The sequence below is a fragment of the Eleutherodactylus coqui genome, chromosome 13 (assembly GCF_035609145.1).
Source record: "Eleutherodactylus coqui strain aEleCoq1 chromosome 13, aEleCoq1.hap1, whole genome shotgun sequence".
NCBI classification, from domain to species: Eukaryota; Metazoa; Chordata; class Amphibia; order Anura; family Eleutherodactylidae; genus Eleutherodactylus; species Eleutherodactylus coqui.
The window spans coordinates 14,235,164-14,351,014 of record NC_089849.1 but is presented as its reverse complement, the minus strand read 5'-3'; the positions used below and the strand labels follow the sequence as shown (position 1 = coordinate 14,351,014).

At 43.1% G+C, this 115,851-nt stretch overlaps 2 protein-coding genes and 1 long non-coding RNA gene across 3 annotated transcripts; 1 reads left to right on the top strand and 2 right to left on the bottom strand.

Moving 5' to 3' along the window:
• Positions 1-29,486: 29,486 nt before the first annotated feature.
• EEF1A2 (eukaryotic translation elongation factor 1 alpha 2) lies at positions 29,487-60,895 on the bottom strand. Its single transcript, XM_066586567.1, has 8 exons — positions 60,745-60,895; positions 57,718-57,898; positions 48,086-48,265; positions 43,927-44,223; positions 41,891-42,041; positions 39,458-39,714; positions 35,613-35,847; positions 29,487-29,846 (listed from the first exon to the last, which is right to left on the bottom strand). Exons 2-8 carry the CDS (start codon positions 57,859-57,861, stop codon positions 29,719-29,721), a joined length of 1,392 nt encoding a protein of 463 aa, XP_066442664.1. The 5' UTR covers positions 57,862-57,898; positions 60,745-60,895; the 3' UTR covers positions 29,487-29,718.
• A 7,086-nt stretch (positions 60,896-67,981) lies between these two features.
• Positions 67,982-72,050, bottom strand: LOC136587540 (uncharacterized). Its single transcript, XR_010787471.1, has 3 exons — positions 71,408-72,050; positions 69,435-69,622; positions 67,982-68,840 (listed from the first exon to the last, which is right to left on the bottom strand). It is a non-coding gene; the product is annotated as an uncharacterized lncRNA (long non-coding RNA).
• Positions 72,051-104,641: 32,591 nt separating this feature from the next.
• Positions 104,642-114,128, top strand: PPDPF (pancreatic progenitor cell differentiation and proliferation factor). The gene is made up of 5 exons (XM_066587841.1): positions 104,642-104,797; positions 110,608-110,698; positions 111,802-111,879; positions 112,229-112,325; positions 113,744-114,128. The coding sequence occupies exons 2-5, from the start codon at positions 110,644-110,646 to the stop codon at positions 113,847-113,849; spliced, it is 336 nt and encodes a 111-aa protein (XP_066443938.1). The 5' UTR covers positions 104,642-104,797; positions 110,608-110,643; the 3' UTR covers positions 113,850-114,128.
• The last annotated feature ends 1,723 nt before the right edge of the window (positions 114,129-115,851 follow it).

The window sequence follows — 115,851 nt, the reverse complement described above, 5'->3', positions numbered from 1 at the left end:
GTGTCAGCGTGTCATTATCCCGTCCCCCAAGTATCAGCATGTCATTATGCTGTCCCCCAAGTGTCAGTGTGTCATTATCCCGTCCCCCAAGTGTCAGCGTGTCATTATTCTGTCCCCTAAGTGTGAGCGTGTCATTATCCCATCCCCCAAGTGTCAGCATGTCATTATCCCGTCCCCCAAGTGTCAGCGTGTCATTATCCCGTCCCCCAAGTGTCAGCGTGTCATTATCCCGTCCCCCAGGTGTCAGTGTGTCATTATCCCGTCCCCCAAGTATCAGTTTGTCATTATCCCGTCCCCCAAGTATCAGCGTGTCATTATCCCGTCCCCCAAGTGTCAGCGTGTCATTATCCCGTCCCCCAAGTGTCAGTGTGTCATTATCCTGTCCCCCAAGTGTCAGCGTGTCATTATCCCGTCCCCCAAGTATCAGTGTGTCATTATCCTGTCCCCCAAGTATCACCGTGTCATTATCCTGTCCCCCAAGTGTCAGCGTGTCATTATCCTGCACCCCAAGTATCAGTGTGTCATTATCCCGTCCCCCAAGTATCAGCGTGTCATTATCCCGTCCCCCAAGTGTCAGCGTGTCATTATCCCGTCCCCCAAGTGTCAGCGTGTCATTATTCTGTCCCCTAAGTGTGAGTGTGTCATTATCCCATCCCCCAAGTGTCAGCATGTCATTATCCCGTCCCCCAAGTGTCAGCATGTCATTGTCCCGTCCCCCAAGTGTCAGCGTGTCATTATCCCGTCCCCCAGGTGTCAGTGTGTCATTATCCAGTCCCCCAAGTATCAGCGTGTCATTATCCTGTCCCCCAGGTGTCAGTGTGTCATTATCCTGTCCCCCAAGAGTCAGGGTGTCATTATCCTGACCCCCAAGTATCAGTGTGTCATTATGCTGTCCCCCAAGTGTCAGTGTGTCATTATCCCGTCCTCCAAGTGTCAGTGTGTCATTATCCTGTCCCCCAAGTGTCAGCGTGTCATTATCCTGCACCCCAAGTATCAGTGTGTCATTATCCCGTCCCCCAAGTATCAGCGTGTCATTATCCCGTCCCCCAAGTGTCAGCGTGTCATTATCCCGTCCCCCAAGTGTCAGCGTGTCATTATCCCGTCCCCCAAGTATCAGCATGTCATTATGCTGTCCCCCAAGTGTCAGTGTGTCATTAGCCCGTCCCCCAAGTGTCAGCGTGTCATTATTCTGTCCCCTAAGTGTGAGTGTGTCATTATCCCATCCCCCAAGTGTCAGCATGTCATTATCCCGTCCCCCAAGTGTCAGCGTGTCATTATCCCGTCCCCCAAGTGTCAGCGTGTCATTATCCCGTCCCCCAGGTGTCAGTGTGTCATTATCCCGTCCCCCAAGTGTCAGTTTGTCATTATCCCGTCCCCCAAGTATCAGCGTGTCATTATCCCGTCCCCCAAGTGTCAGCGTGTCATTATCCCATCCGCCAAGTGTCAGTGTGTCATTATCCTGTCCCCCAAGTGTCAGCGTGTCATTATCCCGTCCCCCAAGTATCAGTGTGTCATTATCCTGTCCCCCAAGTATCAGCTTGTCATTATCCTGTCCCCCAAGTGTCAGCGTGTCATTATCCTGCACCCCAAGTATCAGTGTGTCATTATCCTGTCCCCCAAGTATCAGCTTGTCATTATCCTGTCCCCCAAGTGTCAGCGTGTCATTATCCCGTCCCCCAAGTATCAGCGTATCATTATCCCGTCCCCCAAGTATCAGCGTGTCATTATCCCGTCCCCCAAGTGTCAGCGTGTCATTATCCCGTCCCCCAAGTGTCAGCGTGTCATTATTCTGTCCCCTAAGTGTGAGTGTGTCATTATCCCATCCCCTAAGTGTCAGCATGTCATTATCCCGTCCCCCAAGTGTCAGCGTGTCATTATCCCGTCCCCCAAGTATCAGCGTGTCATTATCCTGTCCCCCAAGTATCAGCGTGTCATTATCCTGTCCCCCAAGTATCAGCGTGTCATTATCCTGTCCCCCAAGTGTCAGCGTGTCATTATCCTGTCCCCCAAGTACCAGCGTGTTATTATCCTGTCCCCCAAGTATCAGCGTGTCACTATCCCATCCCCCAAGTATCACCGTGTCATTATCCCGTCCCCCAAGTGTCAGTGTGTCATTATCCCGTCCCCCAAGTGTCAGCGGGTCATTATTCCGTCCCCCAAGTATCAGTGTGTCATTATCCCGTCCCCCAAGTGTCAGCGTGTCATTATCCTGTCCCCCAAGTATCAGCGTGTCATTATCCCGTCCCCCAAGTGTCAGCGTGTCATTATCCTGTCCCCCAAGTATCAGCGTGTCATTATCCCATCCCCCAAGTGTCAGCTTGTCATTATCCCGTCCCCCAATTATCAGTGTGTCATTATCCCGTCCCCCAAGTATCAGCGCGTTAATATCCTGTCGCCCAATTATCAGTGTGTCATTATTCTGCACCCCAAGTATCAGCGTGACATTATCCCATCCCCCAAGTGTCAATGTGTCATTATCCCGTCCTCCAGGTGTCAGCCTGTCATTATCCTGTCCCCCAACTGTCAGCGTGTCATTATCCTGTACCCCAAGTATCAGCGTGCCATTATCCTGTCCCCCAAGGATCAGTGTGTCATTATCCCGTCCCCCAAGTGTCAGCGTGCCATTATCCCGTCCCCCAAGTGTCAGCGTGTCATTATCCCGTCCCCCAAATGTCAATGTGTCATTATCCCGTCCTCCAGCTGTCAGCCTGTCATTATCCTGTCCCCCAAGTGTCAGCGTGTCATTATCCCGTCCCCCAAATATCAGCGTATCATTATCCCATCCCTCCAGTGTCAGCGTGTCATTATCCCATCCCCCAAGCATCAGTGTGTCATTATCCCGTCCCCCTAGTGTCAGCGTGTCATTATCCCGTCCCCCAAGTGTCAGCATGTCATTATCCCATCCCCCAAGTGTCAGCGTGTCATTATCCCATCCCCCAAGCATCAGTGTGTCATTATCCCGTCCCCCTAGTGTCAGCGTGTCATTATCCCGTCCCCCAAGTGTCAGCGTGTCATTATCCCTTCCCCCAAGTGTCAGCGTGTCATTATCCCATCCCCCAAGTGTCAGCGTGTCATTATCCCGTCCCCCAAGTGTCAGCGTGTCATTATCCTGTCCCCCAAGTGTCAGCGTGTCATTATCCCGTCCCCCAAGTATCAGTGTGTCATTATCCTGACCCCCAAGTATCAGCGGGTCATTATTCTGTCCCCCAAGTGTCAGCGTGTCATTATCCCGACCCCCAAGTGTCAGCGAGTCATTATTCTGTCCCCCAAGTGTCAGCGTGTCATTATCCTGCACCCCAAGTATCAGCGTGTCATTATCCCATCCCCCAAGTGTCAGTGTGTCATTATCCCATCCCCCAAATGTCAGCGTGTCATTATCCTGTCCCCCAAGTGTCACTGTGTCATTATCCTGTCCCCCAGGTGTCAGTGTGTCATTATCCTGTCCCCCAAGTGTCAGTGTGTCATTATCCCGTCCCCTAAGTATCAGCGTGTCATTATCCTGTCCCCCAAGTGTCAGTGTGTCATTATCCTGTCCCCCAAGTATCAGCGTGTCATTATCCTGTCCCCCAAGTGTCAGCGTGTCATTATCCTGCACCCCAAGTATCAGTGTGTCATTATCCCGTCCCCCAAGTATCAGCGTGTCATTATCCCGTCCCCCAAGTGTCAGCGTGTCATTATCCCGTCCCCCAAGTGTCAGCGTGTCATTATCCCGTCCCCCAAGTATCAGCATGTCATTATGCTGTCCCCCAAGTGTCAGTGTGTCATTAGCCCGTCCCCCAAGTGTCAGCGTGTCATTATTCTGTCCCCTAAGTGTGAGTGTGTCATTATCCCATCCCCCAAGTGTCAGCATGTCATTATCCCGTCCCCCAAGTGTCAGCGTGTCATTATCCCGTCCCCCAAGTGTCAGCGTGTCATTATCCCTTCCCCCAGGTGTCATTGTGTCATTATCCAGTCCCCCAAGTATCAGCGTGTCATTATCCTGTCCCCCAGGTGTCAGTGTGTCATTATCCTGTCCCCCAAGAGTCAGGGTGTCATTATCCTGACCCCCAAGTATCAGTGTGTCATTATCCTGTCCCCCAAGTGTCAGCGTGTCATTATCCCGTCCCCCAAGTGTCAGCGTGTCATTATCCTGTCCCCCAACTATCAGCATGTCATTATGCTGTCCCCCAAGTGTCAGTGTGTCATTATCCTGTCCCCCAAGAGTCAGGGTGTCATTATCCTGACCCCCAAGTATCAGTGTGTCATTATCCTGTCCCCCAAGTGTCAGCGTGTCATTATCCCGTCCCCCAAGTGTCAGCGTGTCATTATCCTGTCCCCCAACTATCAGCATGTCATTATCCTGTCCCCCAAGTGTCAGCGTGTCATTATCCTGCACCCCAAGTATCAGTGTGTCATTATCCCGTCCCCCAAGTGTCAGCGTGTCATTATCCTGTCCCCCAAGTGTCAACGTGTCATTATCCCGTCCCCCAAGTGTCAGTTTGTCATTATCCCGTCCCCCAAGTATCAGCGTGTCATTATCCCGTCCCCCAAGTGTCAGCGTGTCATTATCCCGTCCCCCAAGTATCAGTGTGTCATTATCCTGTCCCCCAAGTGTCAGCGTGTCATTATCCTGCACCCCAAGTATCAGTGTGTCATTATCCCGTCCCCCAAGTATCAGCGTGTCATTATCCCGTCCCCCAAGTGTCAGCATGTCATTATCCCGTCCCCCAAGTGTCAGCGTGTCATTATCCCGTCCCCCAAGTATCAGCATGTCATTATGCTGTCCCCCAAGTGTCAGTGTGTCATTATCCCGTCCCCCAAGTGTCAGCGTGTCATTATTCTGTCCCCTAAGTGTGAGCGTGTCATTATCCCATCCCCCAAGTGTCAGCATGTCATTATCCCGTCCCCCAAGTGTCAGCGTGTCATTATCCCGTCCCCCAAGTGTCAGCGTGTCATTATCCCGTCCCCCAGGTGTCAGTGTGTCATTATCCCGTCCCCCAAGTATCAGTTTGTCATTATCCCGTCCCCCAAGTATCAGCGTGTCATTATCCCGTCCCCCAAGTGTCAGCGTGTCATTATCCCGTCCCCCAAGTGTCAGTGTGTCATTATCCTGTCCCCCAAGTGTCAGCGTGTCATTATCCCGTCCCCCAAGTATCAGTGTGTCATTATCCTGTCCCCCAAGTATCACCGTGTCATTATCCTGTCCCCCAAGTGTCAGCGTGTCATTATCCTGCACCCCAAGTATCAGTGTGTCATTATCCCGTCCCCCAAGTATCAGCGTGTCATTATCCCGTCCCCCAAGTGTCAGCGTGTCATTATCCCGTCCCCCAAGTGTCAGCGTGTCATTATTCTGTCCCCTAAGTGTGAGTGTGTCATTATCCCATCCCCCAAGTGTCAGCATGTCATTATCCCGTCCCCCAAGTGTCAGCATGTCATTGTCCCGTCCCCCAAGTGTCAGCGTGTCATTATCCCGTCCCCCAGGTGTCAGTGTGTCATTATCCAGTCCCCCAAGTATCAGCGTGTCATTATCCTGTCCCCCAGGTGTCAGTGTGTCATTATCCTGTCCCCCAAGAGTCAGGGTGTCATTATCCTGACCCCCAAGTATCAGTGTGTCATTATGCTGTCCCCCAAGTGTCAGTGTGTCATTATCCCGTCCTCCAAGTGTCAGTGTGTCATTATCCTGTCCCCCAAGTGTCAGCGTGTCATTATCCTGCACCCCAAGTATCAGTGTGTCATTATCCCGTCCCCCAAGTATCAGCGTGTCATTATCCCGTCCCCCAAGTGTCAGCGTGTCATTATCCCGTCCCCCAAGTGTCAGCGTGTCATTATCCCGTCCCCCAAGTATCAGCATGTCATTATGCTGTCCCCCAAGTGTCAGTGTGTCATTAGCCCGTCCCCCAAGTGTCAGCGTGTCATTATTCTGTCCCCTAAGTGTGAGTGTGTCATTATCCCATCCCCCAAGTGTCAGCATGTCATTATCCCGTCCCCCAAGTGTCAGCGTGTCATTATCCCGTCCCCCAAGTGTCAGCGTGTCATTATCCCGTCCCCCAGGTGTCAGTGTGTCATTATCCCGTCCCCCAAGTGTCAGTTTGTCATTATCCCGTCCCCCAAGTATCAGCGTGTCATTATCCCGTCCCCCAAGTGTCAGCGTGTCATTATCCCATCCGCCAAGTGTCAGTGTGTCATTATCCTGTCCCCCAAGTGTCAGCGTGTCATTATCCCGTCCCCCAAGTATCAGTGTGTCATTATCCTGTCCCCCAAGTATCAGCTTGTCATTATCCTGTCCCCCAAGTGTCAGCGTGTCATTATCCTGCACCCCAAGTATCAGTGTGTCATTATCCTGTCCCCCAAGTATCAGCTTGTCATTATCCTGTCCCCCAAGTGTCAGCGTGTCATTATCCCGTCCCCCAAGTATCAGCGTATCATTATCCCGTCCCCCAAGTATCAGCGTGTCATTATCCCGTCCCCCAAGTGTCAGCGTGTCATTATCCCGTCCCCCAAGTGTCAGCGTGTCATTATTCTGTCCCCTAAGTGTGAGTGTGTCATTATCCCATCCCCTAAGTGTCAGCATGTCATTATCCCGTCCCCCAAGTGTCAGCGTGTCATTGTCCCGTCCCCCAAGTGTCAGCGTGTCATTATCCCGTCCCCCAGGTGTCAGTGTGTCATTATCCAGTCCCCCAAGTATCAGCGTGTCAATATCCTGTCCCCCAGGTGTCAGTGTGTCATTATCCTGACCCCCAAGTATCAGTGTGTCATTATCCTGTCCCCCAAGTGTCAGCGTGTCATTATCCCGTCCCCCAAGTGTCAGCTTGTCATTATCCTGTCCCCCAACTATCAGTGTGTCATTATGCTGTCCCCCAAGTGTCAGTGTGTCATTATCCCGTCCTCCAAGTGTCAGTGTGTCATTATCCTGTCCCCCAAGTGTCAGCGTGTCATTATCCTGCACCCCAAGTATCAGCGTGTCATTATCCCGTCCTCCAAGTGTCAGTGTGTCATTATCCTGTCCCCCAAGTGTCAGCGTGTCATTATCCTGCACCCCAAGTATCAGTGTGTCATTATCCTGTCCCCCAAGTGTCAGCGTGTCATTATCCTGTCCCCCAAGTGTCAACGTGTCATTATCCCGTCCCCCAAGTGTCAGTTTGTCATTATCCCGTCCCCCAAGTATCAGCGTGTCATTATCCCGTCCCCCAAGTGTCAGCGTGTCATTATCCCGTCCCCCAAGTATCAGCGTGTCATTATCCTGTCCCCAAGTATCAGCGTGTCATGATCCTGTCCCCCAAGTGTCAGTGTGTCATTTTCCCGTCCCCCAAGTATCAGCGTGTCATTATCTTGTCCCCCAAGTATCAGCGTGTCATTATCCTGTCCCCCAAGTGTTAGCGTGTCATTATCCTGTCCCCCAAGTGTCAGTGTGTCATTATCCCGTCCCCCAAGTATCAGTGTGTCATTATCCTGTCCCCCAAGTATCAGCGTGTCATTATCCTGTCCCCCAAGTGTCAACGTGTCATTATCCCGTCCCCCAAGTATCAGCGTGTCACATCCCATCCCCCAAGTATCAGTGTGTCATTATCCTGTCCCCCAAGTATCAGGGTGTCATTATCCTGTCCCCCAAGTATCAACGTGTCATTATCCTGTCCTCCAAGTATCAGCGTGTCATTATCCCGTCCCCCAAGTATCAGCGTGTCATTTTCCTGTCCCCCAAGTATCATTGTGTCATTATCCAGTCCCCCAAGTATCAGCGTGTCATTATCCCGTCCCCCAAGTATCAGTGTGTCATATCCCATCCCCCAAGTATCAGCGTGTCATTATCCTGTCCGCCAAGTATCAACGTGTCATATCCCATCCCCCAAGTATCAGCGTGTCATATCCCATCCCCCAAGTATCAGCGTGTCATTATCCTGTCCCCCAAGTATCAGCGTGTCACTATCCCGTCCCCCAAGTATCAGCGTGTTATTATCCCGTCCCCCAAGTGTCAGTGTGTCATTATCCTGTCCCCCAAGTATCAGCGTGTCATTATCCTGTCCCCCAAGTGTCAGCGTGTCATTATCCTGTCCCCCAAGTATCAGCGTGTCATTATCCAGTCCCCCAAGTATCAGCGTGTCATATCCCATCCCCCAAGTATCAGCGTGTCATTATCCTGTCCCCCATGTATCAGCGTGTCATTATCCTGTCCCCCAAGTATCAGCGTGTCATTATTCTGTCCCCCAAGTGTCAGTGTGTCATTATCCCGTCCCCCACGTATCAGCGTGTCATTAACCCGTCCCCCAAGTATCAGTGTGTCATTATCCCGTCCCCCAAGTATCAGCGTGTCATTATCCCATCCCCCAAGTGTCACTGTGTCATTATTCCGTCCCCCAACTATCACCGTGTTATTATCCCGTCCCCCAATTATCAGCGTGTCATTATCCTGTCCCCCAAGTATCAGCGTGTCATTATCCTGTCCCCCAAGTGTCAGCGTGTCATTATCCCATCCCCCAAGTGTCACCGTGTCATTATCCCGTCCCCCAACTATCACCGTGTTATTATCCCGTCCCCCAAGTATCAGCGTGTCATTAACCCGTCCCCCGAGTGTCAGCGTGTCATTATCCCGTCCCCCAAGTGTCAGCGTGTCATTATCCCATCCCCCAAGTGTCACCGTGTCATTATCCCGTCCCCCAACTATCACCGTGTTATTATCCCGTCCCCCAATTATCAGCGTGTCATTATCCTGTCCCCCAAGTATCAGCGTGTCATTATCCTGTCCCCCAAGTATCAGTGTGTCATTATCCCGTCCCCCAACTATCACCGTGTTATTATCCTGCACCCCAAGTGTCAGTGTGTAGTAGTCACAGATATTATCCTCCATCACAAATGAAAATGAAGGGGATCTCCTCCAACCCCAATAGAAGACCCGCCAAAACTAGATATCCCCCAGTATTTACAATACTTATACAGGGGTGATAAATCATATTCGACTAGTTCCATAAAAACTCAAGTTCCACAATCCCAGAGCCTCCCACCAAAAACTGTGTAAGCGTATCAGTCGCTGTCCATTCAGCACTATTTTCTAAGATGTCCCATGTCTGGTCCATCACCGATAATGCTTGTACATGGAACTATATTCCTGTCTATTAGATCCACCACCCTCGTCACTCACAGCACTTCAGGGTTCAATCTCTTACAAGCTCAGGGTACTTACTACAATGTGATGTGATGACTGCAGGACAAGAGCTGACATCATTGGGATACTCTTATATTTATTTATTTTTATATTATCTTATTATCTAAGTATTTCTAAATAGAATTTATCACCACTAAATCATTTGAGAAAATGTAGAAAACCTCTGCATAGCAGTTGGTGCAGCAGTGCCCCTAGTGGTCATGTTAAATTATTACCTACTTTTCTTTATGTTTTCTGCTGCTTAGATTGTTTTTCAGTAAAATGAGTATTTTTTGTCTTTTTTCACCTTCTTCTTCCGGACCTTCATCTTGGCGATAGCTTACAATAGTGTTTATCTGCAGGAGATTTCATACTGCTAGATACTGAGAGATATCTTGGGCTGCATACAGTTAACATGTTCATCACTGAGAAAACCCCATGTGGTTGAAAGTGAAATCCTGCCCCCGGCTAGTCCAGCACCGATGACCCGGCCTCGTTGGAATCACTCCGATCGCTGGATTTTCCCATCTAGTCTGGATTCCCACTGAAACTGATCCACGGAAAACGTGTCACGTGATTTTATGCTCCGGGGTCACGGGGAGAATTACCATACAGGCAGGGGTGGATTATCATTGAATCAGTGGCTCCGGGTCCCACGATATCCGATACTCAGGGGGATGCTGTCTGCCCGCTTTTCAGCAGGCTGTAGGGGCAACCACCACTGGTTCTCACCGGGTCGGCAGATCTAATGATAAGCATTGAGGCCCCCTTTTCAGCCTGGTGGTTAAAAACAAAAAAACATCCCCCCCAAACTGCCCCAGCGGTATCTACTTATTTCCTGGTAGTGCAGGTACATGCTGTTACAGGTGACTGGCGCTGCCTAATCCCTGGTCGGACTCTGAGATCAATTGTTGTCCAGCGTCGGTCATGTGCCTGGCACGTACCTGCACTACCCGCAAATAAGAAGATACAGTCCGGAGTGGCTTGGGGCGCACGAAACAGGGGAGTATGATTGTTTGTTGTTGTTTACCAGAATAAATAGGGTCATACAAGGGGCATTACTACTTATGGGGGCTACAGCCAAAGGGGCATTACTACTTATGGGGGCTACAGCCAAAGGGGCATTACTACTTATGGGGGCTACAGCCAAAGGGGCATTACTACTTATGGGGCTACAGCCAAAGGGGCATTACTAATTATGGGGGCTACAGCCAAAGGGACATTACTACTTATGGGGGCTACAGCCAAAGGGGCATTACTATTTATGGGGGCTACAGCCAAAGGGGCATTACTACTTATGGGGGCTACAGCCAAAGGGGCATTACTACTTATGGGGGCTACAGCCAAAGGGGCATTACTACTTATGGGGGCTACAACCAAAGGGGCATTACTACTTATGGGGGCTACAGCCAAAGGGGCATTACTACTTATAGGGGCTACAGCCAAAGGGGCATTACTACTTATGGGGGTTACAGCCAAAGGGGCATTACTACTTATGGGGGTTACAGCCAAAAGGGCATTACTACTTATGGGGGCTACAGCCAAAGGGGCATTACTATTTATGGGGGCTACAGCCAAAGGGGCATTACTACTTATAGGGGCTACAGCCAAAGGGGCATTACTACTTATGGGGGCTACAGCCAAAGGGGCATTACTACTTATGGGGGCTACAGCCAAAGGGGCATTACTACTTATGGGGGCTACAGCCAAAGGGGCATTACTACTTATGGGGGCTACAGCCAAAGGGTCATTACTACTTATGGGGGCTACAGCCAAAGGGGCATTACTACTTATGGGGGCTACAGCCAAAGGGGCATTACTATTTATGGGGGCTACAGCTAAAGGGGCATTACTACTTATGGGGGCTACAGCCAAAGGGGCATTACTACTTATGGGGGCTACAGCCAAAGGGGCATTACTATTTATGGGGGCTACAGCCAAAGGGGCATTACTATTTATGGGGGCTACAGCCAAAGGGGCATTACTACTTATGGGGGCTTCAGCCAAAGGGGCATTACTACTTATGGGGGCTACAGCCAAAGGGGCATTACTACTTATGGGGGCTACAGCCAAAGGGGCATTACTACTTATGGGGGCTACAGCCAAAGGGGCATTACTACTAATGGGGGCTACAGCCAAAGGGGCATTACTACTTATGGGGGTTACAGCCAAAGGGGCATTACTACTTTTACGGAGGCTGGGGCAGAGAAGTTGGCAAAATTAATTATGGCGCCAATAAAGGGACATTATTACTTTTATGGTGGTAGAAAAGTGGGCATTATTAATGATAGGGGCAATAAAAGGGGCATTATTACTGTGTGGAGTGCACTGTCAGCAGCACTTACTGTGTGGGGTTTAACTGCTATTTGGGGCATCATGGATGATGGAAAGGCAGGAAGCAAAGATTTCTGTGGGTCAAATTCTTAGAGACAAATTGTAGCTGGGAGAAGTCATAGGGATGGTCTGGGCAGAAAAGAAAAGTGAGGGAGAATGATACCAATCAGAAGCAACACTACTTTTGATCACTGGAGGTAACTGCACTGTAATCACTATCACTGTAGAGCAGGTATCTATTATTTCCAGCTATACAATTAAAGTCAAGGGAGCACCGAGAGATACTATTACTATGAGGGGGCCTCCAACAAGTGCTATTACTGTGTGGGGTTACAAGTGTAGCTTAGGGTAAATGGGTGTGGCCTAAAAAAGTTGACACGTTGTAAGTAGAGATGAGCGAGCATACTCGCTAAGGACAAATACTCGAGCGAGTATTGTCCTTTTCGAGTACCTGCCCGTTCGTGAGAAAAGATTCGGGTGCCGGTGGGGGTGGCGGGGGAGAGCGGTGGGGAACGGGGGGGGGAGAGATCTCTCTCTCACACCCCCACCCCCACGCCCCGGCTCCCTCCTGCTCACTCCCACAACACACTGCTCACCCCCGCCGGCACCCGAATCTTTTCTCACGAGTGGGCAGGTACTCGAAAAGGACAATGCTCGGTGTTCTGTAAGTGTTTGGGGTTGTTGACTGCTGATTGGGGAACAGAAAACTAAATGATGCTCAAGGTGATGGATTCCAGGGGTTCTCTCCGGTCAAAAAAGGGCATCTATAAAATAGAACTGGTGTCTCAAAGAAAGAGGGGTAAATGCAAATATAAAGACTCACGTAATGCAGCGGGCGTGGACCCTGTGCGCCACTGACTGATTTGGCTTTGGGCTACTTCTGAATGCTGCTCTAAGGGGTGGTTGGTTTTCACCCTTTAACCCCTTTTTGAGAGATATAGCCTTTACTGCAGGGAATTTCCATGTTATTTTCCTAGGAGTAGTCTTGGTACAGTGACAACTGACCCAGGTAGACCAAAAGGCACCAAAGGGGCAAGAAAAGGCATAGTCAGTATATCAGGCTAAGGTTGGGACAGGCAGAGTTTATTCAATATGGTAAATCAGGCTGGAGGTCAGGGAAGGTTGTGTTCAGGCAAGAGATAGTCGGTAAACAGAAAGAGGTCAGGACAGACAGAGTTTTGGAAAGCTGGGTATAAAGACAAGAGTCACAACCAACAAGCACACAGAATTCAGGTACACATTCACTTGGAACACAGGGAATCTTCTGCTCAGGGAACTTCTAGTGGGGGGGAAGGTGGCTTAAAAAACTCAGGAAGAGCCAGGATCAGATGAAATGGGAAAGCTGGGTATGTACATGCTCTTTATGGGCAGTGACAGCAGCTGGGGGAATTCTGTAGTGTCTGCAACACAGATGACACTGGCTGAGAACATCAGGAGGGTAAGGTGAGAAGAGGCACCATTGGCCTAGGCGTGGGGCCATAACTGTTATATAGGGTGCCCATATATAAAAAAAAAACAAAAAAAACTCGTTTTCATGAATAGTCACCGTGTCTTATCTGGAAACATTAAAAACTGCAGACCACTGATGGGATAAACCCTAAAAGCAAAAAGCTGTCCCATGACCTATCCAACCATTATCAATCATGTCAATATAGAATAAAAATTAGCAAAAGGTTTCAAAAATGTAGATATCTCACTGCATTCAGTGGGTGAACTACGTGTCACATATGACCCATATACCACCATCATGCCTATTCATGGGTATAGGAAAAGATGGAGAAAAAGTGATTGTAAATTTGGCGCAAACAACCCAATTTTTCATTGACGGTCTCCGTCACTTCCAGAGGGCGGCTGTATCATTGGCCTCTTCCTGCGCTCGCTGAGTTCACCCCATGTGTGTAGGTGCATTATTAATGAATTTCCTCCACTTATGTTACCTGCAAGAAAGTGGCCGGCTCCCTGCGCTCAGCTCCTAATGCACTGTCCTACTTTCTTACACAAACCTATCAAATTTCCTCAGCCACTGCAGTAATCAAAACCCAGCACCGTCACTCCCAGAGCGAGACCGGCGCTGCACTTGGCTCAGGCTGCTGTCTTCCAAGTATCGGATTGTGCTGTCGCTGAGATAGGAATCTACTTCTGTTAATGAGAAATGTGACAGCATAGAAAGGAAAGCGCCAAATCACACGGCCAGAGCCATAAGCGAGGCCACTGTAAAGATAAAGCTGTGAGATATATATAGAGAGACCATACATCAAGAGACGCCGGCCTGTAAATCTGGGTCTGTCCTATTGTCTCAAGAATACTAAAGTACATCAGAAAAACCAGAATGTGTGTCCGTTACAGAACTATAGAACCTATTCTTATTAAAAAGAGCAGTATTATAGTAGTTATATTCTTGTACACAGGGGGCAGTATTATAGTAGTTATATTCTTGTACATAGGGAGCAGTATTGTAGTACTTATATACTTGTACATAGGGGGCAGTATTATAGTAGTTATATTCTTGTACATAGGAGGCAGTATTATAGTAGTTATATTCTTGTACATAGGGAGCAGTATTATAGTAGTTATATTCTTGTACATAGGGAGCAGTATTGTAGTACTTATATACTTGTACATAGGGGGCAGTATTATAGTAGTTATATTCTTGTACATAGTGGGCAGTATTATAGTAGTTATATTGTTGTACATAGGAGGCAGTATTATAGTAGTTATATTCTTGTACATAAGGAGCAGTATTGTAGTACTTATATACTTGTACATAGGGGGCAGTATTATAGTAGTTATATTCTTGTACATAGGAGCAGTATTATAGTAGTTATATTCTTGTACATAGGGGCAGTATTATAGTAGTTATATTCTTGTACATAGGGAGCAGTATTATAGTAGTTATATTCTTGTACATAGGGGGTAGTATTATAGTAGTTATATTCTTGTACATAAGGGGCAGTATTATAGTAGTTATATTCTTGTACATAGGGGGCAGTATTATAGTGGTTATATTCTTGTACATAGGCGGCAGTATTATAGTAGTTATATTCTTGTACATAGGGGGCAGTATTATAGTAGTTATATTCTTGTACATAGGAGCCAGTATTATAGTAGTTATATTCTTGTACATAGGGGGCAGTATTATAGTAGCTATATTCTTGTACATAGGGGGCAGTATTATAGTAGTTATATTCTTGTACATAGGGGGCAATATTATAGTAGCTATATTCTTGTACATAGGGGGCAGTATTATAGTAGTTATATTCTTGTACATAGGGAGCAGTATTATAGTAGTTATATTCTTGTACATAGGAGGCAGTATTATAGTAGTTATATTCTTGTACATAGGAGGCAGTATTATAGTAGTTATATTCTTGTACATAGGGGGCAGTATTATAGTAGTTATATTCTTGTACATAGGGAGCAGTATTGTAGTACTTATATACTTGTACATAGGGGGCAGTATTATAGTAGTTATATTCTTGTACATAGGAGCAGTATTATAGTAGTTATATTCTTGTACATAGGGGGCAGTATTATAGTAGTTATATTCTTGTACATAGGGAGCAGTATTATAGTAGTTATATTCTTGTACATAGGGGGTAGTATTATAGTAGTTATATTCTTGTACATAAGGGGCAGTATTATAGTAGTTATATTCTTGTACATAGGGGGCAGTATTATAGTGGTTATATTCTTGTACATAGGCGGCAGTATTATAGTAGTTATATTCTTGTACATAGGGGGCAGTATTATAGTAGTTATATTCTTGTACATAGGAGCCAGTATTATAGTAGTTATATTCTTGTACATAGGGGGCAGTATTATAGTAGCTATATTCTTGTACATAGGGGGCAGTATTATAGTAGTTATATTCTTGTACATAGGGGGCAATATTATAGTAGCTATATTCTTGTACATAGGGGGCAGTATTATAGTAGTTATATTCTTGTACATAGGGAGCAGTATTATAGTAGTTATATTCTTGTACATAGGAGGCAGTATTATAGTAGTTATATTCTTGTACATAGGAGGCAGTATTATAGTAGTTATATTCTTGTACATAGGGGGCAGTATTATAGTAGTTATATTCTTGTACATAGGGAGCAGTATTGTAGTACTTATATACTTGTACATAGGGGGCAGTATTATAGTAGTTATATTCTTGTACATAGGAGGCAGTATTATAGTAGTTATATTCTTGTACATAGGGAGCAGTATTATAGTAGTTATATTCTTGTACATAGGGGGTAGTATTATAGTAGTTATATTCTTGTACATAAGGGGCAGTATTATAGTAGTTATATTCTTGTACATAGGGGGCAGTATTATAGTGGTTATATTCTTGTACATAGGCGGCAGTATTATAGTAGTTATATTCTTGTACATAGGGGGCAGTATTATAGTAGTTATATTCTTGTACATAGGAGGCAGTATTATAGTAGTTATATTCTTGTACATAGGGGGCAGTATTATAGTAGCTATATTCTTGTACATAGGGGGCAGTATTATAGTAGTTATATTCTTGTACATAGGGGGCAGTATTATAGTAGTTATATTCTTGTACATAGGGAGCAGTATTATAGTAGTTATATTCTTGTACATAGGAGGCAGTATTATAGTAGTTATATTCTTGTACATAGGAGGCAGTATTATAGTAGTTATATTCTTGTACATAGGGGGCAGTATTATAGTAGTTATATTCTTGTACATAGGGAGCAGTATTGTAGTACTTATATACTTGTACATAGGGGGCAGTATTATAGTAGTTATATTCTTGTACATAGGAGGCAGTATTATAGTAGTTATATTCTTGTACATAGGGAGCAGTATTATAGTAGTTATATTCTTGTACATAGGGGGTAGTATTATAGTAGTTATATTCTTGTACATAAGGGGCAGTATTATAGTAGTTATATTCTTGTACATAGGGGGCAGTATTATAGTGGTTATATTCTTGTACATAGGCGGCAGTATTATAGTAGTTATATTCTTGTACATAGGGGGCAGTATTATAGTAGTTATATTCTTGTACATAGGAGGCAGTATTATAGTAGTTATATTCTTGTACATAGGGGGCAGTATTATAGTAGCTATATTCTTGTACATAGGGGGCAGTATTATAGTAGTTATATTCTTGTACATAGGGGGCAGTATTATAGTAGCTATATTCTTGTACATAGGGGGCAGTATTATAGTAGTTATATTCTTGTACATAGGAGCAGTATTATAGTAGTTATATTCTTGTACATAGGAGGCAGTATTATAGTAGTTATATTCTTGTACATAGGAGGCAGTATTATAGTAGTTATATTCTTGTACATAGGGGGCAGTATTATAGTAGTTATATTCTTGTACATAGGGGGCAGTATTATAGTAGCTATATTCTTGTACATAGGGGGCAGTATTATAGTAGTTATATTCTTGTACATAGGAGGCAGTATTATAGTAGTTATATTCTTGTACATAGGGGGCAGTATTATAGTAGCTATATTCTTGTACATAGGGGGCAGTATTATAGTAGTTATATTCTTGTACATAGGGGGCAGTATTATAGTAGCTATATTCTTGTACATAGGGGGCAGTATTATAGTAGCTATATTCTTGTACATAGGGGGCAGTATTATAGTAGTTATATTCTTGTACATAGGAGCAGTATTATAGTAGTTATATTCTTGTACATAGGGGGCAGTATTATAGTAGCTATATTCTTGTACATAGGGGGCAGTATTATAGTAGTTATATTCTTGTACATAGGAGGCAGTATTATAGTAGTTATATTCTTGTACATAGGGGGCAGTATTATAGTAGCTATATTCTTGTACATAGGGGGCAGTATTATAGTAGTTATATTCTTGTACATAGGGGGCAGTATTATAGTAGCTATATTCTTGTATATAGGGGGCAGTATTATAGTAGCTATATTCTTGTACATAGGGGGCAGTATTATAGTAGTTATATTCTTGTACATAGGGGGCAGTATTATAGTAGATATATTCTTGTACATAGGGGGCAGTATTATAGTAGTTATATTCTTGTACATAGGCGGCAGTATTATAGTAGTTATATTCTTGTACATAGGAGCAGTATTATAGTAGTTATATTCTTGTACATGGGGGCAGTATTATAGTAGTTATATTCTTGTACATAGGGGGCAGTATTATAGTAGTTATATTCTTGTACATAGGAGGCAGTATTATAGTAGTTATATTCTTGTGCATAGGAGGCAGTATTATAGTAGTTATATTCTTGTACATAGGGGGCAGTATTATAGTAGTTATATTCTTGTACATAGAGGGCAGTATTATAGTAGTTATATTCTTGTACATAGGGGGCAGTATTATAGTAGTTATATTCTTGTACATAGGAGCAGTATTATAGTAGTTATATTCTTGTACATAGGGGGCAGTATTATGGTAGTTATATTCTTGTACATAGGGGGCAGTATTATAGTAGTTATATTGTTGTACATAGGGGGCAGTATTATAGTAGGTATATTCTTGTACATAGGAGGCAGTATTATAGTAGTTATAATCTTATACATAGGGGGCAGTATTATAGAAGATATATTCCTGTACATAGGGGCAGTATTGCTATATATATATAGTTATAGGAGCAATACTGTATTACAAAAAAAAAACAGGAATGTGCAGAGGACACATGTCAAGTGTTTTTTTCATTCTCTTTGTAATGTTTTTCATGCTATTTGATAATGCCCAACTCACTTTAGATCTAGCTGTCTGTTACATTGTTTTATGATGAATTTATTCCCTTGTTACCCTCAGAATCTGATCTATTCTGTATACATGGATTGCTTACTCTATGGTTATAAGCCGTGTGGTCTCCTTTTTATGAGTACCGCAGCTCCTTGTAAGGATAACCTGTAGATGATGAAGATTGCCACATAGCATGCCCTCTCCAGTCAGTCCTCTTCAATGTTCGCATGTCATACACCAGTACAACCATGTAACATATCATTGCTGATGGCTGGCTGACATGAGGGTGTCTGTCACCTTGGCTTAGAAATCACCAGGGCAGAAAACTACTACCCCCAGCTATTCTGCAGAGGAGACTGCCAAGTGACATGCTGCCCGAGATCTTTTAATGAAAGCTACAAGACTAAGAACCAGAGGGACTTGCTTATCCAAACTTACCTTACCAAGTAAAGTACCCGCTGGCACAGACTCAGCGCCGCAAACAATTCACTCAATGTATTATTAGATGTAATGTATCTCCTCTAATATTTCCTACATGTGTAACCAGAGTGCGAAGGAGCATTTCAGCAAATATTTAAAAGGCCAAAATGCAACTCTTATATAACAGATTGTATTAAAAGCTGTCACAAATATGACATTGATATACCGTATCTCTTCATAATCCTAATTTGTTAATAGAGAGCAGTTATAGTAGTTATATTCTTGTACATAGGGGGCAGTATTACAGTAGTTATATTCTTCTACATAGGGAGCAGTATTGTAGTACTTATATACTTGTACATAGGAGCAGTATTATAGTAGTTATATTCTTGTACATAGGTGGCAGTATTATAGTAGTTATATTCTTGTACATAGGAGGCAGTATTATAGTAGTTATATTCTTGTACATAGGAGGCAGTATTATAGTAGTTATATTCTTGTACATAGGGGGCAGTATTATAGTAGTTATATTCTTGTACATAGGAGACAGTATTATAGTGGTTATATTCTTGTACATAGGAGGCAGTATTATAGTAGTTATATTCTTGTACATAGGGGGCAGTATTATAGTAGTTATATTCTTGTACATAGGGGGCAGTATTATAGTAGTCGTATTCTTGTACATAGGGAGCAGTATTATAGTAGTTATATTCTTGTACATAGGGGGCAGTATTATAGTAGTTATATTCTTGTACATATGGGGCAGTATTATAGTAGTTATATTCTTGTACATAGAGGGCAGTATTATAGTAGTTATATTCTTGTACATAGGAGCAGTATTATAGTAGTTATATTCTTGTACATAGGGAGCAGTATTATAGTAGTTATATTCTTGTACATAGGGGGCAGTATTATAGTAGTTATATTTTTGTACATAGGGGGCAGTATTATAGTAGTTATATTCTTGTACATAGGGGACAGTATTATAGTAGTTATATTCTTGTACATAAGGGGCAGTATTATAGTAGTTATGTTCTTGCACATAAGGGGCAGTTTTATAGTAGTTATATTCTTGTACATAGGGGGCAGTATTATAGTAGTTATATTCTTGGACATAGGGGGCAGTATTATAGCAGTTATATCCTTGGACATAGGGGGCAGTGTTATAGTAGTTATATTCTTGGACATAGGGGGCAGTATTATAGTAGTTATATTCTTGTACATAGGGGGCAGTATTATAGTAGTTATATTCTTGGACATAGGGGGCAGTATTATAGCAGTTATATCCTTGGACATAGGGGGCAGTGTTATAGTAGTTATATTCTTGGACATAGGGGGCAGTATTATAGTAGTTATATTCTTGGACATAGGGGGCAGTATTATAGCAGTTATATCCTTGGACATAGGGGGCAGTATTATAGTAGTTATATTCTTGTACATAGGAGGCAGTATTATAGTAGTTATATTCTTGTACACAGGAGCAGTATTACAGTAGTTATATTGTTGTTTTTGTTTTTTTTTATTTAATTTTTATTATTTTATTTTTTTAATTTTATTTATTTATTTTTTTATATTTTCCTTGTCGTTCTAAAAAGGACAGGGCCTCTTTAACCCTCTGCAATCCAATTTTGGATTCGGATTGCCTAGGGGCTTTTCTTTTTCTGCCTTATACTATGGCGCCTTCTGCTGGCTAAAGTTAGGGCTCCTTCCCACGGAGGGATTTACGCTGCGTAAATCTGCTGCGTTGCCCGCAGCTATTAGGTTCTAGTAGTTATATTCTTTTACATAGGGGGCAGTATTATAGTAGTTATATTCTTGTACATAGGAGGCGGTATTATAGTAGTTATATTCTTTTACATAGGGGGCAGTATTATAGTAGTTATATCCTTGTACATAGGAGGCAGTATTATAGTAGTTATATTCTTGTACATAGTGGGCAGTATTATAGTAGTTATATTCTTGTACATAGGAGGCAGTATTATAGTAGTTATATTCTTGTACATAGGGAGCAGTATTATAGTAGTTATATTCTTGTACATAGCAGCAGTATTATAGTAGTTATATTATTGTACATAGGGGTCAGTATTATAGTAGTTATATTCGTGTACATAGGAGCAGTATTATAGTAGTTATATTCGTGTACATAGGAGCAGTATTATAGTAGTTATATCCGTGTACATAGGGGCAGTATTATAGTAGTTATATCCGTGTACATAGGGGGCAGTATTATAGCAGCTATATTCTTGTACATAAAAGGCAGTATTATAGTAGTTATATTCTTGTACATAGGGGGCAGTATTATAATAGTTATATCCGTGTACATAGGGGGCAGTTTTATAGCAGCTATATTCTTGTACATAAAAGGCAGTATTATAGTAGTTATATTCTTGTACATAGGGGCAGTATTATAGTAGTTATATTCTTGTACATAGGGGGCAGTATTATAGTAGTTATATTCTTGTACATAGGGGCAGTATTAAATCAATGCAGCGGGAGGGAGTTTAGCAACACCATGTCAGCTGGCTCTTTTAAACTAATAGAAGCCATGCTGTGCATTTTTGCTGGCTGCCACAGCTGACAGTGTCAGTGGATAAAATAACGTGAAAAGCCGTAGCATACCCTTGTACATGCGTTCTTTGGCCAAGATGCGGCTGTCCAAAAGACTAAGTGTCCATTTACATGGGACAAATGTCGGGCAAGCGATGCCTGACACTTGTCGCTGCACGTCCTCGCTCCGGTGATGTAACCCGGGAGCTAGTTTTGCTGGCTCGCTCACAGAGCGTCCAGCAGGGCGGCAGGGCGGCTGCAGGAGATTCCTCCCTTCTCACTCCCCCGCCCCTCTCCATTCACCTAATATAGCGGCTACTATTTAGACTGAACGCTGAGTGATAAGCGGCTGTTTAGTAGTGAACAGCCGCCGTATTAAGTGAATGGAGAGGGGAGGGGGAGCGAGGGGAGAGAAATCTTCTGCACTGCCCGCCCCTTGCTGGCCACTCTCTGAGTGAGCCAGCTCTGCTAGCCCCTCTGCATCAGCACAGGAGCGAGGAAACACGAGGACGAGTGTCGGGCATCATTTGCCGGACATTCTATCTGTGTAAATGGGCCTTTAGCGCTTGTGTGGATGGGGCCTCAATGTGAGGTTGGTGTTCGGATCTGCATCAAGGTGTTGTAGACCCATGTTCACATTTCTGACAAGTGATTTTGCATTGCTGTGAATTATCAATACACTCAGCCTGAAGTCAGCACTCCATTATAAACCTATATGTGAGCACATTTGCATATGACAAGTGACTTTGGTATTACTGTTATTACATAAGTGTGGTAACTAGAGATGAGCGAACGTACTCGGTAAGGCCAATTTCGCAATCGAGCACCGCGATTTTCGAGTACTTCACTACTCGGGTGAAAAGTACTCGGGGGGCGCTGTGGGTGAGCGGGGGGTTGCAGAGGGGAGTGGGGGGGAGAGGGAGAGAGCTCCCACCTGTCCCGCGCTGCTACCCCCCGCTTACCACGCCTCCCCCCGCCCCACAGCGCCCCCGAGTACTTTTCACCCGAGTAGTGAAGTACTCGAAAATCGCGGTGCTCGATTGCGAAATCGGCCTTACCGAGTACGTTTGCTCATCTCTAGTGGTAACCTTATGTCTCAATAATCTGAGTAATAAAAGCAATTAGCATCTGTGCACAAATAAGGGCTTATTTATCATTTGGGTTGCCTCATTCGTAAATTAGGCGTAAAGGCCCATTTACACGGAGCAATGATCGCTCAAATGACAGTTTGAGGCTTCCTTCCCACGAGCGTATATCAGCCGGCCGTTTTCATAGTTATGCCATATAAAACAGCCTTTATTCTATGAAATGGCTTCAGCACTCGTTGAAAGGCCCTGCTGAGTAACGTACCTCCTACTAGATGCCAAACACAATGGGGGTAAGAAGTGTTCATTAGTCTAAAGCTACCTTTATGAGGGGTAAATATCGTTCAGATAGTCACTCATAGAGCAGAAACGAAAAAGAATTCCTTCATTATATAATGATTAAAAAAAAAACGAGCAAAACATCTGTCTTCAGACCCGTAGAGCGATTACTATGGCTGCCGGTCACGAGCTTATAGAAAAATCCTCTATCTAAGACCACAGCCTCAGGGCTCTTTCACACAAGCGTATATCAAACCGCCGTTTTCACGGTCAGCCGAGATACGCTATGATCTGATGCACTGGATTCTAATGCATCAGATCACATGGCCGTATCCCTGAGACATAAAAGCGCCCGTCCAGCCCAATATAGCGTCGGGCGTTTTTACGACGGGCCCAAAAGATAGTCCTGAAACTTTTGGGCCGGAATACGTCGGCCGCTGCATGGGCTCGTATGGTGGGAGGGAGTTTAGCAGCTAGACTCTATCCCTCTGCTCTCCTCCCACCGTGCAGGCTCACCTGTCTTCTCCTCCCCGCTGGCTCTTTGCGTTGGCAGAGGGCGGGATGGGGCAGAGGTAAGTGCCAGCCCGGCCCGCCTCCCCCCATTTCTGGCTGCGGACAAGGGCCGGGACATTGGCACAGCTAAGCTTTCGTCCTCTCCCTGCCCCTTGTCTATAGCCATCAATGGGAGGAAGCAGGACGGGACAGCGCTTAGCTCTGCCCCATCCCACCCCCTTCCATTGCAAAGTATGATCGGGCAGGAGAAGAATTTTGAACCTGCGATGGGGAGGGAGGGAAAAGGAGCGACGGCATGGTAGTCTTGGTGCATATGCCCCAGGACCCGTGCCGTCTGAACGAGCGCACAAACGTTTGATTTGTGTGCCCATTTACCAATTCTAACTCTCCCATTCAGATGGCATGGACCCCGGCGCATATACGCCAAGGCCACCATGCCATTGCCCCTTCCTTTCTCCTTGCCAGCTCACCTCTTCTTTGGCTGTTTGTAATGGGAGGGGGCGGAGCTAAGGTCCCGCTTCTTGTCCGCAGCTAGCAATGGGAGGAGGCGGAATGGGGCGGCGCTTAGCTCCACACCCGTCCCGCCGCCTCCCATTGCAATCAGCTGGAGGGGAGGAGAGAAGAGTGAGGGAGTTTAGCAGTCACGGTGCTAAACTACCTCCCACCTCCCTTCTCCTGCCACTGTCATTGTCTCCCATAGGAACCCATGCAGTTGCTGACGTATTCTGGCCCAAAAGATAGTTCCAGGACTATATTTTGGACCTGACATAATTGGCCTATAGGCTGGGCACTTTTACAACGCGGGAATAAGGCCATGTGATCTGATGCATTGGAATCCAATGCATCAGATCATAGCGTATATCGGCCGACCGTGAAAACGGCGGTCTGATTTATGCTTGTTTGAAAGAGCCCTGAGGTTGTGGTCTTAGATAGTGGATTTTTCTATAAGCTCGTGACCGGCAGCCATAGTAATCGCTCTACGGGTCTGAAGACAGATGTTTTGCTCTTTTTTTTTTTAATCATTATATAATGAAGGAATTCGTTTTAGTTTCTGCTCTATGAGTGACTATCTGAATGATATTTACCCCTCATAAAGGTAGCTTTAGACTAATGAACACTTCTTACCCCCATTGTGTTTGGCATCTAGTAGGAGGTACGTTACTCAGCAGGGCCTTTCACCGAGTGCTGAAGCCATTTCATAGGATAAAGGCTGTGTTATATGGCACTATTATCGTGCCCACCGCTCGTTAGCTCAAGCTGTTTGTATGATTACGGGTATATGGTATATAACTGGTAGGTGTAAATGTATGCAGGGAAAGAACAATCAGCAGCAAACTGTTACATTACTGCTGATTGGATCTTTCAGCAACGAAATCATCGTTGGTCCGCCACTGCATTACTTGGTCTAAACAGGCAGTTGTTCATCTACTAACGACGGCCTGTTTGCTGTGAATGGAGGCAAGCAGAACAATTCCCGGCGTGCTTGGCCTCCATTCACTGAGTGATCATCGCTCCTTTGTAACAGCACAGGATCGACTATCTCTGGGACGGCTATCGAACGCTTTAACGCCTAACAGTTATCCCATGTTAAAAAAAAGCCTTATGATCATGTCTTTGATGCTCTGGTGGGTTTTCCTCTTGGTATTCCGGTTCTCAGTACACTCGGCCGTATGTTTGCAAGTTTTTACTAAAGAAATATACCTGTAGCCATAATACTATAGCCACTAGGGCCGCTATAGTAATGAAGGTTTTGGTAAGTCTATACATTATTTATCATTTATGGTAGCCCCCACATATTTTCAATGATATCCCTTTAAGGGGTTTTCCCACAACTTCAAATTGCTTCACAAGCACTTTGTACTTTCTGGTTGCTACTGACCAGGACATGTGACTGCTGCAGCCAATCACTGGCCAGAGCAGTGACTTTCTATAGCCTGTGATTGGCTACAACAATTAGTTATGTCTTGATCGGCAGCCAGGGGTAGGCTGGCAGATTTTAGCCAGGAGGGCAAGCGCACAGCACTGGTAGAGGCCCATGCTAAAGCTGGAAACTCATAGTGCGGATGGCAGCACAAAGCTAAACCATGCCTACCCGCCACTGCCAATGGCTGCACAAATTATTGCCAATATTGTGCAGCCATTGGCCGTCATTGGTGGGTGCAATTTTGCAATATACACTCAGCACACCATGTATTCCTAGCCTTAACTAATTTATCTGTTTATCCTAGATACAGCAGCAGAACTAACCCTTTTCATATACATACAGCACCATAACCAAGATCATACCATAAATACAGCACCAGAACCAACCTAATATCATAAATACAGCACTGGAAGCAAGCGCATAACATAGATACAGCACCAGAACCAACCTCATAATATAAATACAGCACTAGAACTAACCTCATAACATAAATACAGCACGAGAACCAAGCGCATAACATAAATACAGCACCAGAACCAACCTAATAACATAAATACAGCACTAGAACCAACCTCATAACATAAATACAGCACCAGAACCAAGCGCATAACATAAATACAGCACCGGAACCAAGCGCATAACATAAATTCAGCATCATGGCTTAAACACATGGGCGTGATTTTGGCTGCATTTTCACGTTCATGATAAAGATGGGTGTCCCGGCCCAACCTTGGGTCCACTGACTTGAACTCACAACATCATAGAGGCACATCCTAATCGCAGACTGATATTACCACCATATGTACAGATGGTAATAGTGAACCACACAATAAAAGCACCATTTCCTGTAACCCAAACATTAATAGGGCTTCTTTTCTTGCTCACATAAGAATAGTTCCCCCTCTGTGCTCTCACACAGTAATAATACCCCTTTTGTGCCTCCGTAGTGTAATAATGCCCACTGTTGTGATCCTTACAAAGTAACAGTGCCCCCAAGTTCCCTTTTAATAGTAATAGTGCCACCAAGTGCCCACTTAGTGGAAATAGTGCCCCCCTTAGTGGTAACAGTGCCCTCAAGTGTCCCCTTAATAGTAACAGTCCCCTTTAGTGACAATAGTGCCCCAAGTGCTCCCTTTGTGGTAATAGTGCCTTCAAGTGTTCTCTTAATGGTAACAGTGCCCCCAAGTGCCTCTTAGAGGTAATAGTGTTCCAAAGTGTCACCTAAGTGGTACAAGTGCCCCCCAAGTGCTCCTTTAATGGTAATATTGCACCTTTAGTGGTAGTAGTGCCCCCAAGCTTCCCCTTAACCCTTTACAATCCAATTTTGGATTCAAGGTTTCGTAGGGGGCTTTCTCGTTCTGCCATTTTACAATGGCGCGATCTGCTGGCTAGAGCCAGTACTGCAGTATGTGACATGCTGGAGAGGCCCCTGACAACAGAGCAGCCAGTAGTATAAAGTAAGAATACCCTTCTGGACATCTTCCAACATCAGAGCTTTACAGGCTTCAATCAGATTGTTGGAAGACGTCACAGTGGATTGGAAAGGGTTAATAGTATTTATATTGCATCTTAACATTAATTGTGCCACCAAATGCCTTCTTTATAGTAACAGTGCCCCCTTAGTGGTAAAAGTGTCCCAAACTGTCCCCTTAGTGCTATAGTGCCTCCTTAGTGGTAACAGTGCCCTCAAGTGTCCCCTTAATAGTAACAGTCCCCTTTAGTGACAATAGTGCCCCAAGTGCTCCCTTTGTGGTAATAGTGCCTTCAAGTGTTCTCTTAATGGTAACAGTGCCCCCAAGTGCCTCTTAGAGGTAATAGTGTTCCAAAGTGTCACCTAAGTGGTACAAGTGCCCCCCAAGTGCTCCTTTAATGGTAATATTGCACCTTTAGTGGTAGTAGTGCCCCCAAGCTTCCCCTTAACCCTTTACAATCCAATTTTGGATTCAAGGTTTCGTAGGGGGCTTTCTCGTTCTGCCATTTTACAATGGCGCGATCTGCTGGCTAGAGCCAGTACTGCAGTATGTGACATGCTGGAGAGGCCCCTGACAACAGAGCAGCCAGTAGTATAAAGTAAGAATACCCTTCTGGACATCTTCCAACATCAGAGCTTTACAGGCTTCAATCAGATTGTTGGAAGACGTCACAGTGGATTGGAAAGGGTTAATAGTATTTATATTGCATCTTAACATTAATTGTGCCACCAAATGCCTTCTTTATAGTAACAGTGCCCCCTTAGTGGTAAAAGTGTCCCAAACTGTCCCCTTAGTGCTATAGTGCCTCCTTAGTGGTAAAAGTGCCCTCCTGCCTCAGGTGGTTAAGATGCCCCAAGTAATTTTATAGTAATTGTTCCACCTTGGTGATAATATTGCCCAAATGCCCCATAAAAAAGTAGAAGATACATACCTAAACTAGACGAGTGCAGAGCCTTCTTCAGGCAGAGGCAGCGTGATGTCATTGTGCTGCCTGCACTGGGACGCTGACAGTCCTGGTCCCTGTCGTCTCCGCATTCTGCTGCAGGGCTGCCTGCATGACATCCTGGTTTGTACTGCAGCCATGGAGAAGAAAGAGGTGGCAGTGCAAGTCAGGATGGCAGCAGAGGCAGCCACTGAGCAAGTCAGGATGTCAGCAGCAGCCCTGCAGCAGAATGCGGAGACGACAGGGACCAGGACTGTCAGCGTCCCAGTATTATAGTAGAAAAGCCAGGCGGTCCCAAACATCTGCCAGGGGAGCAGCCCAGCTTGCCCTGTCAGCAGCAACCAGGAGTGTCACTGTAGTATTCCTATAGGAGCCTGAAGCCTGACAAATGCCTCAATGTCTGCCATGTAACTCAGCCTATTAGTCCCCGCCTTATGCACAGTCAAATAGGCAGCTGTCATAGTATGCACTACTTAAGGTATTGCAGTATATTATCCTATCGATCAAATGATCACATCTTCAAGACCCCTTCAGGGATTAAAAAATAGCATCAAAAAAAGTTCAATAAAGTTGAATTCAAATTTTAAAAAATCCAGTTTAAAAAACACACATTTTCCCTCAAAATAAGAGCAGGCTCACACAATCATACGGTCACAGCGTGCTACACTTGTGGCTTCTGCAAGAGTAATACGCTGTGCCTATCTGCCATAGGCTGCCATGCTGCCGCTCATACGAACTGAGCGAAGTACTCAGCATGTTCTATTTCGGTGCGTATTACGCAGACATACACGCCAAGATAGTGCATAGCGATTGGCGTTTCGCAGCACGTACGCAATGACATTGCTTACTTGCTGCATGCCATGCACGCATCTCTCGCCGGGCAGCATGCATCGAATTACGCTTGTGTGAGCGCGCCCGTACCATCTTTAAATGAATAAAATGGTTTTGTTCGCCTCCCAAAATACGCAATAAAAAGCAATCCAGAAGTCACATGAACCCTAACATGGGACCTATAAAAGCTGAAACTCGTCACGCAAGAAAGTAGCCTTCAAATAGTTCAATGACCGAAAAAATAAAAATGCGATGGGTCTTAGGGCTTATTCCCACGAGCGTATATCGGACGCCATTTTCACAGCCGGCCAATATAAACTTTCACCTGAGCAGTCGCCTCTTTCGCTCCCCCACACCGGATCTCTGCCTCTCTCCTCCCTTTCCGAGCGGCTTGCAATGGGAGTGGGCGGGACGGGGGCGGAGCTAAGCTTCCCCCCCTTGTTCACAGCCAACAATGGGGGTGAGCACAACAGAGTGGAGTTTAGCTCCGTCCTCATCCCGCCCCCTTGCCTTGCAAACGCCAGACTGGAGGAGAGAAGCAGAGAGCCGGTGACGGGTAGGGAAAGGAGGGACTGCTCAGGTGGAAGCGTATATCGGGCGGCTGTGAAAACCTGAACGATATACGCTCGTGTAAATAATCCCTTAGAATGTGTCGATGCAGATTAAATTGGTTTTCTTTAAAAACAAATTTTTTTTGTGATAAAGAAGTAAAAAAGCTTTTAAAAAAATCTATAAACTCCGTATAGCCGTAATCATGCTGATACAGATTTAAAAAAAGGTATCGTGTTATGTTTACTGAATGGTGAATATTGTAAAAACAAAGCCCCCAAACAATGGGGGTAAAAAAAAAAATAAGAAAAAAGTTTTCCGACACACTACATGTACCCCGAAGAGGGACTACCCTGTTTCCCTGAAAATAAGACATAGCATGATTTTCCAGAATTTTTGAGGATGCAAAATGATTTTTCAGGCTTTTTGAGGATGCTTGAAATAAAAGCCCTACTCCAAAATTAAGCCCTGCTAGTAGTTAATTAAAAAAGTCAATTTAAATAGTGTCCAGGCAGCTATACATGTAAAAAAGTTAAACCTTTTTGAATAAAAATTAATATAAGACACTGTCTTATTTTCGGGGAAACACGGTATTAAATACAACTTATCCCACAAGTCCTCATATGACTAGAGTTAGGGCTTTGGCAATGTGACAATGAGAATCACTTGGTCCTTAAGGCACAAGATAGGCTCATCACTAAGGGGTTAATATTTCTGATCCGGCCTCTTCTCCCTCATCTAAAAGAGAAATGAAGACCACAGAGTCGGGTTTAATGATGTTGAACCAGTTTAATTGGTAAAATGAGCACTAAGGGTCACAACGGTGGCGGCATGCTTTTTCCTCTTAAAGAACTTCCACTGGACTTTAATGGTGAGCATCCAGTCGTTAACGTGTAGGCTTTTACAAGCGGATGGGCTGGCGTGCACCTCAGAGGGAAGGGGGTGGAGCCTCTCAGAGGGGCAGGGCTTGTATGCTGGGCGCAGGGAGCCTACGATTCATTTGTTAGCTTTCTGGGCTTTCTGTGCGGACTTGGTTACTTTACCGGCACCTCCACTCTTCTTCTCCACATTCTTAATTACCCCCACAGCCACAGTCTGCCTCATGTCCCGTACAGCAAAACGCCCTGAAAAAAGGGAGAGTGGAGGAACAGATGAGAAATCTCCTTCATCCACAGGGGGCAGTACTATAGCAGTTATATTCTTGTACATAGGAGGCTGTATTATAGTAGTTATATTCTTGTATATAGGGGGCAGTATTATAGTAGTTATATTCTTGTACATAAGGGGCAGTATTAAAGTAGTTATATTCTTGTACATAGGAGGTAGTATTATAGTAGTTATATTCTTGTACATAGAAGGCAGTATTATTTTAGTTATATTCTTGTACATAGGGGGCAGTATTATAGTAGTTTATTTTGGAACATAGGAGGCAGTATTATAGTAGTTATATTCTTGTAGATAGGGAGGCAGTATTATAGTAGTTATATTCTTCTACATAGGAGGCAGTATTATAGTAGTTATATTCTTGCACATAAGAGGCAGTATTATAGTAGTTATATTCCTGTACATAGGGGGGCAGTATTATAGTAGATATATTCTTGTACAAAGGAGGCAGTATTATAGTAGTTATATTCTGGTACATAGGGGCAGTATTATAGTAGTTATATTCTTGTACATAGGGGGCAGTATTATAGTAGTTATATTCTTGTACATAGGGGCAGTATTATAGTAGTTATATTCTTGTACATAGGGGGCAGTTTTCTAGTAGTTATATTCTTGTACATAGGGAGAAGTATTATAGTAGTTATATTCTTGTACATAGGGGGCAATATTATAGTAGTTATAATCTTGTACATAGGGGGCAGTATTATAGTAGTGATATTCTTGTACATAGGAGCAGTATTATAGTAGTTATATTCTTGTATATAGTGGGCAGTATTATAGTAGTTATATTCTTGTACATAGGGGGCAGTATTATAGTAGTTATATTCTTGTACATAGGGGGCAGTATTATAGTATATTCTTGTACATGTGGGGCAGTATTATAGTAGTTATATTCCTGTACATAGGGGGCAGTATTATAGTAGTTATATTCCTGTACATAGGGGGCAGTATTATATTGGTTATATTCTTGTACATAGGAGGCAGTATTATAGTAGTTATATTCCCGTACACGGGGGACAGTATAATGGTAGATATGTTCTTATATATAGGGGCAGTATTCTAGTAGTTATATTCTTGTAGTTTGATAAATATATTATTTTTCATAGTTGACAGTACTATTTACATGTACATGTAGTTATGTACATGTACACAGGGGGCAGTATTATGTTCTTGCGCATAGCGGACAGCATTTTAATAGTTTTACTCTTGAACATGTGAACAGTATTATATTAGTTATATTATTAGAGACAGTATTATGCTTGTTACATTACTATACACAGGAAGAAGTATTACAGTAGTTATATTCTTGTACATAGCAGGCAGTATTATAGTAGTTATATTCTTGTACAAACAGAGCAGTATTTTAATAGTTACATTCTTGTACATAGGGGGCAGTATGATAGTAGTTACATTCTTATACATAGGAGACAGTATTATAGTAGTTTTATTCTTGTACATAGCAGCAGTATTATAGTAGTTATATTCTAGTACACAGGGGGCAGTATTATAGTAGTTATATATTCTTGTACATAGGAGCAGTATTATAGTAGTTATATACTTGTACATAGGGGGCAGTATTATAGTAGTTATATACTTGTACATAGGGGGCAGTATTATAGTAGTTATATTCTTGTACATAGGAGCAGTATTATAGTAGTTATTTTCTTGTACATTGGGAGCAGTATTATAGTAGTTATATTCTTGTACATAAGAGGCAGTATTATAGTAGTTATATTCTTGTACATAGGGGGCAGTATTATAGTAGTTATATTCTTGTACATAAGAGTAGTATTATAGTGGTTATATTCTTGTACATAGGAGCAGTATTATAGTAGTTATATTCTTGTACATAGGGGGCAGTATTATAGTAGTTATATTCTTGTACATAGAGGGCAGTATTATAGTAGTTATATTCTTGTACATAGGGGGAAGTATTAAAGTGGTTATATTCTTGTACATAGGGGGCAGTATTATAGTAGTTATCTTCTTGTACATAGGGGGCAGTATTATAGTAGTTATATTCTTGTACATAGGGGGCAGTATTATAGTAGTTATATTCTTGTACATAGGGGGCAGTATTATATTAGTTATATTCTTGTACATTGGGGGCAATATTATAGTAGTTATATTCTTGTACATAGGAGGCAGTATTATAGTAGTTATATTCTTGTACATTGGGGACAGTATTATAGTAGTTATATTCTTGTACATAGGGAGCAGTATTATATTAGTTATATTCTTGTACATAGGAGGCAGTATTATGGTAGTTATATTCTTGTACATTGGGGACAGTATTATAGTAGTTATATTCTTGTACATAGGGGGCAGTATTATAGTAGTTATATTCTTGTACATAGGGGGCAGTATTATATTAGTTATATTCTTGTACATTGGGGGCAGTATTATAGTAATTATATTCTTGTACATAGGAGGCAGTATTATAGTAGTTATATTCTTGTACATTGGGGACAGTATTATAGTAGTTATATTCTTGTACATAGGGAGCAGTATTATAGTAGTTATATTCTTGTACATAGGAGGCAGTATTATAGTAGTTATATTCTTGTACATAAGGACCAGTATTATGGTAGTTATATTCTTCTACTTAGGGGCAGTATTATAGTAGTTATATTCTTGTACATAAGGTCCAGTATCATGGTAGTTATATTCTTGTACATAGGGGCAGTATTATAGTAGTTATACTCATGTACATAGGGGCAGTATTATAGTAGTTATATTCTTGTACATAGGGGCAGTATTATAGTAGTTATATTATTGTACATAGGGGGCAGTATTATAGGTATTATATTATTGAACGTAGGGGACAGTATTATAGTAGTTATATTCTTGTACATAGGGAGCAGTATTATAGTAGTTATATTCTTGTACACAGGGGGCAGTATTATAGTAGTTATATTCTTGAACATAGGGGACAGTATTATAGTAGTTATATTCTTGTACATAGGGGGCAGTATTATAGTATTTATATTCTTGAACATAGCAGGCAGTATTATAGTAGATATAATATTGCTCAAATATAGAGGAATATAGTAGCTATATTATTCTTCATAGGGGGCAGTATTCTAGTAGTTATCTTCTTGGACATAGCAGTTATGATCTTGTTCACAGCAGCAGTAATATAGTAGTTAAAAGCTCGTACAGAGGGGGCAGTATTACACTACTTATATATTTGTGCAAAGGGTCTGCTTAATATTCTTGCACGTACCAGGCCGTATTATAGCAGTTCTACTCGTGTGCATAGGAGCAGTATTTTATTAGTTATATTCTTGAAGGCTGTATTATACTTTTATTCTTGTACAAAGGAGGACAGTATTATAGTAATAATATTTTCCTATATACAGGAAGCAGTATTATAGTTGCTATATTATTGTACATAGGGGGCAGTATTATAGTAGTTATATTGTTTTACATAGAAGCATTATATTATAATGGATATATTTTTCTTCATAAGGGTAGTATCACAGAAGCTATATTCTGGTACATACAAGCAGTATTATAGTAGTTGTATTCCTGTACCTAGGAGCAGTATTATAGTAGTTATATTCTTGTACATAGGAACAGTATTATAGTAGTTAAATTCTTGTACATAGGAGGCAGTATTATAGTAGTTATATTCTTGTACACAGGAGGCAGTATTATAGTAGTTATATTCTTGTACATAGGGAGCAGTATTATAGTAGTTATATTCTTGTACATAGGGAGCAGTATTATAGTAGTTATATTCTTGTACATAGGAGCAGTATTATAGTAGTTATATTCTTGTACATAGGGAGCAGTATTATAGTAGTTATATTCTTGTACATATGAGGTAGTATTATAGTAGTTATATTCTTGTACATAGGGGGCAGTATTATAGTAGTTATATTCTTGTACATAGGTGACAGTATTATAGTAGTTATATTCCTGTACATAGGGGGCAGTATTATAGTAGTTATATTCTTGTACATAGGGTACAGTATTATAGTAGTTATATTCTTGTACATAGGGGGCAGTATTATAGTAGTTATATACTTGTACATATGAGGTAGTATTATAGTAGTTATATTCTTGTACATAGGAGCAGTATTATAGTAGTTATATTCTTGTACATAGAGGGCAGTATTATAGTAGTTATATTCTTGTACATAGGGGCAGTATTATAGCAGTTATATTCTTGTACATAGGGAGCAGTATTATAGTAGTTATATTCTTGTACATATGAGGTAGTATTATAGTAGTTATATTCTTGTACATAGGGGGCAGTTTTATAGCAGTTATATTCTTGTACATAGGGAGCAGTATTATAGTAGTTATATTCTTGTACATAGAGGACAGTATTATAGTAGTTATATTCTTGTACATAGGGGGCAGTATTATAGTAGTTATATTCTTGTACATAGGGAGCAGTATTATAGTAGTTATATTCTTGTACATATGAGGTAGTATTATAGTAGTTATATTCTTGTACATAGGGGGCAGTTTTATAGCAGTTATATTCTTGTACATAGGGGCAGTATTATAGTAGTTATATTCTTGTACATATGAGGTAGTATTATAGTAGTTATATTCTTGTACATATGAGGTAGTATTATAGTAGTTATATTCTTGTACATAGGGAGCAGTATTATAGTAGTTATATTCTTGTACATAGGAGCAGTATTATAGTAGTTATATTCTTGTACATAGGGAGCAGTATTATAGTAGTTATATTCTTGTACATATGAGGTAGTATTATAGTAGTTATATTCTTGTACATAGGGGGCAGTATTATAGTAGTTATATTCTTGTACATAGGTGACAGTATTATAGTAGTTATATTCCTGTACATAGGGGGCAGTATTATAGTAGTTATATTCTTGTACATAGGGTACAGTATTATAGTAGTTATATTCTTGTACATAGGGGGCAGTATTATAGTAGTTATATACTTGTACATATGAGGTAGTATTATAGTAGTTATATTCTTGTACATAGGAGCAGTATTATAGTAGTTATATTCTTGTACATAGAGGGCAGTATTATAGCAGTTATATTCTTGTACATAGGGAGCAGTATTATAGTAGTTATATTCTTGTACATATGAGGTAGTATTATAGTAGTTATATTCTTGTACATAGGGGGCAGTTTTATAGCAGTTATATTCTTGTACATAGGTGGCAGTATTATAGTAGTTATATTCTTGTACAGAGGGGGCAGTGTTATAGTAGTTATATTCTTGTACATAGGGGGCAGTATTATAGTAGTTATATTCTTGTACTTAGGGAGCAGTATTATAGTAGTTATATTCTTGTACATAGAGGACAGTATTATAGTAGTTATATTCTTGTACATAGGGGGCAGTATTATAGTAGTTATATTCTTGTACATAGGGAGCAGTATTATAGTAGTTACATTCTTGTACATATGAGGTAGTATTATAGTAGTTATATTCTTGTACATAGGGGGCAGTTTTATAGCAGTTATATTCTTGTACATAGGGGCAGTATTATAGTAGTTATATTCTTGTACATATGAGGTAGTATTATAGTAGTTATATTCTTGTACATGGGAGGTAGTATTATAGTAGTTATATTCTTGTACATATGAGGTAGTATTATAGTAGTTATATAATTGTACATAGGGGGCAGTATTATAGTAGTTATATTCTTGTACATAGGAGGCAGTATTATAGTAGTTATATTCTTGTTACATAAACAGCAGTATTATCGTGGTACTAATTTTCTTACCAAGAGGTGGGTACTGGGAGAAGCTCTCCACACACATGGGTTTTCCAGGAATCATCTCTACAATGGCGGCATCTCCAGATTTCAGGGATTTGGGGTTGTCCTCAAGTTTCTTGCCAGAGCGACGGTCGATCTTCTCCTTTAGTTCTGCAAACTTGCAGGCAATATGTGCAGTGTGACAATCAATGACTGGAGAATAGCCAGCACTGATTTGGCCTGGGTGGTTTAATATAATCACCTAGAGAGAAAATGAAAAATTCTACTTAGTAAATTTGAATAACCATAGTTAAGTATATAAATCCTCCTTAAGGCAAATTAAATGGGCTGTCCAGGATTTAAACATTTCTTACTAATAGCAGGGGATATCATAAAATAAGAAATAACCGGGACTCACTGGGTAATTCCCTCACCCTTCTGGTGATCTGTGCTAGGCGTTCTTTGCTCCAGCAATGGCGTGCGGTACCTGCCATGATCTACCTCAGTGGTGATGCCGGCATATACGGCACAAGACTACTGAGGCCATTGATTGGCTGCATCGGCTATGTGAATTTACATGATGTCATCATTGCAGCAAGCTAAACAACGGATATCGCAGTGGTGCGGGATTTAAGATCTGGGTAATGGTTATATTTCATTTTTTTATTCCCCGCTGTTAGACCTTTTTTATTCTTTATTAAGGATGTAAAATCTTTTTATTGTTTGAGTGTTGAGTGTCCCCATGACAACACCTCCTGTCATTTCCTCTTACGTGCCCACGAACGTGATTTTAGCGCATTATAGGCGCATGAAAAGATCACGTCTAACAGAACTAATGGTTTCCTATAGAAGTTTTCACATGAAGAATATTTAGACGTGAAAAATACTCGTACCTAACAGAGACAGAACGTGCAGCTGCAAAGCTCGCATCAAGTGTCCGTGACAAGCTTTGTGCGTAATGCGTGGAAGTTTCCATAGACTCCTGTGGGGGCTGGGTAACACGCACCATGCACCTCCCAATCATGTGAACGGGCAATTTCACAGCTAATTAAGCTCGAGACTTCGAGCTTAATTGCCCGTCCACGCTATTTTTCGTGCAGTATAGCTGCAATCTTTTCACGCACTTTTAATGTGCTAACACCACGCTCCTCTGCACGAGCCCAGGGTTCTAATTTAGGTCAACACAATGGGGCACCTTTACTTAGACCGGCATGTTATCCATCAGTCTAATAAGTCAAGTTCGCATCTGAATAAGTGCGACCAATGCGTTAAGAGATTAATACATTTGTTGCATCTGGCAGCACCTATGTGCCCCATAATAAAAACTATGCCAGCTGTGAACCTATGTAGGTCTTGGTTCTAGTTTAGGTATGAAGAGCTAGATAGATAGAACAAATTGGTCAGTAGTATGTGAGTGCTTCTCATGCTCCACCCACTGGTGACATCTTCACTCCGCCAACCCACACCCCCCTCATCCCGCGGTGACGTCATCAAAGGTCCTACAACATATATAAAACACAGAGCCTGACCGACAAAGTTAGGGCTCTTAAGAAGGGGAGGACGAAAATAACAAAATGAGAATACAACTAAGCTGTTATTATGTCAGACACAACTCAGCAGTCCTGACAAAAGACACTGACCTACCGCCACCACAGAGATCCGATAGGCAAAAGGACCTGCGGTTACATCACTGCTGTGGGATGAGTCAAGCTGTGTTTGTCTTGTGTGGGGATCAAGATGGATGTAGTAGAGCTGTGTGTGTAATGTATGGGGATCATAATGGATGTACCATGTAGCAGAGCTGTATGTGTGAATCAGGATGTAACAGAGCTGTGTATGTGATTTGCTGTGTGTGATGTGTGGGGGTCAGGATGGATGTAGTAGAGCCGTGTGTGTGATGTGTGGGGTCAGGATGGATGTACCATGTAGTAGAGCTGTGTGTTTGTGTGAATCAGGATGTAGCAGAGCTGTCTGTGTCATGTACTATGTGTGGGATGTGTGGGGATCATAATGGATGTACTATGTAGCAGAGCTGTGTGTGTAATGTGATGTGTGTGTAATGTTTGGGAATCAGAATGGATGTAGTAGAACTGTGTGATGTGTGGGGTCAGGATGGATGAAGCAGAGCTGTGTGTGTGATGTGCTGTGTGTGTAATGTGTGGGTCCAAGACTGATGTAGTAGAGCTGTGTGTGTGATGTGTGGGGATCATAATGGATGTACCATGTAACACGAATACAACGCAATTAATCCGCAGCACACTTCAGGGTTTGTCAGCCAAACACTTAGCCTTTCAGGTCTCCTAATGCACGTCACAAGTGGGGGTCTGAGCCACAGACTCCTATGTAAAGTCTAGTATATACAGAGAAAGTGACAGCATTCCAGGCGTCACTCTCTCTGTATATACTAGACTGTATCATGTAGCACAGCTGTGTAGCAAATAAACACTGGTACTATAATTTCCTAATAATTGCTAGTAGAAAGATAGATATAAGATAAATAAATATTAGATAAATCAATAAATATTAGATAAATTGATAGATATTGGATAAATCAATAGATAATTAGATAAATTGATATATATTAGATGGATAATAGATAAACCGATAGATATGGGAAACATAGATGGCGTAAATTATGGTAAATCTTTCAGCCGAGACGTGTCCCCTTTTGCACAGCCCTACCCACTTTTAGAAAAGTGTTGGAGGGTGGCATCAAAAGGCCAAAAGTTGCAATTTATGCACCATAATTTGCTACTTTTGTACGCCAGAAATCTGGTGTACAGTCTGTATTATGTCCCACAATGTTTAATCCTGGAAGCCCTTTTATTAAAGGGTAACTAAACTTTTAAAAAACTCCTGACATGTGATAGTGACAGGCGAGAAGTTTTATCTGTGGAGGTCTGTGTGCTGAAGCCTCATCTGGTCACAAAAGCGAATGGGCATCTGAGCGCTGCGACCGTTCGGCTCTCAATGCGAGCAGTGTACGGAATTCATAGACTTACTATGGAACCCACACACTGCTCCAAGCAGCGGACAGTCACAGCGCTCACATGGGTGCTGGGTAAAAGGGGAGGTGGCCTCGCAGGCCCATCAGATTAAGGGCTCATTCATACAGGTATATGCAGGTTTCAGTCTGTGGATATGCAGCATATTCATGGAACATAACTTGTTCTATTCCCTGCGTATTTCGGCCCTTCCTACATTCCTTTGGACGCGGGGAGGGAGGCTTTTAGTCGTTCACGCAATTTTATGGGACGGTCAAAAAAATATAAAAACACATACGGCCGTGTGAAAGAACCCTGGGGTTGTAAAAATCTCTTTTCACTGCTTTTTCCAGTGTGGAATGTCCCTATGACAACACTTCCTGTCCATTTCTCTGACACTTTATTCTCATAGGGTATTATGTAGATCCTGCATCTATCCACAGCATTGTCCACACCCCAGTATTTCTATTCAAGACAGTATTGGACATAGATGTCAATTGTGATTTGCGTCTACACAATGTCCTTATGCCGAGTGTGAATTTCCACCACATGTGACAGGAAGTGTTGTCATGTTGTCATGCCTATAACCCTGCAAAGATATAATAAAGTGATGCAACCTAAACAACTTTTTCCCATCTTTAAAATGCTGTAGGAGAACTTTTAGGTAATGTATTTGGTACTTCTCCTTTAAATAGTGATTGCAACATTATAGCGGTACAAAGTGGCCACTGGGTGGCGCTCTTCTATGAAATGGTTGTAGAGATAATTAATTGGTGTTCTGGAGTCTGGGAAAGTTGGGCGATTACTTCTGTGGGAACTAATGGTAGCCGTACTGGGTGTGACGCAGCGGTCCCAGACAGATGAGAGGAGACCGTTCTGCTCACTGACCTGGGAGGTAAATTGTGCAGCTTCCTGGGGTGGGTCGGCTTTGCTGTCACCGCACACGTTACCGCGGCGAATGTCTTTGACGGACACGTTCTTGACGTTGAAGCCGACATTATCTCCGGGAAGAGCCTCGCTCAGGGCTTCATGGTGCATCTCCACCGACTTCACCTCAGTGGTAATATTTACAGGCGCGAAGGTCACTACCATGCCGGGCTTCAGGATCCCAGTTTCCACACGGCCTACTGGGACTGTGCCGATTCCTGCGGAGGAGGAAGAAAATGGCAATTTAGAGTGGACTCGCACGGGCAAAAGCGCAAAAACGTATGCGAAAGTGCAACTTTTTTGTGCAGTGAAGGTCACGCTATCGCACACGTCTCCGCATTTTAATGTACTTTGTGTTGCTGAAGTCTGTTCACATCCTGATTTAAAAGGCTGCGCAGACTAATTAGTCCCTGGTGTTTTTGATTCCCCCTTAAATGCGCCCCCCCCCCCCCCCCCCATAGACTTCTATGAAGCCTTTGGTGCAATTTTTGATACCCTAAAGAATGGAATGAACCTTGGGGCAGGGGTCTTGCATTAGTGGAGAATCTGAAAGGTCTGAAGGGGGTCAAGAGGGGTGTCCATAAGGAGAACGCCCAGGGGAGGTGGGGTGTGGAGACACCTGGGGGTTGAGTGGGTTGGGGATGGCATTGTCTCTCCCCAAGGAGAGCACCCAGGAGGTGTGCTATTCCCTATCATTGTTTTACAGACTTGGTAAAAACTAACACATTGATTTGACGGAATGCTGCCATCCAATAGATGGCGCTGCAGAGGTATTGTTCCATCTTCCTTGTTTGCAGGTCTGAAGGAGAGATTTCACATTCCATTTCACTGGACTGATTATTTACTGTTATGCTCATCCCTCCCTGGTATTTATCTAAATGCTATTAATCCCAACATGTCTGCGGCCTTTTACCCTCTGTCTATAGTATTTATCAAGTGCAAATTAAGTTCACCATCTTTGTGCCCTCCCATGTGTTTTATTATGCCTTAGGAAGGATTCTGAGAGGTCCAAAAGCTCCCTATAACATCATGTACTTTTGTTAGCCATTAAAGGGTATCATATCTACAAGAGTACTTGATTTTGTTTACTGAGAACAATCACATTTTATGTTAGGTCTTTTTTTTTTTAGATATTTTTGAAAACAGTGAATTTTATTTTCTGCGCACTCAAACGCAGCGGTGTGAGTCCACCCTTATGGATACCTGGAGGCAACTGATTTATAGAAGAAAGCTTAATGCTGCCTATAGACATTGCTGTTAACGGATCCTACAATCTAATGTGCATAAAGCTGCCATACAATTGCAGAAAAATAAAGTTAAAGCCCTAAGAAAAAGCGTCGAGTCGTTGCTGATGGGTTCTCACTGGAGAATAGCCAGAAAAAAACAAATGTTAAGATATATATATATACACATATACACACACACATTTTTGTTCATAATCAAAAATGTACACTGAATGATCCCTTTATCAGAGCTCCCGGCCATTTATCAGGGCTCCCGGCCCTTTATCGCAGCTCCTGGCCCTTTATTAGAGCTCCTGGCTTTATTACAGCACCCGCTCCTCTCATGATTGGCGCTTCCCTGTATGGTAATTCTCCCCGTGACCCCGAAGTGCAGCATAAAATAACGTGGTTCAGTTTCAGTGTGGATCCACATTATATGGGAAAATCCAGCGATCAGAGCGACTTCCAATGAGGCCGGTCATCAATATAGACTAGCCGGGGGCTCACTGCTAACTGCGGGGGGTTTTCTCATTGTAACGGTGTGGAGAATTTACTGCCATATTCAGGTGTAGTATGGTAGGGTTTCATCAAACAGTTACCGTCACACTACGTTATGACCATGCAGCCCAAAATAAGGCATGATCGAGGAAAAACATCCAGCGAAAGGGGATCCTGTGGACAGATATAAGCTGTCACTGAAAGGGGTCAGAGGAGGATGTCAGGAATCGTTCTGACCAACAGGCGCTGCACCAACAGTTCAACCAAATACAACGCTGGTGCCCCAGCTAACATGTCTGAATGCACAACTCAAGAAACAAAAAAGTGAAACTCCAGCGGGCAAAAGAGCGCAAAAACTGAGTAGCGGAAAAAAAATCAGATGGTCAGATGGATCCAGAATTCTGTGACACCGTGCTGATGGGAGGTCAGAATTTGGCGCAAACTGCATGAATTGATGACCCCTTCCTGTAAGCTGGTCAGAACATGTCAGCACCTCCATATAATCTGGAGCAACTACAAGAAGCTTCCTGTCCGCAGGGGCCGATATTCCTGCAGAACAATTCCATCACCCAGTGGGATCTACACCACAACGAACTACTGCAGTTCTGAAGCTAAATGAAGGTCAACGCGCTACTAGATGGGGGTCTAATAAATGGGCCATCCATGATCTTACCTCCTATCTTGTACACATCCTGGAGTGGGAGGCGCAGAGGTTTATCTGTTGGACGAGTTGGGGGAAGAATTGTGTCCAAAGCTTCTAGGAGTGAAACTCCACTTGCATTTCCTTCTTTCCTCTCCACTTTCCATCCCTTAAACCAAGGCATCTACAGGAGGGAACACCAGACAATGGGGAATCGGGGTAACATAGGGATAGGAGAGGAACACAGAGAACATTGGTTGGATGCTTTAAACAGTGAGTGTGGTCATTCATTTATTTCCTAATTCACGTGGAGCCTGTGATGTCACTGCCAGAGGACTTGGCAAATAGGATCATGACCCTATCATATCATCGGCACGGCCAAATTGCCACCAATTGGGGTTTCAATGGTACAAAGTGAAGCTGCAAGTTCCATGTGACTCTATAATACATGGCCGAACTACCTGTCCCTCCTGGTCTACTCCTAACAATGGCTTCCAAGGGATTCAGAAACCAGACTTGGGCCAGGAATCCGTCTGGAAAGGACATTTAGGTGGAGCATCGTGAGCTGCAGTCAGTCGGTTGGCTCCTCTCAGCCAATCAAGCATTGTTGGGCGTGTTCTGAATAATGCTTATTGGCTAATAGCCTCTGACAGGCAGGGCCTTTCTCATAATCCGCTCCTTTTCAGCTACATGCCAGGCACAATTTGCAGCCCCTAAAACGCTGGTTGTGGAAATTGTATAATGGCAGCTCTTAGTACTTATCTAGCTGGTGTCTTATTGTAGCTCTGTGAATGGGATCTGGGCATCACTGGCTCTTTAACACCTGGATAGCAGCTATCTGACTAGTTGATACAGGTATGGAGTGAAATGAAAAGGAGTCTTGATGGAGCACCCCAACGGGGGAACCTACGACAGAGGTGTTATACAGAAGTGTTGTGTACTAGAGGATGTGGCAAGATGTAGTGGAGGTGCTGCCGGCCTAGTACACTGGTCAACCAATGGTCAAGTTAGCTCTGGATGACGTTGTAAAGAGTGGAGTGAAAAAATAGAACTCTGGCGTGACCTGTTGCCAAGGAACGATTTGGAAGCAAAGTGGAGTCATATATCTGGATAAAAGGATGTATGTTTTACTTTAAGCCACCAGGTAACATGTTTCAGTGTTCGCAGACCTCTTCTTCGACCGCCCAGACACCTATGCTGGCCATATCATGGTTTGTATGGCGTCTGCAGCATTGGACTAAGAATCTCCTGCATAGAATCGTATCTTTACCCAGCTGTCTGATGAAGAGGTCTACCAACCTCGAAACCTGCTACTTGGATTAAAATAAAGGATACATCCTTGTATACCTGTGACTCCACTCTTCACTTGCCAATGGGTTGCTCCATGGTCTTTTTTTTTAAATCCATTCTTTACATAGTTGATACAATTGATGATATTTTTTTAATACCAGTGTTGCCCTGGACATTTTTGCCGTATAGGGCTGTAGTATTGTATGGTTCCATCAAACAGTTAGAGTCACACTATGTTATGACCATGCAGCCCAAGGCATGTAATTTCCCTTTAACTGCATCACAGTTGCATCTAACTCCACAGCTGTCCATCTCAAGAAGTGACCAGACTCCATCCAACCAGTTATAGTAACTTAGTAAGAATAACTTATTAACGCTTCTTGTCTATTGGTGGCTGAGCTAAAGGCCTTCTTTGGGTTACACAAGTTCTACCTTCCCAAGTCATCTCTGCTGGCATTGAGCCCTTGTCTTTTTATAACTGGGTTTATAGGATCTGATGACTGAGGAATGTTCTGGACCTGCCAGATCCAACGTGATGATGAGTCAATTATTTCTAAATGGAGATAACGATGGGGGATAGTGATTGCAGAGAGGCCACTGGTACTTCTTTCCATTAGATAACATGCAAAGCCCAAAGGATTCTAAAATTTCAGCTGGCCCGAAATAAAGACTTAACTTAGCTGAATTTGGTTAAGTCAACCATTTTACTCCACATTGACCCAGTTTTAGCACCAACCCAACCAAGACCAGAATTCTTCTGATGCCCTGATCTCACTTACATTAGGAGATGGCTCCAGCATATTGTCCCCGTGCCAGCCAGAGATGGGCACGAAAGGTACAGTGGATGGATTGTACCCAATCTTCTTGATGTAAGCGCTGACCTCCTTTACAATCTCATCGTAACGTTTCTCACTGTATGGTGGCTCAGTGGAGTCCATTTTGTTGATGCCCACGATAAGTTGTTTAACTCCAAGTGTGTAAGCTAGCAGGGCGTGCTCTCTAGTTTGGCCATTCTTTGAGATTCCAGCTTCAAACTCACCAACGCCGGCTGCCACTATCAAGACGGCGCAGTCTGCCTGAAACGAGAACATTTACTGCAATTATATAAGGTGAACAGGGTAATGTTGCATTGTAAGTTGAGTTTCTACACACGTGCATAACATGGCCCACTAGAACCCAATGCAATGACAAGAGTAAATTCATGAGCCATGAACAAGTCACTGGTGTGTGGGAAAGACAAAAACAATTACTGTGTCTAAATGGGTGATGGGCTTGTAACAGAAGTAGTAATCGTGGTGCCCCAGAAATTAACCATGCAAGAAGTCAATGGTCCATAAGAAGTCTTCTGGACCATTGAGTTGTCTGTAGGTGCAGGACATCTTCAAGTAGGATAAGATGTTCTCCAGTGGTAGAGGACATTATCAAGCAGGTGTTATCTGAAGGTGGAGGACATCCTCAAGTAGGGTAAGATGTTCTCTAAAGTAAAATAAGATTTTATCTAAAGGTGGAGGACATCCTCAAGTAGGGTAACATGTTCCTTTAAGTTCTACAAGTTTTGAAGCTGAAGGAAATCTTCAACTCCGATAAGATGTTCCCTTATGGTAGACAACGTCATCAAACAAGAAAAAATGTTCTCTAAATTAGAATAACATTTTCTCTGAAGATGCAGAACATCTTCAAGTAGAATAAGATGTTCTCATAAAGGAACAGAAGACATAGAAAATGCACCAAAAATAAAGAAAATATCCCAGCTCTTCCTCTCTTAAAGGGGTATTCCCACCACAGCAACATATCATCTATCCACAAGAAGATAGGTAATAACTTGCTGATCGTGTGGGTCTGACCCATTGACCGTGAGAATGTACCCTTAGGGTGCCTACCCACTTGCGATTTTTTTTCCTGTGATGTTTTACGTTTTTTCTCAAGAGCAATTAGTATAGAATGTGTTCTTGTCCATCTGGGGTTTTTTTTCCGTTTCGTGGGGTTTTTTCACATAGGAACTGTCAGTTGCATATGTCTCCTTATTTTTCTCTTAATGCACCCATGATTGTCAATGGAGGGCTGCAAAAAACGCCGCGAAAAACGCGTGAAAACGCCGCGTTTTTCACGCGCAAAAATCGGCAACGCAAGTGGGTAGGCGCCCTTAGTGTGTGAGTGGTGGAGGACATGGTTGGCCATCTTTGGTCCATTCCCTTCAATGGAACTGCCAAAGATAGCCAAGTTCAAACACTCAACTATCTCCTACTTTTCTTTGATCCTATTTTATCTCAAGTTACAATTAAAGCTGAGAAATATATAATTAAATTTTCTCTAGGTGTCACACATTCCCCCCTCCTCCTCACTGTATAACAAATGGCTGCAGCAGGATCCTCCCCCTCTGCGCTGCATGCAGTCGGGCAAAAAAACTGTTAAGCCCTGCCTCCTTGGCTATTTTCCATCCTGTAATAGAACAGAGCAGCATAAGATTTCTACAAGACTATGTGTTTCAGGAGCATTCAGAAAATCCTGCAGACTGACAAACAATGGGGGCAATATGATCTGTTTTTTACTTTTAGCTGTCTTTTTAGCCCTAGTGCCCCTTTAAGGCTGGAGGACATCTTTAAATAAGGTTGGATGCCCAGTAAAGATGGAGGACATCTTCAGATAGGGTATGATGTTCTCTGAAGGTGAAGAGCATCTTCAGAGAAAATGAATATTATGGATTAGAAGTTCTAAAGAAGTTCTCTGACCGGGGGTGTAACAACTGTGGATGTACCCCCTGTGACCAGGCTCAGAGGAGAAGGCAGAATCCCCATGCAGTCTTTGCTTTCGACTAGTCTGTATCCTCAGGAACCAGTTGAAACTAAGAGAGAGCTCTTTGACCAACCCCTTACAATGGTCAGGAATGGGAGCTAGAAGTGTCCCAGGCTGCTCAGGCAGCACAACGACATCACTGTATCGCACTGCCTGCACGGGGCAGCAGGCGAAGAACTTGCCTGCAGGGGGAAAGTAGTTAGGTGGGTTTTATTTACTTTTTTAATTAGCACACACGGAACTTTAATAGTGTATGGGAGCAAAATGGGGGTGCTAGTACTGTATGAGAATTCACAGAGACAGAGGGAACTGATTTACGTAAAAGCCCAATTCACAGAAGATCCCTTAAAAACTAATATTTTATTTGAACATTCTAAAAAACATACACACGTTGGGCTTAACCATCAACCGAATGTTCAAATAAAATATTAGTTGTTAAGGGATCTTCTGTGAATTAGTACTGTATGAGGGTTCAAAGGGGCACTAATACTGTATAAGGGCACCAGCAGTGTATAGGGACAATAATACTGCATGGAGGCACAATACTAGTACTGTACAGGGCCACAAAGGGGCACTAATACTGCATGGGCTGACAATGGGATGCCAATATTATATAGGAGCACAAATGGAGCGCTAATACTGCATAGTGAGTAGTAATACTGTGTAGATGCATCAATAATGTTTAGAGGCTCTATTACTTTCACAAAGGGTGGTAGTATTGTATTGGGTACTATGGATGGAATGTTTGTACAAAGGTGGGAAAAGGTGGGAAGTACTGGAAAAGCGAAGAGACGAAAATAACTGTGTTAAATTCTATAGAGATGAGTCATGACTAAAGATGAGCGAGCAGGCTCGTTTAAGGAAGATACTCGAGTGAGCATCGCTCTTCTCGAGTAACTACGGGGGGGCAGCGGGGGTGAGTGGGGGGAGAGAGAGATCTCTCACTCTCCCTCTCCGCTCCCCCCCGCCGCCTCCCCCCCCAGCATTTGCTCAGACGCTTGAGTATATGCATTAAACGAGCGTGCTCGCTCATCTCCAGTCATGACTGAAAGAAGTCATCATGCCGGTTTGGGCCACATAGAGAAGAAAAGGGAAAATGAACGACTCCAACAAGAGACAATGTCACCTGTAATCATTGGAATTAACTGCATTGTATTCACTTATATGGTCTGCAGCCTATATATACAATATATATACTAGCTTTTGCCCACGACTTTGTCCGCTTGAAATTTGTATTACACGTTCTAGATGATACAAATCATAACTATCTTCATAATTATTATGTTGCTAACCCATCGCTAATTAACTGATGTTATCAACCTTTATCTTTCCTTATCATATATCTTTGGTGTTTCTTTCTTCTATAAACCATTCTCATACTATTTGTATCATGAGAGGTCCTCCACTGGTCCTAATTAGTGAAGGACCTCCTTGTAAACTACATTGGTAGTATTACCTTCAGGTGCAAGGACTAACAGACTGCTAGCGGAGCTCACTCTGGAACAGCCACCTAGAACTGACCATGTGAAGAACCGTCCTCCCTCAAGTCTATGCCGGCTATGGAATGTCCGGACTGACTCATTCATCAACGCAGAGACGAAACTACTGAAGTTACAAACATGAAGTTTGGACATTACCTTGTTTGTAGAACATAAAGATCCACTAAGAAAGGATTTTTTGAAATTCATCGCCTAATGGGATCCAACATTTGCCCTCGGGTCTATAGTCCTCTAGTTGCACCCCTTTCTTTGACCATGAATTTCAAGGCAATCTAATGGACAAGTTCATGAATATCTATGGTTCTTCATGTATGATCTACTTTAAAATGATAAGAAGGCAGCAGTCTGTTGGAACGTGCATTGACATGGCAGAACAACCTTTTGGGAGGTCTTATCTACAGTAAAAGTGTCTGAGATTCCAATATGGCAGAAAGTTCCAAAACCGTAGGGTCATAAGACTATATTTTATATTCGTCTGGGGTGGATACATTGTATGTGAAGATTTTAATCTTCAATGGGACCCTAAGGAAAGAATGAGCCGGCTTGACCAATGCACAGGACTGCAAGGGCCATGGGACCCAGACAGTAGAACAGGAATCCGGTGTCGATTGCACCTGATCTCAAAGCAGTCAAGGTCTCCACTCACCTGAGATGTTCCAGTGATCATGTTCTTGATGAAGTCACGATGTCCGGGGGCATCAATGATGGTGATGTAATATTTGGTGGTCTCAAACTTCCACAAGGAGATGTCAATGGTGATACCTCGCTCCCTTTCCGCCTTCAGTTTGTCTAGAACCCAAGCATACTTGAAGGAGCCTTTACCCATCTAAAAAAAAAAAAGCCATAAATGTGAAGGTTCATTATGATGACATTACTGACTAAATAGTGGGTGGTTTGCAGATAAACTCCTTCCCCCTCCCTTTTTTCAAGCTCCCATAGGAATCTATGGAAGCCTCCAGCGTATCTTGGCCAAAGATAGGGCAAGATTTATCGTCGGACGCAGCGTATAAAATTGGTGACCAAAACCAGTCACCAATGTTCTATTTTTGATTTTTCATGCTACTGCGAGAAATCCGGAAGGATATCATACTTGCAAAGATGTGATTTTGATGCAAGTACAATGCATTTGGCGAGAAAAACGCATCGCACTCGCATCACAGCACTCGCGATTTTCTCAAATGTGAAAATTGCCCATTATACCCTATAGGAGCAAGAAAAAATAAAAATTAAAAAAACGCACTGCCCTCATGAAACTTGCATGTACGTACGAGCACAATGCTTTCTTTTAAAGCTCCCATAGGGATGAATGGGCAATATCACCTAAAAAGAGGACGTGCTGCAATTTTTCTCTCCTGTCGCTTCTTCTCTCAGCGCTGCGAGCGAAAAATTACACACGACAATGGCGCTTATTAAAAACAACGGGCTCCTTTCTGTACAATTTCTGTGCATCTCGCAGCGAACAGAAATACCTGTGTAAATACACCCTTATTGGTATGTATGTAAGAACTGAGTCTAATTCATAAAGAGGGCCTGATGGCTACAGTGAGGGGGTGATGGCTACAGTGAGGGGGTGATGGCTACAGTGAGGGGGTGATGGCTACAGTGAGGGGATGATGGCTACAGTGAGGGGATGATGGCTACAGTGAGGGGGTGATGGCTACAGTGAGGGGGTGATGGCTACAGTGAGGGGGTGATGGCTACAGTGAGGGGGTGATGGCTACAGTGAGGGGATGATGGCTACAGTGAGGGGATGATGGCTACAGTGAGGGGGTGATGGCTACAGTGAGGGGATGATGGCTACAGTGAGGGGGTGATGGCTACAGTGAGGGGATGATGGCTACAGTGAGGGGGTGATGGCTACAGTGAGGGGATGATGGCTACAGTGAGGGGGTGATGGCTACAGTGAGGGGATGATGGCTACAGTGAGGGGGTGATGGCTACAGTGAGGGGATGATGGCTACAGTGAGGGGGTGATGGCTACAGTGAGGGGATGATGGTTACAGTGAGGGGATGATGGCTACAGTGAGGGGATGATGGCTACAGTAAGGGGATGATGGCTACAGTGAGGGGATGATGGCTACAGTGAGGGGGTGATAGCTACAGTGAGGGGATGATGGCTACAGTGAGGGCCTGATGGCTACAGTGAGGGGATGATGGCTACAGTGAGGGGATGATGGCTACAGTGAGGGGGTGATGGCTACAGTGAGGGGATGATGGCTACAGTGAGGGGGTGATGGCTACAGTGAGGGGATGATGGCTACAGTGAGGGGATGATGGCTACAGTAAGGGGATGATGGCTACAGTGAGGGGATGATGGCTACAGTGAGGGGTGATGGCTACAGTGAGGGGATGATGGCTACAGTGAGGGGATGATGGCTACAGCGAAGTATGATGGTTACAGTGAGGAGATGATGGCTACAGTGAGGGGATGATGGCTACAATGAGGGGATGATGGCTACAATGAGGGTATGATGGCTACAGTGAGGGTATGATGGCTACAGCGAGGGTATGATGGTTACAGTGAGGAGATGATGGCTACAGTGAGGGGATGATAGATACAGTGAGGGGGTGATGGCTACAATCAGGGTATAATGGATACAATGAGGGTATGATGGCAACAGTGAGGGTATAATGGATACAGTCAGAGTATGATGGCTACAGTGAGGGTATAATGGATACAATGAGGGTAAATTGGATACAGTCAGGGTATGATAGATATAATTAGGGTATAATGGCTTCAGGGAGGCTATAATGGCTACAGTGAGGGTATGATGGCTACAGTGAGGGTATGATGGCTACAGTGAGGGTATATTGGATACAGTCAGAGTATGATAGATACAATGAGGGTTATAATGGCTACAGTGAGGGTATAATAGATACAGTGAGGGTATATTGGATACAGTCAGAGTATGATAGATACAATTAGGGTATAATGACTACAGTGAGGGTATAATGGATACAGTGAGGGTACGATGCATATAATGAGGGTATGATGCTACAGTGAGGGTATTATGGATACAGTCAGGGTATGATGGATACAAGTAGGGTATGATGGCTAGAGTGAGAGTATAATGGATACATTCAGGGTATGATGGATCCAATTAGGTTATAATGACTACAGTGAGGGTATAATGGATACAGGGAGGGTACGATGCATATAATGAGGGTATGATGGATAAAGTGTGGGTATAATAAATACAATTCGGCTATGATGGATACAGTAAGGGTATAATGGATATAGAGAGGACATGATGGCTACAGTGAGGGTATAATGGCTACAAGGAGGGTATAATGGTTACAGTGAGGGTATAATGGCTACAAGGAGGGTATAATGGTTACAGTGAGGGGATGATGGCTACATTGAGGGGATGATGGCTAGAGTAAGGGGATGATGGATACAGTCAGGGTATAATGGCTACAGTGAGGGGATGATGGATACAATGAGGGTATGATGAATACAGTGAGTGTATAATGGATACAGAGAGGACATGATGGATACAGTGAAGGTATAATGACTACAGTGAGGGGATGATGGCTACAGTGAGAGGATGATGGATACAGTGGAGGTATAATGACTACAGTGAGGGTAAAATGGCTACAGTGAGGGGATGATGGATACAGTGAGGGTATAATGGATACAGAGAGGACATGATGGATACAGTCTGGGCATGATGATTATAGTGAGGGTGTAACAGGAGTTACGAGGCCATGGTGGTACGTGGCTGCATGTTCTTTTGAAAGTTGCAGAATTAATGGCAGAGTCTGAAGGCAACCTCTTCTTGGGAACTGGATTGGCGGCTACATTATTTACAGTCTCTTGGGATTACGGAATAGTTTTTCAAATGAAGGAACAGACACTTGACAGTTGTATCACACAAATGCTGCTGAAAGTCACTCATGGCAACTCAGTTGTAGCAGTACTCCATAGTTGTCCCCACTGTTTGTGCTGACACCTACTTTGCATTCCATTGGTTCATTTCTCAAGGGCCCAGATTCCGCCTCTGACAATTCACTAGCCATCCTTTTCCCCCTTGTACAAGGCTTTTCCTCGCACAGGGCTTACTTCAGGGTCACAGTTAACGGAAGTCACACTGGACCAACTTGCATCACAGTGATAGCCAGCACCGACGGGCGACATCCTCTAGACAACTGGCAACTTCTTCTGGCAACTGCTTCTGGCTGCATTCACCACCGTCATCATCAATACTGAACTGATGAGAACTAGTTCTACACAACTCTCTTCAAGCTCCTCCCACTCACAATGATGTGGCATCCACATCCAACGCCTCTAAACTTTACACTAGCTTCAGTACTTTTACTAAGTGGACATTTCACATCAGAAATAAGGACGGTTACTCCCCTCCACCATATTACTGCAGACTGCAAAAAACTAGACGTCAATCACCAACCACAAGAAAAACTATACACATATGTACCGCCCCCTGTGGTATCGCATCTAAAACACATTGAGAAGTATAGAGTAATCATAAGTAGTAACATATATAACATACTCATTGCGGATGCCTGGCATCCCTACAGTAATACAGAGGTAACGCTAGCACTCTTGGGAAACCTCCAATGGTTTGTAGACATCTCAATGTACATGAGGCTCATCTTCACCTGGTGCCCATCGTACTGGAACCGAGTACTATAGGGTATAGTATTAACATGCAGGGTGGTCCAAAGTTATGGAGACACCTGAATAAATGGAAACTGGTGGTTTGGGATCACCATCCTGTGTGTGGCATGTTGCTAAGGGGAAGAGGGCATACCTGTGAGGGGCAGTGTCCAACATGATGGCCATTTTTAAGCCACTATCTTGGAACTAAGTCGATATTTTCAAATGGGAAGGGAAGGGGTGCATGTGACATAAATGTACTTAAATGCAACCCACCTTTATTCCTGCCAACATTATTACAATTGCCTTTGCTACAGACACAGATATGGCTGTGAGATTAACATGCGATGAAAGGACAGAGATCGTACTGATCTTTGGGAAGCACAGCGGATTTCAATGGTCGGCACCCTAACAGACCACCCATCTGCCATGGCACAGTTGGCAAATTGCTTGCCAAATTTCACCAAACAGGTTCTACCAAAAAGTCACTGTAAAGAAACTGCCACAGATGAAGAAACAGCAATGGCCGTCCTGATGTTTTTCTGCAAGAGCCCATATCATAGCCCCCAGGGTCTGTCACAGGAGAGCGGCGCGAGTCAAACCACCATTAGGCAGATATTGGCTATGCACAATTGGCACGAGAACCAGTTGCTGCATCATCTCAATGAGGACAATCCCGATCGTCATCTTGAATTTGCGGAATGGGTGTTACAGCGATTCCATCGGGACCCACATTTCATAGAGATGGTACTTTCAGTGATGAAGCCAACTTCTATGTGGATGGAGGGGTGAGCAAAAAACGGTCACTACTGGTCTGACACAAATCCTCACTGGACAGATCCCTTACAGAAAGTCATGGTGTGGTGAGGTGTGTGGGGTACGAAGACAGCGCGCCCATTCTTCATTGACGATATCCTTACTGCTGCCAAGTATATGCAATTGTTATGTGATGAGGTGTTCCCATCACTGTGCAATGAAGACAACATATTCCCAGTGCTCTTCCAGCAGGATAGTGCCATCCCCCACCCCACACACACACATTATGGACATGATGACCGCGCGTTTTTGGATCAGCAGTCATGGTCCAGTGGAGTGGCCCCTGCGCTCGCCAGATCTCACCCACTTGAACGTCTAACTGTGGGGTAATGTCAACTCCAGGGTTTACACAGTGAAAATCCAGAGTGTAGTGCGCATACAACAGCCGATCCTTGTTGCCTGTGCAAATATTTCTGCCGAGGTGTTGCTTTAGAGTATCATGAATTGGAGAAGAGGATAACCTTGATGAATCGAGTATATCCTGTAATGGATCATCGTTATGTTCCAAGTCACAAAAAAGTGTTAATAACTTTGGCAGGAATTAAGGTACATCATGGATAAGCACAGATTTGGATTCCTCATCGAATTCTCTAGCAGATACATATGTCACATGCACCCCCTCCCATTTGAAAACATTGGCTTGGTTCCAAGATGAAGGCTTTCAAAATGGCCACCATGTTGAATACCACCCCTCCCAGATTGACCCCCTTTCCCTTAGTAACATGGCATATACAGGATGGTGTTCCCAACCACTGTTTTGCATTTATTCAGATGTCTCCACACCTTTGGACCACCCTGTAGTTAATGTAAATATAGGAAACTACAAAGATATGTAAGGGGCAACATCTACTGGACACTTTGGTGGTAACGGAAGGGTTATCCCACCTCTCCACAAGGGTATGATGAGTACAGTCAGTACATGAAGGTTACAGTGAGGGTCAGGATGGCTACAGTTAGGGCATGATGGTTACAGGGTATGACGGCTGTAGTCAGGGTATGCTGGATACAGTTAGAGCATGATGGGTATAGTCAGGGCATGATGATGATGGTGGGGCATGAAGGCTATATTCATGGTATGATAGTTACAGTAAATGTATTCTGGTTACAGTGAGGTCCTGATGGTTAAAGTGAGGGTATGGTATGATTGATAGAGTCAGTGCATGATGGATGGACACACTCAGGGTATGATGGTGACAGTGAAGGCTTGCTAGCTACATTCATAGTCTGATAGTTATAGAAAGGACATGATGGATACAATGAGGGCATGATAGATACAGTCAGGTATGATAGTTATAATGACACAATGATGGGTACAGTTAGGGCATGAAAGATATAATGAGGGCATGGTGATTATAGTCAAGGCATGATGGTTACAGTCATGGTCTGATGATTACGGTGGGTGCACGATGGCTACACTCAGGTATGATGGTTACAATAATTATTATGGTTACAGTGATAACCTGATAGTTACAGTTCAGGTGTGAAGATTACAGTGTAGGTATATTGGTTACAGTGGGTAGGATGGATACAATCAGAACCTAATGGTTACAGTGGGGGTATGATGATCTCAGTCACAGTATAATGGTCTCAGTTAGAGTATAATGGTCTCAGTAAGGGTATGATGGTCACAGTCGGGGTATAATGTTCTCAGTCAGGGTATAATGGTTACAGTCAGTGTATGATGGTTACAGTCAGTGTATGATGGTTACAGTCAGTGTATGATTGTCTCAGTAAGGGTATGATTGTCTCAGTGAGGGAAGGATGGTTATAGTCGGGGTATGACGGTCTCAGTGAGGACACCATGGATACAGTAAATATATTACGGTTACAGTCAGGGTATGATGGCTACAGCTAGGGCATGATGGTCACAGTCGGGGTATGATGGCTACAGTCAGGGTATAATGGTCACAGTCAGGGTATGATGGTCTCAGTCAGAGTATGATGGTCTCAGTAAGGGTATGATGGTCACAGTCTGGGTATAATGTTCTTAGTCAGGGTATGATGGTCTCAGTGAGGGTACGATGGTTACAGTCAGAGTATAATGGTCTCAGTTAGGGTATGATAGCTACAGTCAGGGTATGATAATCACAATCGGTATAATGTTCTCAGTCAGGGTATGATGGTCCTAGTGAGGGTATGATGGTTACAGTCAGGGTATGATGGTCTCAGTCAGGGTATGATGGTCACAGTCGGGGTATAATGTTCTCAGTCAGGGTATGATGGTCCTAGTGAGGGTATGATGGTTACAGTCAGGGTATGATGGTCTCAGTAAGGGTATGATGGTCACAGTCAGGGTATGACGGTCTCAGTGAGGACATCATGGATACAGTAAATATATTACAGTTACAGTCAGGGTATGATGCTTACAGTGAAGCTATGATGGTTGCAATCAGTATATGATGGCTACAGTAAACGTATACCAGTTACAGTTAGGGCATGATGGCTACAAGTAAGGGTATAATAGTAACATTCAGGATATGATAGTCTTGCCATTAGGTTTAACGCTTCTGTAGCCTCTACTGCCAAATATACCGGCATGATGAACATAATTTAAGATGCGCTGGGCCTGATGAGAATCTCTCCATTAATTGTGCATTGTCTTTGGGTGGTAATGGGTTAAGGGTGGTGGTTATACCCCCATGCCTGCTCTGATAGAGCGTCTCCATTTCCCAGCTGTGTGTTCCTGATAGGACGGCGTGCCCTCTGCTTGCACATAGAAAATGGAGCCTGCCAGCTCAGATCAGCTATAATTAAACTCTGGCAGAGGTGGCGTTCTCTGCGGCCTCCATCCTCAGCTGCTCCTGATCATCATCTCAGGGCTCCATCTCTACAGAGATCCCTATGAGCTGTCACCATCTGGGTCTCGATGGAGCCTCTCGATTCAGCTCCGTGCAAAACGGAGCAGCAGATCATTCTGGACCCCCGCTGCCGCTCTGCACAGGATTATAATACCCCCTAGTCTAATCTTGCATCTTTCTCAACTCCCAGAGCGTGAGATGGGGGGAATCTAAATCCCTGAGTCATTCTCTCCTGTCCGTAGCTCAATAGATGCGGAGTTTCCAGGGGTCATCAAGCTTTTAAAGACTTCTGAATGGCAGTGAAATGTTTGAGTGACAGGTCATTGCATCACTAGTTATATTTGCCATCACATTTGGGGGGCATAAGTAGCCCCCAGTTACATTCTGTGGCACTTCAGACTGTCTAGATGACTACTACAGATACTTTTGTATATAAGGGGTTTGGGGGTTCAAAACCCAATTAATCAAACATTTACAGCCTTATTAGTAGGGGTCCAATCCCTTGGGGACAAAGTAATCCAGTCCAATGCTTATCCAGGTACAACTGCTCATGTGGCATACTGCACCCCATAGATTGACTAAAGCATTCTTAAAGACTCCTCTTAAAGGGGCTTTTTAGAAAAAATGGTATTCTATGTCAGCAAGTTGAAGTTGGCTCCCATCATCATCGTTTGAGGGGTTCCTCTTGTTATATCCTCACCCACCATCCCATATCCATAAATCAGTCCTTACAAGAATTATTTTAACATTCTTCATCTTGAGTAATGGGAGTCTACATAGATGGCGAGGATCCTTTGAAGGCTGGATTAAGGCTTGGGCACCAGGGGTAATGGTGCCATGGTCTCCAAAACTTCTGGCCTTCACCATTAAGATTCAACCTCATCACTGTGCACTGGACAACAAAGGACCCTCAATTCCTTTGACACTGGGAAAGATACTACTTATCCTCCAGTGAAAACTAACCTACTATCCCCGTAGACCCTTTCCTAGTAAGGCAGGGGTTCATAATTTGCCCCTGCTGTGGCAATTATCATACTGCCATAGTAGAACTTGGGATTTGCCTACAGACTTCCACAAATCATGACAGGAACCTGTTCAATGTCTTCAAGTAGGGGTTTAAAGCCCAGCCATGAGGGGCAATATAGTTGGGGTTTCCAGAACTTGTGGCCTCCACCATGTGGGTCCAACCTCATCACCATGCACTGGACAACATTGTATCCTCAACTCCTTGTAGACCAGGAAATATGTCATCTATCCTCCAGTGGTCTCCTACCTACCTGTACTCCCCTCAAACCCTTTTCTAATGAGGCAGGTGCTCATAATTTGCTTGTGATGTTGCAATCATCATACTGCCATCACACTGCAACGTATCATTTGGTCAGAAAAATGGGGTTCGGCCAGTGACCTCCACAGATCATGATAGGACACTGTTCACTGTCTTCAAACATTGGATTATAGCTCAGCCACCAGGGCAATGGTTCAGTAGTCTCCCAAACTTGTGGCCTCCAGCATGAGGGTCCAACCTCATCACTGTGCACTGGACACCATAGGACTCCCAAATCCTTGGACACCAGGAAATATACCATCTATCCTGCAGAGGACACTTACCTACCTGTACCTCCTACTTAGATCCTTTTCTAATGAGGCATTGGCTCATAATTTGCCCCTCTTGTGCCATAAAGGAACTTGGGCAATGTATCATTTGGGGCAGAAAAATGGCACTTGCCCAGGGACCTCCACAGACCACCACGGACCCTGTACAATGTCCTCAGGTAGCCAATTGTTGCCGCTATACAAAATCTGCTTCTATGTAACAAATTTATGTTGCCCATGGAAACCAATCAATATCAGCAAACATGTTCTCTTGCTATGGACAACATCACTGATGCTCTGCATGATCCCAAGTTCCATTCATAAAATGAAGGCAAAGCAACTTTTCTAAACCCATCTCATAATCCAGAATATTTCGGACCCTGGTAATGCCGGATTAAAGGACTTCTTTCCATAGATACTAAGATATGAACATAATTTATTATTGGCACTCACCTCAGCCGCCTCCTTCTCAAACTTCTCAATAGTCCTCTTGTCGATGCCTCCACATTTGTAGATCAGGTGGCCGGTGGTGGTGGATTTGCCAGAATCTACGTGGCCGATGACCACGATATTGATGTGAGTCTTCTCCTTCCCCATCCTCTTGGGGGTTATGCTCACTGGTGGGTGAGGGTATCTGAAGGAAAGATAGAAGTTATCAGACCATGTGTGAAGTCACTGAGGTATGAGGCACAACCTGCCTCATACCCGAGTGATGTGCCTAGAAATCCTTATCTGTCCATGTACTAAAAATGCTAAAAATACAAAACTTGTACTTTATTAATTAGTAGTTTTTTGTGTAAAGCTGGGTGAAAATCAACATGGCTGCCAGTACTTGGCCTGCAATACCAAGTCTGTCCACTACAGTAAGAACAGAGCTGTCTGCTTCCTGCAGAAATCAGCTCAGTCCACGAATACACCAGCTCGGTGGACAGATATATTGGCAGGGTTCCCAAACAATGGACCACCGCCAATCTACTACCCTTAGGATAGGCCATCAACAGTTTACAAAGTCACTGAGGTATGAGGCACAACCTGCCTCATACCCGAGTGATGTGCCTAGAAATCCTTATCTGTCCATGTACTAAAAATGCTAAAAATACAAAACTTGTACTTTATTAATTAGTAGTTTTTTGTGTAAAGCTGGGTGAAAATCAACATGGCTGCCAGTACTTGGCCTGCAATACCAAGTCTGTCCACTACAGTAAGAACAGAGCTGTCTGCTTCCTGCAGAAATCAGCTCAGTCCACGAATACACCAGCTCGGTGGACAGATATATTGGCAGGGTTCCCAAACAATGGACCACCGCCAATCTACTACCCTTAGGATAGGCCATCAACAGTTTACAACGTCTTTAAAAGGGTTTACCTGGACTCCAATATTGATGATCTATAATCAGGAAAGGCCATCAATATCAGATTGTGGGGGATCTGCCATTTAAAACCCCCACCGATAAGCTGTTTGAAGAGACTGTGGCGCTCGGGCGGGCACTGCGGCCTCTTCTCATGCCAGTGATGCCATGTTCATTCATCACAAGTGAATAGGATTGAGCCTCTATACAATGTATGGGGGGGGGGGGGGGGTATGCAGTGAATAAATGGCAGAGCTCACCCCAGCACCCTCTTTAAAAAGCTGATCTGCAGTGGTCCTGGGTGGCAGACCCCCACCGATTTGATAGAGATGACCTGTGCTGAGGTCATCACCAATGAAGTCCAGGAAACCCCCTATAATGGTTGTCTGTCACTCCGCTTTTCTGGATTCCTGAATGGCAAATGTGTATAGTGACATGGTGTCACCTACGCCCTCCAGTAGCGGATTTGCTTTTTAGTAGTCCAGAAAGCTGAGTCACAAATTCTGGTCTTAATTGATGTCTCAGACATTCCCTAGTACCACCACTGCCCCTCTGCTATTCCCTGGCATCTAATAGGGCATTAGACGATTTCTATGTTGCAGATCAATGAGTGCATGATAACACGAGTGCCCTCGCCCAGATCAGATACACAATACCAAGGACAGCCTGAAAGCGGATGGGTGCCAGGTAGCAGGGGGTGGAGGAGGCGGGCGGTTTATGTTACAGCAGAATGGATCAGCAGGGGACAGGAGTGAAGGACTTCTATATCCAAAGGGAGCCAAGACCTGGATGAAAAACCCTCCTGCATCTGTCCATACTGACACAAATTTGGGTCAACTGCAGATGTAGCAGAGCTGAATTGTGCTGTTCTATTGAAAACAGCAGAAAATACATTGCAATATAACTAGGAGTTATATTGACAAACTCAATGCTACTATAGAACTTAATTGTGCAGTCCTGTGTAAAACATCATACTGCAATATAACTAGGGGTTATGCTGACAAACTCAGCTCTTCTACAGAGCTGAATTGTGCAGTCCTATGTAAGACAGAAGGAAACATTTTACAATATAGCTCGAAGTTGTGCTGACAAACTCAGCTCTAATACATCTGTATCTGGCGTATTCTAATTTGTGTCACAGCTGCCATGTACATGCCACTTTGGAGTGTTTTCTGCCCAGATACAGTCAATCGATGATCAACTGGCGGAACACTCTTGGTCTGGGATGGCAACTCAAGGACTAATCTATCACTTTAGTCATGGGTGCTCCACTGAGTGCTCTTTACGTATGGTTATCTATCTATGACAGATGTAGCAGAGCCGAATTAGTCATTTCACCGCTGCTTTTATGCATAGTGATAGTAGGAGGATTATTTGCAGTCCTATGTAAAACCACAGATAACACACCATGTTGAATACTAACCATATATTGTGCTAAATGACAAACTCAGCTCTGCTGCATCTAACATGCATTATGATAATATCAATATTTGAATGTTTACCCTGAACACTATGTATCCATATATACTAGACGAAAACAATAACAAATTAGCTCTGCTACATCTGTGTGTATATATCCTGTAGCTTTATGTGTCCTCTATTCCCCGGTTGCTCCCTCCCTCTTCTCTCTTCTTGCCTTTGATGGATTTTACATTACGCCACAGATAAAATGTCCCTTTTGCAGATGTCCCACATCCTCCATACAGGGACAAAACATCTAGCCCCCCCCATAAAAATCTGCCCCCACCTCCCCCACGCACCCACAAATACAAGGGGGGCTCCAACGCAGAAAGAGGGGAGGGGAGGACTGACAAGGGGACTCAGCGAGACAGGTGTGATAAGGGGTGGCAATAGAAAGGGCTGAAAGAAGTATAGAAAGGGGGTGAAGAGCTAAAAGTTATTGAGGGGCTGCAGAGGTTAATGCACTATAGGAAAGGGGGGCTTCCAGGTAAGAGGAAGGGGATAAAGGTCTTGCAAGACAGGTAACAAGGGGGGAACAATAAAGGGGAGCTCACAACTTATAGGCACTACAGAAAAGGGGGTGAAAGAAGAGGATGGGGAAGCATCATAGGATGGAAGCAGCAGAGGGGGTAGTTATGGGGGGCTGCAGGCTGCAAGTGGGGAGCTCTTACCTGTGGCTGAGCTCTCAGACAGCAGGGGCTGCCGGCTCCAGATCAGCCAGTTTTATTTCTCCAGGAGGGGGTCCACCTATTGACGGCCCCAGCGCAATGCAGTCACCCCTGCACCACAGCAATGCGGTACCGAGGATGATGGGGAGGGAGAGGAGGAGTGAGGGCTGGGAAGGGAGGGGGAAGGAGTGATCAGGAGAGGAGGGAGACACAGCAAGATGCTAGGAAGGAGGGGGAGCACAGGAGGAGGATGACATAATGGGGGGACCAGAGGGGCTGGGGGTCTTCCTTAATGAGGGGGACCTCAGTATAGAGGGAGGCTGCTGCTGCTGCTCTACTCTGTGTAGCCTGACTAAGCCTCTTGGTTGGCAGAATGGCTCTGCTGTTTCTAGGGCAGCTGGAATCATATGACATTGCTGCCTCTCTGGTATAAACAACACTATATGCAATGCCAGCTGCTGCCAGTCTAACCACACAGTGCATCCACAGTGTATAGGGTGGCAGGGGACTAAGGGAAGAGGCATGGTCACATAGAACATATGAGTCCACAGTATGTACAGTATACCTTGTACAGAGCAGGGGGTACACCTTGGGGAGGGTGTAATGCATCACCCTCACTGTAGCTCAACCAATGTAGCAAAGAAGATGTGATGTCATGTGGGAGAAATTATAACCTAGTAAACTGGAATCAGGAAAGGATGATGTCATCAAGTAATAAAATAACCTGTAGGTCAAGTAAGACAAACAGAAATGTCACAATTAAGGTGTCTGGTGGCACAACGATAATTTAGGAAGGGGGCAGATAAGTCTTTAATCAGTCTTTAACATTATAAAAGTAATGACTTTTATAGTAATAAAGAGTATAACTACTATAATACTGCGCCCTATGTACATGAATATAACTACTATAATACTGCCCCCTATGTACAAGAATATAACTACTATAATACTGCTCCTATGTACAAGAATATAACTACTATAATACTGATCCTATGTACAAGAATATAACTACTATAATACTGCCCCCTATGTACAAGAATATAACTACTATAATACTGCCCCCTATGTACAAGAATATAACTACTATAATACTGCCCCCTATGTACAAGAATATAACTACTATAATACTGCTCCTATGTACAAGAATATAACTACTATAATACTGCTCCCTATGTACAAGAATATAACTACTATAATACTGCCCCCTATGTACAAGAATATAACTACTATAATACTGCCTCCTATGTACAAGAATATAACTACTATAATACTGCCCCCTATGTACAAGTAAATAACTACTATAATACTGCCCTCTATGTACAAGAATATAACTACTATAATACTGCTCCTATGTACAAGAATATAACTACTATAATACTGCCTCCTATGTACAAGAATATAACTACTATAATACTGACTCCTATGTACAAGTAAATAACTACTATAATACTGCCCTCTATGTACAAGTATATAACTACTATAATACTGCCTCCTATGTACAAGAATATAACTACTATAATACTGCCCCCTATGTACAAGAATATAACTACTATAATACTGCCCCCTATGTACAAGTAAATAACTACTATAATACTGCCCTCTATGTACAAGAATATAACTACTATAATACTGCTCCTATGTACAAGAATATAACTACTATAATACTGCCCCTATGTACAAGAATATAACTACTATAATACTGCCCCCTACGTACAAGAATATAACTACTATAATACTGCCCCTATGTACAAGACTATAACTACTATAATACTGCTCCCTATGTGCAAGAATATAACTACTATAATACTGCCACTATGTACAAGAATATAACTACTATAATACTGCTCCCTATGTACAAGAATATAACTACTATAATACTGGCCCCTATGTACAAGAATATAACTACTATAATACTGCCCCTATGTACAAGAATATAACGACTATATTACTGCCGCCTATGTACAAGAATATAACTACTATAATACTGCCCCCTATGTACAAGAATATAACTACTATAATACTGCCCCCTATGTACAAGAATATAACTACTATAATACTGCCCCCTATGTACAAGAATATAACTACTATAATACTGCCCCCTATGTACAAGAATATAACTACTATAATGCAGCCTCCTATGTACAAGAATATAACTACTATAATACTGCCTCCTATGTACAAGAATATAACTACTATAATACTACTCCTATGTGCAAGAATATAACTACTATAATACTGCCAACTATGTACAAGAATATAACTACTATAATACTGCCAACTATGTACAAGAATATAACTACTATAATACTCCCCCCTATGTACAAGAATATAACTACTATAATACTGCCCCCTATGTACAAGAATATAACTACTATAATACTACCCCCTATGTACAAGAATATAACTACTATAATACTGCCCCCTATGTACAAGAATATAACTACTATAATACTGCCCCCTATGTACAAGAATATAACTACTATAATACTGCTCCCCATGTACAAGACTATAACTACTATAATACTGCCCCCTATGTACAAGAATATAACTACTATAATACTGCCCCTATGTACAAGAATATAACTACTATAATACTGCTCCCTATGTAGAAGAATATAACTACTATAATACTGCTCCCTACGTACAAGAATATACTATAATACTGCCTCCTATATACAAGAATATAACTACTATAATACTACCCCCTATGTACAAGTATATAACTACTGTAATACTGCCCCCTATGTACAATAATATACCTACTATAATATTGCCCCCTATGTACAAGAATATCACTACTATAATACTGCCTCCTATATACAAGAATATAACTACTATAATACTGCCCCCTATGTACAAGTATATAACTACTGTAATACTGCCCCCTATGTACAATAATATACCTACTATAATATTTCCCCCTATGTACAAGAATATCACTACTATAATACTGCATCCTATATACAAGAATATAACTACTATAGTACTGCCCAGTATGTATACGAATATAACTACTATAATACTGCCTGCTGTGTACAAGAGTATAACTACTATAATACTGCCTCCTATGTACAAGAATATACCTACTATAATACTGCCCCCTATGTACAAGAATATAACTACTATATTACTGACTCGTATGTACAAGAATATAACTACTATAATACTGCCCCCTATGTACAAGAATATACCTACTATAATACTGCCCCCTATGTACAAGAATATAACTACTATATTACTGACTCCTATGTACAAGAATATAACTACTATAATACTGTACCTATGTACAAGAATACAACTACTATAATACTGCTCCCTATGTACAATAATATACCTACTGTAATACTGCCCCCTATGTACAAGAATATCACTACAGTACTATAAAACTGCACTTGCTCCTCCCCTTTATGTTTTTGTATATTACTTTACTTTCTGGCTTTCAGCACCCTGGACAGTGATCTTTCTTTCTGTCTCTTAGGTCTCCTGTATACATCTGGTATATGATTTCGTAATTCTCTATATATAACGCCCGCTACCGTATTTCCCCACATGACTCTTGTTTGTCAGAGTATGATTACTTGGTAATTTGTCCACATTCTTGGACATGCACTATTAGGACTACTTTCTTACACTGGCGTTTACTCAGAAGGTTATTTTGGTAGAGGATCTAAGGCAAATTAATAGGCATGGCATAATTATCACAGTCATGGTCTGTTCAGATTATTGGATAAATGTTCCTTTTACAACTGGATTCATGCCTTCAGGATGCAAATCCAGTTGAAAACTGAGTGGGTGTAGCCAGTGAGGGCAAAATTAAGGCATTGTTAGTGTATATCATACAACAAAGGCACTATTAGTATATGGGGCATAATCAAGACACCATTGGTGTATGGGGCACAGTGAAGGCACTATTAGTGTATGGAGCACATTTGAGGCACTGATAGTGAATGGGGTTACAATAGAGTCACTATTAGTGTATAGGGCACAGTGAAGGCACTATTAGTGTATGGGGCACAATTCAGGCACTGTTACCGTATGTGATACAATAGAGACATTACTAGAATATAGAGCATAAATGAGGCACTGTTAGTGTGCTGGATACAATAGAGGCACTATTAGTGTATGGGGCACAATTGAGGCACTAATAGTGTACGGGGCAAAATTAAGGCATTGTTAGTGTATTGGATACCACGTAGGCACTATTAATGTATGGGGCTCATTTGAGAAACTGCTAGTATATAGGGTATAGTAGAGGCACTATTAGTATATGGAGCACAATGGCAGAACCTTTAGTGTGTGGGGCACAGTTCAAGCACTATTAGTGTATGTGATACTATAGAGGCACTATTAGTATTCAGGCACTGTTAGAGTATGTGATACAATTGATGAACTATTAATGTATAGGGCACAATTATGGCATTGTTAGTGTATAAGGTAAAGTATAGGCACGATTAATATATGGAGCACAATGGAGGCCCTATTAGTATATAGGGCACAATTCAGGCACTGTTAGTATATGTGATACAATAGAGGGACTATTAGTATATGGGGCACAAGAGAGGCACTTTTATTGTATGGGGCGAAATGAAGCTATTGTTAGTGTATGCAATACAACAGAGGCATTAGTAATGTATTATTATATAATGCACTATTAAGGCGCAGTTAGTATATAGGTACAGTAGAGGCACTATTACTATATGGGGCACAGTGGAGTCACCATTGGTGTATGGGGCACAATTGAAGCATTATTACTATATGGGGCACAATTGAGGCAATATTAGTGTATGGGGCACAATGTAAGCGTTATTTGTGTATGTGATACAATAAAGGCACCATTAGTATATTGGGCACAATGGAGGCACTATTCACGTATGGGACACAATTCAGGCACTGTTACTGTATGTGATACAATAGAGTCACTATTTGTATATTGGGCACAATGGAGGCACTATTAGTGTATGGGGCAAAATTAAGGCATTGTAAGTGTATGGGATACCCCATAGGCACTATTAATGTATGGGGCTCATTTGAGAAATTGCTAGTATATAAGGTACAGTAGAGGCACTATTAGTATATGGGGTACAATGGAGGCACCATTAGTGTGTGGGGCACAATTCAAGCACTGTTAGTGTATGTGATACAATAGAGGCACTATTAGTATTCAGGCACTGTTAGAGTATGTAATACAATAGAGGCACTATTAGTGTATAGGGCACACTTAAGGCATTGTTAGTGTATAGGGTAAAGTAGAGGCACTATTAACATATGGAGCATAATGGAGGAACTATTAGTGTATGGGGCACAATTCAGGCATTGCTAGTATATGTGATACAATAGAGGTACTACTAGTATATGGGGCGCAATAGAGGCACTTTTAGTGTTTGGGGCAGACCTCATCTGGATTACTGTGTCCAGTTCTGGACACCCCACTTTAAAAAGGACATAGACAAACTGGAGCAAGTTCAGAGAAGAGTTACCAAGATGGCGAGTGGTCTGCAAATCATGTCCTATGAGGAACGGTTAATGGATCTGGGAATGTTTAGCTTGCAAAAAAGAATGCTGAGAGGAGACTTAATAGCTGTCTACAAATATCTTAAGGGCTGTCACAGTGCAGAGGGATCAGCCCTATTCTCATCTGCACAAGGAAAGACTAGAAGCAATGGGATGAAACTGAAAGGGAGGAGACACAGATCAGATATTAGACAGTGAGGGGGATCAATGAGTGGAACAGGTTACCACGGGAGGTGGTGAGTTCTCCAACAATGGAAGTGTTCAAACAAAGGCTGGACAGACATCTCTCTGGGATGATTTAGTGAATCCTGCACTGAGCAGGGGGTTGGACCCGATGACCCTGGAGGTCCCTTCCAACTCTACCATTCTATGAAAATGAAGGCATTGTTAGTGTATGTGATACAACAGAGGCACTAGTAATATATGGGGCACAATTAAGGTGCTGTTAGTATATAGGCACAGTAGAGGCACTATTAGTATATGGGGCACAATGGAGGCACTATTGGTGTATGTGGCATAATTGAAGCACTATTAGTGTATGGGGCACAATTGAGGCACTGTCAGTGTATGGGGCACAACTGAAGCACTATTAGTGTATAGGCCACAATTGAAGCTCTATTAGTGTATGGGGTACAATTGAGGCAATATTAGTGTATGGGGCACAATGTAGGCACTATTTGTGTATGGGATACAATAAAGGCACTATTAGTATATTGGGCCCAATTCAGGCACTATTCGTGTATGCAGCATAATTCAGGCACTGTTACTGCATGTGATACAAAAGAGGCACTATTAGTATATGGAGCATAATTGAGGCACTGTTAGTGTTGGATACAATAGAGGCACTATTAGTGTAAGGGAGTACAATAGAGGCACTATTGGTGAATGAGGCATAATTGAGACACTAATGGTGTATGGGGCAAAATTGAAGCAGTGATAGTGTGTGGGGCAAAATGAAGGCATTGTTAGTGTATGGGATAAAACATTGGCACTATTAATGTATGGGGCTCAATTGAGGAACTGCTAGTCTATAGGGTACAGTAGAGGCAATATTAGTATGTGGGGCACAGTGGAAGCACTATTAGTGTATGGGGCACAATAAAGGCCATATTAGTGTATAGAGCAAAATTAAAGCATCATTAGTGTATGGGATACAACAGAGACACTATCAATGCATAGGGCACAATTGAGACACTGTTAGTATATGGGGTACAGTAGAAGTACTATTAGTACATGGGGCACGATGGAGGCACAATTAGTGCATGGGGTACAATTCAGGCACTGTTAGTTTATGGGATACAATGCAATCACTATTAGTGTGTGGGGCACAATAGAGGTACTGTTAGTGTAAGGGGCAGAATTGAGGCAATATTACTGTATGGAGCACAACGGAAGCACTATTGGTGTATAGGGAACAATTGAAGCACTATTAGTCTATGGTGTACAATGTGTTTTGGATATGAATTTCTCCAGCAGGGTGTGAGGTATTCTTTAGCTTCCTAATTGCAAAACTCTGATATACGTGCGTAATAAGAACTCAGACTGAGACACGTGTCCAGTGTGAAGCTTACAGAAAGTTCTGGCAAAAAACAATCCCAGAGCTTATTTTATTAAATTACATAATACCTGCTCTTTATGGGCGTATAACATATGACATACATAATGTATAGGTATTTTTATTGGTTAAGCTATAAAGAATCTCCTCCCCCCCCCCCCCTGCCTCCTCAGGCCCTGTGTACAGACTAGCCTTTGTCTCCTCAACATGTGGTCAGGCAAAGACCAGTTCCTTTGTCTCAGAGGTTGAGGTGGGGGTGGGGGAGGACTGAAGAGAAACCCAACATTACTTTCAGTTTCACTGCATAACTATGTAATTTAACCCTAGAGTGGCTGCATTGGAACTTTACATTGGACTACTGTTATAGCACACTGCAGGGTCAAATCACTACAACTGTGTAATACATCTAGTTTATACAAATCAATTGACAATTCACGCTAATTAATCATCATTTCTACTACAATCCCCCCTTGAAATGTCTATTCTTTAACATTCCCTGGTAATTTTCACAGTCCTCTCCAGTTGACCCTCCTCGGTAACCCAAATCTAGGAAGGCCCTTCGAGCAAACCAAGGCAAGCTCTCTGAGCCAACCACAAGTTCTTCACAGCCCTTGCGACTGGATCACAGCTAGTCTGGATCCCCCATAGTCACCGACTCGTAATCCCAAGGAGGGTGATCTGGCCCTAGAACTGGAGCGCATTGTAGGTTGGGATTAGGGTCTTCAAGGGGGTGTAGGATTTGTCCACTCCTTCTGGAGATGCATCCAGCAAACTCATCGTGGGAGCGGCTTTTTCAGCAGCAGTTTCACAGGTCTTCTGGACACAGGGGATAATACAGCAGAAGTGTGAAGCGTGGATCCAAGTGGGTCTTCCGGCTAGTTTCACAGCTGTGGCAGTAGTCAGAAGCACCTGGTAGGGACCATCAAATCAAGGCTCAAGAAGGTGCTTCTTGAGGAACTTCTTGACATACACCCAATCTCCAGGCTGCAAGATATGTGTCCTGGTGTCTGCCTCTGGGTCTTTAAGAGAACACCTGTGCATAGACTTTGGTTAGTGCTTTAACAAAGGGAATCACGTACTTAGTCAACAAATCAGATTGTAATTGTAACTACTGGCCATAGTAGCAACCTAGGCTTGCAGTTGACCCAAACAGGATCTCCTAGGGAGATAGTGCATGATCCCCCTGGGTGTATATCGATAGGGCTATTGGGAGACAGTCTGGCCAGGGTAGCCCTATTTCCTGCGTTATTTTAAGCATCTTTCTCTTTAGCCTGCCATTAAGTCTCTGCACCTTTCCACTACTCTATGGGCGGCAGGGTATATAAAAGGCCTGGGATACACCCAGAGCAGACATGATGTGTTGCATTATTTCACCTACGAAGTTTGTCCCATCTGTCTGACACAATCACTTCTGGTACCCCATATTTGCAGATTACCTAATTCATGAGCTACTTTGTGGTTACCTACTCGTTTACCTTGGTAACAGGGTAGGCCTCCAACCTGAAAAGACATTAACAACAACAAGCACATATTCATACTTCCCAACGGGTGGGAGCTGATTGTAGTCAATTTGCAATCCCTGAAATGGGTAGAGTGGTCTAAGCAAGTGTCTTTGGGGCACCTTTACCTTCTGTCCTGACTCGCCTATGGCATAGATCATGCAAGACTGGACAAATGATGCAGCAGCTACAGAGAACCCAGGAGTCACCTGTCCTCATTTAAGCGTCGACGTCATTGCTGCTTTTACTAGGTGCATCTTGCTGTGTGACCACTGCATATCCGATGTGGAGTCGTCAATCCTCACCCTGGTACCATCTACAAAAAGCTCAAAATATGCATTGTCAACAGGGGGTTCCAGTAACTGTTTGCATATCTGCAGTTTCTTGCTGCATCAGTAATAAATAATCATGTTGATGTTCTATTTCAAATAGATCAGAATCTTGTAGAAATTTTTTTTTCCTTTTAAAAAACAAAAAAAAACAAAAACAATAGCGGATCTACAATACGTAGATCACCTATGGCCTAGATACCTATGCCTTTTGAACCGGGATACTCAATTGAAAAAAAAGAGTGGCCGAGTTCAAGGTAGTACAACGTTGAAAAGAAATGCCAGGAGGCACAAAAACAAGCACATTGTAGGTCAAGGTGACATTGTATGGAGCAAAATCTGAGCGAAAATATCCTTGTGTTTTTTTTTTTTTGTTTCAGTTAGCATTTCTAACACAAGAGGGCGCAACACAAGCAACAGAGTGGAGGCGTGTTGTGTAATATACTGGGAGAGGGGGAAAAAAACCTATTAGCAGCCACCCAGTCGAAATGGCATTCAGGGAATTACACTGTTTGACTTTGATTATCCTGTCTAAATAAAATTATAGTTTCAGTGAAGACTGACACTAGAATATACAAAAACATAAGGAAAAAACTAAAGAATGCTGATGAATTGATATCCTACTCTGAGCAATCAAGTCCCACTTTCTCACATAAAAACCAAGACTAATTTGGCAAATTGCGTGAAAAAAATTCCTGGATGTCTGTAGGGATATTATTCCATCTGTAGGAGCCTTCCTTAACATCATCTGTCTGAACATCCACTGGAGAAGTAGGCAGTGGAAAACAGAGAGCCCCTAGGAACACACCATGAGAGGGCATACCCTGCTCATGGGTCCCTGGCCTCAGTCCTCCATGCATCAACTCCAATATTCTATACACTATAAACCAGCTTAGTCATCTACTACGTCCTAAGCTGCATCTTTGCAAGGAACAAAGGTTTGTTTCCCTGAACTTATCACACCCAAAGTGGCCACATCTTGGAGTGTAATAAAGTCTGGTCAAACAAGACCTTACTTCAGACAATGATGATGTTAGCTCTGGATACAGTGGCGTTGGGGAATTAGGCCTCCCGAGTGTAGCAAGATGGCCGCCAGAGGAGGAAGCGGCAGGGCTTGGGGCTACAAAGCTTCTGGGTAAGGCAAGATGGCTGCTGGAGGAGGAAGGGGCGTGGCTTAGCCCTGTCCTGGATGGGAGGGGCTGGAAGTGATGTCACACACCCTGGAAGTGAGCACATGGGAGGAAGTGACTTCACACCATGTGGGATTTTGAACATTGCAAACATGGCCGCCATCATAGGGAGGGCCTGTAGTCGACACAAAGGCATTACATTGTTTATGATACAGATAATACACATCCCCACTACCCTCTCACCTCCTCCTCCACCGAATTCTGCTCGTGAATCCCTTTTGCTACTCTCTACCATCCTTCAGCAGCCTGAAGCACCTCTCTGTCTGCCAGGGCCCCCTTCTTATCTCTCAAAACTTTTCTGAGTTCTCTGTCTACAACCCAACATACTCTGTTCCTTTCTTTCAGCAACTAAATCACATGCTCTATGCCCCTCATCTTTGCTCGCTTTGTTCCCTATTCTCTGGAATCCCTGGACAACCTCGATCTATGCCGAATTCTACTCTGCCTGCTCATTCAATCCTGTCCTGAATTGGTGGGCAAATTACCTGCCTTTTGGTGATTGCCAGCAGTCTGGCCTAGGGATAGGCAGAATAACAGTTGGAGGTCAGTTCACACAGGTAGATTAACGTAAAGCCATCTTACCATGCTCTGTAGATTTTCGGGCCCCTGAATTCTGCGCGTTATCTGCCAATCTCTGTATTTTCCAGAGCCCACCAACGGGACGCCACTGTTTTGGATATGAATTTCTCCAGCAGGGTGTGAGGCATTTTGTGGCTTCCTAATTGCAAAACTCTGAGGTATGCGCGTAATAACAATTCAGACTGAGACACGTGTCCAGTGTGAAGCTTACTGAGAGTTCTGGGAAAAAAACAACCCCAGAGCTTCTTTTATTAAAACACATAGTACCTGTCCTTTATGGGCATATAACATATGACATACATAATGCATATTTATTTTTATTGGTTAAGCTATAAACCCCCGCCTCCTCAGGCCCTGTGTACAGACTAGCCTTTGTCTCCTCAACATGTCATCAGGCAAAGACCAGCTCCTTTGTCTCAGAAGTTGAGGTGGGGGAGGGGGAGGACGGAAGAGAAACCCAGCATTACTTTCAGTTTCACTGTATACCTGTATAATTTAACTCTAGAGTGGCTGCATTGGAACTTTACTTTGGACTTCTGTTATAGCACACTGCAGAGTCAAATCACTACAGCTGTGTAATACATCTAGTTTATACAAATCAATAGACATTTTACACTAATTAATCATCATTTCTACTACAAATGGAGGCACTGTTAGTATATTGGGCACAATGGAGGCACTAATAGTGTATAAGGCACAATTGAGACACTAGTAGTGTATAGCGTACTATGGAGGCACTATTAGTATAGTAGGCACAATTGAGGCACTATTAGTGTATGGTGTACAATGGAAGTGCTATTAGTATATTAGGCACAATGGAGGCACTAATAGTGTATAAGGCACAATTGAGACACTAGTAGTGTATAGCGTACTATGGAGGCACTATTAGTATAGTAGGCACAATTGAGGCACTATTCGTGTATGGTGTACAATGGAGGCACAATTAGTGTATAAGGCAGAATTGAGGCAATTTTTAGTGTATGGTGTACAATGGAGGCACTATTAGTATATTGGGCACAATGGAGGCACTATTAGTGTATAAGGCACAATTGAGGCACTATTAGTGTATAAGGCACAATTGAGGCACTATTTGTGTATGGTGTACAATGGAGGCACAATTAGTGTATAAGGCAGAATTGAGGCAATTGTTAGTGTATGGTGTACAATGGAGGCACTATTAGTATATTGGGCACAATGGAGGCACTATTAGTGTATAAGGCACAATTGAGGCACTATTTGTGTATGGTGTACAATGGAGGCACTATTAGTGTATAAGGCACAATTGAGGCACTCTTCGTGTATGGTGTACAATGGAGGCACTATTAGTGTATAAGGCACAATTGAGGCACTATTTGTGTATGGTGTACAATGGAGGCACTATTAGTGTATAAGGCACAATTGAGGCACTCTTCGTGTATGGTGTACAATGGAGGCACTATTAGTGTATAAGGCACAATTGAGGCACTATTTGTGTATGGTGTACAATGGAGGCACTATTAGTGTATAAGGCACAATTGAGGCACTATTTGTGTATGGTGTACAATGGAGGCACTATTAGGATACAATCACACAGAGCGAATGTAGTGTTGATTTTCTAGCAAAAAAATCTGTACTAAAATTCATATCAAATTCTGTGTCAAAATCTATTTGGTGCTGAGACAGACACAGATTTGCAGCAGGCTTCACCTCTCCAATTGAAAGATGGAAATCTGGTGTAGATCTGTGTCAAAATCCATGACAAATGGTGCAGAGTCTGATGTGGATTCTGGTGTGGATCCGTACAGAAATCTGCAGTGGTAAATGGGCTGCAGGTTTTGCTGTGAATCTACACTAAATCTGCCACATGTAAAGTCACCCGTAGCATATGGGAGCACTATCACCATATGGGGGTATTAACTGTTCTTGGGATCAATATTGCTGTATGAGAGCACAACATTCAGTCCTATTAGTGTATGGATCACAAATGAGGTGCTACCGTGTTTCCCCTAAAATAAGACACTGTCTTATATTCTTTTTTGCCCCCCAAAAGGGCACAGTGTTTTATTTTTTTTGGGGGGGGGGGGGGGGGGCTTATACTTACCTGGTCCGTGGCAGCGCTGCAACAAGTGCCCTCCCCGTCTGCCTGCTCAACTTCTTTCTGGTGACGGGGCTTTGAATACCCCGCCTCCAGCAAAGCAAGCGCTGTGATTGGCTAATCTCAGCACCAGCAGCCAATCACAGACGGCTCTTGATGAGCCAATCACAGCCATTCAGTGATGACATCACTGAATGGCTGTGATTGGCTCATCGAGCACCAGCTGTGATTGGCTGCCGGTTCTGAGATTAGCCAATCACAGGGCTCGCTCTGCTGGAGGTGGGGTATTCAAAGTCTCATCACCAGAAGACGCTGAGCAGGCAGACGGAGAGGACTCAGCCGTTTGCCGCCGGAGACCATTGGGACGCCGTGGATCATCTGGATGCCATGAACCGGGTGAGTATTGATTTTTTTTCGGGGGAGGCCTTATATTTCAAGCCTCCCCCGAAAACCCGATAGGTCTTACTATCGGGGTAGGACCTATTTTCAGGAAAACACGGTATTAGTGTACAGGGCACTATTAGTATATGGGAGCAGAATATGCCCGCTATTACTATATTGAGCAAAATGGGACTACTAGAGAAGCGCAATAGGTTATCCTTTTTAATTTCACAAAAAAAAAATGCACAGAAATATATGCCTTGATAAACGGGGTCAAACATATGTCTTGTTTGACTACGTTTAACCCACTACAGCCTATAGGTTCATTAAATTCTACATTTTCATCCATTTCTAGTCAAAATGCTAACCATATAACAGTGTGGACGGGGCCTTATAGACAGTAAACTTCCAGAAGGATTCAACTTTAGAGAAGTTTCTATTAGAACAGGGTTCCCTCTGCTGGTCAGACTCATTATTACACCTACATTGTGGCAGACCTCTGACTGCACTGTTGTAGTCTCACCACTAGGTGGCAACATCTTCATGTACTTAAGGGTTAGACATGGAGGGAGAATGGACCATGAGAGCGCATACAGCGCTAGAAAGCACTCAGATCATACCTAGCAGCCGGTCATCTCCAGCCTGCTGATGTCTGAGCAGCCGCCTATAAGAAAAAGCTCAGTGACAGCTTTGCGCCCTTAAAGGGATGGAGCATGAATGGCCCTATACGTCTCCTCACACTTTCTAGGTGCTCTTCCTAAAAAGAAACAATACCCTTCCTGACCCTTAAAGGGATAGTTACAGAGTTATAGCTATAGATGTCACAAAAGTCTGAGTAGTGGTGTTCAGACAGCTAGTACTCTCAGCAATCTGCTGGTTTTGCAGCCCGCCATAAATGGAGCTGTTAGTTAATTTTAGTGGTCGCCCACTCTTTTCTCAATAAAGTTCTGCAACTTCCTCATGGTCTTTGCCTTTCATTTCCTAAACCTTTTTACTATCTCTTCTTGCTGTCAGTGAAAGGAAACAATCAGTATTTGTATTCAGAGGCTAAAACTGTTTGGCACTAACACGGCTGTTTGTTACAATGTATCCAGTGTAGACAATACTGAATGGGATCAACATAATAGCCACACAGATCGTACTCCTGTCCTGGACCCTGGGCTCTGAGTGTCCATTTACACGCAAAGATGATCGCTCAAAATTTGGCAGAAACTGACAGTTTTGAGCGATCATTTTGCATTACTAATTAGTAGCTAACTAGCTTCATTTCCATGTATTTAGAGAACAGCGGGTGATCTGTTCTCTAAATACATCGCTTTTGTTCTCCCGCGGGCTGCCGGCTGCATACAATGCTATTAGCGCTGCCCGCGGAGAACACGGCTTACCCTCGCTCTTATCAAGAATGACAGATTTCATGCTGACCTGAAGTCAGCGATGGACTAAGAGTGCACGATGGGCACACATTTACACGCAACGGCTATTGCTCAAAAGCCATAGTTTGGACGAATTTTGAGTGATAATCGTTGCGTGTAAATCAGCCTTTACACCCTGTTCACATTTTCAGGATGGCAGCGGGTGGGGCAATATTTCTATATGATCAGACTTCCACATGAAGAGCTCTGATTCTCACACTAGTCCTGGCAGGTCCATCAGCTGTAGTGACTGTCAGGGGTTGGACTCTTATAAAGGCTTCTGTACATGTTTGCAGTACTATAATATTATGTGTGTATCACTTTAAATACTGACTGATGATATTAGAGAGGAGCGCAGGGCGTTGACCGCACACCTGCAGAGGAAGTGACAAGGCGCCCAGCGGGGAGCTGATGAAACCGCCTGAAATGTTTGATGTAATGAAAACAGAGACTGAAATATCAGTTACTAGGAAAGCCATTATAGCCGGCACGGGTGCAGCCACCCAGCTGTCCTGGACTCCTGAATGATCTTTCTTGGTGAACAGTAATAAACTCTGGCAAGACTTGTCACTCAGATCTCCAGGTAAAAACTCCTGTGGGATTTGTAATCCAAATGCGGGAAGACAGTTTACCCCATTTAGGGGAAAAATATTCCTTCCCAACTCCAATCTGGCAGTCAGAATAATCTCCAGATCACCAACGCTTCTGAGTAATCAGGATATAACATATAATATTGTATCACTCAAGAAAGGCGTCCAGGTCCCTCTTATACTCTTTTATTATTTTCGCCATCACCATGTCCTCAGGCAGAGGGTTCCATAGTCTTACTGCTCTTACAGTAAAGAACACACTTCTATGTTGTGTTGAAACTTTCTTTCCTCTATAGAGCGCCCCCTTGTTACTGTCACAGTTCTGGCTATAAATAGATGGTGGGAGAGATCTCTGTATTGTCCCCTGATATATCTATACATAGTTATTAGAGCGCCCCCTTGTTACAGTTCTGAATATATTAGATGATGGGGGAGATCTCTGTACTGACCCCTTATATATCTATACATAGTTATTAGAGCGCCCCCTTGTTACAGTTATGGGTATAATAGATGATGGGAGAGATCTCTGTACTGACCCGTGATATAGCTATACATAGTTATTAGAGCCCCCCCTTGTTACAGTTCTGGGTATCATAGATGACGGGAGAGATCTGTGTACTGACCCCTGATATATCTATACATAGTCATTAGAGCGTTCCCTTGTTACAGTCCTGGGTATTATAGATGATGGGAGAGATCTCTGTATTGTCCCCTGATATATCTATACATAGTTATTAGAGCGCTCCCTTGTTACAGTCCTGGGTATAATATATGATGGGAGAGATCTCTGTACTGACCACTGATATATCTATACATAGTTATTAGAGCACCCCCTTGTTACAGTCCTGAGTATAAATAGATGATGGGAGAGATCTCTGTACTGACCCCAGATATAACTATACATAGTTATTATAGCAGTCCCTTGTTACAGTCTTGGGTATAAATAGATGATGGGTGAGGTCTCTGTATTGTCCACTGATATATCTATACATAGTTATTAGAGCGCGCCCTTGTTATAGTCCTGGGTATAAATAGATGTTGGGAGAGATCTCTGTACTGACCCCAGATATATCTATACATAGTTATTATAGCAGTCCCTTGTTACAGTCTTGGGTATAAATAGATGATGGGTGAGGTCTCTGTATTGTCCACTGATATATCTATACATAGTTATTAGAGCGCGCCCTTGTTACAGTCCTGGGTATAAATAGATGATGGGAGAGATCTCTGTACTGACCCCTGATATATCTATACATAGTTATTAGAGCACCCCCTTGTTACAGTCCTGGGTATAAATAGATGATGGGAGAGATCTCTGTACTGACCCCTGATATATCTATACATAGTTATTATAGCAGTCCCTTGTTACAGTCTTGGGTATAAATAGATGATGGGTGAGGTCTCTGTATTGTCCACTGATATATCTATACATAGTTATTAGAGCGCGCCCTTGTTATAGTCCTGGGTATAAATAGATGTTGGGAGAGGTCTCTGTAGTGTTCACTGATGTATTATACATAGTTATTATAGCGCCCCCTTGTTACAGTCCTGGGTAAAACTAGATAATGGGAGAGATCTCTGTATTGTCCACTAATATATTATACATAGTTATGCAGGAGCAGCCATTAATGGAGTAAAATAAAAAATAGCCTATATGCACGCCTTGTGTGTTCCTCACCACCCTGGTGCCCTGCTCATGTGCCATCTAGTATGTAATCACTGCGACTACTCCCTGGCCCTAGGCCTCCTTCACACAGACGCCCCCTTGTTACAGACCTTGGTATAAATAGATGATGGGAGAGATCTCTGTACTGACCCCTGATATATCTATATATAGTTATTAGAGCACCCCCTTGTTACAGTTCTGGGTATAAATTCATGGGAGAGATCTCTATACTGACCCCTGATATATCTATATATAGTTATTAGAGCGCCCCTTGTTACAGTCCTGTATATAAATAGATGATGGGAGATCTCTGTACTGTCCCCTGATATATCTATACATAGTTATTAGAGCACCCCCTTGTTACAGTCCTGGGTATAATAGATGATGGGAGAGATCTGTGTATTGTCCCTTAATATATATTATACATACCGTAGTTATTAGAGCGCCCCCTTGTTACAGTCCTGGGTAAAACTAGATGGTGGGAGAGATCTCTCTACTGACCCCTGATATACAGTATTATACATAGTTATTAGAGCGCCCTTTTGTTACAGTCCTGGGCATAAACAGATGATGGGTGAGATCTCCGTTCCAACTCCTGATATATCTATACATAGTTATTAGAGCGCCCCCTTGTTACAGTCCTGGGTATAATAAATGATGGGAGAGATCTCTGTATTGACCCCTGATATATTTATTCATAGTTATTAGAGCGCCCCCTTGTTAAAGTCCTGGGTATAATAGATGATGGGAGAGATCTGTGTATTGTCCCTTAATATATATTATACATACCGTAGTTATTAGAGCGCCCCCTTGTTACAGTCCTGGGTAAAACTAGATGATGGGAGAGATCTCTGTACTGACCCCTGATATATCTATACATAGTTATAAGAGCGCCCCCTTGTTACAGTCCTGGGTATAATAAATGATGGGAGAGATCTCTGTATTGTCCCCTGATATAGCTATACATAGTTATTAGAGCGCCCCCTTGTTACAGTCCTGGGTATTATAGATGATGACAGAGATCTCTGTACTGACCCCTGATATATCTACACATAGTTATTAGAGCATCCCCTTGTTACAGTCCTGGGTATAAATAGATGATGGGAGAGATCTCTGTACTGACCCCTGATATATTATACATAGTTATTAGAGCGCTCCCTTGTTTCAGTCCTGGGTATAAATAGATGATGGGAGAGATCTCTGTATTGTCCCCTGATATAGCTATACATAGTTATTAGAGCGCCCCCTTGTTACAGTCCTGGGTATTATAGATGATGACAGAGATCTCTGTACTGACCACTGATATATCTATACATAGTTATTAGAGCGCTCCCTTGTTACAGTCCTGGGTATAATATATGATGGGAGAGATCTCTGTACTGACCCCTGATATATCTACACATAGTTATTAGAGCATCCCCTTGTTACAGTCCTGGGTATAAATAGATGATGGGAGAGATCTCTGTACTGACCCCTGATATATCTATACATAGTTATTAGAGCACCCCCCTGTTACAGTCCTGGGTATAAATAGATGATGGGAGAGATCTCTGTACTGACCCCTGATATATCTATACATAGTTATTAGAGCACCCCCTTGTTACAGTCTTGGGTATAAATAGATGATGGGTGAGGTCTCTGTATTGTCCACTGATATGTCTTTACATAATTATTAGAGCGCGCCCTTGTTATAGTCCTGGGTATAAATAGATGTTGGTAGAGGTCTCTGTAGTGTTCACTGATGTATTATACATAGTTATTATAGCGCCCCCCTTGTTACAGTCCTGGGTAAAACTAGATGGTGGGAGAGATCTCTGTATTGTCCACTAATATATTATACATAGTTATGCAGGAGCAGCCATTAACGGAGTAAAATAAAAAATAGCCTATATGCATGCCTTGTGTGTTCCTCACCACCCTGGTGCACTGCTTATGTGCCATCTAGTATGTAATCACTGCGACTACTCCCTGGCCCTAGGCCTCCTTCACACAGACGCCCCCTTGTTACAGACCTGGGTATAAATAGATGATGGGAGAGATCTCTGTACTGACCCCCGATATATCTATATATAGTTATTAGAGCGCCCCCTTGTTACAGTCCTGGGTATAATAGATGATGGGAGAGATCTCTGTACTGTCCCCTGATATATTATACATAGTTATTAGAGCACCTCTTGTTACAGTCCTGGGCATAAACAGATGATGGGTGAGATCTCCATACTGACTCCTGATATATCTATACATAGTTATTAGAGCGACCCCTTGTTACAGTCCTGGGTATAATAAATGATGGGAGAGATCTCTGTATTGACCCCTGATATATTTATTCATAGTTATTAGAGCGCCCCCTTGTTAAAGTCCTGGGTATAATAGATGATGGGAGAGATCTCTGTATTGTCCCTTACTATATATTATACATAGTTATTAGAGCGCCCCCTTGTTACAGTCCTTGGTAAAGCTAGATGATGGGAGAGATCTCTGTACTGACCCCTGATATATCTATACTTAGTTATAAGAGCGCCCCCTTGTTACAGTCCTTAGTATAGTAGATGATGGGAGAGATCTCTGTATTGTCCTCGGATATATTATACATAGCTATTAGAGCGCCCCCTTGTTACAGTCCTGGGTATAAATAGGTGATAGGAGAGATCTCTGTATTGTCCACTGATATATTTTACATAGTTATTAGAGTGCCCCCTTGTTTCAGTCCTGGGTATAAATAGATGATGGGAGAGATCTCTGTATTGTCCCCTGATATAGCTATACATAGTTATTAGAGCGCCCCCTTGTTACAGTCCTGGGTATTATAGATGATGACAGAGATCTCTGTACTGACCACTGATATATCTATACATAGTTATTAGAGCGCTCCCTTGTTACAGTCCTGGGTATAATATATGATGGGAGAGATCTCTGTACTGACCCCTGATATATCTACACATAGTTATTAGAGCATCCCCTTGTTACAGTCCTGGGTATAAATAGATGATGGGAGAGATCTCTGTACTGACCCCTGATATATCTATACATAGTTATTAGAGCACCCCCCTGTTACAGTCCTGGGTATAAATAGATGATGGGAGAGATCTCTGTACTGACCCCTGATATATCTATACATAGTTATTAGAGCACCCCCTTGTTACAGTCTTGGATATAAATAGATGATGGGTGAGGTCTCTGTATTGTCCACTGATATGTCTTTACATAATTATTAGAGCGCGCCCTTGTTATAGTCCTGGGTATAAATAGATGTTGGTAGAGGTCTCTGTAGTGTTCACTGATGTATTATACATAGTTATTATAGCGCCCCCCTTGTTACAGTCCTGGGTAAAACTAGATGGTGGGAGAGATCTCTGTATTGTCCACTAATATATTATACATAGTTATGCAGGAGCAGCCATTAACGGAGTAAAATAAAAAATAGCCTATATGCATGCCTTGTGTGTTCCTCACCACCCTGGTGCACTGCTTATGTGCCATCTAGTATGTAATCACTGCGACTACTCCCTGGCCCTAGGCCTCCTTCACACAGACGCCCCCTTGTTACAGACCTGGGTATAAATAGATGATGGGAGAGATCTCTGTACTGACCCCCAATATATCTATATATAGTTATTAGAGCGCCCCCTTGTTACAGTCCTGGGTATAATAGATGATGGGAGAGATCTCTGTACTGACTCCTGATATATCTATACATAGTTATTAGAGCACCCCCTTGTTACAGTCCTGGGTATAATAGATGATGGGAGAGATCTCTGTACTGTCCCCTGATATATTATACATAGTTATTAGAGCACCTCTTGTTACAGTCCTGGGCATAAACAGATGATGGGTGAGATCTCCATACTGACTCCTGATATATCTATACATAGTTATTAGAGCGACCCCTTGTTACAGTCCTGGGTATAATAAATGATGGGAGAGATCTCTGTATTGACCCCTGATATATTTATTCATAGTTATTAGAGCGCCCCCTTGTTAAAGTCCTGGGTATAATAGATGATGGGAGAGATCTCTGTATTGTCCCTTACTATATATTATACATAGTTATTAGAGCGCCCCCTTGTTACAGTCCTTGGTAAAGCTAGATGATGGGAGAGATCTCTGTACTGACCCCTGATATATCTATACTTAGTTATAAGAGCGCCCCCTTGTTACAGTCCTTAGTATAGTAGATGATGGGAGAGATCTCTGTATTGTCCTCGGATATATTATACATAGCTATTAGAGCGCCCCCTTGTTACAGTCCTGGGTATAAATAGGTGATAGGAGAGATCTCTGTATTGTCCACTGATATATTTTACATAGTTATTAGAGTGCCCCCTTGTTACAGTCCTGGGTATAATAGATGATGGGAGAGATCTCTGTACTGACCCCTGATATATTATACATAGTTATTAGAGTGCCCCCTTGTTACAGTCCTGGGTATAATAGATGATGGGAGAGATCTCTGTACTGACCCCTGATATATTATACATAGTTATTAGAGCGCCCCCTTGTCACAGTCCTGGGTATAAATAGGTGATGGAAGAGATCTCTGTATTGTCCGCTGACAGATTATACATAGTTATGCAGGAGCAGCCATTAACGGAGTAAAATAAAAAATAGCCTATATGCACACCTTGTGTGTACCTCACCAACCCGGTCCCCGGCTCATGTGCCATCTAGCTTGTAATCACTGCGACTACTCCCTGGCCCTAGGCCTCCTTCACACAGATGTTGCGGCGTCTTACTTTCGTTTTCGTCTGCAGCAATGCCGACTTTTAGCACTCCTCATCATTTATAAGGAGCGCAAATGCTCAAAAATAGAACAGATTCCGCTTCCATTGAAAACAATGGGAGCGTTATACCACGATTAGCGTGGTGCTGAGAGCGCTGTGCTAATCACAGTAAAAAGCGCCTGTGTGAGGGAGGCCTTCACCGTACCAACACTGAGGCCAGGGATTGGCCACAACAAATATGTAACTGCGCTAGCCGGAAGCGAGCGGCAGAACTACATGGTGCAGACCCGAGACACATGGGAAGTGAGAGCCAGAAGTGTCAGCTGTTTTTAATTTTTCAGCATAAAAGAGGGCATTATTACACATGTAGAGGCACTATTAGTGAGGCTGGCGCATGGGGGCATTATTACTGAGAAGTACATGGGTGCAAAAGTTCAGCTGGTGCTCCATTTTCCCCCAAGCTTTACCCGTACCCATATCTAAACGATGCAGCATACAGCTGGAAAACGAATCAACATACATGATCTCGCCCCTTGGCATAAGCTTTCCAAACATGAGTCCTTTCATGGACTACGGGAATATTTGTTTGTACCGTGCGTTGTACATGTGTGTGATATGTGGTAATTCACAGGCAATCAATTACATGATATGCAAGCCCAAAAAAGAAAGCAGCATGTTCTATCTTGCAGCATATTTCGTGCGAGAGAGCTTATTGTTCTCTATGGGCATGTAATCAAGGCTGCCCATAATATTGCGTATGGGTGCTGTGCATATGCGTCGTTGCAAAGCGACAGCTTGAAAAATATTTTTAAAAAAACAGCTGAATGGGATCATGCACATGATCGGTGTTTCCCGCATTGAACCACGATGCGATGCTATGTAAGAAATAGATTCTATATTACTGCGTTCTCTCACATCGCAGCCCCATTGTTTTCAATGGGGCTGGCAGCAGCATCACACCACGTGCGAGGTGCACACGACGCGATGCAAGTTCTCCCACTGAAAACAAAGGGAGAAACTCTGCGATCCTCGGCTGCGGCTGTGACAGCCTTGCTGGAGGATCCCTTCTTCCCTGGAGTGATGTGAGGCTGTTTTACCATGAAAACGCCTCACATCCTGGGGAATTCCCATGGTGGGGAATGCGATATGTGGGCGGGATTCACGGCTCCACAGCACGCTTGCCAGTGTGAAGTTAGCCTGAGCCCTCATTCACACGGGCATTGTTTTCACGCAGAATCGGGGTGTGAAAAAATTGTGTCTAATAAAATCAATGGTTTCCTATAGTGTGATTGTTCTCAGTGAGAGAAACCAAGTCATCCTGTAGATATGATACCTTTTAATGGCTAACAAAAATACATGATGTTACAGCAAGCTTTCGAGTCTTCCATCGATCCTTCATCAGGCTCGAATGGAACTGGTTTGGATGGGGCACATATATAATATATAAATGCAGACAGGACACCCCTCTTCATTGAAATACAAATGTTCACACAAAGAATTGGGAAGAGGACATCCCTCTTGACCTCCTTCAGACATTTCATATTCTCCACTTATGCAAGAATCCTGGGCTGAGGTTCATTCCATTCTTGAGGGTATCAAACATGGCCATGAATTTGTACTCCCAAATTCTTCTGTGACGCTGCGACTTGAGATTGCTCTTCTATAAGAAATAGTTTCCTATAGAAATGTTCAGATGAAGGAATTTTAGATGCACAAAAAACTTGCACCTTCAAAAGATAGGAAATACATGGCTACAATGCCCGCATGTAAGGTCGATGCTGCGTGAAAAGATAGCACCTGACCTATCTTTGGTGTGCGATGCGCAGGAGTCTCCATAGACTTCTATGGGAGCTGGAGTTTAGCTGTGTCCGAAGCTCCGAAGAGAAGATTACGAGTCATTAGGAGGATTTCTGCCAAGCAGCGGCGCCGCTGCACCCAGAAGCACATTTCAAGTGTCCCGCTGTAAACTCCTGTTAGTCCCCGCGGGGATGAGGGGAAGCCCTGAGGGCTCCGTTCATCTCCCCAGGGATTCCCTTAATCATGCACGTTTTAGGTGTCCCAGCAGCTGGGGGCAGTAGGGGACTCCCTCCATCTCTCTCCCCGGAATCGGATTCCCCAGTGGATTTCCCTATAGTGGGGAGAGAGATGGGGGGGTTAGAGGGCTTCCCTGAGAGCGGGGGCAGGGCTAGAGGAATCCACCCTCTAGTCCTGCCCCTCTCAACTTGCTGAGGGGGAATCCCTGGGAGAAGCTCTCTAGCCCTTCCCCATCCCTCTCTGTGCTATTTGGATATCCCTCCGGGATCCCCAGAGCAAGGAGAGTGAGAGAGGGGCTATGGAGGATTAACCTATAGCAGGGAGAGAGAGATGGAATACAGGAAACACATCGCAGCATGTCCATTCTGTTTGCAATGTCGCCTATTGTTTTCAATGAGGCGAGCAGCAGCAGCGCTGGCCCCGTTGAAAACAATGGAAGAAGATCATGATCTCCTCTGACAGCAGCGGCGGAGATGAAGGGAACCCCGTAGGGATGTGAGGCGGTTTCCTTGTGAAAACCAGGGGTTTTCAGGACTGCGTGAATCACAGCCGATATCTCCCTCGCCAGCGTGCTGGAGCCCTAACAGACACTATTACTATGAGTGGAGCTAAAGGGGAATGGCTTAATGTAAAAAAAATCTAATGCCAAGTGTTTCTCTTCTACAAGTATGCCGGATTGTAGGAAAGCAGGATGATAACTATGGAGGGAGTGCCAATGGCAGCCGCGGATTTTGAAGCAGGGCTTTTCTTGTATTTCACCCCCCCACCCCACCCCCGCACAATGAGAAGCTGAAACGGCGATAAACTTGACAGCCATGAAACTGAATCCTGCACTACAAGACAATTTCCGCACGGGTCTTGTGCTCATTATTTCCGCAGCTTCTTAGAAAGATTTTTAAAATTTCATCCTCTTTCCTGCTACTGTAAATGCTGCAGCAAATCCGCGCCGCCTGGACCCCCCTTTAAGGCTTATTCACATGGACATATATCGGCCGGGTTTTCACGCCCAGCCGATATACGCTGCCCCTCCCTGCAAGGGGAGGAGGCGGGACAGGGCGGGAGCTAGTGCACTGAGCTCATGCCCCCTCTCCGCCCCTCACCACTGTTTGCAATGGGAGGGGCAAGATGGGCAGAGCTTAGCCCCGCCCCATCCTGCCCCTCCCATTGCAAACAGTGGCAGGGGGCGGGAGCTCAGCACAGTAGCTCCCGCCCCGTCCAGCCTCCTCCCCTTGCAGAGAGGGGCAGCGTATATTGGCCGGGCGGGAAAACCCGGCCGATATACGTCCATGTGAATAAGCCCTTAAGGTGCGTTTACATGGAATGATAATTGTTCACCAAATCGCAGAGATGAACAAAAGTGAACACAAATAATGTGAGCCGACGACTGAACGACGAATGAGGATTGTGAGGTGCTCGTTCATCGTTTAGTTTCAGCCGACATAAAAATTGGCGCCGGCTCGGACACTGATCGCTCATAGGAATGTGAAACACTGAGCGGCAGGTGAGCGAGAATCACATGATACTCAAGAAGTCTAAACACGCCGCCCGAGTGCGAGCGACCTGGTGATGACGTCATCTGCTCGCGCAAACGGGAACCGTCCCATTAAAAGGGGCATTAACCGTTCTATAAGCAGATAGTTTCATTCCCGGGACTGCTAAGGGTTAAAATATGTAAATAAGTGCCTGGTCTCCTGATGAGGGCTTCTGGGTTACCTGATCCCTGTGAGTCAGCACCCCACCCCTATTAATGCTTGCTGTCAGCAGCAGACAGCTGGGTGCAGCGCTGACTCACCAGACCTGATGTGATCCTGTCTCTATTATACCTTAAAGGTGCAGTACACCCTCACATTGGTGGCTGGTATTCTCTCTTTTATTAGCCATTTGAGGCTCCCTGTAGGACACTGTAAAGAGATGTAACCTGAATTCTATTTTTTGCATTGACTTTCAACTGAATCCAATCTATTGCTGCCTGTTATCAGCCATTTGTAATTGTTGGAGACTCTCTGCAATGTTCCTCAATGAAGAAGAGTGACGGGTAAAATACCCAAACGCTATCGCTGAACATCGGATGAACCCACCTATTCTGGCAGGACTGGACTACTCTGTAATATGTCCCGGGTGTCCCCCACTTTCCCTCGATGGCAGATATCAGGGAAAGAAGGATAGCACAGGCCCAGCAGCTTGTTCCCCTCTTCCTATTGAGAAGACATAAATGCTCCGCCGAGTCATGGTGGTTCACGTTCACATATGGGGTAGTCATGCGGACCATCCGAAAGAGTTAATTTTACATTCCCTGGTGGGCTAGGGCAATGGAACGGTTGATTGTACATTACCTTGTAGTCTAGGGTATTCAAAGGGTTAACAGTACTTTATCTTGTGGTCTTGAATAGTAAAATGCTTAATTGCATATTCCCTGGTGGTCTAGTGTATTGGAAGGTTTAACTGTATGTTCTTTGTGGTCTGGGGTAATAAAAAGGTTTATTGCACATTTCCTTTTAGTCTAAGGGTACTTTTCCGCGGGATGCCATAGAGATTGTCCACTTGTAAAATATTGATAGCCCACTTTTAGGATATGACATCAATAGTAGATCAGCGGGGGTTTGTTGCCAGGGTCCACTGCTGATGAGCTGTTCTTCAGACTGGTCCACTCGTGTATTGAACTGAATTCTGCAGAAACGGAGAGCTCTGTCTTACTGTAGTGGCCTGGTTTGGTATTACAGGCCACGTTCCCATTGAAATGAACGAGAACTTTGCCTGCAATACCATGTTGGGCCACTGCGGAGAGAACAGAGCTGTTTGCTTCCTGCAGAAATCAGTCAGTGTACAAGCATGCTGGCCTGGTAAGCAGCTGATCGGCAGCGGTTCCATGGATCTACTACTGATTATTTATCCTAATAATAGGCCATCCATAGTTTGCAATTGAATAACCCCTTTAAGTGCCTGACAGCCGTTCCAATGACTATTGCTCCTGTGCTTTCAAGTTGTTCAATGAATAGAGGCGGAGTGCGCTGGAGGCAATTCTGGTCACCCACCTTCATTCACATGGTACAGGCAGTCGTTCATAGATTAACTGCCCACCCAGACGTCTCTTCGGGCCGGAGTTGCTAGGGTTTATGCGAGAAGAGACGTCCGGGCTCGCCCACTGGACCAAACTGCGGACATTTGTATGTAGAGTGCGATACTTTTAAAGTCAGTTCATGCATGTATTCTTTCAAAAGGAAAAGTAACAAAGTTGTTAATGGAAGTTGCTCTGATTCACTGCTCTGCCCTGTAGTTGTTTAACTGCTGACAGGTTCCCTTTAATTACAAATTCCCTTGTGATCTAGGGAGGTAAGAGTGTTAATTGTACATTCCCTGGTCTAGATTTGTAAAAGGTTAATTGCACATTCCCTTGTAGGCTAATCTAGTGTAGGGTAATCTAGGGCAACAAAACGGTTATTTGTACATTTCCTTGTGGTCTAGGGTACTAAAAGGGTTACTTGGACATTCACGGGTGGACTAGGGCACTGAATGGGTTGATAATGTATTCCCTTGTGATATAGTGGACAGATTAATTGGACATTCCTTGGTTGTACAGGGTAATGAAAGGGTTATTTGTACATTTCCTGGTGGTCTAGGGTATTGAAAGTGTTAATTATAAATTAATGTTGTGATTTAGCAAAAAGGTTAACGACGATGCAATCCTTTGTGACCTAGAGAAGTAAATGGGTTAATCTCACATTCTCTTGTGGTCTAATGTAGTGAACAGATTAATAGTACATTCCCTGGTGGTCTTGGGTAGTGAACGGGTTAAATGGGGTAATCAAATAGTTTGCCTTCCCCCTAATAGAAGCCCCTGGCACTAGTTGTCTTTAAGAAGATGGTACTCTGCTATGACTTATAGAGGAGGACTCCACTCCATATTGCCTACAGCACTGGGAAAAACTTGCAGAACGCCTCATTTCCCCCTGTTTTTATTGGTATTTGCACAGTTTCTCAAATGTACTTTGAAGTGAAAGCAGAGAACAAATAAACTGGTTAAGATGAATAGAAATAATGGATTAACTTTGTTTCACTAAATTAAATCTAAATTTTTGACTCTTCCCAGTCGCCCCTCCAGCTGATATAACAGCTTTACACCATCAAGGTATTCTTTCTACAATTGCATTCAGATATTGTTGCAGAAGTTCCCACAAATGTGCTGCACTTGTAGTTGGCTTTGCTTTCACTCTTCTGTCCAGTTCATCCCAAACAAACTCAATGGGGTTTAAGTCTGGAGAGTGTGCAGGCCAATCCATTCTTTGATGCCTACCAGCTTCTTCTTGTCTTCTTATGTAGCTCTGACATAACCCAGAAGTATGTTCATTGTCTTGCTGTAATATGAACCCCTGACCAACTAGGCGTACACCAGAGGGTATTACAGGGTATATCAAAATTCTGTGGTAGCTCTTATTTGCCAGTCAGCCTGTGCAAGTTGCCAACTCTAAGCTAAGTAAAAGAGCCCCAGACCATCACGCTTCCTCCTCCATGGTTGACAGTTGGTGTCACACACTCAGGAATTCCTTTCCACCTACTTGACAGCATACAAAAACCCTCTGATGTACCAAAGATGTCAAATTTTGATTTGTCAATCCATAAGATCTTCTTCCACTTTTCAGTAGTCCACTGGAGGAGCTGCTTTGCCCAGGCAAGTCTTTTTTTTATATTGCAGTCTTAGCAGCGGCTCTCTTACTGATACTCAACCTGTCAGATCTGCAGATAGAAGTCTTCTCTTCACAGCTGAAATGGAAACTTGCTTATTTTTTGCTGCATTAAGCTGCACTTGAAAATGTGCTGCGAGGCGTCGATCACGCAAACTGCTGACTAACAAAAACTTGTCTTCTGATTTTGGAGTGGCCTTTGGTTCCCCAGACGTTTTCCTGTCCAGAGTCCCTCCAGTCTCCAAGTGCCTTTTGATGGTACAGGAAACTATACTGACTGCCACCTCGGCTCTTTTGGCAATTTTTCTATAGGACAGACCTACACTTCTAAGGGTTAGAATTGTCTATTTTCTTACCAATATGATAGCAATGTGTTCTATCCTGGAGAGCAAAACTGTCCAAATCCTGTCCTGGAGGGTGTAATTTAGTCTGTTCCAACACTAGCTATATAGAACCAGAGGGTTTGAAAGTAATCTACAAAAGTTGAGACACCGGTAAGAATAGTTTGCATCCAATTTCAAACCATAATTTCCATTCTGTGCTGTAGAGTAGCCGTCCTTCATGTGTTCCTGAAAGATTCCCTTTTTGGTTAAAATCATAAATTTAGGACAATTGAGTTTCAGGTTGAAATGTTATAATATTTATATGTCTTTAACTTACCTTTGAACCATTTCATGTTACTTTCTGGAGTGGAACTTTGTAAGGCCACTCTCATAGAAGATAATTTTGCAGCGATTTATGCGAGTCTTCAAACGCAGCACTAAGCCTCCATTCATTTCATTGGGGCCTCTCAGATGAGCGTTTGAAGTAAGCAGGGTGTGTGAAAATGGAGTGAAAACATTGTACAATGTAGCAATGCATTTTGCAGAGTACCAGGTGAGTGCGCAGTGCTGGAGTCCCCAAAAAACAGCTTGTCATCAAAAGACCAAAAGGGTCACCCTAACCACATAAATAAAACAACAGGAACTAATGGCGACCAATAGCGTTCTCCGTAATCTGCTGACTGGCCAGATCCCCCCTATAAAGCCTTCGTCGGTGACATTATATATACGTGGGGCTTGAATTTCTACCAATCATCACTGGAAAATCTGCAGCAAATGTTTTAATGAGCAGGGAAGCCAGCCATCTAGGTCAGTGCGAGGGAGGCGGAGGGTTAATGTCCTTCTCAAGTTACTGCCATCATAGACTAAGCCAGAACAGGACAAGTCAGATCATGTCTTCAAGAACCAGTGAAACACATCCACTTTCTAGGGGTTGAGAGTTTTGAAGCTTTTCACAAATGAAGGGGGTACAAACTTTAGATGGAGAGTTATCTAAATGCTTAGGTTTAGGTCATCAGTATGGTCGGGGTCTACTCTACATACGTGTCCACTCACCAGGGTGAGTAATACATTGCAAGAACATGCATGTTGTCCGACTTTTGAAAAACGAAAATTGGAACAATTCCAATTGAGCACATAAGAATTTTTTCTTACCATTAGGCCACGCCCCTACTTTGGTAAGTCATACTCTTTGTGCCCCCTCACAGTAATATTGCCCCTTAGTGACTTCTCACAGTCATAGTGTCCCTCGGCATCCCCCTCACAGTAATAGTACCCTGTAGTGACCCCCTAACAGTAACAATGGCTATTAGCGGCCCACCACAGTAATGGCGAGCCTTAGTGACTTCATCAAAGTAATAGTGCCCTTTGGTGACCCTCTTACAGTAATGATGCCCCTTCATGACCCCTTTACAGTAATGGTGCTCCTCAGTGACCCCTTCACACTAATGGTGCCCTTTAGTGACTCCCTCACACAAGTAGTGTTTCTTAGTAAACCCCTCACAGTAATAGTGCTCCTTAATGACACCCTCACAGTAATGGTAACCTTTAGTGACCCTCTCATTGTTTTGGTGTCTGTTAGTGACCCCTTCATAGTAATAGTGCCTCTTAGTGACCCTCCTACAGTAATCATGCCCTTTAGTGATCCTCTAGAGGTAAAGATGTCTCTTAGTGACCCCTTTAAAGTAATAATGCCTCTTAGTGAACTCCCCTACAGTAATAGTGCTTCTTAGTGGCCCCTCACACTAACCATGTCTCTTAATGACCCCCTCATAGTAATATTCTACAAGGAAATGTATAAAATGTGGATCTGAGAGGCGCAAACCTCAAACTAAAATCATTCCAACTGGTTATAATTCTGGTTGTCGTTATTAGGAAATGAAGTAGAAATAGTGGTGGTGTAGAAGAGAAGAAGGATGGAAGAGGAGCTACTCCGATGAGGATCCAGTGAGGAGATCGGCGGAGTAGTTGTTCCAATATATGGCTTCATATTTCCATATGTGGTGAAGAGGAATAGGTGCAAGATAGTTCCAGGTACTGCCGAATCAGCAACTGTGCAACTTAGCCTAGAAGCCAATACAGAAGAAGGCTTCTGTATTGTGGTCAGTGACTGGCTGGATGTAGAAGAGGGAGGGACTTCCCATTGACTGTCCAGACTTTCCCGGGTGTACTCTGCACCCGCCGCCGACATGTATATCCAGTGTGACTGAAGAAGGGGCGTATTTTGCCTTGAAACGTTGTGCATTTCAGCTGTTTTTTTCAAAATAAAGCAACGCTTTCTACTAAATATCCAAGTATGTGCACAATTTTCTAAAATGGGTCACGCCACTTGATCAGCGTCTTTTTCTTTTCTACCCATTATTAAAGGGGTTTTGTCATTAAAAGAAAAATTATCTAAACTTACCTATCCCTTCCCTATCTGTCTCCTTATCACATCTTCTCCTGGTTGAGCTTCTCCAGTGCCCCAGGTCAGCTCACTGCAGGCTGGGCCCAGCTTGTTATGAAGGCTGCTTATCACAAACTCCTTCCTGCTGGGTCAGTGAAGGTCACATCCCTGTGCTGTAGCTTCACTGCCTAGGAAGGAATTGTAATCTATTTCAGAGACAGTTCGCATGAGCAATCTCTAAAGAAGATAGGCAGTCCCCCTGCTGGCCTGTGAGCTGTGACATAACGTACATTGGAAGACTGCCAACCTAATGTACGTAACCTCACAGGAAGGAGAAGAATCAGGCAGCTGGAGCTGAAGTGACCCCCTGGACTGCAGGAGACAGGACAACATGGGGGAGGTGAAGATCTGGTAAGTAGACTGATGGGGGAGGAATAGATAAGTATAGCATTTTTCTTTTTTAGTGACAGAACCCCTTTAAGAAATTAAAAACAGTCAATATTAACGTGTTTCAGGAACGCAGACCCTTCTTCAGAAATGACTGTAAGGAGCGCAGAGTGAGTCTAGGATTTCTCCTGTCTGTGCTGCAGCTGTTCTTTGAATCTGATGCACAAACAGAAGAGATCCTAGGCTCACTATGTGCTCTTCACAGTCATTTCAGAAGAAGGGTCTTTGGCCCCGAAACGCGTTAATATTGACTGTTTTTAATTTTTTTAATAAAGAAGAATTGAGTCTACAACCAGCTGTAATAATTGTTGTGTGAGGGTTGTGCCTCTCAGGTCCACTTTTTTTACATTTCCTTATAGAATATAGAACCACATGGGTTTGTAGCCTTTGACTTTAAACGTTTGTTCATTGACAGCAAAGAGAGATTTTCAAAATGCTGAAGGAATCAACTACAAAGTACAATAGAAAGTTACTTTTCCTTATTATTTCATAGGCTGCAATAGAACAGCGCCCCTCCTGGACAATGTAGTAATTTTCTTTCTCAACCTTGTTTTGAGCCTTTACTGTGCAAGTTCACTTCTTAAACTCAACTGAGAATTCTTTTAATGAGGTGTAATACTACTTACAGCCTGTAGGTGGTGCAGTTCAAGAATTTATGTAAGAGTCTATGCTGGATAGATACTGATTCACTGACTAAACGAGTGTAAGCAGCTCTCATTCTGGCAGAACCGGGCATACATTACAAGGCCGACCCTTCATTTGAATGACTGCTATGTTATATTACAAATGCCTGAGTATGCAGCATGGCTTTGGCACCTACAATAATGCATGACTCCACCCCCTTTGAACTGATGCAGTACCAGTCATCACCTGCAGATGGAACTTTTACTCCCATTACTAGCAATGATTATACCTTGACCAACTGTATCAGCTACTAACTCACCTAGAGCCAGTAATGGGGGCTCAGCATCAGGCGCCATGGTGATGGCTCAGAATCTCGCTGTGACTTTAATATTTTCTTACGGAAAAAAAAAATTCCAAGCAGCCATGGGAAAGAATCTCAGAGCCTGGCTTATTTACCATGTAAGGAATGCAGAACAACACTTGGAATCTGAGGGGGGACGTTCCTGGAGCTGAATATCGAATATGTGCAGCCCAAATGTAGTCCGCAATGAGGATTCCTGATGCGCAGCCAGGAGGTTATATATAGGGAGCAGATGTACACTTACCACAACCGGCACCGGACACACAGAGATCAGACACACACAGCAAAATCCTTACATTTCATCATGTGACAACGTGATCTCAACATAATGCATAATATCCACAGGTGCGACAGGTTCAAAGTAGAGCTTAATAGAACCAACAGGCAGAATTATACTACTTCTATTCTGCACATAGGGTGCAGTATTATAGTAGCTATATTCTTGTACATAGGGTGCAGTATTATAGTAGTTATATTCTTGTACATAGGGGGCAGTATTATAGTAGTTATATTCTTGTACATAGGGGGCAGTATTATAGTAGTTATATTCTTGCACATAGGAGCAGTATTATAGTAGTGATATTCTGGTACAAAGGTAGCAGTATTATAGTAGTTATATTCTTGTACATAGGGGGCAGTATTATAGTAGTTATATTCTTGTATATAGGGGGCAGTATTATAGTAGTTATATTCTTGTACAGAGGAGCAGTATTATAGTAGTTATATTCTTGTACATATGGGGCAGTATTATAGTAGTTATATTCTTGTACAGAGGAGCAGTATTATAGTAGTTATATTCTTGTACATAGGGGGCAGTATTATAGTAGTTATATACTTGTACATAGGGGGCAATATTATAGTAGTTATATACTTGTACATAGGGGAGCAGTATTATAGTAGTTATATTCTTGTACATAGCGGGCAGTATTATAGTAGTTATATTCTTGTACATAGCGGGCAGTATTATAGTAGTTATATTCTTGTACATAGGGGGCAGTACTATAGTAGTTATATACTTGTACATAGGGGGCAGTATTATAGTAGTTATATTCTTGTACATAGGGGGCAGTATTATAGTAGTTATATTCTTCTACATAGGAGCAGTATTATAGTAGTTATATTCTTGTACATAGGGGGCAGTATTATAGTAGTTATATTCTTGTACATAGGGGGCAGTATTATAGTAGTTATATTCTTGTACATAGGGGATCAGTATTATAGTAGTTATATTCTTGTACATAGGGAGCAGTATTATAGAAGTTATATTCTTGTACATAGGGGGCAGTATTATAGTAGTTATATTCTTGTACATAGAGGGCAGTATTATAGTAGTTATATTCTTGTACATAGCAGGCAGTATTATAGTAGTTATATACTTGTACATAGGGGGCAGTATTATAGTAGTTACATTCTTGTACATATGGGGCAGTATTATAGTAGTTATATTCTTGTACATAGGGAGCAGTATTATAGAAGTTATATTCTTGTACATAGGGGGCAGTATTATAGTAGTTATATTCTTGTGCATAGGGGGCAGTATTATAGTAGTTATATTCTTGTACATAGGAGGCAGTATTATAGTAGTTATATTCTTGTACATAGGGGGCAGTATTATAGTAGTTATATTCTTGTACATAGAGGGCAGTATTATAGTAGTTATATTCTTGTACATAGCAGGCAGTATTATAGTAGTTATATACTTGTACATAGGGGGCAGTATTATAGTAGTTACATTCTTGTACATATGGGGCAGTATTATAGTAGTTATATTCTTGTGCATAGGAGCAGTATTATAGTAGCTATATTCTTGTACATAGGAGGCAGTATTATAGTAGTTATATTCTTGTACATAGGGGACAGTATTATAGGAATTATATTCTTGTACATAGGAGCAGTATTATAGTAGTTATATTCTTGTACATAGGGGGCAGTGTTATAGTAGTTATATTTTTGTACATAGGAGGCAGTATTATAGTAGTTATATTCTTGTACATAGGAGGCAGTATTATAGTAGTTATATTCTTGTACATAGGGGGCAGTATTATAGTAGTTATATTCTTGTACATAAGGGGCAGTATTATAGTAGTTATATTCTTGTACATAGGGGCAGTATTATAGTAGTTATATTCTTGTACATAGTAGGCAGTATTATAGTAGTTATATTCTTGTACATGGGGGGCAGTATTATAGTAGTTATATTCTTGTACATAAGGGGCAGTATTATAGTAGTTATATTCCTGTACATAGGGGGCAGTATTATAGTAGTTATATTCTTGTACATAGGGAGCAGTATTATAGTAGTTATATTCTTGTACATAGGGGGCAGTATTATAGTAGTTATATTCTTGTACATAGGGAGCAGTATTATAGTAGTTATATTCCTGTACATAGGGGGCAGTATTATAGTAGTTATATTCTTGTACATAGGGAGCAGTATTATAGTAGTTATATTCCTGTACATAGGGGGCAGTATTATAGTAGTTATATTCTTGTACATAGAAGCAGTATTATAGTAGTTATATTCTTGTACAGAGGAGGCAGTATTATAGTAGTTATATTCTTGTACATAGGAGGCAGTATTATAGTAGTTATATTCTTGTACAGAGGAGGCAGTATTATAGTAGTTATATTCTTGTACATAGGGGGCAGTATTATAGTAGTTATATTCTTGTACATAGGGGGCAGTATTATAGTAGTTATATTCTTGTACATAGGGGGCAGCATTATAGTAGTTATATTCTTGTACATAGGAGGCAGTATTATAGTAGTTATATTCTTGTACATAGGGGCAGTATTATAGTAGTTATATTCTTGTACATAGGGGCAGTATTATAGTAGTTATATTCTTGTACATAGGGGGGCAGTATTATAGTAGTTATATTCTTGTACATATGGGGCAGTATTATAGTAGTTATATTCTTGTACATAGGGAGCAGTATTATAGAAGTTATATTCTTGTACATAGGGGGCAGTATTATAGTAGTTATATTCTTGTGCATAGGGGGCAGTATTATAGTAGTTATATTCTTGTACATAGGGGGCAGTATTATAGTAGTTATATTCTTGTACATAGAGGGCAGTATTATAGTAGTTATATTCTTGTACATAGCAGGCAGTATTATAGTAGTTATATACTTGTACATAGGGGGCAGTATTATAGTAGTTACATTCTTGTACATATGGGGCAGTATTATAGTAGTTATATTCTTGTGCATAGGAGCAGTATTATAGTAGCTATATTCTTGTACATAGGAGGCAGTATTATAGTAGTTATATTCTTGTACATAGGGGACAGTATTATAGGAATTATATTCTTGTACATAGGAGCAGTATTATAGTAGTTATATTCTTGTACATAGGGGGCAGTGTTATAGTAGTTATATTTTTGTACACAGGAGGCAGTATTATAGTAGTTATATTCTTGTACATAGGAGGCAGTATTATAGTAGTTATATTCTTGTACATAGGGGGCAGTATTATAGTAGTTATATTCTTGTACATAAGGGGCAGTATTATAGTAGTTATATTCTTGTACATAGGGGCAGTATTATAGTAGTTATATTCTTGTACATAGTAGGCAGTATTATAGTAGTTATATTCTTGTACATGGGGGGCAGTATTATAGTAGTTATATTCTTGTACATAAGGGGCAGTATTATAGTAGTTATATTCCTGTACATAGGGGGCAGTATTATAGTAGTTATATTCTTGTACATAGGGAGCAGTATTATAGTAGTTATATTCTTGTACATAGGGGGCAGTATTATAGTAGTTATATTCTTGTACATAGGGAGCAGTATTATAGTAGTTATATTCCTGTACATAGGGGGCAGTATTATAGTAGTTATATTCTTGTACATAGGGAGCAGTATTATAGTAGTTATATTCCTGTACATAGGGGGCAGTATTATAGTAGTTATATTCTTGTACATAGAAGCAGTATTATAGTAGTTATATTCTTGTACAGAGGAGGCAGTATTATAGTAGTTATATTCTTGTACATAGGAGGCAGTATTATAGTAGTTATATTCTTGTACAGAGGAGGCAGTATTATAGTAGTTATATTCTTGTACATAGGGGGCAGTATTATAGTAGTTATATTCTTGTACATAGGGGGCAGTATTATAGTAGTTATATTCTTGTACATAGGGGGCAGCATTATAGTAGTTATATTCTTGTACATAGGAGGCAGTATTATAGTAGTTATATTCTTGTACATAGGGGCAGTATTATAGTAGTTATATTCTTGTACATAGGGGCAGTATTATAGTAGTTATATTCTTGTACATAGGGGGGCAGTATTATAGTAGTTATATTCTTGTACATAGGAGCAGTGTTATATTCTTGTACATAGGGGGCAGCATTTTATTTAGAAATATATGATATCAGACCAGTTTTTGCAAAGTTTCTCTGAAAATTATTTTATAGATGACTAATCTTACATAATGCAAAATGTTCTGCTCTGCGGATTCACTATGTTGTAGCGCACAGCAAGAGCTGAGAGATATAAAACCAAAATAGGACAGCGCCTTGACAAGATAAAAATGATGGGTTGTCACAGGAGTAGTATTTTTGGGAAGTTCCTCTTAACCCCGCATAAAATCTATAAACATGGAGAGCAGCATATGTATAAAGGAGAATACCCCCACCCCCTAATATTTGAGGGTAACAAGTAAATTAAGGGTATTTCATACATGCTCAAGCGGTAATAAAAGGAAAAAATCTGTAGTACTTACTGGGGAGGGTAAGATCCCCCTGTAACTGAACATAGGGTAGACCTCCTCCTTTAGGACCCTATCTTCAGTCACAGGGGGATCTTACCCTCCCTAGTAAGTACTACAGATTTTTTCCTATTACTACCGCTTGAGCATGTATGAAATACCTTAATTTACAGGATGAACTGAGAGACACTTGTTTAGTCACTCAGTATCACACATAATAGACTGAAGGCACTCTTATACGGGCCAACAATCGGGCACCTACTTTTGTATGAACGCTCATTTGCTCAACTATTGGACCATCTAAAGCCGCACCCAATCAGCTGATGAACAAGTAAATGCCCCTTTGTCGGCTGATTGCATCTTTTGTTTAGTCCTAATAATTATTGTTGTCAGCTGCTCGTCTCTCCGTGTGAACGGCGATGATTCGATTGTTCGCATGAACAACTGTTTGTTCTGCATGAATTGGGAATTGGCCCTTGTAAACACCAATAGGGAGCGCCCATTAGTGACTCGACCTATTTTGGCCCTAAGGCCGCTCTCACACATGGGTTTACAAAACGTCCGAAAACACAGAGCTTTGTGCTTATTAACGCACCCAATCACTGTGATGGGTGATGAGGCGCGTTATCAAGTACTGAAACCCAGGAAAATAGAGCAGTGCTGAAAAATCACCACATTAAAAACATGCAAACGCAAGTCTGCGGGGCCCCACTGAAATCAATGGGAGCGTGGTACCGCAATTAGCGCGGTAGAAAGCAGGCTGTGTGAGAGCGGCCGATGGCTTCTGTCACACGGATGAGATTGATGCCAGAGTGCAAGAAAACGTAGCATTATGAAACGCATAACTTTCAAGACTTCCTTCCCACGTGCGAGGTTTCCTGTCATGTGACGTTGCGAGATGTGGAATTCGCTGCATGCCCTATATTTCTGCGTTTTGCTATTTTTTCTCGCGCCTGTTTCCCTATGAATCCTCCGATTCATCACATCGCCACACACGAACTTGCGACGTCCGTGCAATGCTTTTATAATATTAGCGGCTCCTGTTGTGGTCTTTTACGTAAGACAATCGCAGTCTGCAGCGATGCGCGATTATTTAAAGCATCACTGACTCTCAAACATCGCATGCGCAAATATGCGATATCGCCGCGAGTTAGCCTAGGGATGCAACACTTTTTGGGGGATTTTCATCTTCCTTTTTCAAAAGCCATTTCCCATTTTTCTGTCATCCTGGCCACATAAGGCTTTTTTTTTGCGTGGCGAGCTGTAGTTTATCTTGTGGTTACATATAATGTATTGCAAAAAGTATATTCATTTTTTTCTGGATTTTTTTTCTTTCCAGTATTATCTTGCAACAAAAATGACATGCTAATTTTTTTTCTGCCGTTCGGTGCGATTATAACAATACCAAAATTGTATGATTTTTTTTACGTTTTTCAACTTGCACAATAAAACCCTTTTTTTTCTTAAATATTTGTTTTTTTATTCGCTACGTTCAAAGTCCCATAACTTTTTTTATTTTTCTATGGACAGAGATCGGCCTCCTGCAGATGGAGAATTCTCGCAGCGGGATGTAAGCCATGCCCCTGCAGTGACCACCGCAGCTCACCTGCTCCGGCCTCTTCTCCGCTCTGCCATGTGCCGGCTGCCACCCACCTGGCACATGCTCAGAGCAGAGACGGCGCGTCAGCTGTGACGTTTCTGTGCGGGCCTCTGCGAGGTTCGCACAGAAATAGGACATGCCACAATTTGTTTACACATGGTCAAATCGCGTCTGTCTGCACAAGTGGAAATTATGCGGGGAATCCCGCCTCGGAACTTCCGCCCGTGTGCAGGGGGCCATCTGTAAGGGGGTTTTTTGGTTTATTTTTTCTTAGCTGTAGTTATTTTTGGTATTATTTGGGGCTTTTCTGATCATTTTTATTGCTTTTTTTGTGAGGTAAAATGAGAAAAGCAATTTGGCTCCATTTTTTTCATATCGTTCTCCATGTGTTCAGTGTATTATGCAGGTCATTATCGATGCAAAGATACCAAATGTGGCTTTTTTTATTCATTTTTGTTTGTTATTAAACAAAGGGGCAAAAGTAAGTAAAAAAGGTTTTCTTTCTACTTTTATTAAATGACTTTTTGCTGTTTTTATTTTATTTTTAAATTTTTTTTATGTTCATGTAGGAGACTTAAACCTGTGAACCTATGATCACTATGATAATACATTGCATTACTTCTGTACTGCAATGTATTATCACTAATAATAGCAATCATAGGTCATGGCAGACCCGGATGCCATTGTCTGGCATCCAGTTGCCATGGAAACCCATTGGTCCTCTATGATATTACATAACAGAGGGACTGAACCCTTTACATGCTGTGATTAACATTGATCGCAACATATAAGGGGTTAACAGTGGAAATTCTGCGGGAAATCCCGCCGCAGCGAGGAGCGGTGTTCTGACAGATCCTCGCTGTTGCAACGAGAGGGCGGCTGTCCGTCACAGACAGCAGCCAACCCCCCTGAATGGCGCAGGCTCAGCTTCTGAGCCCACAGCAGTTATAGGATGTATGCTTTTGTCCATTTTTGGGAACCCCTTCCCAGCCGGGAAGTACAATTACGTCTTGGGGCAGGAAGGGGTTAAGTATCTTTCTGGCATTGTATCAGTGCCAACAATGTTGTCAACCACGTTTTTCTCTCTGGTAAAGAAACTTAAAGCTGCCTAAACGGAGACCCTTTTGGTCTCTCAACAGAGAAAGGTTACCGTTGCATTTCGGGGTTCTGCCCAAATTCCGTTTTCAGAGAAGCAGATGTATTCCGGGACGTAGTAAGAAACAAACTGCGGCCGGCCCCTCATGGAGTCAGCGGCTGCATATGATCCCAGAGCATCAGTTAAGCCCCTACAAGTTCAGCACGGTATTAGGATTGGTGTCTCCATGGCCCGAACAAGGGTCAAGTAGAGACTCAGACGGAGAGCATCTGCTGTGACTGGAGGAAGAAAGGGAACATGTCTGAGGCCAATGGAACCAGTTAAGACTGAACCAGAAGTCTGTAAATATCCTGCTGAAAGAACAGAACGTGCGAGAGACACCGAGAGACGAGAGACACCGAGAACGAGAGACACCGAGAGCGAGAGACACCGAGAGCCAGCGTGAAATAGAAAGCCGCTAGAATTATTTATTGTATTTACCAGACGGGTTAAAGTGATATCTGCAGAGGCGGAGGCCCTGCAATGGCCGGTGTGAACCGAGGACTTGAACTGCCCTGTTATGTACCACTTAAAGTGACAATAACCACTGAGAGTGCTGAGCCTCTAGATGGGGAAATGAATAGTTCCTGTGTGCACCAAAAAGTTTCTGCAACGTTCCAGATGGACATAGTATCAGACAGTATCACAAATGATACGATTAGATACATGGCTCATCAAACAGTATCACACACAATAGGATTAGATACATGACTCATCAAACAGTATCACACACGATAGGATTAGATACATGGCTCATCAGACAGTATCACACATGATGGGATTAGATACATTGCTCATCGGACAGTATCACACATGATGGGATTAGATATAGCAGCTCCTCAGATATCACATATGTTAAGAGTAGATACACAGCTCAACATACAACATCATACATGGTAGGCTTAAATACATGGATCAGCAAGCCGTATCACACAAGATAGGCTAAGATATCTGGCCTTAGCAGATAGTATCAGACATGATATAACTTAAAGGGGTTGTCTCGCGGCAGCAAGTGGGGGTATACACTTCTGTATGGCCATATTAATGCACTTTGTAATATACATCGTGCATTAAATATGAGCCATACAGAAGTTATACACTTACCTGCTCCGTTGCTGGCGTCCTCGTCTCCATGGTGCCGTCTAACGCTGTCTTCTCCTTCCATTCAGACGCGCTTGCGCTGTGCGGTCTTCTGCTGTGTTCAATGGAGCCGCTCCGGCGTGCTCGCGCCGCCGAGGTCTTCTGCGCATGCGCAGACCAGCAGATAGATGACTGAGTTCTCCCATTGCTTTCAATAGGGCCGTTGCTGCAGCCACCCCATTGAAAACAATGGGGCTGCGATGCGGGATCACACAGCCATATAGAACATGCCATGATTTGTCATGTGTATGAACCCATTTAAGCCAGCCTTAGGCCTCATGCACATGGACGAATTTGAATTGTGGAATCTGCGGCGGGTGGCGTCCTCCGTATTCCGCAGCAAATACAGCCCAAAGCTTGCTATGGAAAAGTGATTCTTCATGCACACGAGCCGAAAACAATTGCGGTTTCCGCTCACAAATGAAAAAACGCAGCATGCTCCATTTTTGCACGAATTCCGCACGGACCGCTTCCATTGATGTCAATGGAAGCCATCTGATCTGCAGCCCTTCCGCAATTGACATTGAGAAAAGGTTGCGGATTCTGCGACATCGCTAGGCGATGACGCTGGAAAAGCAGAAATTTAAAAAAAAATCTGTACTCAGCATGTTTGATGGCGAGCCATGCAGACTATCCGGAATCTGACCCACCTGTGTGCACGCAGCCTTCAGGTGCTTCTACACAAGACCACCTGTCGGGCACAGGGACAGTCATTGCTGAGTGAATGGAGACAGAACAGGCCGGGGATCATTCCAGCCCACCGCCTCCATTCACAGTAAACAGGCAGCGGTTCATAGATGAGCAACTACCTGTTCACACGGTCTGGTCCATCGTTGAGTCATGCATGCATTGAGGCTGCATGATTTGCCATTGTAAATCATTAAGGGCCCTTAAAATACATCAGACAGGTGATAGAATTATACTTAGATACAGAAGCTCAGCAGACAGTATCACACATGATTGGCTTACATACAACCGTTCAACAGACGGTATAACACATGGTAGGCAGTATCACACTATATGCTTAGCAGACAGTGTCACAGATGATGAGGTTAGCTAGGGCAGCACAGTAGACAGTATCACACATATTAGGCTTAGATATACAGCTCAACAGACAGTATCACACGACAGGATTAGATACAACAGCTTAACAGACAGTATAACACATATTAGGCTTAGATGCACTACTCAACAGACAGTATCACACACGATAGAATTAGATACAGAAGCTCAGCAGACAGTATCACACATAATTGGATTAGATACACAGGTAAGCAAACAGTATCACATATGATAGAGCCTGCTGAGCTTCTGTATCTAATTCTATCACACATCATAGACTCAAGAGCCTTTTACATGCCCTAAAAATCCTCTGATGGTCCAATCATTGATCACTGTAAGGCCTCCTTCACACTGACAATCGCGACATCGCCGTCAGCAATGCTTTTTCTTGTGAAAAATCGCAAATCGCATCACTGCTGCCTGCGAAAGTCAATAGGAGTTTCTAATGTTAAAAACACATTACATCGCATGAAAATCGCAAGTTCGTGCTTTTCAATAAAAAGTAAGCTCCATAGGGAAACATATGGGATTTAAAAAAATCATAAAATGCAGAAAGATACAACATGCTGCCATATTTTTTTTTTTGACTCCACATCATATGAGTGAAAACATCGCAATTGTGAATGAAACCATTGTAAACTGTTTTCACTCACTGTGGCATCACTCAAAAAATGTGTGATTTTCTCGCAAGTGTGAAGGCACCCTCAAGCTGTATTCAATTAGCAAACGCTCCTTCGTCAGCTGATTGCATGTTTTGCTGATAAATGGTGCCACCTCTTCCCTTAGTGTGGGATGTGCTGCCAGCCATGCTGAAATGGTACGGGGGATGAACACTGTATGATTGATCCTGCTTCCCCCATACATTCTGACTCAGCCTGTGTTAAGGTTAGGTAAATGAACAATGATCTGATCAACTGGTGGTCTGTACAGGGCCCAGATCCAGCTGTGTGAATAGACCCTTAGATGCATTTCCTCCTCAGCATCAAACGTGACCAGCTTCCTTCTTCCAATAAAAGAGCACCGTTGTCCAAGCCCCCTCCTATCCCTGTCTCCTGTGCACTCCTTATTCATGCTCTATCCTACCCCTCTACTGTGCCCTCCTTGTCCATGCCCTCTCCTACCCCTGTCTCCTGTGCCCTCCATATCTATGCTCTCTTACCCGTCTCCAGTGCCCTACTTATCAATGCTCTCTCCTACCCATCTCCTGTGCCCTCCTTGTCCATGCCCTCTCCTACACCTGTCTGCTGTGCCATCCTTGTCCATGCCCTCTCTTACCCATCTCCTGTGCCCTACTTATCAATGCTCTCTCCTACCCATCTCCTGTGCCCTACTTATCAATGCTCTCTCCTACCCATCTCCTGTGCCCTCCTTGTCCATGCCCTCTCCTACCCCTGTCTCCTCTGCCCTCCTTATCTATGCTCTTACCCGTCTCCTGTGTGCTACTTATCAATGCTCTCTCCTACCCATCTCCTATGCCCTCCTTGTCCATACCGTCTCCTAACTCTGCTTTCCTGTGCCCTCCTTGTCCATACCCTCTCCTAACTCTGCTTTCCTGTTCCCTCCTTGTCCATGCCTTGCTCCTCCCCCTACTCTCCTATGCCCTCCTTGTCCATGCCCCTCTCCATCCCCTACTATCCTGTGCCCTCCTTTTCCATGTCCCTCTCCTTCACCTGCTCTCCTGTGCCCTTCTTGTCCATCCCTCCTCATTTGCCTGCTGTCCTGTGCCCTCCTTGTCCATGCCTTCTCTTTTGCCTGCTCTCATGTGCTCTGCTTGTCCATGCCTCCTCTCATGTGCCCTCCTTGTCCATGCCTCCTCTTATGTGCCCTCCTTGTCCATGCCCCTCTCCTCCTCCTGGGCTCCTGAGCCCTCCCACTACACTATATAAAGCAGCTCCACGTCTGCCTTGGCAACATAACTTCAGTGATCAAATCTTTTGGTCGTGGAGACAAGTCCCAGCTTCTCCTCCTCAAATGGGCTCCGTTGCCTAGCGTCTAATCCCCAGAGCCAAGCTCCTGAGAACGTATACGGTCGGAATACAGGTACTTTATGGATGGGGTGATGATAGCTGCATGTTTACAAATACTGCTGCCTCTGTTTATGTCTTCTATGTATAATATTTACATCCCATACATTGGAACATTGTAGCATTTTGTGTTATATAGATACTTTCAGGGTCAATGGAAAGCTGGGTGACAACCTCTAGGGAATATGTGGGTGCCATATGATTAAACTTGGTAGGAGCTGTCTGACACAAGTTAGAGCGCAAGCTCTTGGGGTTATGATATTCTGTATCAGCTGTTAAAGATGGATTCCTCATCACAACCTAACAGGCTTTCGATGTATAGTGCAAGTTCTGGGGAAGCCTGCAGGAGATGAGGGGTTAATCTAGATGATACATTGTAACAGTTCTGTCTCAGGTTCCTGTTGTGTTCTCAGGATGTGCAGTGGTCAAGAAATATACAATGTAACTGAATGGGTGAGGCACAACAATATAGCTACAACTATGGCAGGTGGAGAACAGCAGATGTAAGTGAGGCTGCATTAACATGGGCGAACGCGATATCGGTCAGACCGGTATAAGGATGCATTCACATTGGCGAGTGCAATATCGGTTGGAGAAACCTAGACTGATATCACACTCTTAAACTTGCGATTTCTGCTGCAATTGCTGCTCATATCGCAATTGGTTGGACATCGCACATGAAAATTGCCCATGTGAATGTACCCTTAGCATGGCCTCAATGATGGGGAGGGGGGAGGGGGGAATGATGAGGTAATCAGCGATCAAACAACTATACCGATATCAACAGCATAATTTGCTACTGTAGCAAAAATCAGGAGACAATCGTTGCTATGGCAACCATAAAATCATGAAGCATGTCTGATAAATGCAATGGTTGCTGTTGTGATGGTTATAAATACACTCATCGGCCAAATTAGTTGCCACAATGACTTCTACTAGCCACCATTATTGACATCTTTTAAGATGTGCTTTAGTATTAATGATCAATGCCATTTATATGCACCTTTTACTGCTGCGTTAGATTGTTAGCTCTTGAGCCAAATAGAGTTCATACAGCTCTGTTCATATGCACAGAGGGCTAAGGCCACATTTACACATCTGTGTTTGTAAGCCAACGCCAAGAATGGAAATTGCATACATAGAAGAGATAAAACAGAAAGATTTTTTTATTTATTTCGCATTTCTTCCGAATTTTGGACCCACTCCTTGTTTTTTGCATACAACACAAGACCAATGTCCACCTATGAGAAGTTTCAGCAGCTGAGGCTTTGTTCTTTTGCTTGCATGCAGTTTGTCTTCCCCTTTCTCACAGCCAAGAGCTGTTCTTATGGGGGAGGAGGAAGAGGGAGGGGGAGGCGGTGGATGTGGTTTAGCCAGTTCAGACCAGTTTCCTAACTGTAGAGAGAGACTTAATCATCCCCTAACCCCTTCCTTTCTGAGTTGTTATTGGAAACCTGTCTTCTTTATTGCAGTTCTGCATGACTGTACAGATGTAGCAGAGCTGAATTTGCTATTTCAATTTGAGGCTTCATTTTTTTGTACAGGTGGTACAGTAGTTAATTTGCAGTCCTATGTAAAACGACAAAGCTTAACCAAATGGTCAACTCTGTTTGGATGCATTTGTTTCATGATCACATGTCATATAAACTATAGAACATGCAAATAGACTGAAAGCTCTGCGGTCCAGGCTGGTCTGGCATAGAGCAGATAAAGACAAGGCTGGTTGGGTAATCCTATGACCTCATCCAAATCACCTGCAGTTCTAGTGGATATCTAATAATATAATCCCTTTCTGTATCTCATAAGCGACCTGTTATGTAATGCGACATTGTGTGACTGTGCATTGTGTGCAGGTATTAGGCAGCCAGGTGACCGCTCATCCCACATGATCACTTATGATGACCACAGCTAGAGATTATTGGAATGCTTCCAACCTACAAACCCATGCAGTCAAATTCAAAATGGACATTCAGCTTATTTCCCCTTTAAGGGTCAGCCTGTATGGGGGCAAGACCTTACCGAAAAATCTGGCTAAATAGCTATAAAGTCTAATTCTAAAGGGGGGATCCGTCATGGCTGGAGAAGCTGGGATTGGGATATCCCTATCCAGTGACCCCCATAATAGCCCCATGGTATTCCCCCTATGTTATAGACACCTTATATGACAGATCCTTTAGTGAGAAGCCATTTAACCCCTTAGTGACTGCCTATTTTGTGCCAAGCAATATTCATTGTCTCATTGCAAAAGCTATAACTTGTTGACTTAGCTGTATGAGGACTGTTTTTTGTGGAATGAGTTGTGTGTTTTAATGGACCCACTTTGGGGTACATACATATAATGTGTTGCTTAACTTTCAATAACATTTTTTGAGGGATGGAGTTAAAAAAAAACCTCAGAAATTCCACTATTGTGTTCTGGCTTTTGTTTTCACGGTTTCACAAAGTTTTCTTTTTACTACTTTTGCATAATAAAAACACACATTTTTAAAGAAAGACAATTGCCTCTGCATCGCCTCATTCTAAGATCTAGAGCATTTTTAATTTTCCAGCAACAGAGCTCTGTGATGGCTTGTCTTTTGCAGGAAGGGTTCTAGTTTTTTTGTTACCTTTGTGGGGTACACGGGACTTTTGATCTGCCTTTTATTCAGCGCTTTGGAGTCCAAGTCCTGACTGGTGGAGTCAAGGTAGAAATGTACTGACTCTGGCTTATAGAGCATGGTCCAGTAAATACTTTGTATCAGTTGGTCAACTAAACTGCTACATGTTTAGAGTCAACTTAGGTCATTGGTGATATCTGCTTGCCCTTGGCACCTAATACTGTCTTTAATGAGAATGAGGTAGAATTGGGTCAAAATACACTTTTCAGCAAATCTATGATTAGCGGTCTGCCTTATTAACCCTTTACAAGACCCTAGGAGGTCATCAGGGAAATCAGGGCAAATATGATCAGTATAGGAATTAAGATAACTGTATTTAGAGCATAGTCTGAAGACCAAACTGGACCTCAAGACTGGGACTGATGACATCATGGTACTATGATGTCATTTATGTGAGATGTTCACCTGGCCTGCAGAAAGTTAGGGGTTCTAATGGCGGCTTAGAGGACGACAGAAGACCAATGGGCAATGTGAAGAAAATATGAGCCTCGTAAGCATTGAACTGCTAGATAAAGCTTTTTGTGGTTATAAGTAAGGACTTAGAATACACGTTGGGTTACTTGACAACAGTCTGATCATTGCCAGAAAAATTTACATCTGGATGCTCATCCATAAGTAGGAATATGATTGTTCTCAGTAAGAGGAAACAAGTCATCTTGTAGATACGATACCTTTTAATAGCTAACAAAAATACATGATGTTATAGCAAGCTTTCCAACCTACGCAGGGTTCTTCCGTAGGAATGAGTATGATTGACTTCTAAAGGTCTCTCCTGTCTTTGGTCTTGGAGGGGAAATGATTGTTGGAATCTGCTGTCCTTTTCCATTAAAGCAAATAGAAATCTTTTACTTCATGGTCTGGAGAACATCTGTTCATTTCTATGGATGAGGACCATGGTTGTTCAATCACAACTCCACAAAGATTAGGGGCATGACACTTTGTTCCAGTGACTGGATTCCCACCCAGCACATGTTTATGCTGCATGCTCCTTTTAATGACTTGTCTTGGACTCCCATTAATGACTAGATCTGACCATCATCTGATCCTTACTGCAGGCAATGAAACTCCATTATCTATGGCTGGGGGGGGGGGGGGGGGCTTACATTCCTGTGGAAATGAGCTTTGTAGTTCGAATGAGTCTCTTTAACCTGTCATTATCCAGTAGGTTCCTGCCCTTTGACTTTCTGACACTTAAAGTTATCACTCATTCAAAAACTTCTTGGAGGAATGAGACATTTAATGCCTAATGACCTGTGACATATATGGTATATCCATCATAGGTAAAGGCCCTTTTACTTATAATGGATATACCGATGAAGGAATATGAACGTTCCCATAGGAAACCATTGGTTCTAATAGCCGCGTGTTTTTCTTAGCGCATGATTTTTGTCTGCCTAGCTCCCCGTGTGAATGAGCCCTACGGGAATGATTCGCTGGGAAAGCTGTTTGGTGCTAAAGCGCCCTCGTGTAAAAAGGATGTAAGTGCTGCTCATCGCCCTGTGCCATGTATACAATGATCTTGTGGGTACTGCCACTGTACCCACTGGATGAGTGACCAGAGTGCTGTATTTCGGCAGTGTTTAAAGGTACCTGCACACTGAGCAACTATCACTGATAGCTTCTAAAGGTTGTTGTTCATTAGTTTTTCGCCAAGATATCTAAGTTTAGTATAGGGGATTTGCATGCAAATGTATCACAAGTTGCTCAAGTACAAACAACTATCTTTACACCAGACGACCTTTGTTCAACCGACAACTACTTTTTAGATGAGCTGAAACAAAACAACTAGTGGCGAGGGAGCAAATCCTCACTTGTCACCCTACTGGGGGCCGTGACGGTAAACGTTTATCGCTTACATTGGATCTTTTTAGCAATTATTCAGGTGATAGGCATCCCATGTAAAGTTACCTTAAAGCAGTTGTACCATAATTACAAGGATAGGGGATTACTCGCTGATCACAGCTGAGACCCCTGCCAATCTCAAGAACTGGACTCCCATGTCCTCTTCTATCTGTCACTGGCGAAGGTTGCTTCTCACCCCGCAGTGACATCATTGTGAATGGAGCGCTGGCTGGGCACGCACGGTCAGCATTCCATTCATTTCAATGGGGCTGACAGAATTAGCTGAGCAGGTGCCGCTCGGGTATCTCTGCAGTCCCATTGAAACTGAATGGCATGCTAGTGAGTTTGCACAACCAGCACTTCATTCAGTCTCCTCTTCATTGCCGGGTGTGCATCCGCAGTGAGGAAGATGGGGCACATGGGCCCCCATTCTTGAGATCAGCAAGGGTCTTAACAGTGAGACCCCCACCAATCAGCAAGTTATCCCCTATCCACGGCAAGTTATCCCCTATCCTGCGGATAACTAGCAACTGTGGTACGACACGTTTATATCCTTAGATGCAGCAGACATTAGCGAAAATGGCATATTAAGATAATTATCAGAGAGGGGGGCTTTTATACAACTGTGCTTTACGCACAGTTTAATGCATGCACCTGTTCCCTGGTGTCAGCCAGTGCATGAACAGCCAACTCTGACCAACTTGGGCTGCGGGTCCTTATATGGGCCTCTCATTAGTTAGTAAAATCCCCCCATGGCTGAAGTTAGCTCAGCTGTCTCTTCCATTCAGACATGTTATGTAATGAGAGCGCTGTAATCCTTGCAGCTGCCATCCGTCCCCTGTCTGTACTTTTCTCTTCCCCATCCCCCTTCACCTTGCCTATGCTCTGACTGAGGCTTTCTTGTAGGACAGCAGCTTTAAGCTTTCATTTGGCTTTGAGTTAATAAATGACTCACCCTATAGATGGTCCCATCCCTTTCAGGACTGTTGAGTGAATGGTGGACAGAACCTTTTAGGGGTGTTTGACCTTGGCATCAGGTGGGCAAACATGGTGTTCGTAAAAAGACCTTGTGTTCGTGGGCAGACATTGGGTTATCAGCCTGATCTAGGACCATGGAGTTGCTATAGAGGATGCAGAGGTTGCGCTCGCCCATAAGCCATAGTGCCCACCCAAGGACACCTCTGCAACATACAGGTAACATGTCTGTTATCATGAACCACTTCCTGCCCCTTCATTCCTGTAGGTGTCTTTTTGACTGCATTTTTGTAGAAACTAAATTGGTGTGTCTATCTCTTTAAACTCAATTCTTCTTCTCATTCTCTTCCAGGGTTTACATCATCTTAAGTCAAGCAAGCTTTGAAACATGGCATCCATTCCATCAAGCGGTTCACTCGTCGCAACCCATGATTACTATCGCAGTGAGTATTCCGTCTCCTTTGGGGAACGTATAATTGGTGGTAAATACAGAAGGCAATGGCATCAAGATATACATGAAAACTCCATTGCCCATTGAGTGGAGTTTGTGTTTTATACTCCAGTCACATCCAAAGCTGTTCCTTAGTGTCCTGTTACCAAAGTGCAGTGTTGTATTAGTTTCATAGCTTAGTTGTTGGGTGAAATGTTACAGAAAGGTGTAGATATACCACTCTGCTTAAAAGGCAATGGACATCATTATGAAAGCAGCTTACGATGTGATTGGAGTAGATCTGATACAGTAACTCAACACTGATGCAAGTTATTTGCAAAACTCTGAAGATATAATCATAGAAAATGCTGCCAGAAGCTGACCTGCGCTTTAAAAACAAGAAATGCATTAGTTTTGAAGAAAGTGGAGTTCCCCTTTAAGTCCATGTAATTAAGTAGATTCCTTCTAGTTTGAGCCTGGATTGGTCTTTTCAGATTGGTTTGTTATCTATGAAACCACCAGAAACCCTTTTCTAAGGGTGAAGTCACACGAACGTGTGTCACACTCGGTTTTCACGCCGAGACGATATACGTTGTCCTCGTGTGCAGGGGGGGGGGAGGATGGAAGAGCCAGGAGCAGGAACTGAGCTCCCGCCCCCCTCTCTGCCTCCTCTCCGCCCCTCTGCACTATTTGCAATGGGGAGAGGTGGGACGGGGGCGGGGCTAATTCACAGAACTTAGCCCCGCCCCCGTCCCACCTCTTCCCATTGCAAATAGTGCAGAGGGGCGGAGAGGAGGCAGAGAGGGGGCGGGAGCTCAGTTCCTGCTCCTGCCTCTTCTATCCTCCCCCCCCCCCCCTTGCACACGAGGACAGCGTATATCGGCTCGGCGTAAAAACCGAGCCGATATACATTCGTGTGACTTCCCCCTTCAAGCGAGATAAATTGGGACATCTTGGTTCATTGATGCCAAGTCATCCAGGAAAGACCCATTCACCTATTAACCTGTGCTGTGTATAATCTCCGCAAGACCATCTGTCGCCTAATGATGTTCTAGGTCATTAGTAAATATTACTTTGCAGCTGATTTCTTTTTTTTTTTTCCCCTTGTTCTTAAAGGACGCCTGGGATCCACCTCCAGTAACAGCTCATGTGGCAGCGTGGACTACTCTGGAGAGGTCATTCCTCACCACCCAGGTATGTTACCTTGACCTGTTCCATCACCAGCTGATGACCTCCATACATAAGTCCTCTATAAACATTCACCTGATATCAGGCTCTGAGATTACTACTTTATGGTGGGGTCTAGTTATGTAATGACCTTGCTGGCTTGAAGGCTGCAAAATATTGTGTGTCATTTATAGAGCTACTTTGTATCTTCTAGGAAAGGGATAACCTTGAGATTTGCTACTTTGGCAATATTACTCATGAATGTTGTTCCTTTGGCCTATTATAGACTAAATGTTGGGTTGTTTCGCAGCTAAAGTTTCAAAAAGTATCATATTTCTGATGACCAAAGACCTCATAAGTTCTTCTGCTCCCACAGGCCTTCCAAAGTCAGATCCTGGTCACTGGTGGGCCAGTTTCTTCTTCGGTAAACCACCTCATCCCATTATGACCACCGTTTCGGAAAGCCCAGAGAAGTGAGTATCTTGGAGCAACATGCATGTGGATTGACACATAAATAATATAGATGAATGTTCTCCTTCATGTAGGCTGCTTACATCTATTATTACTCTTCGGACATCCTGCTTGGTGTGACGTTACCAGTCTACTCACGTTTCTTGCATTATCTCTTCATGTGATAATTGGTTGATGAAGTGCTTTTAGCATTTATCATAAATGGTGTATCCTCTTAGTCATTACCTGCCTGTCATCTTATGGACAAACAGGTTTTGGAAGCCTCTTTCTGAACTATTTAATGATGCTAGCTATAAAATATCTACCTTCTAGCCAGGATTTATCAGGAAGGCTGGTGCTGTGCATATAATGGTTGCAGCTGTTAGATTTTCCTACTCAATGGTTGAAAGCTTAATCCATAAAACAGCAATTTTATTAACTAAGTTGAGTTGGGCTTCATTATCTTCAATTGATCTAGCCATCCAAAGGAGTTTAGTGACCCTTCACCCTGCGAGAAAGCTTGTCATTGGGACTGGAAGACACGGGATAGTAAAATTAACTGGCACTTATGTGCCACTAGTTCCCGAGACCCCTTTTCTGTCTTCTAAGAGGGCTGCCTGCTCCTGTCTCTACCTGGTACATGCTGTGCATCAGTAGTCTCAGGCACTACTTGCTACTCTGATTGGCTTATGTGAACAGTGCTGGTCAATCAGAGCAACATTCGGGGGCTTAGACTAAGCAATGCACCACCAGTGCTCGATTTGCATTGAGTAGTATTAAAAGTGCGGTGACCATCTTGGAAGAACAAAATAGGGTCCAAGAATCTACAGATCCATGAAACAATGGAACAAAAGAGTTCCAGGTAATGTTACCCACCCCCTTCCAGTTCTAGAACAAACTTTTTCCAAGGATCGAAGGGTCACTTTAAGCCTACTCAAGATTGTCCCTTAGCATGTCTAGGCAAGATTGTCCCTTGTTTGTCATTGCCCATTGACTTTTCGAGATGTCTTAAATGAGATGGCCCAAATTGGGTTAGATTATCAAGGCTAGGGTAATCTGTGAAGATGGCCAACTGCTTTGGTGGACCATACTTTGTGAGTAAGTAGTGACCCTGTGTCAAGAGTTAAGGTGGGTTGTCCACAACATTGACCGTTCTTGTGATGTTTATGGCCATTGATGGTTGTAAAGGCCATACAGGCTCACAGCTTTGGATAGAGTACTCCTTTGGCTTTGTACTGGTGTCTTCATTGCAGACAATAGGTCTTAGGCTTTATAAAATCCCCAAATCCCCCCCTAACTGGTTGGTACCTTATCTTTGGTTGCTACCCAGGTTTCGTAAAATTCTAGCCACCAAGAAATGGGGATTTTAGGACAGCTTGGTAAAATGTTAACAACTTGACAAAATATTGGACTCTCTAACTTATCCTTCTTGCCTTGACAGCTCAGGAAGCTTCCGCGTGACCAATGGCCTTTTCCCCTGCGGCCTGGCTCAGGAGCCGGTGAGGAAGAACAGTGTAAGCGAGTCCAAGAGTGACTCCAGCGCCTAAGCCTGATTCCCCTCATGCATTCCCCTCCTCACCGGAAAGACGCTGGGTGGCGGAGCCCAGTCCCCACCCCCACCCTTTACCTACAGGCTGCCCTTCATGTAGCTTTAGTCACCAGTCTTGTTTTTACTTTTAAAGTGTCAACATTTTTAAAGAAATAAGCTGTTTTTATTACATCAGTAACACTGAAACATTCTTAATTGTTTGTTTGGTTCCCTGCCTTAATATGTCATGGTTTTTTATATGTACATCTGTAATAAAGATGGGCAGCCTTTGAAGCAACGCGTGGTCTACTCATTTATGGTATTACTCTAGAGCATGCTGGGAGCTGTAGTTTCATCACAGGTCGGAGAAAGTCATCAAAAAGTTCACATTTGGAGTAAGCAGCGTGATGGGTCGCTCCCACACGGTTGTTCTAGAGTCCATATTATGGCTGCAGCACTCAGACTCTCTGTACCCACCATTCGTTCCTCCTGACTGTCCAATTAATGGCTATGTATAGACTTCCTGCTTTTTGGTCTTGTTTGGCAGCTCTCCTAGACTCTTGGATGACATTTATTTTTCCTATTTGTTCAGTTAGCACTTAACTAAGTCATGATTGAGAGCAAAGAAAAAAATTGCCCTTGACAACTACTGATAACTGCAGGTTCTCCAACCTTCAAGTCAAACCTGGTTGCACCAAGAAACCTCTGTATTGCCTTGTATACATGACGGCCAGTCTTGGACTGGGGTTCCTCAGGCTTACCAGAGGATATATCATTAGTAAGGTCTAATTGGTCAATAGACCCATTAGAAATAGATCCTATAGTCAAGTGGTTGGCTCAATGGCAATCTCCAACTGGGGTTTTTAGCTGGATCTTTGGGTTCCTGTTGTAATTGGGGGCCTATTGGGCTAGTACAACCCTGATGACCATTCCACATAATGACTACTCTGGTCCATCACTCAAGGCTGAGGATGTGGAGATATATAGGACATGTCAGGTGGGATTGGTGTAGTAGACCAGCATTTCTTATAGGTTATATTCCCATCTCAGACTTTTATGGCACATGCACAGGATATGCCAATAAAGGTCTGATCGGTGCAGGTCTCACAGAGTCCAATAGCAATGTCTCTGGGATCCCAGGCTCGACTCTTACTAAGGTAATTATCTCAGTCCACTCTGACTTACTCAAGCCCAACACATGTAACAGCGGTGAGAAAGGCTGCAGCAGGCCTGCCGGCTATCACTTTGTTCTTAGCGTTATGCACACCTTTTACTTGGGGCTTGCCTCACTTAGCATACATTGCATGGAAGTACTAACTTCGAGCAATTCTGGCTAATCCAGAGTCAGGAGCGTTCCTCGACCATGGTTTCCAGAATCGTTGCCGCAATCCTGTCCCTCCTCCGTGTTGGGGCATAGCATGGTCTCTCTGAGATGCTTGAGGCAGAAGGCCAGTCTCTGTTCTCCTAAGTCCTCTGCAGACTGTTGCAGCATTTTCTAATCTGCAGCCCCCACACTTTGCCCTCAGGTCCCCTCTGGCAGCTACAGCAGTGCCTACAATCCTCCGTACATGACACTGAGCTCTCTACACTTCTAGTCCCTGTGCTTCTCCTTGCTGTGATGCATCTCCCACACCTTATATAGTGCTGACATCACCTCTCCCAAATGTTCCCACAGAGCATGCTCTGTTCCATATATTTTAGAAATCTGGTGCAAATTTTGGTATGCCCTGTAATCTGGGTGCACATTCTTATGCAATTCGCAGTGCATCTCTAAGGAAACCATTTAACCCTTTAGGGTAACCTCTTACACGTATGTAATGGCATTGATGGATAACAGTCCTCCAGAGTTTCTGCTAGACAAGCCTGGAGCTACCCTAGGCCCTGGTTGCTAGTATACCCTAGATTTGTAACTGTGCTCTCTTTAAGTATACTCTTTAACCCACTGGGGTAACTATAGGGGATGCAGGGGGTACAGTTGAACCCAGGCCCAGGAGCCTTAGGGGGCCCATTAGGCCCCTCTC

What these genes read in the sequence shown, in the direction of transcription:
- EEF1A2 (XM_066586567.1), bottom strand. Translation starts at nt 57,861, where the DNA reads ATGGGGAAGGAGAAGACTCACATCAATATCGTGGTCATCGGCCACGTA. An exon ending in TGATCACTGGAACATCTCAG is followed by an intron (nt 44,224 to 48,085) that starts GTGAGTGGAGAC and finishes TTCTCGTTTCAG; the next exon opens with GCAGACTGCGCCGTCTTGAT. An exon ending in GGATGTGTACAAGATAGGAG is followed by an intron (nt 39,715 to 41,890) that starts GTAAGATCATGG and finishes CCTCCTCCGCAG; the next exon opens with GAATCGGCACAGTCCCAGTA.
- PPDPF (XM_066587841.1), top strand. Translation starts at nt 110,644, where the DNA reads ATGGCATCCATTCCATCAAGCGGTTCACTCGTCGCAACCCATGATTAC. An exon ending in AACCCATGATTACTATCGCA is followed by an intron (nt 110,699 to 111,801) that starts GTGAGTATTCCG and finishes TTGTTCTTAAAG; the next exon opens with GACGCCTGGGATCCACCTCC. An exon ending in GGTCATTCCTCACCACCCAG is followed by an intron (nt 111,880 to 112,228) that starts GTATGTTACCTT and finishes CTGCTCCCACAG; the next exon opens with GCCTTCCAAAGTCAGATCCT.